At 37.8% G+C, this 107,255-nt stretch overlaps 2 protein-coding genes across 3 annotated transcripts; both read left to right on the top strand.

The window, feature by feature from the left end:
* Positions 1–3,876: 3,876 nt before the first annotated feature.
* On the top strand, positions 3,877–63,466 carry LOC139729025 (uncharacterized). 2 transcript variants are annotated; one of them, XM_071639948.1, is made up of 4 exons: positions 3,877–4,073; positions 54,893–55,361; positions 59,281–59,470; positions 60,532–63,466. In XM_071639948.1, exons 2-3 carry the CDS (start codon positions 55,020–55,022, stop codon positions 59,428–59,430), a joined length of 492 nt encoding a protein of 163 aa, XP_071496049.1. In that variant the 5' UTR covers positions 3,877–4,073; positions 54,893–55,019; the 3' UTR covers positions 59,431–59,470; positions 60,532–63,466. The 2 variants fall into 2 exon arrangements, with proteins under 2 accessions (XP_071496049.1, XP_071496050.1); XM_071639949.1 differs by lacking the exon at positions 3,877–4,073 and adding an exon at positions 9,871–9,984.
* An 8,800-nt stretch (positions 63,467–72,266) lies between these two features.
* On the top strand, positions 72,267–75,206 carry LOC139729029 (homeobox protein aristaless-like 4). Its single transcript, XM_071639954.1, has 3 exons — positions 72,267–72,423; positions 74,241–74,479; positions 75,201–75,206. Exons 1-3 carry the CDS (start codon positions 72,267–72,269, stop codon positions 75,204–75,206), a joined length of 402 nt encoding a protein of 133 aa, XP_071496055.1.
* The last annotated feature ends 32,049 nt before the right edge of the window (positions 75,207–107,255 follow it).

The raw sequence follows: 107,255 nt of genomic DNA, 5'->3' as shown, positions 1-107,255 counted from the left end.
GATTCCGAAGCGGGAAGTCACCCGCTCAGGAAATGAGATGGCTCGATATGGATGGAAAATTGATATCATCTATACCGTTCACATTTTTTTTTTCATCGTCACGTTCGTCTTTTTCTTCTTTCCCTTCTTCTTTTTCATAATCATCCTCTTCTTTTGAGCATTGTTCTTCTTTCATTGCTGCTTTCTGCGAGTGCGATTGTTTGTCTGTTTTAGTTAGGCCTATTGCTGCTTCGTGTTTTGAAATGTGATACTAAATGTCCAACATCTGCGGAAAACGATGAGAATCAAGCAATAGAATCATGCAAAGACGGTGTTAAAAATGGCGAAGTTCGATATCTTCATCTTTTCCCTCATCAGCAGAAGCAATAAAGGAATTATGAAAATATTTTTACTATCTATGTGATAGGAGGGCAGATAGAGATGTCAATAGATAGATTATTGGTGGTCCACTGAAAAAATAACAACAACAACAGAACAGATTGTTCGAAGCTGCTGACAATGATCATCCATTTGGATTGAAATGACTTCGAAGTATTCCTGAATTGCTCAGTCTGTTGTTTGCATTTGGATTAAATGTAATCCCTGACGTATTGAATATTTTCTTGCTCAAGGGCTTCAACTAGATAGGGTTATTGTATGAGTATCCGGTCAGGTCACATGATAGGCGAAAAGGGAAAGCTTCGTTTACTTGGACCGTCACACAATCCATATTGAACCGAGCTAATAATACGCCCGATGCTCTTTTTATCACCCCACCCCCCTCATGCAAGCATCTACTTCATCCGACGGCCAGCCTCATCTCCGGGCGAGATAATCCACTCGGGAGCCCGATGGAGCAGTCGAGAGTCAAGTTTGGAAAAATACGCGAATGATAATCAAGGATTGTTGCCATTTACCGTTGTGCCTCTGTTTTATGCACTTACGCGTTCTTCGACATCGTTGCAAGCTCGACGTAACTTCATGAGAATGACGATTGATGGCAAATACGATGTCACTCAGCTAGTTGATGACGTAATTTTACTTTTGCTGCTAGACCCGACTTTAATCGAGTTCTTTTTATTTTTCTTTCAGTCACTTTGGATCATGGAAATGCGTTTACTTGTCATTACCAGGCAATAGAAAGAAAAAAAAATCAAATGCACTGTACTACTTTGTGAATCATACATAAACAGATAACCTTTGATACAAAGAGATGAAACCATTATATATATATATATATATATATATATATATATATAGCGAAAACTTTGAGCAAAGAAAATGGGTTTTCATTGGGATTCGATGACCCATTTTCTTTGCTCAAAGTTTTCGCTATTATTACGATTGTTTCTGGTCAGTTTTCCCTTCCTTGTTTCAATATATATATATATATATATATATATATATATATATATACATATATATATACAACCAATATTTACATATGACTCTCATTTACAACCAACCCACTCTGATGGGAATCAAAAAGACAAAAACGGATGATGAAAACAGTAACAAACGAAGTGAAAAATTTACCAGCTTTTATGAAGCAGTTGTTCGTCCGATAGGAAAAATATAAATATATGGATTTAATAAGCTTGGCAACTTGTCAGGATTTGTTTTTCTTCACAAGAAATGTGCTGTGGTGCACGTCACGAGTTCGACATCCACGAATCATACAGCCCGCGAGTCATACAGTCCACGAGTCATACAGCCCATGAGTCATACAGCCCACGAGTTATACAACCCACGAGTTATACAGGCCATGACTTCGACACTATAGGCAAACAAGGCCCACGAGTTCGACACTAAGCAAACAAGGCCCACGAGACCGACACATTAAGCCCCATAATGTAATGTCGAACCCGTGGGACATTTTTGCCTAGTGTTGAGCCTTTTCCTTTTCCTGATCTTTATAATCTGTAATCATCATTAAATTTTCATTCGTTGAAGGAATCACTCCTTTTGATTTGGAAAAAATATATGATATATTTTGTAATGAAAATAATGGAATTACACATTTTGATTCTATGAGGGTTTCCTTGAATCCCCATAGAGATTAAATTCCAGTCACTAATATCTATTTCCCTCAAATCTAATCTATCTATTATTTCTTGCCAAGTTCTTGAACTTGTTCACAAAACAGAAATATATGTGGATACGTCTCGTCCTCCTTTTTACAAAAAGAACATAATTCATCAGATACAAATCCAAATCCATAAAGGTGCTCTTTAATGTATAAAGCACCATGAAGTAACTTATATTGAAATTCACTGTACTTACGACAAATTACTGTACGTCTTATTCTCAAAAATATTTCCTTGATTTCTTCCCTACCAAAGTTATATTGATTACACCCATCTCGTATTTGTAAATTGTAATCTTCCTGAAGTTGTCTAATGAAATAATCATATATTTTATAAGAATTTAACACACACGCACGCACACGCACGCACACACAGACAGGCTCAAACGCAAATAAAATCTTTTTACAATTCACTCGTATTGTTCATGATTGTGTTTCATGAATTACGCCCATGTTGCGTCATTGCGTCCCACTTCCATCTCCCTTTTAGCTTGATCATTCCCCTTTCCACACTCTCATTTTACTCAACTTTGCTCACTTGTGTATGTACCTTTGCGTCTCTCCATTTTCTTTACTTTCCTTCCAATTTACTCATAATTATTCTTATGTACCTACCTCTCGTCTCAGCATCTTCTTTTTCATTAAAACTTTGATTGTAACAGAGAAACTTGCAGTAATTAGAGGTCTGCAACATGAGAACTTTGTTCTTTACTTAGGTATACAGTAGTATTCTATAAATCTCTGGTTATGACTGACTTGTTTAGGCCTTGTTCTGACATTGCATTTAGACATTTTGACCTTATCCAGCAGTCACTTGGTAGTGGTTACTATATGTTACTATTTACGGAATGATGAACAAATTTACAAAATGAATTAATGTGGAAAATGTAAATGGCGAAGCTGGGGACAGAATGTTTCCTTAAAGTCTTTCACTATCTACTTCAATTGGCATAAAACTGCATGAATATTGGTACAGAAAATTTACTCTATGATCGCATGTTGTTAAAAATGTGCCTATAGCTACGTTTTATTTAGATCTTTAGTTCCAAATATTGGTGTCAGTGTTATGTTTGCATGATGTCAACAGACCTTCAATTTTGATTATGGTATGGACACATTTTGCTGACTTCTGACTGGTACAAAATATCTGGTGTCAGATCGTTCTCAGTTTCAATATTGACTGTGGAATTGTTGAGGGATCTTTGCCTATGACGTCTGAGGGATTTCATAACAGTTGGTCTTGTTTCACAAAATGCATTTTAATTGTCAACGTGAAGACGATTGAGCGGCGAACATTTCCGCCATGAATATTAAACAACCAATAAAATGTGTACTGAGAAACGGGAGATAATCCCTCCCCCCCCCCCCCTCTCTCTCTCTCTCTCTGTTTCCTTCTCCTCACGCCCCCCCCCCCCTTCGATCACGTGTCCTTCCTGTATGACATTTAATTGTTATCATCAAGATTCAATGACAGGGGTACGATCAATTTCGACGTTTAGCTCAGAAGAATAAACGTCATACAGTAGCAACCAATCAAAGACTTTCACAATGCAAACAGATGTACACCTGCAATCGACCGCTCCACCAATCGGGCAAGGAATTGCTATCAGCAGTATTATGACGTCACGCATGGCGCTGGTCCCCAACACACACATGCTCGAAGATGGATGCTTTTTGACTGTGTGGTTCGTGGTGTGTGGCGTATATAAAACCAGCGCGTGCAATCTTGCGTGTCCCTGGCATGCACCGAAGAGTGAGCTCGCCCCAGCGCAAAGTGACGACGACTTTTTTTTTTCCCCCGGCGCCGTTCAAGAGGCTCTCAACAAACGAAGAAAAAGAAAAGCAAAAGGGAGGAAGAAGGAAAGCCCATCAATATTGGTACATAATCGGATTCCCTCCCATCTTGTTCGCGATATCATCTGTGGCATTACAAGCAGCTGCAAACTCAGGTGCCGTCAAACGAGGTGATTTTTTGCCGCGGCGGATGTCGGTTTGATCTCACCTGCAGGTAATAATGGTTTCTTTTGTGCAGCTGTTTCATTGAGTTTCAGTTTACAAAGTCGAGACTTCTTTCAAAACTATCATGTCTGGAGCATTATTGTTTGTTTGTGCGCTAGTTTGATTGGATAATGCATGATTTGTCCATGTTTTCTATGCTTGACAGTTTTATTACATCATATTATTGAGACTAATAAAGTTATATGACGACTCGAATGCATCTGGTAAAATGCCTCGTATGATTCGTGTAACCCCGTGTGGCGCCACTAGAGTATAGGCTCTAGTGGGTAGCAATATCATTGCCTCGTACAGCCAAGGCATAAATATGAGGAACCTACTGAATTATTTCAAAATAGTTATTAGATGAATTTGGATATAAAAACAGATGAAGCAATATCGATATCAATTACTTCCACTTACCAGAGGCTGAGTGATAAAGAGTTTGACAATTGCAATTTTGTTATAATTCCCAATCAAAAGTTGGCATGCACGAGGAAACAAAGTGCCGGTACAACTTTCAATGTCTCGTTTTGCACACGACACGTTGGAGTAGGTTCAGCGGTTTGGCCAAAGCGTACATTATATCATCCGCAGTTGAACCTTCAAAGCATCGTAATGACGTCTTCTCAATACTGCATGACAAAACCAATTACCAGTCATAAATCACAGTGATTGTCTCATAATGTTTGATTTGTCAGCATTTTCTCTTTATTATCAATGAGTGTACCGCAAAATAAAAGTCGCCAGCGATGTAAGTCACTGTTAGTGGTAATTTAAAAATACATATATTTAACGACATTATGAAACATATTTAGTCTAACGTTTCCTGTTCACAAACTTCTGACGTCACTTGGTGTTTACACAATAACGAGGGCTAGAAAAAAATGTTGGAAAAATATTGCAAAAAAATCTTTTCACCACTTTACGACTAACGATTAACTATAACCGAAATTAAATCAAACATTAAAATGATATGTTTCTGTCAAGAATTCCTGTTGCATTAATACATTATGGGATATTATTTTTGTTTGTTTGTTTTCATGTCATCAGTGATGAAATTAACCAAACAATAATGTTACCCACATCCTTTCCATCTTGCGTGTTTATTTTCCTGACAATCCTTCATGTGGTTACTGTATAAGATAGCAGTGAAAACAAGATGGCGGTGAATACTAAATGCCTTACATGAGGCAGCGCATCGATGTATTCTTTATTTATTTATTTTGTTTTGTTTTAGATGCGATCTTTAATCTGGAGATATTGGCATCGGTCTGATGTTAATATCACCTTTCAATCATCAATGGAGAGCACCTAAAATAATGGCTGCAATCTTTCCGTAATCACTACATTAGCACTGCAGGTTTGAAACAATGCTAATGCTGCCTCTGAGAAAGAACCGTTAGGCACATGAGCCCTTTGTGTGTGTGTGTGTGTGTGCGTGTATGTGTATGTGTATGTCATCTCTCCTCTCCGATTTTGATTTGATATTCTGGTATTTGCTTCATAAGCAAAGAACCGTAACGTCTCTTGTCCATCCAACCACGAAAGGTTGTCAACAAAGCGTGGTGAAAGCAGCAAGTATTAATTATGTTCAGGACTGCGATATACACTTTGGCGTAATATCAAAAAATCCTAGTCAAGCGAGGTATGTGGGAGGACCAATGGGATCCTACCCAAGATAACAACTCATGAGATGAGTAAAATGCGCATTTTCACGTACAATCAAATTCTGCACTATGCAAGAAAATTTTATTTGTATTACTCTGGGTATCACGTTTCCATATTATTGTTAGCTGCATGGGGTTAGCGCAATCGCCAAAAGCAGCAAGGTACTTGTGTACAGTCTTGATAGAACTAAATAGTTGATGATTATTATATGCGCTATACTTTATACTGTCCTATATGGGAAGTTTAGAAGTACCTCTTCAATTGTAACTCCTGAATATGAGTGTTTGATTTATTTCTCCTCCAACATAATTTCGTACATAAATCAAGATTCTTTTCAGTAATATTACAATATATAGAATATCGGTATACAGATGACAATAATTAAACATGATTCGAAGAAGGAAAATACATGTGTGAATTAATCCCATTTACAAATTAATATATATCGTATTAACAAATTTCCAAATGATTACCAGAGAAATTATGCGGAAGGACTGCCACTATAAGCTGATGCTTGAACACGTGGCAGCCCAGGAAACCTGCCTACATAATATAAACATATTTTATTTAGTAGAATACTACTGAACATATAAATGCATTATGTTTTATATTCTAGTGCACAGATACTAATAAAGATATGATGAATTATGATTATCAGTATGTCAAAAGGGAGAAAATGAAAGATTACCATTAGTAACTGTCCTCGCTTACAATAACATTAACCAGTATAAACGCATCGAACCTATTACAAGCCGACTATGAGTATGGTGTTTATTATGTTCATGATAGTGACAGGATAGGCGTTAAGGCTAAAGGCTCGGTCACAAATGCCTTTACGAACTGCTACGAACGCCGTACGAACGATTTTTAGACAATTTCGTGACATCTTCTTAAGAAGGCCGTACGAAACCAGCGTTCGTAGACCGTTCGTAAGTTCGTAGCCTGGTCGATGGTCTTGTCCAAGATTTTTTTAAAACTTCGTACGAAACCCTCTCTTCGTAAGGCGGGAGTAGGAACGTCGTACGAACATTGTAAGAACTACGCAAGATTTTGTAGGATCGAGAGACAATTCTAGAAGCCTTAAATTCTTACGATGATTGTAAGAACGTCTTAAGTTGTTCATAGAGGGCTCTTACGTCTTTCATAAGATGGCCGTAAGTCTAACGAAAGAATAAAGCTACGGTCACAAAGCTTTGTACGAATGATGCGAATGTTACTGTTCTTAGGAATTCTGGAATTCGTAGAGATTCGTAGATCGGACACAGATTCTTACGGCCTTCTTACGAATTTCGTACGAACGCTTTTTAATTCGCAAGAACAACTTAAGACCTTGTAGAGTCTGTGCCCCATCTCTATGAATCTCTACGAACTCCAGAATTCGTACGAACAGTTACATTCGTACGAAGCTTTGTGACCGTAGCTTAAAACTGTGGTGGTATGGGTTAAAGTAGATGTAATAATCATGTTCTTCAATCATCGCTCAGGAGTAACCCGTCAATCTGGTGCAGATGCTCCTCATGCATAGAGAAGAAATACGAGTTTGCCGTATTATACATTGAACGGTTAGACCATGATGTGAATATACGCATATACATACAGTCAAACCTGCCTTAGCGGCCACCTCTCTATAGCGGCCACCTGTCTATAGCGGCCACTGAAAAATCCCCCCGAGAGAAAAGCCATGTTAAAGACCCTGTATATAGCGGCCACCTGTCTAACGCGGCCAGCGGCCACAAATTTTGTTTCCCGCGGTAGATTTTAACCTGTCTATAGCGGCCAAAAACCTGATGGAGCCGTAGCCGAGCTGATAATTCAGGGTGTTTTTCTGCTTTTTAGCTGTGCCAGTCATTTCTGGGCAACATTCAGTGATCGCCACCGTTGCATTCATCACTTATTCAGTCACAATAATGCACTAATTCATGACTGTGCACATGCTACATCTAGTGTACTGTGCAACAATTTCATAAACACCGGCATTGTGCTATGCATGATACACACGTGTGCATACGTACACACATAAATGTACATGTATACAACGATGATACATGTACATGTAGGCAATGCACACAAAGTTGGATTACCTGTCTATAGCGGCCACCTGTCTATAACGGCCACTTTTTCCGTATCCCTTGGCTGGCCGCTATAGACAGGTTTGACTGTATATATATGTATATATATATATATATGTAATACACACAACATTTTGAATGTCACTCCTTCAACCTTTTCGTAAATGTTCAATCTAAAACTCAAAATGCTGGATTTACCATTTCTGAAATGATAGTTCAACATCTTGAGTGTTAAATTTAACATTTTAACAAAAGGTTGGAGGAGTGACGACATTTAAAATGTTGTTAAACCATCACATTTTTAGAGTGTACATAAATATGTAATAGAGTCATTTATAATTATGAATAACACACACACACACACATACTATCGTATACACAGGCAAATGTATAGAGTTAGGAATGGGATAAGAAGCATACCAATTCTTGTTAAGTTCAGATATTTGCAATTAAAGCTACTAAATAAAAGAAGAAAACGATAAGAAAATGTGTGATTTTGTAACCATAAATTCAAGAATATTAACTGTTATTTCACAAGTGAGATATCGCGAGAAAGGTTTTATTTTGCTCTGTTTGACGACAGACTTAATTTAAAATGTTAAAAGTTTTTGTAAACAAACTCTTTATAATTATGTGTTTTATATATATATATATATATATATATATATATATATATATACATATATATCATTTCATATATAACATATACTATATATCATATTCTATGATATATTATATATATTTACTCATTTATTCATCCATAATATACAAGTTCTAATTTAAGTTATATCGTTAAGTATGATTCTGTTTGAGTGATGTATAAATCTGGTAAATACAGAGTTATGGTGTGTAAATAGATGGAGACATGAATTGGTGAGAACATATGGAAAATGAATTAGAGACAGGCTTCGCGAGAAAAAAAGAAATATAAGTTTACCCTTTCAAATGTTTGTTTGTTGTTTTTTGTTTGCCATGCTGTCGCACGGTCTCCTCTCTCTTATTTGAGTACTTTTGTGTATGTTTTGAGCAGCCCACTGCTATCTCATAGTGCATTACAAATTTGAATGTCTAATGCTGTATTCTTCACTTTGTCTTGCTGATTATGGGACACATTTTAGTTCAAACACTTCAGATTCATGTACGACAGGAAAGACATTCCAGAAGGCAATCTTTATCATAAGAAGATATTGCCTGAGTATTGCTGTTTCAGCAAGGGATATACCATGCAGTTTATAGTAATCAATCGTCGAAAGATCTTTTTGAGAGTGCTTTTTCTGCACTGATGAAGTTTTCAGCTGTGACAGGTCACATTGAGTGATGCTATAAAAGAGTTGTGTGGTTTTTTTTCTTATGATACCTCACACCCGCGAACAATTCAGAGAAAAATGAAGTCCTCATGTGACCTTCTTGTAAGACGTAAAAGGAGATTTATGTGTGATGAAAGTTCACGTCATAAAAACCTTTTCTCTAACCTTTGATTCTTACCCGAGTCATATTAGGAATTCTTATCGATGCTATTATGCTAGTTTCCCGACTTAAATTGACGGTGTGTCATCAAATTTGAGGCGGACTCAGGAATGTTTGTTTCCGGCGTCAAGTTTCTGGTAGATACTATCCGGTCAATCAAAATTGGCAACGTATTGACTTTTCACCAGCTTTCATCATTAAACCTCCAACATGGTTCACCTGCAGTCCGGAGTGAATTTTACGTCAGTCCCAGACAATCTTTACACCTTAGCGCCATTATATTTTTCCCACTTCTTTATTCATCTGTGAGAATAGGGATTTCATTTCATTCCATTTTTTTTTTTTTTTTTTTTTGTCGCCGTCAACGAAAACATTTTCCGGTATTTATGTCAGATGTGAGATGTATTTCTCATCCCTTTCCCATTATTTGTGCTGCATGTGTGCTAAGAAACATTGGTGGGGCGAGACTGACACGAACTGAAGCTTAAGCTCAAATCACTTTTAATGTCGCTGTCACATCCAACTACTGCCTCCTACACCCACGCAAGCGATAATTATATTCCAGTCCTTCTGTCGCTATCAGGGTCCAGGAATAAACTATAGAGTATGAAGTAGTATAGCATTATACCGGTGAAGTGATTCAGGACGGAACACGTAAGAGCTGGGTGGTTCGACACGCCACATACCATATGGTATTCTGCTGGTATACGAAGCAAGGTATTGCTCACTTTCCCACTTTTTCTTCAGTTTTAACACTAATACCGTCGATACGTATAGATGTTGACGAATTACGAAAACGACATATTAATGATATTTACCTTGCATACTAAAACTACTGGAATCAGTTGATTATGATTGAAATAATTATGTTCCTGATTGTCATATCTATTTCATATCTTGCTGGTGATGGTATTAATAGTTTCTGTGATGACCTTCTTTGTTGTATGAGCTCATTATTGAAGTTTCTGCTGGTATACGAAGCAAGGTATTGCTCACTTTCCCACTTTTTCTTCAGTTTTAACACTAATAACGTTGATACGTAGATGATGACGAATTACGAAAACGGCCTATGTTCACCTTGCATACTAAAACTACTGGAATCAGTTGATTATCATTCAAATAATTATGTTCCTGATTATCATATCTATTTGATATTTTGATGGTGATGGTATTAATAGGTATAGGTAAGTATGTATATGGATGCATTTTATTAATAAATAAAATCGAATAAAAAACAAATCAATTATGAAGAAGATGTTTTTCATTCTTTTTAGTAAGGTTAATCATGAGATAATTTTTTGATAGTCCATTAAAAAAAAAGAACAATCTATTCATTAATAATGAGAAGGAGGGTCAAATTAATGCCCTCTTTGTGTTTATTTCTCTTCAGCAATATGTGCTCTTTCAGTGAGATCTCTGGAACATCAATGCTCTCTGATAGCTTGTGACAAAAATACAAAACTCTGCTGCACGAGTGGTATCCAAAATCAAGAAACATGAACAAATCTCACCAGTTTTAAGAAGCTTACACTGGCTTCCAGTGAAAAATCAGATTCAGTTTAAGATACTGTTATTAGCATTTGAATGTTTCTATATGTTTGCTCCACATTATTTAAGGGAGCTACTTCAAATCTATGTTACACACCAGAAAGAAACCTACGATCAAAAAGTAAAGATTTGTTTGTTATTCCAAACAGAAGAACCAAATTTTACGGAGAACGAACATTTGCATTTAATGACCCTGTTTTATGGAATAATTTACCTCAGAAATTGAGACAAATCACTGATATGAATAGATTCAAGTCTGCCTTGAAAACGCATTTGTTTACAGTGTAAGCAAAAATGAAGCTCGGTACCATCACTGTAATTGGAATTATATGTTCTTGTTACAATCTTTTCATTTTTTGAGTGCATAGGGACATTATCACTATGTGTTATGCGCTATATAAGCACTGTCAATTATTATTATTAGCTGTGATAATGTATTATGCTGTTGATACATACGAGACTTACGGTAGCTCTCTTCTTCCTCGTACTTCTGCGTTTCCTCTCCTTTACTCCTATTATTTCTTTATTGTCTTTCTGCGACACCCTCCACGTGTCGACCACAGTAGTATAAAATGTAGTGATTATAATATAATTATGATATGATAATTTATTGTCTTTCTGCGACACCCTCCACGTGTCGACCACAGTAGTATAAAATGCAGTGATTATGATGTCATTATGAGATGTTAATTTATTGTTTTTCTGCGACACCCTCCACGTGTCGACCACAGTAGTATAAAATGCAGTGATTATGGCGTAATTATGATATGATAATTTATTGTCCTTCTGCGACACCCTCCACGTGTCGACCACAGTATAGTATAAGATGTAGTGATTATGATATAATTATGATATGATAATTTATTGTCTTTCTGCGACACCCTCCATGTGTCGACCACAGTAGTATAAAATGCAGTGATATGATATTGCAATGTCATATGATGTAATTACAATAATATGATAATCATGATATATGATATAAAAATTTTGCATGATATATTATACACTCTAAAAAAACAAATGGTGAATCAACATTTTTAAATGTTGCCACTCCTCCAACCTGTTTGTAAATGATGTAATGTGTTGAATTTAACATTTTACAAAAGTTTGGAGGTCCTGAGTGAAAACATTTAAAATTTTGATTTACCATTTTATTTTTTAGAGTGTAGTGTGGAATGCGATGATTGATAGCGTTGAATAGCGCACAAAAAAATAAAAGACGTTAAATGAACAACGAAGCCGAAACACTACTTTTATTGGTTCATTACCATGTCACCTTTAATTTCGAAATTGACTATTTAATGAAGAGTGCCTAGAACACTGAAAAGCACAACGACTCACATTAGAATAATATCCTGATCATTAATTGACATATACCCCGCTCCTTTCGTTAACATAATTGGTACTTATCAGGATTGCTTTATCCGAATTACCGCCAACCGACTAATTACTGTTCATGAATGTGTATGTATGCAAGTGCATGAGAGCTTGCACCTGTAAGTGTGTACGTCTCAGTCATGTCAGTGTGCGCGTGCACATAATCGAGTATTTGAGCGTGTTCATGAGTGCATGAAAAGAACAGCAAGAATTACGTCTTCATCTAACATCGAATTATATTATTTCTTAGCAGTTTATAAGTGTCATAAACTATGTCTGCAAAAAGTCAGTGCTGAACTTGTAAACAAAAAAAAAAGACAAAACTATACGCTTACATCAATAATTTCTGGCAACATCGTTGCAATCACTTGCGATTTTTGCACGCACTAAAGATAGAGGAATTGTTTGTAATGATATTTAATGTCCGGACCCCTCTTATATTATGCAGTCAGAAATGTGTATCCTTGCAATAGAAGAAAATGACACATGTCTACAATGGATGAGACATTTGAAAATAAACGAGTCGTCAGAATGTCTTTTCATTACGGTTTAAAGTGTCGCATGAAATTTGCCTTAAAGCCTTTGATAACCCAAACTAACACATTGTAAGGATGCATCGGAGGTCATGTCATAACTTTTGTACTAGAAAAAAAAAAGGAGCAACGACAAAGCTCGTTACGCTAAATGTGTCGTCAATCTTGCGGCGAGACACTTGTACATGAATGATTGAAATCCAAACATTACAGTACTTGGTGACGCGGCGCGCCGATCAATAGTCCGGTCAGCATGTGCCAGCGAATTCAATAGTCTCGAGTTTATGCTTATTCAGGAGTCAGTGGTAGTGTACAAGCGGCAGACGATACGGACAAATATCTATCTTTCTGTAGGGATTTCATTTGATTTTGAATAACATTGTGTGATACCAACACTATACCAAAATGACGAAGCGTCAATGTTAGGAATTACACCGACGTGGCCTCCGTTTTTGTTTTCGCGTTCACACCTCCCTGCGCTGGGGTTAAGGCCTCCAGATGGCCGCCGCGTTATTACCTGCTCGTTTTGGCGGCAACCAGCACCTCATGCGTGGCGCCAAAAATCGTTGACTTTTATGCGTTTTCCCACCTCCTTATCGGCTGCCGTTCTTAAAGCACCGTCTCTTCTGGTCTTTCTAATCCTGTGTCAATAGCTATCCTTCGATCCATGCTGTATATGCAAAATTATTGTGCTCATGGTTCATTGCATGGAGTATAGTATATACCTTCCAATACAATCCATCGATCAAGTGGTCTTAGTACCAATACTTAATTCAATCAACCGATTTTCCAACAATAGCATCTACTGATCAGTCTACTATTGTTTAGCAAGCATTCATCAATTAATCAATCAATCAATCAATCAATCTATCTATCTATCCATCAATCAATCAATCAATCAATCAATCAATCAATCAATCAATCAATCATTCAATCAATCTATCTATCTATCTATCTATCTATCTATCTATTCAAGACAGTGCTTCTGCTGGGATGAATTTAAGATTACATGGTCAGAGTTTCAGCATTTTCACTTAATTCTGAAGAGCATCATTTCCTCAAATCAATGCCATTGAAAAGGACATACATGCTGCACCTATACTGCTTCCAAAGTTGTTCAGCTATTATCATGTATTTGTATTGTATAAGAAGAACAAAAGAGAAGTAGTGAAGAGTAAGACATAAATTGGAATGTATACATATCCATAGGTGTATAATAGAATAATGGTGAATGGGCGCCAGTGAATTATCTAGCCGGATATAAGGTTAATTGATAACGAGAAGATATATTATAATCATAAAGATGGGTAAAAGAGATCTAGCGTGGCCGCGTAGACAAAGCTTTATAATCATCATAATCATCGAAGATCAAAACATCTGATATCGAATCATATAAGCACTTTGCTTTTGACTTACCCACCTCCCTCAGGACGATTTTCTACGTCCTAATACACGCATACACATCATTAATTTCACATATCGATTTTACACACACAAGCACACACGTACAACGTTACCCATATTGACCTATGGCATACACCTTTTTTTCGCTGGTAAATGTTCTAATTAAGTTTGTTTCTGAATCTTTAAAGCTTAATGGGAATATAGCTTTCTCATAATATCTTATATGCTCCAAGAGGCAAATTGCGTAGTGGCGCACGCACAAATACATAAATATTTACTAACCAACGTACAAACAGTTAAATTAAAGTTAGGGTCTGTTTTAATGCAATACATGGTCATACAAGATGTTTACGATACATTTTGTGGACGTTGTGAAGTGAATGGTCTTCGCATATTAAGTACTCTGAATTATATCAACTGTCGCATCTAGAAACGAGAGCAAGTGAACTGGTTGTGTGTTTCCCTCTTTGTTCTTCCGTTCTATACATATCTCTCTTAGTAGGCATAACTATAGACATGATAAAGACTATCATTTTCCTCGTCTTTAAGTAAGAATCCAAGTACTCCGTCTGGGTGCTATTATCTTTCAATCAAATGGTACTTCACACGTGAAATGAGTTGTGGAATGCGTCTCGGTTTGTATCCAATTTGTCCACCGCGAGAGAGAAAAGCGTTAAAGCAGAACCAAGAAGAGTTAGGAAAAGGGCGTGATTTTGTTTTCTACCCGGGTTTTAGATCTGACGATGACTTCTGTTTCAATGGCGTATCTCTTCATGTTTGTAATCAATTCATAAGCTGCCTTATTCTTAGGGACAATGTTCATTTTCTTTGTAATAAAGGTGAATACGTCTTCTTTTCACTTAACGTTACCTGAATCAAGGGAAAATCTTATTAGTTTCTCATGAGAAGCTCTCTTTACCATATATCTACAACATTTATTATCTATAGCCTGACAAAACTGGCGACTATGTTGTTCACTCGAAATTTAAGCACAGAATAAAAATCCACCCCCCCCCCCTCGCATAGGATCTAGCACAGACTAATCCGCTGGTTGCTATGCCTATAATCAGCAGTGCAATCAATCAATCGCATTTTCTTTGTCGCCGATACAAATCTTCAATTTCCAGAGCCCACACATTCTAGGTTCTACATAGTCAAGTCCCTTGGACCCTGTAATCCGGAGACGCCTCCCACCTACACCGTATGTTATAAGGTGTTTTGCTTCTTGTCAACGTTAGATCCTATTCTATTTCTTTATAGGTTTGGCGGAAGAGAGAGAGAGTTGAATGAATAGACAGATGTCTGTCGCGGTGACAGAGGACGTTGTTAAGGGAAAGTGAGGCCAATTAGGTCGGCAGCTTACTTAAGTCACACCTTACGCAAATAATCCACCTAACCGGAACACAGAAGACACTGCAGCACCTTGGGCAAGCTTGGTGGAAGGAATCTTCAAAGTGACATGATTTCAAGCATTGCTGTCACCAAAGTTTATTATTAACTATGCCTTATTTTGTAATAATGGAATTGCAATAAGTCTGCACTAATAATGCGTTCAGTCATCACTGAGATACATATCTGATTGTTTTTCTAGAGGTAATAAAGCTTTGATCCCGTCTCACGCTAGTGTTCTTATACTCCATAAGTTTTCAAGTTTTTGAAGAAAAAACAACAACATATAACAGGCAGACATCTGTGTTGTAATTTTTTTTTTACAATGTGTCTTTGTGCTACGTCTCTTCTTATGCACATCTACTTATTGTTACTCCATTGATAAAGCATGGATAAACATACAATTAAAGGAGAATGAAACCTAAGTGTCGAAGGAAATGCTGTAATATCAGTAGAACATATCAGCGAAGTTTGAGGACAAAGAATTCGTTGAAAAGTTAAACATTTTCAAAATTTCTCTGCCGCCATCGCTGGATAAGAAGACTACAGCATTATCGTGACGTCATGCATAGACACTTTTCTAACATAATGACTTAATTCTTTCAGAAAACAAGGAAAATTCTGTCGCTGGCAATTCCTGGTCTAAGTCGAGCAATATTATGTAAAAGGTTTTAAGTTCCATGAAGTATAACAAAACTCACAGAATGCGAAGTACCATTTCCCATAACGACCAGTGCTCGCATGTATTTCTCTGAAACCCAATCTTTGTTAACTCCTTCCCAATTTGCTACTTTCTGGTGAGCTGTGTCATGTCACCATGTTTGTGAAAACACAGACTGGCCAGTCACTGGCGTATATTGGGTGAAAGCCAGTGGAACTTCTTAATAGGCTTGCTGGGTGTAATGATTTGAAATTCCTAGTAGGGGAGTCAAGTCCAGCCACACCTTACACCTCGCCTTTTATTTGCACATCAAAAAGCGACTGGTGTTGAAGGGGTCAAGTAGATTCCTGAACCAGAAGAAATTTGCCTTGCTTCACGTATATTTTGACGATTTTCAATGGCGAAGGAAGCAAAAAAAAAAAAGAAGAAAAATGCTTGCAGTCGCTCATTCTTAAAGTGTTCGTACACTGTACTCGAGACATCAACAAACCTTTGCCAAAAGGTCGCAAATCACATCAAAGTAATGGCTTTTCCCCTTTTTGTTATCATAACTTTTCATTTCCACTCTATTTTCATTTCATTTATTTTCCATATCCCAATAATACAAAATCACTACAACGTAACAATAATTATTAATGCATATCCACCCCTTCACCTTCTTTTCCCATAGCCGGTGAACTTCAGTGCAATAGAATCTGTTCCCAGGATCCATTCTAGATAATTTCATTTTAAGCAGTTAAGTGCTTTGAGCCTTCTGTTTGCTCTCTGACTGAAAAAATGACATTTCTATTATAATATTCATATTTCGGCCATCAATCGCATGGGTTGGCATAATGGAGGGGACTTCAGATCTACGAGAATGTCACTTAACATGTAGTAGTCGTGAATCTAAAAGATGATTCACGTATATGAGACATACTCTCACGTTCGACAAAATCTTCCGTTCCAAAGGAATGAATGAATGAAAAGGTATTTTTATTGGGTAATATCCACAGCAGCCCGCAGGCTGAATTGCAGACGTTTTGCATGAGTCTGTATGAGAATATTGAAATATGTATATTTACTGTATGGTGTATATATATATATATATATATATATATATATATATATAATATATCAGGGCTCCACACTAACTTTTTTGTTTGGTGGCCCGATGTGGCCACCAAAATCCTCAATTTCAAAGTTTTGGTGGCCCGAGAGAATAATCTGGTGGCCCGAAAAAAAAGTATTGAAAGTCCTTTTTTTTTTAAATGAGTCAAATATTCAAGTTTTATCATAGTAAGAACTGGAAGTTTGACATATCTACTCATAAATAAGCCTCAACAAAGTCGCAACACTCACTCTCAGGCACTCATTTAGTCCTTTTTATCCATCCTTTAAACAAATTTAACTGCTAATTTCCGGCGCAAAAAGTTACAAATTTATTGACATACTTTTAAAAAAATTTGGTGGCCCGAGGCGGGCCACCAAATTTGCCTTTTTTTTGAAATTTGGTGGCCCGACTTTCATTTTGGGTGGCCCCGGGCCACGGGGCCACCGTTAGTGTCGAGCCCTGTAAAGATGCATAGAGAAAAAAATAGAAAAGAAAGACAGATAATAATTATATCAATCTTAGATATTGCACTGTGAAATTGACCTTTATAAAAAAATGATTATAAAGTATGTCAACAATTAAAAGTATCAACGTCATTCCTTTTGTTTGTGTTCCTGTACATTAATGAAATAACATTAAGAATGAGACAGTGATAGGTGTAAAGGTACTTTGCCAGTGCTATTTTCTTAAGGTTAACTCTGAAGTTGCAAACATGCCATAACATGTGTGACATTCGTGGTTATGTGTGTGTGCGCGCTTTCTTGTGCTTAAACACTACACTTTTCAAATGTGTAGACATTTTCCATCAATTAAACGCAATCTATACCATTTATGTTGAGCCGTTGAATACTTATGTCGCTATAAATCATATCTCAAGTTCTGCAAATATCATCATTTTGAACAGCAAGTATGGCAAGTGAGATTAATCGACTAACCCTCAAAAGACAAAATCTGAGAATCTTGATGCTCATTGCAATACTGTTAAAAATGAAGTAAGACACTGGATACCGGTTCAATCAAATTTTGGCACGGGTAGTGCTCTTAAATGATGACCGTGTGGTTGATCGATAGGGATGGTCAATAATCACACCCGCCATAGGGAAGAAATTCCAAGGTGACATATCTCGGGACCGGGGGCACGGCATGTGTGGAGAGAGGGGATACGAACCATAATGAACATAGTGCTTTAATGGGTGCACACTGCGGTCTTTGCTTTCATGTCACACACATTTCAATTTGCCATTAAATTCAATTCGTAAATGTCATCATAATCATACAATCTTAGAAGCGTTTTAGCATGTTTCAAGATGTTGATAGTTAACGGATTCCGTGCTTTATCATCGACACAAATTGTTTGTGTTTTTTTTTTATAGTTAGAATCTTTCTGCAATAACATCATTTTCATTTTATCATGATATCACAATCACTTCTCTCGAAATGACTTTCACGTCAGAAAGATGGAGCTGAGACATTAACAGACGAGAGAAAAGTAGCTTTCAAGATAAATACTTTGATTTATATTTGCCCTTATACCTATATCAATAACATAATATAATGCACAATAACAACAGATGAACGTTTTTTGGGAGCTTTTTAATGTGCTTCAAAGCGGCTTATCAGTAACAAGCGAGACACATTTTAGACGAGTATTTTACATACAGCCCGATCAGACGCCGTGCTTACTTCTGTACAGCGACAGGGCTGTGCGTAGTTATATTTTCCATTGAAATCAATAACATAAAGACAACAATTACCAAAAATGTCTACACTTTAGCACCAAAACACGAAGTGAAATACTAGACAAAAATAACCTTGATAGGTATTCAAATAATTTAGGTAGGGAAAAAGACCTTGATTGGATATATGTATATTGAGAAAGTGCTCATCAAAATAATGGCTGGCACCAGAGCATGACTTGCAATCAGTCACATCGGAAAAAAACCCATAAAATATAAATTCTTAATGGAACAGGGCATGTATTGTTAAATTACAAGGCTTCAAACATCTTTTCTGAGAGAATAGATATAAATTATTGAGATTTCAATCTATTCCTTCTCTCTAAAAAAAATCGAGTGAAAATATTCACTCTTAAAGGAGTGAATACAAAAAAGAGTGAATTTAGAGTGAAACTGGAGTGAATTTTGAGTGAAAATGTTCATATTCACTCATTTTGGAGTGACCTCAGGGATCACTCGAAGATTTTGGAGTGATCCCTGAGATCACTCTAAAACGAGTGATAATGAACATATCCACTCAATATTCACTCCAATTTCACTCTAAATTCACTCTTTTTTTTTTGTATTCACTCCTTAAGGAGTGAATATTTTTACTCGATTTTTTTTTTTTGGGAGTATATTTTCGAGATAAATATCCAATAATGACAAGTTCTTTTTAGATGAAGGGCGCATGTAACGTCCATTTTAACATGGGTAACACCGATTAAGAGATACAAAGTCAAATCTCACAAGAAAGTATAATTTCTACTCTCTTATATCAACATCTATACGTTAATGATAATAATAATAATAATAATTATTATTATTACTTTGGATATAAACTCCAAATTTTATTGTCCGAGAATGGAAATTCTTTTTGCCCAATTGATCGTGGGCCCGGCAGCCACTGAGCAGCGCCAGATCGACGTTGCTCTAACCTTTTCAACTGTTGAACGGCAAACAAGGTAGCAGCAACTCCCATCTTTTAACGTCTTTTGGTATGACGCGGCCGGGGTTTGAACCCACGACCTCCCGATTGTGAGGGCAGCCGCTCTACTCACTGAGCCAACACATCGTTATCACACACTTTTAATCTTGATGTTGTTTCAAATCTCAAATAACAAATTTGATGATAAAAAATGAATGACATAAATTCTATAAGAGTCGAAAATTGAAACAGAATATGCTGCTTCCTTCATTAATCACAAAAATCTTAAAGAATGAACAATTAGACTGATAACGACTAGGAACTGGAGTCGATTTCCGAAGGTTTACCTTTCACAATAAATTTCGCCGTTTTTATTTTCTTGCTTGCACTGAAAACTACAGCCCAACACTTCATAGAGTTCTTGAATCATAAGAGTAATCCCCAAAATGAATAGTGGATATATAAAATAAAAACCAAAGTACAGTAACACTCTAAACCTCGTTTCAATGAAAAGTTTATGTAAGTTAACAAACTTATAGTTTCATTCTTTTCCAGATCAGATCTGCGAGGAAGAGGAATTCTTTCGAGCAAGGAGCACAGATTTCTACGAAGTAAAAGATAAACAATCGATTTCTGTGTCGCGAGGACCACTTTAATAGCTCATCGGGAAAGATAAATGGGGTACAATTGGAAGAATTAACCTCGGGTTTGCTGATGATATTAATTAAGTACTGACTGAGGAGAGCCAGTCAAAGTTGATTATTCGCTGGTTGAATCATATCGTTCTTGAGTTGCAATCCTATTTGCAAAGTCTAAAATAGGGTTTCAGACAAAGCCCGATGTGGCCTGGGCTGTTTAATGAATAAAGTTACCCACCTTATTAATCCGGGATTAATCTACTTTATTCGTCTATCAAATTAAAGCAACAGGCTTGGCATAAGAATTAGCTTTCATTCAAGGCGGTATCTATTACCTCGAATTGCACGACCAGCGATCTATAGGTGCTATAGCCATACTAGGCAAATTTCTTCATAAAAAGAAGCGTCGGTGACAATGGTTACACACACACACACTACCACCACCACCACCAACAACAACAGCAACAACAACACTAGCTTTAACAACATTTGAATATAAGTATGAATATAAAAAAAAAAACAAATGTATATAATGCATAGCATCCATACATTTAAAGTTGATTATTAAACATCACACGATACTTACTTTTAAGAAGTAAGGTCAAAGAAAGCGAATGCAAGGGGCTTCACAGAAACGGACCCAGGATAAAAACAAATCATAGAGTACTGCATGTTTTCACAAAGCAGCCAAATTTGTTTTTTGAATCTAATCATTTGATTTGATTAATATACCATACCGGTACTTTTTTTTTCCTGTTTCCCCTGTAACTTTATGTTTACATAGGTACGAAAGTCATACTTTAAAATGGCAATCAGCGCATGATGTCTACGATTTTTAAAGCAATATATTCATTCATCAAGTTTGTTATCATTGGATCCCACAATTCATTTCAGATGAGTTGTGGTTATCAATACTTATACAGGGAATAGATAAAAAAACATAAAGATTCTCCAACACATGGCAGTCCTTCTTGTGAAACGCTTTAATTATTGTATATACTGATCGAGTACATACACGGCTTTTTCTCCTTGACGTGCATGAAATTGATCCTCTTCTTCCTTTTCTCAAGAGTTGTGATTTCCTTTTTTTTTCATATTTTAAATTTCATTTAAGTTCACTTTATTTATTTCCGTCATTCGAGAAAAATAAAAATAAACTTTGATATAAACGTATGTACCACATGCAGATCAAAACGATGATAACACAAAATCATTGCTACTATACATATCAGTATAAACTACACAATGATACACCTGACATGCTGACAATGAATGATGAAGAATGGATTGTACATGAGAATGCCTTTATATGGCTTGTAAAACTGTACATACATAATTGATAGAATGTCTCAACTCTTATCGCTCTTAATTATAAGAGTCTGCCGCTTTCTGGGGTAAAATCTTGAATGTGAAGTGAAACAATTATCAGAAGGTTCGTAATCGCCCATCGAAGCGTGTTGTGAAAGACAAAAGTGAATCATATCCTACTTTGAAAGACAAAGAAAAAAAGAGCAAAAAAAGAGCAAAACAAAAAAAAATGGAAAGATACCTGTTCGATCAAGCAAACTGCTCACGTTTCTGGCGACCCATATCTGCATTCAAGCCTCTGTCGCTGGCTGCCATGACGTCTTACTATTGCGGTGAAACTGGAGAGCTTTCCCTCCCATCAATCTACTCCTCCTCTTTGAACCACCAGATTGCACTTTTTTTTTTTTACCATTATACGACTGTTTTTTTCTTTTAACCCATTCCTCAAGAAAGCCAGGTGTGTTGTAGGACTATACTTCAGCTATCTACGAGAATGACCTTGTCTTTTTAGTGGTTTAAGGAATGAAAAAGGACAGTATACTTTAGAGTAATGGTAAGAAAATGGAAAGGGAAAGTATATCACGGAGTAACGTTTAAGAAACACAGAGTGCCATCAAGCGGTGCTACTACGTTTGTTCTGAATTCTAAAGTGAAAGCATCTTCCAATTTGAATTGGAAATAGGATTTTACTTGTATTTTCGTGTATAGACAACCATGCACAGGATATAAACTTGAATGTCAGCCTCTCTACCACAGAAGAGAGTAAGCTAAATAAGAGATCAACAAGGTAAGCTAAATGTCCTTGCTTTTTTTTTTCATCATGATTCAATATATTTATTGATAAAGTCGAGGCAGGCGTAACTCCTGTGAAACAGACAAAATATACGCGAGCAATCACACTCTTTCATCCCATCCTTTTATCATTCTCATAAATTTCACGCAATGTTCATTTGGCTGATAATATGTATTTTGCCTTTTTAAGCCTTTGGAGACTAATTTTGAAAGTTGAAATTTCCATAAAGGTTATAACATATTCTAATAAACGTCTAGACATGGAATTACGAGGTTTTTAAGACCCATGAAAGCTGATTTTGTCCACATGAGCATTCGAATTCTCATTCATCCAAACAGTTGGCTCATCTTCTGCATTTCTTTCACTTCGGGAATTCACGACAAAATCCAAGTCTCAGGGCTACATGAGCGAAAATATTATGTTACGAAAGCTTATCTATCACTTTTCATTTTTCAGAGCCGAACCACCTTGACTGGGCAGTATTTTGATTGCAAAAAATAATTCCGAAATGGTAATCAGTGCCTTGTACACCGCAATTTGATCCGTCATGGGAATGGCACTGCAAGATCTGCAATATCTTTCTGAGTATGTCTGAGTGACCTAGGACGTCTTTATTGAATCTAAATGTAATAACAATACCGTGGAGTAAAGAGATTTATCAGATTATCTGCAATGCAATTATGAGTGACGATCATCAGAGACAACTGAAACATCTGGGTGCAAAAACAAGAAAGTAAACACATAATAAAACGGTAATAAACGAATGGATCCCTCCCCTATCATCATGCCTCCCCCACCCTAAACTCCCCATTCCACCCACCTCCTCCGGCTAGGCTTTTAGTGCGAGTCCTTTAGTATAGGACAAACAATGATTTAAAGAAAACAATCTGCCATCAATGGAAAAGGCCCCCTGTAGTGAACAAGGAATATTTTTCTCCAGTGTCTCATGCGTCCACAAACAAATTACCTTAATATGAAGAAAAGACCCCCCCCCCCCCCCCCTCGACAATCTTGACTGGAAAATGCTCAATTTAATCCGTTTAACTCCCGGATGATGGAAAAGGTCTTGTCTCGTGGTTAAAACGCAAAATCATTATTACGGTAAATGATTGCGACATGCCGACGTTATTGATTGAACTGGATTATGATAACAAGACTTCTCCGATTTTAGTCATAATATACCTCCAAATTTGTCTATCTCTGTAGTTTTTTAGCTTTCGAACAATATAATGTGTCGTACAGCATGTGTCGTGGAGGCCGAACAAGAGAGGTACCGTGTGTAGAACGCGTGATGATTGGTCATTAAAGAGCGGAAGAAAAGACGTGAGGACGAGATTAGTTGGAGAGAAAACAAACATTGACGGAACGATGAGTATCTTTGACTGAAACCAAAAATCTACAAGAAGCTGTTAATCGGATGCGGACCAAGGGAACCAGAAGTTAGAGGACACTACTTCTAGGAGAAAAAGAAAAGAAAAGAGGCGTTCTTCGAGAAGCTATAGGCAGTGTTTAACAATGTCACAGTTGCGAACTCACCTCGGAACCCTCGGGTAACAATCAAAACTTAATGAGATCTCTCTCGTTTTCTGTTTAGATGGAAGTCGTTGGACAAAATCTAAAGATCAAAAACTTTGTTGGAGGACCCAAGGGGAGGACAAGCTAAAACTGAACAGCAGTGTATTGGACAAAAAACCCCAATAAAACGATGATGCCTTACATGAATCGTGCTTTATTGACAATATGACAATATTCTCTTGCTGTATGATGACGACAGTAATGGTTTTGATGCTGCTGCCAGTGCACCTGTGAATGATAAAGGTTCATGTCCTAAATGATAGTGGTATAACATGTTCCTGTTGGTAGTAAAATGATGGATGGTGATTCTTCTTTTTTTTTTGACGATAGTTTTATACACATAGATGCGGTTCCGTTATTTGTTTAGTAATATTTTAGTTAATGCTGGTTGCAATGTTGTTGCTGATAAGGAGCAGAAGGAGGAAAAGATTTTGCTCAAGATAGATGAAAGACGTAACTGCCCATTTAGTTACACACTATGTATAATCATGATGTCAGTCTTTCTAACATTGATGATGATGATGAAGATATTGATGATCGTGTTGGTGATGATATATTATGATGGTTTCAATTCATATGAAAATATCGGACGGTCCAGAACTATATTTATTATTATCTCTCTATATGTATCTAAGGCCTACCACATGTATATCTCTCTTCTCTCCCTTTCTCTCTCTCTCTCTCTCTCTCTCTCTCTCTCTCTATCCCTCTCTAGGGCCTATACATAATTATATCACATTCACTTATGTCAGGGAGTGTAGATTTAACGTATTACTCTATTTCAGTAATACGCCAAGTTCTTGTTTAACGGAAGCAGAGGGGCATATCGATATCTTCTCTCTTTCCGGCTGCCTGTAAAGATGCGATTTCTCAGAAAGTAAACATGCTTACTGAACTGCAAAACTTTTCTCGCTGTGATCTATACCTATATGATGCCGCAGTAAAAGAATAATAACAGCCAAGGGGTCTTCTGCTAGTCCCTCCCCATTTAAAGTTCGTCCGCTCAATGAAGCAAAATGGTGACCTGTCCTCTTTGCACTCTTCTAAGTGGAAGATGCGGTATTGGTTACTGACCTGCATAGAACATACAAAAGTGGAATGTTGTTGACATAATTCAAGACTAATTATTGTCAGAGGCACAGGATGCCGGTACAAGGCAAGGACCGCGGAACGTTTTTTTTTTTCTTTATGTGTGCGTGTGTGTGTGTGTGTGTGTGTGTGTGTGTGTATGTGCGTGCGTGTGTGTGTGAAGGAGGGTGGTGTTAAGCCAAGGGTAAAACCCTCCCAATCCTCCCCTTCCCCGCTTTGACATGAATAGTAGTAGAAAGTGGTAGGTTGGTTCTTTTTTGTCTTCTTTTTTTTTAGAACTGTCTTTCCTTTCGTTTTTGAATGTACTCTTATTTGTATCTTGAATTTTGAGAACCCAAGATGTGTGTGTGGGGGAGGGGGGGGGGGGGTAGAGACTCCAGACTTCCTCCCCCTTCAAGAGTCACGTCCCATGTCATAAATGTACCTGCAGAAGAAGTATTGCACAAATCGACAAAGAAACTAATGCTTCAAGTGACGAGGTCTGTTTAGATTCTTTTGAAGTTTTAATCGTTAACATTGGACGCGCGCATTTTCAAAATTCCATTTTCGTTTCCAGTTTGAGTTATCCTGTCTCTTTTACCACTTCTTACTAACTCGTGATTGTCGTCTGTCTTCTACATTTTTTTGTCGTAATGTGGACAAGTAAAGGAAGTATATGCCATCCTTTATGCTACAGTGATTGAAAGCTCCCGTTCTGTTCCATTACTACCATCATAACTTATCAAAATGCTCCTCGTCCATTTCCCCCTCTTTGATGGGCAGTCATCTTCCATTTCCGTCAGGGCGACCTGGTGGTTAGCGGTGTGCACTTTTGGTACACGACACTCACAGAATCACAGATCTCCCCATAACTCCGCGATATCGCCCAGAATGCAACCAACTGCTCCTGAGTGGTATATTATACGAGCTCTCTGGGTACACCAGCATGTGAGTTGCATGCAAGTTCCAGCCGAACAGACGGGGTAGAAACTTCGAGATTGGTCACTGGATAATGATTTCGAGGATTTTTTTTATTTCAATCATGAGGCCGTTACTACGTCGGATGTGTAAATGCAAGGTTGAACCGTGACGTAACTGATTCTTTGAATTTGAAACAATACTCACAAACACATAATTATATAGATAGATAAGAAGATAAATAGATAGATAGATAGATAGATAGATAGATAGATAGATAGATAGATAATAGATAGATAGATAGATAGATATATAGATAGATAGATGGATGGATGCATGGATGGATGGATGGATATATGGATGGATAGAGAGGGGAGGGGGGGGGGAGATGATGAGCCTGGGGATGAAGGATTCTCTTGTCTGTAGGAACGTGATTTGCATCCACAAGTTCGAAGCGGACTAAGTATAGACTCGCCGCACAAAGGGAGAACTAGGACATGGATTGAACCGTAAACCAGGGAGCTGTGTGCAATTGAGTCTCAGGACTACTTCTGATTGTTGCGAGGCTGTGGTGTGTTTGATTGGTCAATATGACTCTTTTCTCCGTCTCTGAAGATGATTTGAATTTTTGTTTCATAAAGAACTTTTTAAAATTGTTTTTAAAAGACAAAAAAAAATGTTTGCAGATAAAACGATATTTATTAAAATTTTAAACATTTACGCCCTTTGAACTACTATGATGTATTTACAACAAAGCTCACGCCCTTTGAACTAATTTACTATATTGACACGTGAAACGAATGAAAACTTTGTGATTACCCGGAAGGAGGGCTGGATTTGATTTTAAAATACGTTTTACTGAGACAGTGGCTATTATCATCTTTTTGTAAAAATGAAACTTTGGGGATTTTTGGAGATTCTTAGATTGGAGACCAAGTGTATGTTTCCTGATGGATAGATTGGGTGGACCTACAGAAAGCCACTTGTCCACCTTCTGTAAAGTAGGGCTCTCTTCACTGGGAGGTCACTCGTTGTGATGACTGGGAGTGTATAGAAGAGGAAAAAGTGCTCTTGCACTGTAGCTCGGTTGCTATAAGCAGTCATTGCTGGAAGTTGAACGGATTATGGCGCCTCGCTCCACCGATTCCTCGCTCTTTTACGGCTCCTCCAGGAAATGACGAGTATATCGGAGATCTTGCTCCGATCTGGCGCATGGTGTGGCATTACGGCATTTCTGTTAGAAATGAAACAGTAAAATGAAACGAATTTAGAATACTGAGGTGATTGAATAGCAATCTGCAAGCGACAAAATATCGAGAGATTGTGCGTGCTAGAGGCACACGTTTGTAGCTCGGAATGGAGGGATAAAAGATTGATTGATTGATAATACATGATTATCTATATGGTTAAACTATTCATTTACAACTGTAGGAAAGATTAGTCTCACACACACTTATAAATGTCTACAATCTTAAGCGCGCGCGCGCACGCACACACACACACACGTGTATATACATAGAGAGAGAGAGAGAGAGAGAGAAAGAAGGAGAGAGTGATAAACAAACATACCTATGGGTTGTTGCAAGAAAGTCGAGTTGCAATCAATTGCAAAATATCTATTGCAAACTTTGCAATATCAACTGCAATCAATTGCAGGATTTGCGATAATGTTTGGGGAGTTGCAATGAATTGAAACTTTCTGGCAACACCCCCTTTAGATATACAAAAGACGTCTACTGAAAGGTAGATTATTCAAAACGAATATGTGATTAGAAACGACTTATATATTATAGGTAAAGTTAGTAGCATATAGAGCATTATCCTATTTGAGAGACCTCGCTATTTCCCATAAAATTCCTGGAGGAGAAGGAATTTATTGATTCAGCTCATACACTTCCGGTATTCAGTGAACGCAATGGATAAAGAAATCATTCCATGTAGGAGTGCATGTACTGTAAGTTTTTCTTGATTCTAATCTTCTTATCTCTTATCTCCCAAACAATTCCCTCCTCCATCCCTTATTTTCTCAGATCTCCATGTTTGTTTCGTTTTTTCCCCCTATCTCCGACGCCATCATTTCAGGCACAAAAATGGAAGCAATACATTACGTGTGCGTGTGTGTGTCTACTTGTATGTGTTTCAATGTGAAGGGAGACAGAAAAAAGAAGATACAAAGTCTTTACTTTTGGTGTTGGACCCTGTTTATGCCATAGCGCATTTAGGTCTCGGTGGTGTAAATCAACTGAGACCACGTGACCCCATTCTCCCAGTTTGGGACGCCAACAGCTTTCAGGTTAATCCGCAGCTTTTATCTTTGGAGCAATGTGCCCAAAAATATGTGTGTTTCTTCTTTCACGGATATTACGTTATCAGTATATGATGCCTCGCTCCTTTGGGTCACCGTGCACTTCCACATGAAAGCAGATTATACCGTAATTTCGCAACGCGCTTCCATCCCTTGCTGTGTGAATGTGCAGCGCTGAATTCGGCGCCTGAATTTTTGATCATTCAAAGTTTTGCTCGCAGCGGGTGACTTGGTACGCGGCGAGGCGTGACAGCACACTATCCAACGGTCCGAATCCACCAGGAGAATGCGATGGACAGAAAGATTAATAGAAAGACTGATAGAGAGATAGATTGACAATGGACAATCCAGCCCTGATACGATATTGAAAGTCATATCATCATCGTGAAAATGTCATGATACTGAATCCGCTCATTGTTTTATTTTTTACTTTCCCTTTTTTTTTCTTTACCAAGTTTGAAATCTGCAAAGCTGTTTGTTAGGTGTATACTGAGACAGTAATAATGATAATTGCTAAATGCCTAATGCATCAGTACGCCATTACACAAATCGTTTGACACAGACAATGCATTTGTTGTCATGAACAATTCATCATGGATTGACGTGCATTTGGCTCTGTTCCACAGTGGCAATTGAGAATCTTTGTATAACAATGTCAGACCGTCCCCTCGCCGTGCAAGGTCACATCGCTGCAATCAATATTGCAGTATTGTAAAAGAGATAAAATTCAAGACCTTCGCCGGTGGTCGGATGTGCGGAACTTTCCAAGTTTACGTCAGAGTATGGGCTATACTCCATGAGTCGTAGAATTTCCTTGGTGATATACCCTTTGTAGTCATACCATGTTAGCCTTTGTCTTTTATCACAGGAGTACATGGTACAAACGCTCTTCTTCTTCTTGTTTTTTAATAAAGTTGCACCATTTTGGTAAGCTGTTTAATGTGTTTGACTTCATTCCGTTCAGTTGCTAGTTGCATATTTTGGAAAGTCTTGTTTGTCGTTGTTTTATATAAAAGTCTTCAATTATCTCTCAAATCTGATACATTGCGTGAGAAGAGAATGATTTTCAAGTTCATTTTCACAGGTTGGAGTGTGATGACGACACTCTTAATAATCTAAACAGCTGCCGTGTATTCACACTCTTAAAGAGGGATGCAATGGCATAAACAATTGAGCGCAATTCAATTAGAAGCGAACGTCCTGTACACTTGGCTATCAATGTCTCCTGAGACGCCTCTTCCTCAGCGGGCAAGCCAATTACTTTCACTTCAATTATTGAACCTTATTAATGTTTGACAAAGAAACGGACAAAATGGTTGTTTTTTGTGCTGTTTTGTTGTTGGTTGCTTGTTCTGTTTTTGTACCAGAGTAGGCGGAACGGTTGATTGATAGTGTATACATTGCAAAGATACCACCTGATTGACTACATCGATATCAGGGGGCACATCGCGACATCCTTTTATCAACCTCATGAATCATACAAGGTCTTCAACTTACAACAACTACAACAACGAAAGCAAAGCAAAACTTTTAGTGCTTATATAGAGAGCGACATTGGCTCGACGCCAGGTGGAATATAGCGGTAGCAATCGACGTAATATGACATAAAACATTGATGCAAATCACCAGGGGCGGATCCAGGGGCGGATCCAGGAAGGGGGTGGGGCACAAAAATATTTCTGGTGCCATTTTCGGGTTTCCTCGGCCGACAAGCAAAAAAAAAATGAAATAAATAAAGGCTCCCCCATGCAATTTTTGTGCGGGTTTCATCTGCTGACAATTCAGCGCACAAAATTAAAGGGGGGCGGCACACACCCATTTTCATTTAAAAAAAAATCATTTACTCTAACAAATACTAAAGGGACGCGCGCCTAGTGCGTCACCCCTCTCCCCGATCCGCCACTGATGTGTGCACTGTTAGTATCAAAGTTGTGACTGCGTCAACTATTTCAAAGCAATTCCTTCGATGCAAGCAGTCAAGAATACATTAAAGTACCATCATAAGACGATTTACAGTGATATGTATAGAAAGGGCATCATGGAGTATCTACGTATGATACTTTGTATACGTGCAGTTGCGCCCCATACTGCGTATAGACTGCTACCTTAAATCTAATTGCTTTTTTGACATCAGCTAAGTATGGGAGGGTCGGTGACAGATGGTTATGACACGATTTTTACGAATCAGTGATTTGGGTTGATGACGGGCTCACGATGAAGTTAGAGGAGTACAGGGATATCGGTTTTAACTTTCCTGGTGCCATTGCGGAAGGGATTCCTATACCGTTTCCTTTTCGAGTTAAACTGTCAGCTCGTCTCCATTTCATATCATCACCTTTATAAAGTCTTGTTTGAGCAAATCAGCCCAACACGAGTGAAACTTTTTTTTTTCTACAGGGTCTTGATCACGGCGTCATTTTGAGTTTACATACAGTTTTATCGATGTGTATTTCTGATTCAAAGTGTTCTCATGATTGCCAGAAGGGAAGAAATCATATACTCCATGGTTCAAATTATGTGTGGGGCGTGCGTATGTGAATGCCCCATGAAATTAGTGTATGTGAGTGTGTGTGCGCACGCGTCCATGCCAGCGCCCGCCCGCATTCTGTTGATGAGAAAAATAAGTTCCGAAAATTTAATTTTGTGGCAGCCAACAATACTTTCACCACTAGTCTTCGATACGATCCCAATATGGCCTAACGAATGCTTCCATATCTTCAGTAGATAACAAACTCATTTCTTCCATTTTGTTAAACACTGACGAAATGTACAAATGCAAACTGATAGCCGGTGTGCACAGACATGAAGGTCCATCCGTGAAATACCAATTCACTTCATTACATGATTAATGTATGAACAGAAGCGTTTACCCATCATACTACTGGTAGTAAGTATAGATATGACACGGTATGGCACTGTACCATGGCATAGCATCTCCGATGCTATATAATCAGCTTGACAAGGCCGAAGTTTTGATTTTATTTTTTTTTTTGCGATACATTTTTCATGAATTAAGGCAGAGTTCTTGAAGGCAGGAAATTTGACATCGATAATATTACAGGAGCAAAATTAGGGCAAGGGAAAGAAAAAAAATTTCTGTGTGTGGGTCATTGTTACTGATGACAAGGTAACTAACAGATATTCTATGCCACTCTTCTGAAACTGTTCTACTCCACTTCGGCTATACACCACGTCACCTATTGATTACCTCTTTACAGCGTGTCACTCTAATCAACAACAGGGTATGTCTAATGACCTTTCACGACAACTTGCGTCACGTTCCTGATTTTTTTTTCTCCAAAATGCTTACAAATTCTAGCCGTTATTCACAACAGTTGCACATCGTCATGGTTCATGTGAATACTAGTACTCATTTGTTGGGAAAGAACAAAAGAATAAAACTTACTATAAAGGCGGTTTATTCCTTTCACAAATAAAAAAGAAAACATTCTTTTTAAAAAAACCCGGCTAATTCTGACTAATTCTCTAACTTCGTCATCACACACAGTGTCAGAACAAATGATCTCATTTCAAATGAAACGATATATCAAAGGCAAATCATTTAGCAACGGAAGGTGATGAGCATCTCATACCACATACATTGTGATAATGACATCTTAACTGATGTACCTCTCTCTCAAACCTAACCCTAAACCCTAAGTACTGGTACATTGAATAAATCTCACTGCGTATTATAACGCTGTATAATGTTTTACGGAAATTACAGATTGTTGAAGTACAGCATACATCATCAGTGAAAACAATAATGAGAAAGAACTTTTGAGAAAGAATTTTGAGAAATAACCAAAGCCAGTACATCTCTGTGTAAATGATGTACTGTGAAGGAAATATCGTGATACACTTCAATAAAGCAGAATGTATTTAAAGGGTAAGGCAAAGTAGCTCGTAATTTCCCTGCTGTTTGTCCATCAAGCCGGCATAATAGAAATGAATGACACACATCACTATGAATGATTAAGTATTGCTCTCTAAAGCGCTTCGATTTTTTTTTTCATTTGTCATGGTCATCTGTCACAGGGGACAACAAGGATAATGCTTGGCTCGTGTTTCTGTTTTCAACTTCTTTCATGACGAAAAAATCATAAGTCGGCCAGCCAATATTTGCCGGTTCCCTTTTTCTTTATCTTTTTCCATAATTCCGTCAATTCAACTATCATTTCTACAGACACGTTAAGAAAGCCGCTATGTTACCATGGCTACAAGCTAACCGACATAAATAGAACAACCTGAACAACTTGCAAAAAAAAAGTACATTTCAAAATTTGTAAACGTGTACAACATAATAATGTTCAGTAGAAACAGGAGGCGTTACATCTTTAAGAAGTCAATTCCACTGCTTCACGAATTGTACTGCTTGTGTTCGAATTAACGTTGCGTGGGTACGCGTGATTGACGGTGCAAGAGAAAAATGTTTGGAAACTTAACAAAACTTACCTGAGGGGCATGGGGTATAATAGAGATTTATGAGTTTCCTATATGCTCATTGATCAAATATCAAGGGGACTACGAAACATCGGTTTTATCCATTACTTAGTCAATCAGTTACCTTGCTTTGAATTCGTATAGGTTGCCCCAAAACGTGAAAATGACAGCAACCTGCAATGATGGCATTATAATACCTACAGGCCTTGATCAGGCAGTCAGTTATCCTATTTTAAAATACATTCCGCAATTACATGGAGCATAATTATTTGCTCCTTTTTGTTGGGAGGAGAGAAATCAGACCAGATGACAAAGTCGTTGCTGTTTCAGTCATTGATACAAATTTATTGGTGTAATTTGTAAGGGACTTCAATTCAATTCAATTCAATTCAATTCAATTCAATTTATTTTCATATTTCTCGACTTGCCAAGGATTACTGTCATTGATGGGCCACGCTTTCTTTCTGACTTCACGGCTGCACTCCCAGCCGAGCCCAGGCGACACTGTAAATGTATTTTCAAGTATACAATGATTGGCAAACAAAAAGAAGAAGAATTCATATGTTGATTCCAATCTTGTCTGGTCACCCTTATCTATTCAACTCGCTGATACTTATTGTCAGCCGACCAGTTTTGTTGGTGATGTTCTTTCCTGTTCTGTCTTCATCACTTTCAGGCACTGCCAGGTCTCTTTTGGACCGTATACATATTCACGATTCTATTCTAGGAGCTGTCTTCCGTGCAGTGTTCGTCGCCTCTAAGTTACATTTTGACGAACGAGATCAGTAAAACATTACGCCTTATTACATATCAAAACAACACCCAGACTGTTACCCACTATTGTAGAATTGCTGTTCACCACCACCCTTTTCTGCTTTGATGAGCAGAATGCAATAAGATATCGCTGCCTGCCAACACCGATGTTTGGTTGAGAAATCATATCACAACCACTGTAAAACCGACGACATTTTGAATGGTGTTTGGCACATGTAGAGGTGAGCAAGGATTCAAATCAAATCTGGCATCGGCAAATGTCACTTAAGATACGATTGTCATTTTTAAGTTGATAATAATTCAAAACAGCGTCGGCATCGCTCTGTCATGTTTATTGTACGAGATTCCTCGCTCGCTCCAAGGTTGCGATCGATACTTGTATATGAACCTGGTTGGCTCTTTGTGACAAACCGCACTGTTTACTTCCCCGCTGTTAACGTTCATAAACATCGCACGAATATAATTCGGAGATATTATACTGCTATCATAGACGTCTTTATTCATGCTAACATTAGAATTCGAAATGCTACAATCATTGTCAATCTATGTAATTAGTCATCATCAAGTAAAATCATATCATCGTCAAGATCAAAATATCACCAAGTAAAATTCAGCCATATTTATTCATATATTTTTACTTAATTATAAGGTGTACAGATTAAGAATGATTCTAATTACCATTTGGTTCAGTGTTTGAAGTTTAACATTGATATCCCTGGTCTTTTTCTTTTTAATGTGGCACATGTCCTTGCTATCAAATCTCTCTCTTATAGTAAAGAAAAACAAAAATAAAAACAAGAAAAAACGCCCAAACCAGGACACTTTTTTGATATGTTTCAGCAATATAATATCCCTGCCTTGAAAGTGCAGGTGGACAAAGGGTATACTCATTTGAAAAGACACTGTATCATGACGAGTTTCTTACTACAGTGAAGACAGGGCAAAATTTGGTTCAAAGCGACCAGTAATAAATCTTCATCTCACATATGTAAAAACATTTCCTATCATTCATGGTATAATATTGCTTTTCTAAGAGAAGCACTTATAAATTTCTCCTAGAAAACGCGAAGTCGTTGTAATAGATTGAAAAGATTGTAAAAGGACTCAACTGAGAAAAACAATAAATTCCGTTGTCAGCTTAACTTTAAATGATGGCGGAATATAAAAAACTCAAGCAGGTAAAATCCCATTAAAGTAGGACTTTAAAACAAATATGAGAAAAGAGTTTTTATCTTTTTTTTACGTATGAGTGAATGGGTCTGCCGTATGGAATGCGTTTATGTGATTTTGTTCAATATAACTATTTAGTGGAAAACAACTATTGCTTAAGAGCTTTAACTCCCAATTTGTCTGTGTCAATTCAATAAAAATGCTGCCCTGTAATCTTGTGATTTTTTTTTTCTGTCTGCCCTGTGTGATGTGTTTGGACATGAAATGTAATTCCGTTAATTCGGCACTTTTTCGTATTCCAGGAACCCAAAGTTTAACTTACACTGGTTGATGTTTCTCGACAAAAAAAGAAAAGAAAAAAAGAACACACACACACACACACACACACACACACACAAACCTTGTTGAATGATTTATTAATTGCAAATTCCATACTTTCTAATTTTACTAATTTTCCTGCGGCGACGAAACAACACCCTGTCCTATTCATTCATGACAGGTGACCCCAAGTGAGCCCCTTTGGTCCTACGAGCAGATGCATTGATCCTCTGCGGTGTGCCACGTTTATTACCTGTTCATCGGTCTATGTGTGAAATCAGTTTACATCTTACTCATTCGCACAGGAAGGGTTACTTTTGACAACCAATTGCTTTAATGTCAAGTATTTTCGTATTCCTTTCATAGTGATATATCTTACCCTTTTTTTGGCAGACCGAAAGCGAACTCTCGCGGAAAAGAGTAATTGTTTTGTATTACATCATACTGGTATTGGAATCTACATAACACAATGGTTACCACAAACATGGCAACTGTTCTATACGGCAACACCCAAGGGACAGTACTCATCCTTCGCGATAGAGCGCAAACTCTCTGCTATACAGTCCGGTTCTATAATTGTAACCTTGTACATCTAGAAAATGTATCGCCTGCAATAGACTGGCGATAAGCGTCAAGGTCATATCGGTAATTTGAAGTGAGCATGCTCTTGAAAAACGACTATTTGCGGTAAAATTAGAAAAGTCGTATCCACGATATTGCTTATATCGATTGGTAAGAACAGTTCCGTAATGAGCAGAGGATACAAAAAGCATTCCTAAATGGGCTCTTCCCTCAAAGGAGTAAAATAGAAAAAGCCGCCATTTTCTGAACTAATTATGCAGACTGGTATTAGGTATGGAATGGGTGAAAGGTGGAAAGGCAATATATCTAATGAATGAAGTGCATGACATGTTGTTTTCATCTAGAAGGACTAATAGGATAAAAGTTGAGAGATAATGCGCGATATATACGATGTCATTGGCAACCTTGAAAGTGATAATCCATCAATGTTCTCACATTGAAAATACACGTGTACACATGCTTACCGCTGCGGCACCATTTTTCTTCTTGTTTGAGAGATGAAGTATCTTTCTGAAATCTGCTGTCAAGCCACGTCAAATGTGATGGTTCGACCAGTAAAGGCAGGGAGGTGAGACTTCCCTGGCAGGTGAAGGCAAGCAGCGTCTGATCCGGTTAGTGTTTAGATTGAGTGGGAAAGTTGAGGCTGTGTCATATGATTTTTTCCTTTGTCAGTATGAGGTGCTCACTGTCTTGGAAAAAGAATAATGCTGCATGATTTTGAGAAGCGCTTACAACGAAAATAATGGTCTCCTGGTTAAGCACAGTAACATCTTCGGTAGTACCGCTGCAATGCCATTATATCACTGATCCAAGCTAGCAGTACTAGCTATCCATTCTTATCGTGAGTCTGTATAGTCTGGACTTATTCATTACATCTTGTGTAGCCATCAAAGACTTTCCCCACTCATAAAATCCTGAGAATATCTTGCAAACTTTGATCATGATAGCAAAGGGCAACTTATAGTGTTTCTGTGTGTTTACTTAAAGATTTTTGCATAATTAATTTTGCATGAGTAACAATCGTCACTCTCTTGATATACATAAAAATCCGCCATAAACAGACATCTTAACCCCCTATATACACAAAATATCGCATCGATATAATCCTTTACATCATTTTGCACGATGGACACACGCGCATAAGATCAGACACACGCACTTTTTTTGTTTTATGATATTCTTTATTTGAGTTTCATTCAATATTAAATCCATATTAACGATGAAATTAATATTACCAACAACAACAACAACAACAACAAAACAGCTTTGTTCTTCTTTCTTGTGCTGCTGAATCATTTTTCAAGCATACAGTACAATATATTTGGGTTTTTTCCAAATCATACCATGTTTTTATAAGAAAATGACATCAAATTCTGCATAACTCTCAGAAAAAGCTATTTTGATTAGCCTAATCAAGCCAATCCAAATGTGCCTTATTACACACACACCCAAAAAGAAATTGTGCTACTAAATCACTTTTTTTAAACATAACTTCCTTCTTTCTTTCTTTTTTGCAGAGCACACGCTATATACATAAATATATCAGATTAAGCATAAGTCTTAAAAGGGAAAAAATATATCGATCAACTTGATCAGATTCCTCAATATCCGCTTCATTACATACATTCTCTTACACTCTCTTGAGAATACAGCACTTCCCAAAAAGTGTCATAAACTGAAAAAAAAACATGCTTCAATTTACCGAACAAAACTCATCATTTTAGTTAACCTACCTACCCCCTCCCCCCGTACAAAACAAAATAACCATATGTGTATATTATCAAAACAAACCGTATTCCTGCCTAACCCCCGTAACAATTACTCTACTATTACCTATAACTACATCTACCTAACCCCGACCATCCCCACACACAAACAAACGCACACACATGCACACACACCCGCATCTTAATGTATACATAGACACATATCATCTTCCAAAATGACTCCACAACCAAGCGAGTATAATCCTTCGCACATACTCCTTTGCCCCTTTTCTTAACTATAAACTAATATGATATAACATAATATGATAATTTGATATGATATGATATAAAATGATATAATATCATATCATATATTATCATGTTATACATGTATAACATAAAGTATACCACAGTTTCCATAGATGTATGAGAAAAGTTTAAGAAAATACTCTCTTTATTCTGTTTTGGCCAACATCCAAGCTAGGCTGTAGTCATAATGACGCTCTCTTAAATATTTCTTCAATTTACTCGTAGACATAACTACATCTTCCGACATGCCGCTTTGCTTTATTCTATATAAATGACGATGATAGCTTAGATATGGAATTGATTGTCCCCGTGTCATTTTGTATATGTCTCGTTATGCGTGCATGATTTTGGCCATCTCAAAAGGGTCTTTCCTGCATGAAGTGTTAAAGTTTACTCAAAGAATGTGCGCACTTATTTGAGAAACAGCCAAGAGAAACACATCTGTTTCCTCTGATGTTGTTGTTTATTGCTGTCCGTGGAGAAAGAAAAATTAAGGGAAATGAGAACACTCATTGTGATCTAACGAATTACAGGCAGCGTGCCTTTCTTACCAAGACCTGTCAAAATGTATAATAATCAATCGCTTATCTTTTTCACAGTTTCTCGATAAAAATAGGAAAAATCAGAGCGTGTTTCAAACTTGAAGGAATTGGTGAATGATTTTTGCAGACTCACCATAATTAGAGCGAAATCGGGATTAATTGAAATTTACGGCGCCATTGAGAGAAAATGCCTTTTCCAGGTTCGGTAGGAAAAGCGTCCCTAATAGGGAAATTATCTTTTTTGGGTAATAAATTTGGCTGATATCCTTTTCGTCTCGGGTATTCTTTTCCCTGAAGGAAAGTTCTTCGAAATAATGGGCGCGTGTTTGTGTGATCGTTTGTATGTCTGTCCCTCTGCCAATGCCTTTTTGATCTGTCTATAGAGACAATGGTAGACAAATTATTCTTATTATTATTATTATTTCTACTGGGATTAATAGCTCTCCTTTGTTTAGATTTGTTTTGTTCTCATTTGTCTTTCACTGGCATGATTTCACATGAAGGAGGTGACAAAGTAAGAAATTAAATGGAAACGATATATGATTTCTTTAACGAATATTGTGATATATTATGCTCTGTGAAATTGTTTGCCGATGACGGTGCCAACTTTAAGGATTTTTATGACGAAAGAATATAGATATCTTTTTTAATTGCTTACCAGTAGAGAAACAAATAATTTGCACTAGCTGAAAGGAATCGAAACTGTCAATAGCACGCAAAGATCGTTTTATTTGCCAAATAATTGTGAAAAAAAAATCTATAGAAACTTCACATCTAAATGCACATCAAACATTGTAATATAGAACAAACGTTTGACACGTTACGATGCTGTGAGTAGGTTGCTCAATTTTACTTCGTTCAAACTCTTTCGACCATAGCATTCTTATTGCTTTAGCGCTGCGTTCGAAACTTTCTTGCACTTGCTGAAAGTGAGATGAGTTACACTCTATAATGTGCTATAAAAGTCTTCTCCTCTGCTCGATTTCTTTTACAATATTCACATTTCTTTTAGAATTTCACTGTTCTTTCAGATCAAGGTTAACTTTTCTTGAATAACATAATTGGACTCAGTCGGCGAAGGTTTATCAAACTCGTCTTTAACCTGTGATCATCTAACTTAAATGAAACTTTTTGCCATCTTTCAGGACAACACATTCTTTTTTTTCACTATATTCTGCTGATATTTTGGCTGGCTGTCGTTTCCATCCACAGTCACCGCTAAACAGTCGCATTCATGACTATGAGTAAACTGAAGAGAGATGTTCAATACTATATGGTTTGTCACTCTGTGATTCTGGCGGTTGACGAATGCCTCAATTTGGTAGAAAACATCTGTCCCAAACGATATACTGAACGAACGCAATGTCTTTCAAAAGTGACGGATATGATTCGACAGCGCGATTACGAGGCCTAACCAGCCCGATCCAAGCCGTAATTAAACTCATGTCGTGATCAATGATTACGGTCGGCTAATAAAATCAAACAGTTGACTAAACCTGGCAGCCCCCGAAATTGATCCATCAAATTGAACATAAATTAAGCGATGCACCGGTTGTTGTTGTTGTTTTGTTTTATTTTGCTGTTGTTGTTTTGTTTTTTATCATGGCGCAAGATTCTTGTAACAGAACAACCCAAAATAATCGTATGTTTCGTTTCATTTGATTGGATTTATTTCATTCTGTGTCGTCGTAAAACTTAGATTCAAATTTAGATAAAAAGAAATAAGTGACCGCAAAGGACTTCACTTGTGTATAGGTCTATGCAGTATGAAGGTATAACAAAAGCAGGGACGTATACATTCATTATCTAGTGTACGAAGAGTTTCCATTGCAGGCAATAAAGTGATCAAGCAATCCATTATCCGTACATCACAAGGGCTACAACATTAACAAAGCTGGACACTAGTTTGTGATTGTGTCAAGCCCTTAAGGCATAAAAGATCAATTTACACTTACGAAATACACACAGACGAGTTGCAATGTTTATGAAGTTTTGTTTCTGTGACGTTATTGCTTCGAGTGCAACCTTTTAACCATGGAGTTGGTTGGGAGATTTCAAACCCAGCTATGATGAACATAGGAAATTCATTTAGAATATATTTGCTCTATAAAGATAACAAAACCAGGCTATTCAAGTGTGCCGCTTTACTGATAGGACAATTATTGAAATTGATAGTAATACCTGCCGAAGCCTAAACCTTTGATGTTTTTTGCGCATACCTTGTGATGTTGCATCAAAAGATTAATTCGAGGGTCATTTTCATTTCAATTTACTTGGTGTCCCGATCGCCCGCCAAAGGGGGCAGGGCTACATTTACCGTGTAATTGTTAAAGGCTTGTCACTTTGGCTACTGTTTTTCTGGCAATTACTTTTGTTTTGCCCCTTGAACAGTGAACATTAATAAAGACCTGGAATACTAATGAGAGTTTATAGTCCGTGTTTAGTCCTCGTGACATGGATTGAAAATGAATTTTAAAGTGGCAGACACAAGTTACAGAACGGGGAAATACCATACGTGGGATCTTTGTCATGTCTGAGACACTACAGAGGCTATCACAACACACTGACAAATGTCGTCCAAAAACAGTGGAGCTATCAGAAATATTGAATGCAATTGATTTCAAATTGAATGCTCTTACATATTTTTCGAGGGATTATTAGATTTGCAATAAGTTGACTTCAAACCTTAGCACTGATTGGTAATATTAATGTTTTAATCATTAATGTTGTGACCTTAAGAAGTCTTTGAACATTATATATATATATATATATATATATATATATATATATATATATATATATATATAATTGTGTATAGTCGAAATGTAAATGCCGCTTTAATGGCAGTAATTTTCCATAGCTAGTTTTACTTTGGTAGAAAGAACGCGTTATATTACGCTGTATAATGTGAGATATAAAATGACGCACTTTGTTTTAATTTGCTGTATCTCTGTACACAGTAATTACTCAGGAGATTTCGAAACCACTTTCCCGTCACTGATACTCGAGTGAGATTGATAAAGGCTCATCATTGCGAACCTTTCGCGACCCTTTATGATTACTGCCTTGATTAGAACTGGTGGTTAATTAAAAAAAAGTTGGCTTTTGTTTGTCTTTGGCCGAGTTGTCGTATACATACATCTCTTTCCATTAGGATCAAATGTCACTTTCTGCAGACGATATCGTTTCCACATTCACACGTTTGCATTTAGCACCACCGCTTAATAACAGCGAAATGATTCTAATTGTGTTTTATTTGAACAAGGCGACAATGTGTCTTTCATTAATATGAAAGAGTATGATCCGGCATTTTTCGTCAATCCCTCGACGAACTGATCTCTTGTCAGAGCGGTAATGACACGAACGAGCAGTTTTACTCTTGAAAAACTCAGCTAGTGCTGAAACGATCTATTCAGGATTAACTAGACCTATCCAGCTAGAAAAACAAATTATCCGTGATGCAATGAAACTCATGTTCAGATCAATTCTGAAATTCAAATTCATAAACAATGAGAAGATGTGATAAAAGAGGAAACGGTATGATCATGATGATTGTATTTTCACAAGCTCTTCGACAATGCACTTCATTAAAGTTGATGCTTTGTGTGTCTGGCTGTTTTTATTCCCATTTTGCTCATCTACTTTGTTCTGATACGACTTTTTTTTCTCAAATTTTTTCTTTGAAAACATATTACAAACACTAGTCTAAGAACAACAGTCAGCATAAAGTCGTGTTCAGCTCATGTAAGAACTAGGCGGTGCTTTTATAAAAGCTAATCAACAATATAAGATAGATACTGACTATATATCCAAATCGTCTTTGATTATGTGCGCAAATGACAGAATCTACTGAAAGAAAGCATATCTAAAGACTCATTTAGGAGCTTTCATTTGCCACATTAAGCTCAGTAATGTAGTTACCATGGCGATGATTCATTAGCGCAGAGCCTATTGGATGCTGCGTGGCTGATATAGTAACTGCAAATGCTGCAAGTTAACAATGGTTATAAAGCTAATACTTTTTTCAACTCGATCTCTATTCCATACAAAATTACAAAGTATTGAAGGATTTTCATAAATAGAACGTGAATACTTAACGACTAACTTTACCTGCGTCTTACACACATAATACTCTAGGGAAACTACCAAAGCAAACTCATTATACACTCGCAGTTACGCCCGTAAAATTCGGCTCCGAAAAAAATAAGATGAAGAAATTGTGACAGAACCACTCAATTATGAAACAAGTCTTCTGAGAAACTGAACATAATACTTCAAAATACTACATCACTGACACCATGTTTAATCGGTACGGACCATTTAGAATTTAACGTTGAATTGCAGCGAAAGAGAAATGACCAGTCGTAGCACGGGCGTAAATCCTTCGGCTTCCGGTCAAATTGGTGCTGATCTCTTTGACTTGCGGCGGTCATTCGCAAGTCTTCGAAGAGCCAAAAGGAGGGATGGGCGCTTTGGAAACCGCGAAGGATCGCGCAGGGGCTGGAAAAAAAAAAACACTATGGATGCTACGGACGGTATTACATCGTGACCGAGGACTCATTAGGGCATTCAAATGTTCGCCAGCCAGTGGCGCCATCAGCTCACGTTCGGAGGTGAACATCACGTGATCACCAACCGTGTAATTGAGAGCGTCGTCTGCTGCGTACGAGGGTGTAGGTAATTTGAATCATCGCGGCATATCGGTGTATTAATTTCGAGTGTTTTCGGAGGGTGTCTTGAGCGGTCAACTGCTTGGCTATATATGGACGGGCATTTATTATCTTATGGTCCCTCTCTGTCCTTTCCCTCCTCACCTTTATTCTTTAGGTTTTTACAAAACGAGAGTGGCAAGGGATCAAAGAGAGAATGTTTTTATTCGAACAATTCGTGAGATCCCTGGCGTTCTGCAGATTCTTACATTTTCTTGTCTATGCTGCACACCACGCTTCCTCTCTCTCATTTTCCTTTTTCTCTCTCATTCTCTCTCTCTTTATATGATATATGATATATATATATATATATATATATATATATATATATACATAATAGGAAGATGTCAACCCGAGAATGCTTTTATTCAAACAGATTAAAATGGAGGGTCCCTGGCGTGTATAGCGAATGGGTATCCATATGCACATTGAACAATTATTCAACGCACACACATTGCTCATCGGCAACTCACGCGGCATGCTACATTTCTTCGCTAATTGTTTCTATTTTTCGAAGCAGTTATGTTTATGACGTCATAGCTTACAAAATAGAATGACTGATGATCATTGCATGTAAGATCTGAGATAATCGCCCCCGTTATTTTGAACAAGTTGTGCTACATATAAAATGGTGCAATATAATTGTATATCACATTTCATTCTTATCCTATATCAAACTACAAATTTCCGTGTTCCAAACGTTCACTGTACCATGCAAATACAACCTGATACAGGGACAATATCTCGCCTTTGGCGGAGTATTAAACAAAAAAGAGAGAAAAATAATGACAATTAAAGTGGTTTTGGCTATAACTGTCCACAAGTTGACGCCTGCTTCATGCACTTCAATTTGTTTTCTTTCCGAGTTTTGTCCGCGATACTCGTGGGATAGAGCAGAATGGCTCTTGTTTGCTTCACAAATGTAGACTCTAGTCTCGAATGTGCGATGAAAAGTGCATCTATGTTAGCAGACACTTGATGCTTGCTAATGCACCCTAATGTCATACGAGAGCAAACGTATTTAATTCCGACGAGACAAGGACATAATGCATTTCTGGATCAGAGATCGAGAAACGTTGTCAAAGCGATGAGGAAGGCGAGCGGAGAAGAGACGGACCGGTCGAGCTGAAAACGACAGAGTGACTTTACAGGGCCTGGATGGGTTTCCGGTTCTTGTTTCCAGGGGGAACTCACATAATATCACACTCCCCCCCCCCCCCCCCCCACACACACACACACACCCATCCTTGAGCTAACACAATCCAGGGAGGTGGAGACATCGAACTGTATAGTAAACAATGACATTGCCCATTAATAATTGTACATGCGCTATACCCACAGCGGCTCCCAGTCTCTGTTATACGACGAACTTTTAATGGATGTCTTTGACACTTTCAATTGCAGAAATAATGACACATTATTTATCCTTTTACATTTATGAAATGTCTGTATGCTAATTTCATCGTTTCTTCACCTTTCGTTTATTGCTCTTAAATCCATTTCTCTATGCTTCTGCACGGCCTTCATCGAATTTGCCTATTTTCTCGTAGTGGATCTTGTAATTGTTTTTGTTACTACTGTTTCTTCTTCTCTTTTCCGCATTACCTCTATCGGTGTATTTTATCCCATTTCTTTCTTTTCTCCTTCTCTTTTATCTAACCCTTCTGTGAGAGATTTAATGTTGTAGAAAGAAAGATATATGACTCGATATATTTGCCGATATGAATCAATGTCAAAGAGTACTCCAGTCATTAACCATTTATTGTGTTTTAGAGTGCCACATTCGTTTGAAACTATGATTTCAGCCGTTCACCTTTTTTTTTCCTGTCTGTCTGTGTTCGGGCGACAGCTTTTCTGACAAGACGTCGAATTATTAACTCGGGGAAGACCTAGTCTTCTCCTCTTCCGTGCAACATTCAGGGGTTGAGGGAGATGAAACGGGATAATGGGAATTCATTTCGTTCGCTCTAATTAACCTATAACTCCCGGTGGATGAAATGTGCTGAAATGTATCGTGACATTCACCGGTTCTGGGTGTACTCCCCCCCCCCCCCCCCCTGGTCTAAATATATCGATGACATCACAATTGATACTCACTCTCACTATCTAATCGTTCTCGCCAGATATACGCGCGTCAAATGCAGCCCAGAAAACGTGGGAAGTCGTCTGCGCTCTATGAGGTATTCCCCAATCGTGATGGTCCTCCGATTCAATTGCAGGGAGATTCGGTTATTACAGTTATGGGGTGTGGAGCTCCGATCGTATTTGGACACATATCCGTCATCGGTTAATCAAGGGTTATTTGAGACGCGAACTATTCTCAATTAAATTTTCCAAAATATGGAGCTCTCCGTTCTCTGCACCTGCGGGGAGGAGGAGGGGGATCACGTATTCTTTTCGTCATATTTGGCAACGCAACGTAAAAATAGCTATATATTATTGTGCATGAATACTAATTTGCCATGTCGTTACGGCTTCATCTGATTTGGTTATCTGCCGAGTAAAGCACAAGTAGGGTTCATTGTAGAAGGTTGCGTGGCAGTTTTCTTTTTCAATTCAAATGAATTTATTGGGAATTTTCTGCATTGATATCACAAATGAAATACAGTCATTTCTTTTTACATTCAAGACAATAAAACATACAGTGTGTACATCCGAACGTAACTGAGATATACGTGTACAGATTGAAGAAAAGAATAAAAGAACACGTCAATTGGGAATCAAATGATCTGACTGAATTATGGCACATGTATTTGGAGTGTGAATGCAGAAGACTGTCGTCAAATAAGCATGTAGCTTGAAGATACGACAGCCTTTAAAAAGAGGGAAAAAAGAAAATGGGCAAAACATACATCATGTATACAGTGCTTCACAAAAGGGAAAAAACCATCTACTGAGTATGACGGTATAGTACTTACATGATTGTGCTGATACGAGTTAACGATGGAACTGCAGTTTGCGTAAGAAAGTACAGTGTACAGTAGGCCTATGTGTAGATCTGAAAGAGGCGTCGCCTATTCCCTGCAGTCCCTTCGTGAAACATTGACAGCTGATGAGTAACTAGCGATATAAAGTTACGGAACTAGGCGGCAGCTTTGATTTATCGAGGCTTATTCGTCCTTTGCCGATTACCACTGTCCCTTGCACTATTTTAGGAGCTTTTTCCCCCATTCATCTATTGGTTTATAGAAGACTGGCTTTATTCCGCATGCGCACAAGACAGTAGCGCACTCTGCAGTTACAAACGTATAGGAGAGCGCCTTACGACGGCGAGTATCGCACGTGCCACGTAAATACCAAACAACGCACAGGATTACAGAAAAGAAAAGAAAAAAAAAAGAAGAGATTACTCTGCTGTATTAACCAGGGGTTTAGAGCCACAACGTCAAAAGGGAGGAAAATTGACTACTAAAAATTTCAGCTCACACTACTTGTAATGGTTGTCTAAAAGAAAATGATATCAAAGGTTCTAACATGTTAAGAATGAGCAACTCTTTGATGAATCCAGAGGGAGTGGTAGGCATTGCATTTGGCATGGCAAATGAGCCTTGGGATTTGTTTTTATTCTTTAATTGGTAGTCGGGCATAATCAATGAGGGAAGTTACTGCTTGATCATTGATTGCTCAGGCACGGGACTGAGTTTCCTCTTTATTTGATTCCATTTTTTTTAATTGTTTATACATTCAACAGTGTGTACATTATGGTCTTCAAGATCACGATAATTACTAACAGTCAGGCAACTAATGGTCAAAGAATTGTCATTTGGCGCGTGATGGGCTAGAAACATTAAAGTAACCACAGCCAACAAGAAGGGAAGAAATAACAAATTCATTCAGTTTTTGAATACTGTGCAGGCTAAAGAGAACCGCCACGCAGACTTCGGACACACGGAAAGATAACGGAAAAGTAGACTATAGATACTTCTAATTCAGTAGACCTTTTATTAATGCACTCATACTTATGGATTTTTTCCCCCAAGGACCTGGAAACGCGGCTAATCAATACACCTGTTCCATTTTAATTGCTTCTTTGGAATCCGCAATTCATTTCGAGGTAATTACTATATTGCTATGTGTGATGACCTCAGGCAAGCGTTTTGCATGTCAAAAAGAACCTTTGTCATAAGGTATGCAGAAGATTTGAATATAGATGGTAAAGTGATCTGCTATTAAAGGTAAGCATTCAAGACGAAATTTACAACTACAGCCACCCGAAGCAATGCCATACTCATTTGATGAAATTATTCAGATTTACGCATGCTCTCTTAATTCTTATAACCTAGGGTGTAGTAGAACAAATATGCAATATGCGTTAAAAAAGATAGCTCTTTATCAAAATCCTCCGTGTAATATTAAAGCAGACGTCATCCATCCATCCATGCCATGTATCATGTTCGTCATAGAGGTTCGTGGCACTTTTCACAACACTTTTGTATTTTTCCCACCACTTTTACGTAGATGAAAACTTCCCCTTTGGTGAATACTGTCCCAAAGGGCGTAGAAGAGAGCGACGTGTTCAGGATGTTACATGTCAAGGCTGTTAAAAAAAAAGACAGAAAGCAATAGTGGCGGAGAATGATGCGAGAAGTGCTCCAAACGAAGTTTCTCTATGACCGTCGCTCCGAGGGGCAGAGGGACCTTGTATAGCTGGGTTCCTGTGATGGCGCGAACTGGCATGTATGAAGGCACGCATGAACCATGGAGCTACAACACAGTATCTTTGCATGGTATCGTTGCCACTGACGCACACTATGGGAGCGCATTGTTATACAACACGTAATGACCACATACAGGACATTCGCTTCCGGTTCATGTGATTTATGCCTGAAGCGACGAAATAAAGCACACGACATGACCAAATAGACAATTCCTTGGCTGGTTGATTTTTAAATTCTTCTGATAAATTCTTCATAAATCTTCAAGAACTTCCTTATCATCACTCCTCCGTATGACATCTTGCATGCCAATGAGACAAAAATGCAAATCTGCAAATTTTTCACTGTGAAGTTTGAAAAGAGTGAAATACACAAAGCACATTCGATAGAAATTATGAAACAATTCATCCCCCTAAGGTCGTTTGAATGACAGAAAATCATGCAGTGTGGTGCCGTATGGAGGCATATAATAACAAATTTTGAATCTAATTTCATTCTAATAATTTTCTGCAGATCTGTTAGAACAAGTTAAAGAAAAATATTATCTCTCCTATTATTCAAAAGAGATTAACGAAACAAAACGAAAGTTGCATGACCAAGAAGGCCCGTTTCCGGAGACGAACTTTCTCCTTTTCTCAACAACCTTTATGATACATGCCCCCTTGTTTCATTAAAACAAGAGGAGCCTTCGCCCGTGATCTCCCAAAGAGCAAACAACAAACTATTTCCACGATCTAATTACGATTCATAATGAAGACCTTTTCTTTGCAGTGTCGCTTGATATTCAGGGACATGTCCCAGTGACAGGACAAGTCATGACAGGAATTAGTTGATACAACTACCATCAAAGCAGAACTTTGCAGAATAAAGAGCAAGAACTTTTGTAAAGATGTTTTTTCTTTAATCTTTTCATACATTCATTTTCATTACAGAAGATCATCATTTCATCCAAGAGTAACATCTGCACTAGCAATCGAAATTCAACAACACGTCTCATGTCTCAACAACGCTCCCTTGACATACCAACAAGTGTCTTTTTGTCACCTCCTCAAATATGTTATTGGGGGTGATTTGTATTCTCCTACTTTTCCTTGCACCATTGCCGCTTCACATTAAATTCTTGGCATGGACCAGTGACGAAATGTAAGAAAAATGTTCTCACGTCGGCCTCAAGGAGAATCAAGAACACAATCAATTGATATTTCTCAGCCACCATTCTCCCAAATCGTGCCTACTACTAACATTGAATGATTTTATTTAAAAAAACACACACACACAGAGAAATGCAAAACAAAGATAAAGATGAAGGGAGAGAAAAGGAATCATTATGATTCCATAGGGACAGCGCTCATCAATATTGATATCATGACATAAGTGAAAGGGCTATGTCATAAACGTAAATAAAATGCTGATGTGTGACAACGAGGGACAAAAATAAATGTCTTGGTTTTTTTTCCTCAAAAGCCCTAGTCAAGAGAAACAGAAGCCTGGACTAAGAAGACATAGAATGACGAGGGTGACAAACAAGATTAAGTAAGATTCAGACCTTCATGACCCGTGGAAATAGTACATGTACTTAATAATTGTTTAGTAATTGTGATTGCAGGACAGGAATGCAAAAATGTTTGCCAAACTAGTGGTAGCCCTTGCTGTGGTGGTGATGTCTTTCTTTGGTTTGCTTGGGCCTCCCCCAGCAAAGGGGAGGGGTTGTGTGAGGGGTTGTGTGTGTGTGTCTATGGTGGTGAGGATGTTGATGTTGGTGATGGTGGGAGGTCACAGTGATTGAAGAGTACATGGTGCTGGTATTGTGATGGTCGTTGTGGTGGCAACCGCATTTGATAATGAAGTGGTGGTACATGACTGTATCACGTTTGTAACTGGAAGTGATAGTGAATTGCTTAATGTGACCACCGTAGCACTGATGATGATGATGATGATGATGACTTTTTTTTTTGCATTGGTGACAGTGGTGATTGTGCTGATTTCGATAAGTGATGAAGTAGGCATCAAGGTGGATGACAGTGGTGATGGTGATGATGATGATGATGATGTGGCGGTCTAGTGTGTGATTGGTGGTTTGGTGGAGCAGGATAGAAATGTAATCTTCATGTTCATAGTGAATGATGGTGAAAAAGTGTTGTTATGGTAGACGTACGATATTTGGGGGGAGTATCTGTAGTGACACTGGGCGTGGTTCCATCCCACTGTTGTGTGGGGATAATGATGTCGCTGTTTCGTACCACTGATAATGCCTGCATGGGGTGTAAGTCCTCCGAAAATGCGTTGTATTTATTCTTATTCTCTGTATGTCACTCAGGAAAACATTCATTGCTCTTTAAATCTCACCATCTAATTCATGGGAGGAGATAAAAACTAACAAACAAACAAACAAACAAACAAACAAACAAACAAACAAACAAATGCATTGTTGGCAAATTTGCTAATACAAAAGGCATTCTACCAGAAATATTTAATCACACTCAAGATTCTAGGAGAGTGTCTGTTCCGGGGATGTGTAGTTTGTTTGGTTTTTTTTTTCTTTGTCATTGAAATATCAGTTCCCTGCGTGTCACTCGGGGAAACCCGTTGTGGGACATTATAAACTGACGAAGCAAGCATAGATGGTGAGAAAAAAATGGTCGAGAATGCACTGCCTGCCACTATTTGTAAATGGTTCATCACATGTAAAATTCATTTTGGCTGTCACTGCGCGGCGGGAATGTCAATAATATAACGGCGTGTCGCGTAAAGAGTTAAATCTGACGCATTTTAGGAACAGATGTGGCACATACGCAACAGAGAAATTGATATCCCGAACGTTTAAGCAGCGGTGTAAACTGGACGAGGGATCCACTCATAATTTAGTCTGCTGAATATAAATTACTGTCGGGGAGGACACCAAGATCGGATCACATTAGAAAACACTCTGTCAGTGTAGAGTGATGACGCCGATCGATTGACCCCTGTGTTCATAGTACGTCTAATCGACTTCCGGTTCAGCGACTTCACTCTGTGTCGCCAACACTCAGTGCGCCCATCTTTCGATCGACAGATGCCTTTTCAGTGAAAGTATCGGTATTTTGTCAGCGCGTCGTTTCCAAAAGCTAAAATCCCGCAGTGATACAATCTAACAGTGCTCTTATAAAAGCTTTTCTCCGCTGTTTTATTACATGGCCTTGACTTTGGTAGGTTCCGCAGGTCTACGCGCATGATTATTTGCTGCTGTTGTTGTTGTTTTTATGTGGCTTTACTCTCTCTTAACCGCTAGCCCGGAATTTTCTTGACCCCGGATGCATGAGAACAGGTTGCCAACGGTAATGGAAAAGTTCAGTTGTTCCTCCGCGAAGAGGTTTCCGAATTGTATATCTACTCATCATCACATCCTGCACAGGCAGTCTCTGTTATCATGCTCCTACTGACACTTTAAAGAGGCTTATCTTCTTTTTTGCTGACGTCACAGCTCTTCCAACTTATACGTTTTGATAATGGGACCTGTTCGTCTGCAAGTATGACTCACAAAATGCCGTGCAAAGCTAGAGCCCAGAATCACACCTTCCCTTTTTTTCTTCCTCGTGGGCATCGAGACGAGACAGATTGAGTGGCGTTCACTGTTTCGTTGATCCTCTATTGGGCAAAAATGGCTTAGAAAGGATTTACTCACAACCAAAACTATACTTTGCGATGGCGATGGAATTTTGACATTGGTATTAAGTCGGTTAACTATAGTAGAGTGATATTTATGTTTAAAGGGATGGTACAGTATTGGTGAAGATGAGAATTGGGCTTTTAACTTTTTGCGAGATACCAAGAAGACACTTATGACATAGTATAGAACATACCATTCTAAGAGGAATTCAAAGTTTTATTTGATGAAAAATCGGGTTTGGTATGACTGAAACATCCAAAAAACAAAGTAAAACAAAGAGATCGTAAAAAAGTGTGGGTCCCACACTTTATTAGAATGGCTCTGTTTTGGATATCTCAGCCATTTCAAAACCAATTTTCACCAAATAAACGTTTATTTCCTCATGAAATTACATGCTCTTTCATATTTCATAAGAGGTTTCTCATTATCTCACCAAAACATGTTAGAAACCTGAAATTGGGTCTCAACCAAACTTTACAATCCCTTTAAGAGAGTATTACAATACAATGGCAAGTGATTACTGGTGTGTTCAATATTAAATTTTATGGGTTGATTACTGATACTATATATATTTGGTGAAAAAGACATTGAATGATGGTCTATGACTCATACATCCACGATTCAGACAGTCCACGAGCCATAAAGCCCAAGAGCTAGACACCGAGTAAAACAGGCCCACGAGCAAGCCAGACACTATGGGCAAATAAGGCCTAAGAGCTCGACAACATAGAAAAAAAGAAGAAGATGTAATATCGAGTTCGTGGGCATTTTTTACTAGTGTCCAGCTCATGGGCCGTACAGCTCATGGACCTGTTTTACTTGATGTCGAGCTCTCGTGCCTTGTTCACTTAGTGCCTAGCTCGTGGGCTATACGAGTCGTAAACTTTGTAATAATTCGTGGGCTGTATGTCTCGTGGGTAGTATGACTCTTGGGCTGTATGACTCGTGGGATGCATGACTCGTGTGTGTCGGTCTCGTGACGTGCACCCTAAATTTCTCCATCTATGTCTCTGTCTTCATTTAGTTTTCTTTATCTCCACCAATCGTTTAATGGTTACAATGTTTACTTTCCGGACTTCTCCGACACTTCAATTTTGTCAACAAATCATTCCAGAAATATTCTTTAAGCAATATATAGATTCAAGCATGTAATGTTGTTACGTCCATGAATCGACGGCTTGGAACTCTAAAAAGACCGTAGCCCTTTTTTTGAAACTTTGTTTTAGCGATCGTTGTCGTAACCTACTTGTTCCTTTTGACAGAACCTTCATGGAAAGGAGGAATATAAAACAGACCTTTTATTGTCGTTCGCTGAACGAATGAATGACGTACTCACCGACTGTCCTCTAGAGCAAATGTCATGCGAAAGCTTACGAGAACTGGTAATGATAAGAAAGAATAATAAAGAATGATGTATACTTTCTGGGTCAATTTATTGAATAATCATGGTTATCGATCAATGGGGATACATGTGATCATATCACGCACATTAACAGTGCAAGGGACCCATCAAAGCTCTCTCTAAAATATTAATGGTTTAAGCGACAAGGATGTCGTTTGTCATTAGGAGCTTTGCGTTGGTCAAAAGCAATTTGCATTCGCTGATCTCAAAGTGGTCGCTAAGCCCATTGGAGTGGGTAGCTAATTTGAAAGGATAAAGCAAGACTTCTGGAAGATTTTTAAACGTTTTATCCCTGCGAAAACGAACAAGAACTCCCATTTTGTGATTTACGTAGAACTACATGCTCTGTGATACTTGAAGATCTGAATGGTTGGGGCAATCTGATCGCTTAAATCGTCATTTTGAGCTTCCTATGATGCAAGCTTACCTATAATTAAGTTCATGTAACATTTTTAGATCTTGATGGAGCATAAGGTATTGTAAGAGATGAGTATAGAATAGGTTAACATCAAGTTAGCAACCCCAATCTCGAATTCGCGTAGAGCGGGGATAGGCTAATAAAATGGGGGAAAAAAGCTTTAATTGAACTTTAGATGACGGAAGATACCGTAAATACTGTAAGAAAACCCATCTGTTGCGTCAATGAGCGACGATTTACTATCAGATAGTCACTTACGAACGGGATTAAAAGTACTTTTTAAATCATCAAGTGATGACCGGTCTTTGGCTGTCAAAGAATTTGCAGAAGTACAAGAACGCATTCATGACAGCCGCTATGTTTATTTGCCGAATAAGAAACAAACACATACAGCTGTATGAATAAATCGAAATAGATATTCTTTAAAAGGAAACATTGTGATGGACCATTCAGAAGTGCTTTTCTTCTATGGAGTCATCTGTTATGTCTTATAATAGTATTATTACATTATATGGTATCACGTCGTAACACTGTTGTACACAGTCGATAAGGATCAATACTTCTGAACAAAAATCGTTTCTATTATGTCTTCGAATCTTGCCCGGTCCTTATAGCTGGTTATTCCGAAGGTTTGTTAATCCGAAAATTTAACAAGGTTCGTTTATCCAAGATATCCAGGCAAGATTTCTAGCCCGCAATATGCCCCAAGGTTCTAGGGCGATTACCCCCTGGACAATTACACCAGACCCTTCCCCTAACCCTGACCTTAATCTTAATCCCGAACCTTATCCGAACCCTAACCCAAACTCTAACCCTAAACCCTTATAACCCAAACTCTAACTCTCTCTTCCACCTCCCTGCTCTAACCCTAAACCTAAGCGTTCGTAAGAGCATACATATCTCACTTGGGGTAGAATTCAGGTATTTTTGATATTCCTGTTTAATGTTAAGGTATTATTTTTTTTCTCATATAATATGAGTTTGTGTATTATTAGCGTCAAGGATTAACTTTGCATTTCTTCATTTATATAGAGTATTGATATTGTGTTGATGTTATGATGTAAAAAGGAATGTCCTTGATTTGTTATTTTGTGTTTGTTGAACTGTTATATTTTGTCATTCTGTTGCAGGGCTCCCTAGGATAACAATGTTTAAACCACTGATGGGGCTACCCTGGGTAAAGAAAACTGAATAAATGAATAAATAAATAAATAAATAAATAAATAAATAAATAAATAAATAAATAAATGAACCTTTACCCTAATCTTTATTCTAACCTTACCACAAACCACTATTTAGCCGGGGTTAATTGTCCTCGGGGGGTAATTTCCCTGATACGGTACCCCACACCCAGGTCTATGAAATGGGTACCTGGCAATCTTGGAATAATGGTACTGGCACAGGACCCTCCGGGGAATCGGAGAGATGGATTTATAAACATAGAATCGGCTACCCCAAATATGAGGGATTGCTATCATATTGTTTAATTATACTTTTTGCGATTATGGGAAGAGTTTGAAAATCATAGGGTTACTGCTTTCAGGTGGTGGAGGTGTGTGATAGTTCGTACGTGCTTCCATGAATCGCATTCTCATTATCCTTAAAAGATTATTTTCCATTTCTTCCGCTCTTTTCTTTTTAAATAACATGTATTTCCTTATTTTTTTTCTCTTCTGGCACAAATCATCCCGATCTCAGGGAAATATCTAGGTTGATCCAAGACCACGAAAGTGCTTGTCATCCGGGAGACTCGTCAAAGTCAACGGGAGTACCACTCAGCTAGCATTCCAACTCGCTACTACTAGGCAGGATACGAACAGACGAAATGGCGCCCAACTCCGCCCTTCTCTTGTGCCTCAGCCTCGCCCTTCTCGCCCTGGCGTCTGGCTACCCGTTCGCCGACGACGAGGAAGACTTCCAGAACGACGGCGACCTGACCAATCTCATGACCGAGGAGGAGCTAGAGGACATGTTCGAGCCTTCCCCGATGGTGGCCGGCCAAGAAGGAATCGACCAGGAGGGAGGTGAGGACGAGGACGATGGGCTCAGCGCGCAGGACCGGCTCCTCGAATACTACGAACGGGCCAGGAGAGGCGCGCGATGGAACAAGAACTTCGTGGGGATCAGCTCGCTAGACAGGTCCATCACAGCTTACACATCATTCCTGGTAAACACTCCTTCTTTTGTGACATCTCAAGAATATGATTCACATTCTGTCATCTCTGTCTAGTCTTCAATTCCTTTTAGTTTTGCCAGAGCAATTCCGATGACACGGATTTCAATACACTGTAAATAACCACTTTGTCTCCGCCTTGTTATCTTCTAAATTTTTGAGAGACTTTTCGTATACCTAGCTCCACTGACTGTTTTCGTCACATTAAACCAAGAAGTCTGAGCTATTGTCACTAACTTTACTTCAGAGGTTTGAAGATGAACGAACGCTAGCTGATAATAAAAATATTAAAATATTTACAGGACTGCTTTACTGTGAAACTCATCTCTACCTTCAATTGAACTTCAAATGAACATAGAAAGGATAATCTGATAAATTGCATAGTTAAGCGAAAGCTTAGTAAAATCTTGTTAATTCTACAAACGGATATAGATCTTCAAGTCAGAACTAAATATTCAAATTGGATCAGGCCATATTGTGATGTAATGACCTCATAAGTCTCCCTCTGAACAGTAAACAAACAAAATTTCTATTGTTCTGTATGGCTGATTTTTCAATCCCTTCACTGAAGCCAATTTGTGCATAATAGGAGGGCCATCGCGCTTTGAAAGGCAACTCCAGACTATAGTCTTACAAAAATGCATTCGTGAAAATTTGACCGAAATTGGAAAGAAATTAGGAAGTTATGAAATTATGAACTTTCGTTAATTTTCAGAACAATTTTTGAACATCTAGTATGTATATGCAAATGAGCGAGTTGAAGATGTCATCGCTCTCAACGTGCCATTTATAGTTTGTGCAAAAATCTCAACATTTTCAGATTTTATTTTATTTTTATTTCTATTTTTTTTTTGGGGGGGGGGGTTCAAAGCTCTGACTGTTCATTAATTTTAAGTTATTCAACCAATATATTGTGAAATGATGACATCATCAGCTCACTCATTAATAAGCTGTTCGAGAATTGTTTGGCAAAAATTGCCGAAACTTAACAATTTTATAACTTTCTTGATTTTTACCCTGGTTTCATCGAATTTTCACAATTGGACTATTGTGCTTATAAACTTTTTAGAACTTCTCCTTTCCAGACTCACTTTTGACTGGTCCGCAATTGCCCTTTAAAGCACTACACACTTCAGTGAAGTTCTTTCCACATAACCAGCGCGACACCGTCAATTCCACCTTACGAACACACTCTGTTCGTGTCCCTCAGGTGCTACCAGGCCATGAATACAGGTGTACCTAGCTTTATGGAAATAATAATTCAAAGTGACAACTGCTCGTTAGGGTTCGCATGCAAAGAGATAATATGCACTATACCTAATAGCTTCTTGTTGTGGCATCGCCGTTCACACATAGGCTCCTATCGTATGGCAAAACAGGTTGATGCTGATGATGATAACGATTGGGATAGTTATGATAATAGTTATAATATCACTAATGATAATAAAAATAAAGGTTATGATAATAACAACAACAATAATAATAATGATAACAATAATAATGATAATAATACAATGAGCAAAACAGCGATTATGGGAAAAACATTAAAGTGATAATATCACTATTATTAGAAGTAGCACTGATTATGTAATAGCAGAGGCAGGACAGGCAATAACGATTCAAATTTGAAAAATAAAAACCGTAATTTTTGACGTGATGATGTATACGTTGTAATTGTGTAACACCTCATCTCATCCATACTCTGCTGATTTTATTATTTTCACCGATTAAAAGAAAATAAAGGGTGTTGGACTAATGAGATAAACTGCTCAAAGATATGTGCAATAAGGTGATGTAATTACTAAATATATGCTTGTTATTGAGACATCTTTTGTTATAAGTCATACCATCATAAAAGACATTTTTAAACACATAGTTTTGATATACGAAACAAGTGTAAGCTTCACCTGTGATGTTATAGTAATCAAATGCAATGATGACATCAAATTAGCTTTTAATTTGTCACAGTTTAACTGTTTTCTAGTCATTCCAAACCAGATAAGAATTGTATAGAAATTTTGTTATTGTCAAACAAAACTGTAGCAATTATACTCACACCGTATACTCAGTTTGTTACAGAACTTCTATTGCTATTTACAGAAATGAGGCAAAGATCGGTGGAATATTTTGATGAGAATTTGGGTAGATTATTGCCTTTAATCGCCGCGTTTGGGGGTTCGCTTAGCCCTCCCAAGCATGACGGTCGCCCTTGCCTCTTGGTGCGTGTACGACAGCAAAGTAAAGGCACGCCACGCATACCACGTCTTTTTGGTGCATATTGTATGCATCTCATTAAATTCTGAACATGATTTTTCAAACGGCAGATAAGAAGATAGTAACCGCAAGCTGCAAAATCTTTGTTTGAAAATTATCTCCTTCTTTTTTTTGTAGAATAAGGGACGTGAAACGTACGAAAAATCTGTCATTTCTAGTCAGCTATTTTTGATTTTTTGTTTTGTTGCTCTTTCAACCCATGTTCATACCTGTGTAGCGATCATATTACTCAGTATGCAGATGTACGCGTATATGTGTGTGCATGTATGTGTGTGTGTGTGTGTGTGTGTGTGTGTGTGTGTGTACGTTGCGTATGAAATGCAAGTACAGGTCCTATGTGTGAATGTGTCATGCTGCACATACTACAGATGGATGTCTCATGAATAAACATTGCGTGACGTGCAACCAATCGCTACATTACACTTCACTCATTGGGTCATGAGAATGCACTTTGGAGTGTAATCATTATTTTCCCTTCCAAAATGCAATCAGTGATGAAATATTTCAAAGGGCTTGTATGATAAAGAAAGAAACATGTTAATATATTCGAATATAAACAGATGACAGTTTTATTACTGGCCAGGTGTCATTATGTTGAACATTACTATACCCAATTTGGCTGTCTCTGCCTTTGACGGACAATTAACACCTGCGGTATTAAAGTAGTTGTCCCGAGGGAAACCCCTTCATGATTATATACCATACAAACGAGGGCCACTATCGAAATGGCTTCGAGCGCAGACAAATCTTGGGCAGGTACTTCGTCCAGTCTATTATTCGTCCATGATTGTTCTTTCTTACGTTGTCCAGTTGTCTAACACGTATTTTTCTCACGTTTTGTGCGGTTGCATGAGTCTTTCTTTTTGTCACTTCGTCTCGCCCTGCGATTTCTATTACTATCGTGTTTGTTTTTTCCCGCCTGTTGAGTGCACGTTTCCCGGATGTTGTCGTTCCTCGTAAGTTCGTGTCTGTCCCCGTGCCGTGTACTTTTGTCTCATTATTCACATTCTGCATTCCTTCTCATTCTGTCCCGCCTCTTGAGGTCGTCATTTCTTTGATGGTCTCGTGGCGATTCATTACTGTACCTTCTTGTTGCACTATACCCCAGTCCGTGTTTCTTCTCTCGTTGTCTCATCTTGATGTGCCTGTGGTTTCTTTAATATTATTCTGCCTTGCGAAGAAGGTGTTACTCTCATGTAGGCCTATCCCCAGTACTTGACTTTATAGTATTTTCTCCCCTGTCGCTTAATTGTTCTCCTAATTAATTCTCTCCCTTCCTTTGAGTCCATATAATACATATCTTTGGCATTATTAGTCACATCTTCCTGCTGCGAATATAGAACCTGAACATCGATGATTTGAATATCAAAATCGGCAGAATTCTCTCCGGAGATCTGTCGGGAATTCTCCTTTTTCCCTTAACAGGAAAAGGATACCTTACAAAAGTGATGAAACGGGATTATACGTGCATCTCGCAGGAGGAAATAGGAGACAGTCGAAGATTTCAAAGAAAAAAAATATTTGCGAGGGTCGAGCGGTTAAACATACACAATCAGAATCGGGAATGTAGTAAGTTTACGTACTATTTGTTTTATGAAACCCGTTGCGTCTGCTCTTTTTGCTTTATGAAACTCTACAGCCATGTAAGGTTGAGGGCGTGTGCAAGCTGAAGTTCAAGCAGACATTCCGTTGCAAGTGCAACCGACACACTTACTGCGTGGGGCCGGGAAGGAAGTACCAAGCTCGATGCAAGTACAGCGCCGTGGGACATGTCTTCTACCAACCATAAGATGGCGCTAAGCAACAACGAGCGTCCAGAACGCATGAAGGTATAATAATTGATGGGACATTGTGCTACTAATGCCAGGCCAGTTAAAAGGAGAACTCCGGATGATTTTCAGACGTTTACATTTTAACAACTATAAATTGGTTATACTAGGTACAGAGTTTCAGAATTTATAATGATTGGGATAAGGAATAAAAACGGTTTCAAAATTTATAACAATATCACAATGAACAAGGATGATGACATAACAGCCTCACCTCAAGAATGCATGAATGGGGGCTCAAGGAAGTAGAACAAAAGAAGAAAGCATGCATAAATTTTATATACAGGTGACCGTGTTGGTAAAAGCAAACGGTACATATTTTAATGGAATTACATTGCTACATTCCTGAAATATGTGAGCCTTCTACTTATGCATTCTTATGGTGAGCTCCCAGTCATGTGTTCTTATGTTAAAGCTGCTATGGCATTATTCTTGTTCAGTGTAATTTACTTAGAGCTTTCAGACTATTTGTTTTTCTGCTCAAGGACCACAATGAATTCTACAAATCTATTCATGGAGCTGTCGATTTATGTACTACACGATGAAAACTTATGAAAATCGCCATGACTTTTCCTTTATTGAAAGGGGAATTCCAGACCAGTTGAAGATAGGCCGTAAAGAAAGAGTAATATTTATAGGCACAACAGTGAAAATTTAATCAAGATTTTTTGCCAAACAGTTCAAAGAAAATACTAGTATTTGACAACAAATTTTTCATTTAGGGTGTACAAAAGACAGATGAAACTTCCTTTTTTTTCTGCCATAAAAGAGTTTAAAAAATTGTTATTCATGATTTTTCGGCTGTTGATATGTATAAAAAATAATAATGGTACAAATGAGGTGAATGATGATTATCAAATGGTGTATTTTTATTATCGTTGCTTATCATCGATCATAAGTTGTTAGATTGAATTTTCTTAATCTATTTATCTTTCTACACGAATTTATATTTGTCAATCATTATTTATGGTTAGTATATAATATGTCATTCATATTATTCAGTCATAATATATCTTTCGATTAACCTATACTTATCTATATATTCCCGTTTTTGTTTTTAGGGTCCAGTACCACACCACAAGGTTCCACACACACATACACACACAGGGGACAACAGATGGCGCCTGTCAACCATAAAAGAAAAGTGTCACGTCAGCCTAAATCACACTGACTACGATGGTTTTGCGAGGGAGACACAGTATAGATCATCGTAGCGTTTCTAAGAATAAGCTTTCATCTCATTTCAGATGTTCTGTGTTGCAGCATAACAATAAGATAAGATACATTAATTTTGAAAACCGTTTGTTACATTCCATGAAATATCTATGGCTAACATAATCGGACTTACCTTAAAGGTTAACTATAGGTATCTGTATTTGAGACGAATATGTCGGGGAAAATAGGGCAAAATTAAGCAAATTAGAACGTTTAAAAGTAACACAAGACTTGATGGCACTCATATCGCCCAAATAATGTCAACTGGATTTTGTTCAAATTGTTAGAAAAAAAATCACATTAGATTGTGGGAATACATGTACTTAGCAATAGTTACGTTAACGATTTCTCACTAAATGCTTGTCACCTTTTGATCTGTCTCATTTTCCATATTTCATCCATTCTCTAAAAATGCATCTTGCACTTTTATCTTTTCACTCATGTCCTTACAGTGTCCAAACGGTTGTTCAGCCATGTTTAAATTCTAGTTAATTCACAGGCCAATTTTAGAGCGGGGGGGGGGGGGGAAAGCATTTATGCTACGCAAGAGAAATTTCTCCTCATTAGACAAGAGTACATGATACAAAGTTAACAAAGTGTAAGGTGTAATATCCAGTCTGTTCTCTAGTTATAGGGTAGCGGGGTTTGTATCATGACATTGTCATCCATAATAGATTATGAAAGAATTAAAAGAACAGGATAAAGAAAGAAATTCGAGATAGAGAAAGAATGAAAGAATTTGGGAGTAAAAAATACATAAAGATGTAGGCGCTTCTCTGATGGAAAGCCTGATAATAACATAAAGTAGACAACTTCACACACTTGAAATTGAAAATAAAGATTATTACATGGTAACACGAAGAGATAAAGAAAGTGAAGTAAAAAGAAAAACAGCCAACGGAGAGAGTGGAGCAAAACTGAGACAACCAATCAATTATCAATAATGTATGGTAATCACTCTCTGTTTGAAGTGTGCCCTTACATCAATCTCTGACATGTTCTAAATTTTATATAGCCCTCTGTATTCCTCTATCTGCAAAATACGAAGGACTATTTCAAGACGGGAATTATCTTATAATTATTCTACTTCCCTTATCTGTGCCCTTGGTAGCTCTTCATGCACCGGCTGATATTTTTCTGGACAATTTCATAAATATTAAATTGATTTCCATATTATCTAGTTTGATCTTCCTGGGATATGTTTTTGGGTATCGTATTCCGCATCTTTCCTCTGGTTTCTATGCTCGTATACTTGAAGAATAATGTTCATTCTTTGATGAAAAAAAAAGAACATACCTGTATATCTCTTTGGTAAATGAATATAATTGTCTTGGAACGAAAGTAGGCAAAAATAGTTGATAATTGATCTTTAGTCAGCTGTCTCGTTTCAACACGTTTTGTAATCCGTGTGAATATGCATGCACCGTTCTTATCTGTACAAAAAGAGAAAAGTTAAAAATACAAAAAAAAATAGTATACGCGCAGTTTTAATGATGAACATAATTTATTTGAAGTGGTTTTTTTTCGTGATAAATGCCTTTGTCTTTGAAAACATCGTTATAATGTTCACTGAATTTCAACAGTAACACAACGTCGGGAGTTTATGGCTATCTTGTAGGTTAATGAATATGATTATAGCAATACAGTGTAATGCAAGCCGCAGTATATCGCTAGATTCATTGTTGGTTGGAGTATTCAATAATGATGAAAGTTAATGATATCTTAGAGGTGTAAATTACTCCTTCGCTCTAGCCTTCAAACTGTATTCATAATATTTTTCTTTTGAGTGTAGCATTGCATCATCTATGTACATCACGTATGTGAAAAATTTATATGCCGCCGTAGTGCATGAGGTTTTTATTTTATCATATTTGCAAAGTTTATTGCTTTAGCGTAGCCATGTGTTGATTTAATGAAAATAATGTACAAAGGAATGTCGACTGAATTGAACAGTGTTGTGGTGAGTTTGTTTTATGGAAAGCAGCACAGGGAAATATCTACCATAGTGACTCGAATATCATATTATTTTTGTAAAAGTCTTTATTTGTGACCGTCCTCATTTACTTTATTCCGCTTTGTTTGTTCATTTGTTCGTCAAATAGATTAATAATACTTGAAGAAGAGCATGCATGTGAACATATGATGTAGTGAGTAAGAGGAGTTAGAGAGTGACATATAAAAAGTTTCTGTATAATTTTGTTTTCAGTAGACAACGTTATCATTTACGTACCTCATTGCTGTAATAAAAGTGTGTTAAAGTTTTCGTCGTTCCAATACTAGTATTTCCCATCGTCATTGGAGATCGTTGAATGATTGTTCCACAGCTTCAAGATGTTTGAACGCTGAATAATGAGATAAGAATAAAGCAAAAATGTGGAACTAGCATTCTGTGACTATCTAGTAAACATTTTCCCAGCAAAGAGGGAAAGGGAAACTATGATTCGCCAAGATTTCCAGAATGCCTCTTGGAGTATGTGTTCTTTCCTTACCTAATTGATTATTCTACTTGTCGTGAAACTTTACTGCAAAGCGAACGTAAGTTTTCATATTCCCTTCTATCTCATGAATATTCACAACTGTCAGCTGTTTGGGACGTGTTTCTTTCTTCTTTTTTCTTTCATCCTTGCCAATTCACTGCAAAATGTAGATAATGACAATGCCTTGAACTTAGACTACAGGTGCAGACGATGTTTTAAGGAAGCATAACGTGTAAAGTAAAGCGTGGGAGCAACTTGAAATAGCCATAGATATTGCAAATAAAGCTGTTCCGCAATCTGGATCAAGACCGTACTCATCGTGTCAGATCTCGGATATCTCTGATCTGCATTTTTACCAGCAAGTTTTAACTGTGAGAATACACACATTAGCTACGTTTGGATGTTTGAGACGTACGTGTGCGTTTGACTTGTCTGTAGGTATGAGCAAGTGGGAAAGTTTTGTTTTTGATGCGTCTGACTGACGTGTGAGTAGATGCACAAACATTTGAGGAAACCGAAAGCCAGACAGCATAAATGTGGATTTAGTGAAAGCAGCAATGTTTTTAGAAAACATCAGTGGAATTTTGAGGGAAATCGGACAATCGATTCAAAAGTCTTGCATTGAAGTTTCGGTACCGTCATCCCTGGACAAGGAGACTATGCAACAATTCATGACGTCATGGACAACAATATAAATGAAATAAAAAACATTTCACTTTTCTAGAATAATAAGAGACTTGACTTTCTCATTTTAGGAATAACATTACCCTTAACATATGTCAGTAATATGTCAATGGAATGTGTACTTTTCATGAAAAATAAAATTTTAAGGGAATTCTTTCCATATTTTCTTTATAATTATTGTCCAAAATGACGTCATGAAGTGTGATAGTCTCTTTTTCCAGCGATGATGGCACCGAAACTTTAAAAATTCATAACTTTTATATCGATTGTCCTATTTTCCTCAAACTGTCACTGATGTGTTCAACTAATATTGCTGCTTTCTCTCAATCCACATTTGTATTTGTGCTCGGGTTTTCTTTGGTATTGTAACCTTGTTCAGCTGTTGGCGTCGTAAAAGTAAGTGCGCAATCGCCAGTATGAGTGGGCTTGCTTTCTTTCCTCAGATAATACACTCTAAATTTTACGAGAGAGGTGTGTACCGAAACTTGAAGAAAAGAATCTCGAGACGATGTTTTGGCGATAAGCGTATTCCTCATTTATTCTGAAGTATTCTTTTGCGTCTCTTTGTCATGTATCGTGTAAACTCCGTGCAAATATAGCTCAGGCATGACGTCAGGTGACGTCATGTTGTCTCTGAAAGATAAGGGAAAGAGATAGGAGGACATTGCTTCGATACTGCTGTGTGACGTCATGTATGAAAATTCCGTCAGTAACGCGTCCACTGCCACTCCCACACATTGTTGGCATTGGACAGAACACAAACAGTTGTTTATTCACAGACAGAAACAGACAGACACCAACAGACACACACGTAGAGAGGTGGGCACGTAATCTATTTGTGCTTAAAGGGAACGCACACCCAAAGAGCAATGTGGATTGAGTAAAAGCATTAACATTAGTAGAACACATCAGTGAAAGTTTGAGGAAAATCGGACAATCGATGCAAAAGTTATGATTTTTTTAAGTGTTGGTGTTGGAACCGCTGGATGAGGAGACTACTAGAGGTTATGACGTATGAGTGGACAACAATATAAAGAAAATATAAACGGAATTCCACAAAAATTCACTTTTCTAGCAAAATGAAAGGGTACTTGACTAACCGCTTTCAGAAAGCGGGGGGAATAAGTGCTACCCCTAACATATGTCAGTATCAAGTTGATAGAATGAGTAATTTTCACGAAAAATGAATTTTTATTGAATTCCCTTTATATTTTCTTTGTATTGTGGTCCACTCATACGTCATAACCTCTAGTAGTCTCCTTACCCAGCAGTTCCAACACCAAAACTTTAAAAATTCATAACTTTTGCATCGATTGCCCGATTTTCCTCAAACCTTCACTGATCACTGATGTGTTCTACTAATGTTACTGCTTTCACTCAATCCACATTGCTCTTTGGGTTTGCGTTCCCTTTAAAGACGGTATGTTCATGTAATTTGCTTCCTTCTTCAGTATAACCATCAAACGAAATGATCGTGTATCATTTCACTTGATTTAATTCTTGTGGTATATATAAGGTGTTGTATTTCATTATAATAGCATCTCAAGAAGTTTTATACAGTATTCATTGTCCTCTTTTGTGTGATTTATTCAGTGACATTAAATTGTACAATCATCACGTTCTGAATCAATCAAAGAAACTAGAATTAGTCTAACAAGCAGGTTTACATTATTGGTATGTAGGTCCTATGTACTCATCACATTAACTCATAAACTAAATGGCAGGTAATACCACTTTTTGCTTTAAGATTGCTTTACGTTATACACAGACGAAAAATGAATATAAGTAATATATATATATATATATATATATATATATATATATATATATACATACATATATATAAATAAGAACAAATACCTCGACAGAATGATGAGAAACAGCCATCTCTTACAGATGAAATGAGAACCAAAACTGTCATATAAAGGAAAACTATCGGATTATTCTGAAGAATCGCCGTCATTGCAACGCGAGACCGTGAACCCGTGGTTCCCCCCTGGGACCGACAACACCCTTCAGCCAAGACAAATTACCCGCTGGAGAGAGTGCAGCGGCCCGGCGGCGGTTTCGCGACACACCTGCGATATTTTTTTTTTTTTTTTTGTCAGTCGAAATGGTATCAGATAGGCACGTTGGATGCAGGCCATCAACGTTCTGAGACCATTACATCGCTGGATAACACATGCAGTATGGCACTGGTTTGTATTGCATTGTACCATACTTCACTTTATTATCTTAAGGTGTTGAGATGGTATGGTATTTACATGCATTTTTGTGTGTGTTAAAAACAAGGACTTGATTGCCCTGAAAGTAGTCGTTTGTCAATAAAAACAATGTATCTACCATTAGGCAACAGATGATATTGTAGATAACAGACATAAGAGTGATGATTTTTCCAAAAAAAAAAAAAAGCTATAACGAATCAACCAAAGGATTTTACATAAGTTTGATACTTTCTTATTGAACAATGGGGACAAATAGATTCCACCTTATTTGCGTGCTAACTAGAAGCAGTTGATAAGTGCAAGTTAATTAGAAGACAAGGAACGTCTGTTTAGGTGAACAACCGTCTTTGTCAATTTCATCGAGCGTTCCCCAAATTGACTCTTACATACCCCGTTAATTCGCACTGTGATTTGGCATGCGTCATTTCTGGGTTTTTTTTTTCATTTTCGTACATTTTTGCTTAATTGATTAATTCTCATAGCTTTGTCCTCATTTTATTTATTCTGTGGTGTCCTTACAGTTTCACAGAAGAAAACTATTATAGCCACTGAGTATCATAATTGTGTCTCTAAATTGCACGGTAAAGTAACATGGTGAGATAAACTACATTGGGTTCCAACTGTTTGGAAAACGATTAATTGCAAAGATAAATTGATTTGAATTTCAACAGTTTTGATTCCCTTTCACGCACAATCACTGCATAAATCATAAACATTTATTAATTTCTGAATTAGCATGAAACAGACAAATGAACATTTAGGTACCATCACTACTCATTCAAAGAAAGTTTACATACCTCATGACATAAGAAACCATTTTGGAAAGAATGAAATCAGTAATCAAAATATAATCTGTCTTACCAGTCAAACTCCTCCCACCATCCACCCCCACAATATTCACATGACTATGATACAGACTAACCTATTCACCCCACATACAACCCCCACACATAGTATATATATATATATATATATATATATATGTATATATGAATATATATATATATATATATGCATATATATATATATATATATATATATATATTATACACACACATCATCGAACGTTCCTGTCTTACAAGCTTTACCTTATCAAAGTACAAGTATATGCAAGAACCAATTTACATGAAATTGTCACTGTTTTCATTTTCGACAATTGAATTCTTAATAATTACTTCTTGTCTTTTTATATATATATATATATATATATATATATATATATACATATATATATATATATATATATATATATATCTTTTCTCACCAAAATCCAGATACTCTTGTACGCATAGTTAATTCCGAATTGAAAAAAGTAACTCAGTGGATAAGAGCTAATAAATTATCTCTTAATCTTCAGAAAACTAAGTATATGTTTTTTAGTATTTCTTTAGAAGATTTAGAGACAGGTATTGTTCTTGATAACACTTTGTTAGAACGAGTTCCTCGTATAAAATTCCTTGGTATCACAGTGGATGATAAACTTTCGTGGAGGCCGCATATTACTAACATTAGTACAATAATTTCACGCAATATTGGTATTATTAATAGACTCAAGTTTCATATTCCATTGTCCTCTTTGTTGACGTTGTATTTTTCTCTAATTTTACCTTATCTTAATTACGGACTCCTAGCGTGGGGTAGTGCCCATCAAAACTTACTAGATAAATTACTTTTGTTACAAAAAAAAGGTTATTCGTATTATTTGTGGCGTCCCGCCACGTTCCCATACAGAGCCATTATTTATTAAACATGAGATTTTGAAAATTAAAGATTTGTATTTTTTTCAACTTGGTCAGTTTATGTTTAACTACAATGTAAATGCACTTCCCAGTATTTTTAATTCAATGTTCCCACGGAACCAGTCTTTTCATGATTATCCCACTAGACAATCTAATGAGTTTCATTTACCCCTCCTGAGAACTTTATTGGCTCAGAATACATTTATATACACTGGTCCTAGATTTTGGAACTCACTGAGCTGTGAAATAAAAAATTCCCCATCTTTGTATTCTTTTAAGCGCAAGTTGAAACTTTTTTTATTAAATCCTCCCTGACATGTTTTTTTTTTCATTAACAGCTATAGTTTTTGTTAACCTCAGAGTTCATCATCCACCCACCAATCATTCAAACACTGAATTTATTATTACGTAAAGAAGTAGCCATTACAATCCTTGCTCAGCTGCATGCAGCACCAACTCTATGAAGCACATTCTCTACCATCCTCTGTTCCATTTCCCTTATTCAGCGTGTAGGTATTCTCTCATTCTCTCTTTTCTTCTTTCTTTCCTTCCATATTTTTCATCTATTCTGGCAAGTTGTGTCATGTTGTTGCGTTTCTTCTGTTTTGTCCCGTCCTGTCGTATATTATATTCGTCACAAGTGTTTGTAAATAAGTAATTTATAGGTCTTATGAGTGGTTCACAATCTACAAGCTTTGCTTTTTAGTGGACCTCTCTATTCTTTCTTCCTTTTTTTTTCAACTGAAGCATGACTTTGTATTATTTTTTTTGCCAGTATGCGCTCCTATGTTTATTGATACCATTTATTAATTAAGACAAATGTTCTTTGTTTATGATGTAAAACCTGATTTATCTTGTGTTATGTTTTTGTTGAAAAAGAAAAAAGAAGAAGAATGAAAATAAATGAATTGAATTGAATTGAATTGAATATATGTATGATATGATATACATAATACATAAGATATACATGATATATATACGTATATATATATATGATATACACTGTATATACATATATATATGATTTCTTTGAGCACTTTTCTATCAAATTGAAAATTATAGTAACCAACTTATCTTGTACCTACAAAGTGTACGTTATTTCTGTAAACCTATCACGAAATATTCATAAATATTTCTCAATGAAAAACCAGAAAACGTAACTTTTCCGAGTGCTTCGGACCTGATCATCAACCAATCATCAATACTTTTCCAAACAGATTTACTGCATCCACTGATACGCTGCACATTGGCAATATCCCTGCTATTCACACCAACCCCTGAAAGTGTATAAGCAATAGGTCTAACACCTTCTTAGTCAAAGCAGTGTTATGATTTATAAATATCTCCCTGTATATATAAAGTTAATTATTTCCAACATAATCTCCCCTTTGATTTAAAATACGTTTTTTTTTTTTTTTTTGGAAATTACTTGGTTCATCTTCCCGAATCTTCGAAATCTTGCAGTGCCTGTAACATAACATAACTACGATAGAAAACGGGCACATTTACAAATAATTTTGCTATATCATAATTGCTCTGAAGTATGAAACTACCACTTACTAACCTGAAAGCGTATTTAGCATACTTCTCCATGCCACACTATTTTTTTCCGTAATGAAGTCTAAACTAAACAAATAAACTTTTGAATAGATTTTATAGTCTAGACATCTTATAAAGTAATAGGCTATCTTTTTTTAAATAAAAGTAAGTTTTTTTCCACGCACGTACGCACGCGCGCCCCAACACATCCTCATACACATCACACACACACACACACACACATACACACACACACGCACACACACACACATACACACACACACAAACACATACACACACAACACACACAAATATACACACATACACACATTTCCTTAAAAAAGCGACCGACTTAGGGGCCTGCTACTAGAACAAAACTAAAAAAAAGCTTCCCCTCATCTTTGCGCTTGCACACTGTTTCCCAGCGTTTCATTTATTTCCAGAGTATGGTATGTCCTGCATTATTTTGCATATGAACTAATCTTCTCATACAACAAGAAACGGATGAAATATCATATCCATACGATCTCTGCCATTGCAGATACTTCTGATAAAATGGCTCTTACTTTTAAATCTATAGACAGCATAGTTTCGTATTTGATTGAGATCCCCCCACACATACACACACAAAAGAAAAGAAAAAAAAGAAAGACCAATCAAATTCAACATTTTTTCCAATATGCCCCCCCCCCCCCAAAAAAAAAAAAAATGAAAAAAGAAAACGAAAATGCGTTCTGAGCAATGTATGCACACGATATTCTTATGATATCAGGTAATTGCCCGTTTGGAATGTCCCGTCAAAGATTGGTCCAAATTAATTCGTGAGAAGAATACCTTCTCATTAGTCATTCGTATGATATCAAATCATACTTATTCCATTCTTGAAAGGTTTCTATCGAACAAGGAAAATCTAATATGGCGCCTTCGTCCCCATGCCTCTTTACAGCCCCACCCATCACTGATCGGATGCCCAAACAGATCAGATAGTGACGGGTTTCACCACCTGCCGCGCGAGGAATAATTGCCGGGAGAACATGGACAATTAGCGCAACTATCCAGATCAAATTATGACACTTAAAGGATTACGTGTGGCCACACACAGTAGGCGAAGTTAACGTCGCAACGTCATTAGCGACATTAGCCGTGGGAAAGGAATCTCATACGAGAGAGAAGGACAGATGGACAGACAGACAGACAGACAGACAGACAAAGAGAAAAACAGAGGGAAAGAGGAGGAGAGCAGAAAAAATATGATGGCGAATTTAGCTTTCAAAACTATACAGTCATATTTGTTTTGATTGGTTTTTGGCGAAAAATTCCTCCGAGATGAAATCACCGAAATGCTTCTACTTGGGCATGTTGGGATGAGTGAGTCGAAAGGCGCAACCACAGAACTATACCCGGAGATATTTTGTCAGGAAATGACATATGAAGTTAGCATTTCAGTTTGAGTGGTTGGGATCACAGGAGTTGGGCAAGAAGAGGAACAAAAGCAATGATAAACGAAACGCTGAAAACTGACATTGAAAAAACAGTTCATTTCAATGGCGAGTAAACTGCAAAAAAAAAAAAAAAAAAAGGAGATAGAATGAGGCACACAGTAAGTGTCATTGACATGTGCTAGAGTGGTCTAACGACTTTGACAAAAACTAGAAGTGTCTCTCTTCATTTGTATCTGCAAGGTGCTCTTTTTTTTGGGGGGGGGTTGTTTATCAGAAATTAATTCCTCTCGTTATTATTGTAGACCTTGAACAAACTGATTCCCCACTCTAAAACGCTGCCAAAATTTCGAACATTTCTACTAATTTCAGGTTGTTCTGCGCATGGGTGAAAATATATTTACTTAGATATCTTTATGCAATTTGGTATATCTATAACAGGCTTTACTAACTCTAAAGTTCACATTCAATATAAGACAAATTGACGTGGGTCTCGATTTTCATAGAACCTTGTTAAGAGCGAAATGAAGAGCTGAAAGCGTTCAATAACAATTACTTGTTTACAGTATTCAATGAAAGAACAGTGCCTTTCCCTCGCCCGAATCACGCTTTCAAAAACCATCATAACTATTTAAAGATACACAATGATAATTCTATAATGGTATGTTAAAAGCAAGTGTACGATGTATCAGTCTGCACATCAGTCTGGTGAAGCGTGCGAATGAACATTATATATTTAACTCATTCATTTTTTTTCTTAACCTTAGGGCCTACTCTATTTTTGTTTTATTTTATTTTGTTTTTTATTTTGCTACAGCATTAAATGTTTATTGATAAGATCTTGATAACGGGCCTTTTCTGGACTGACGAAATAAAGAAATAAATGTCCAAGTGATGACTAATTTTTCATCAGTTAACTTATCTTAACTCATGGTCAGATGCACCAGTTGATGGTGCCTCCATCACTCCAACCTACCCCACCCCACCCCCACTGTCCCCACTCCTTACTCTTCGTCTCAGCAAAGCGAGGCCAGCCTACATTCCTCGTTCTCCAGGCAACAAAACTTGTGATCATCATCCGCCATGCACGCCTATAAAGACAGGCCAGTAGATCCACCAAGCATCAGAACTTTCTCCTCGCATACAAACGGATGGAGGTCAAAGATATAGCGATTCTGTGATGTGTCCTTTTTCAGCCATATACAGCATTTATTCCACTCTACTAAGTTATATATATTGTATTTGTCTTCTTCTTTTTCAAGGGGAAGATGACTTTTCTTTTTGTTACTTGTGTACTTTTGTCATTTGCAGACGTTTGACCGCGAAGATATCATCCTCTGCATAGAAACCATTTTAACGAATCATAAAGAAACAATATTTCCTCTCCTCTGACGTCATCTTTAGAACATTTTACATCATTTTCAGGAAACAAAAACTAATTTTTGTTTTTCGTCGCCAAGTCGTGATCGAAGCCAAGGATGGAGACGTCAAAATTAAGTTTCAGCATCGAGAGACTTCTCGGCATCGGAAAATGTGCATCAGAGAGCCTACCGGAGCACGATGGGGGCTCCTCCAGGAAAAGGAGTGGCGAGGCGGGGCCGAATTTGCTCCTCAGGGGCAAAGTCCACGTTCAAGGTAACTCAAATGATCATTATCTGCCAATGAATCAAGCCTAGAATTTAGTGTATCCTTGGGGTTCATTTTATTCTCGTACAGGACATTGGGGGCACAGCAACAATAACAACAGCAACAAACCATAGGATAGACAAAGGATGTTCTAAATTTTGAGTAAAGTACTGGATACCACTTTTTCTGATGTACAATACACTAAAAACATGTTACTATAGTTATGACGTAATGACTTGGTGCAAATTACGAATTGTGAGAAACAGAGAGACCTTTTTTTTTCTCTTTTTTTTTGGGCTGTTTTTTCTGTATAATATAAAAGACGATCATTATTATGTCAAGATGAATCAAGAAGCTGAGATGACTATGTAGCTGTGCGAAGTTGACGTTCAACGACCCCACCCACCTCATTACTCCCCCATACGTATGAATATGAGACTTAAAAACTTCACCTCTGTTGAAAAGGTCAAGAGCGTTTCGACACAAAGGGATGAGAGCTCGTTTGTATACTACGTTAAATGTATGATCACACATTTGGTGCTTCTTTTAATTTCTTTAATATATTGTTCCATATGCCACATTTCATACTTTTTTACACTCCATTTGATTTAAGAGAGAAGGAACACACAAATAGTCAATTTGAGAGGGAAATAAATACTCAGTAGGCCTATCTAAGCAAATATGAATATAAAACGTGTAATGAAGAACCAACTAAAAAGCAGAAGCTTGTAGAATTTAGGCTCCAAAGTACTGATTTTAAGAGTTTGCTACAGTGCATTAATGTCAAAATAACAGTGTTTTAAAATAACACACTTTGACCAGCACTACGGGGTACGTTCAATAAATTTGGTGCGCATAGTGCATGGTGATGTAAGCACAGAAAGGTATTTTATAAAATACTGACAGGGATACGTCAAGATTATTTATTTTCATAGTGCAATCATTCAATGAGTGAAGTTTATTTTCTAGTAGTTTAATGACGTGAGTACCGTGATTTCCTAGTGAGTAACCATTATCAGCACACGGTGGTCTAGATAAATTCTCAGTGCATACTTTTTGAGAATGACCATTCAGTGTCACCCACTTGCTGCATTTCTCCTCGTTGTTGTTGTTGTTGTTGTTTTTTGGTGGTAAGCACATCGTTTTCATAACGCTTAAACCTAGGGCATCAAATAAAGTTTTAAAAATGATGGGTACAAATATATGATAATATATTCTGTAGAGATACATACTATCCTAAGAACACGTATGATATATACACAGTGTCTGAAATCGTCTGAGGTCATAATTATCGTAATTCTGTCACGGTCTCATTATCAGATGAACGTGGGATACTTTCACGGTATGGCATTGTTACCATAGTGTGTTGATACGAGAAAAATACAGTCACCTGACAGTGCAGTTTGATTTCATGAAAATCACCCCTACGACTGTGTTACCAAATCGCGACTTTAACATATAATGAACTTGAAATTATTAGATCATTAAATTTCGTTCTTTCAATACTTCACTCTTGATCAGTGTTTATCTTTCTAACGGTTAAAAAAATACTATATATGATAATGATCTAAATAGACTTTTTTTTTCACGTATCGCTGGCAGATGAAAACAAATCCAGCCAGCTTTTGGAATAGTTCACTATATAGCACCAGATAGTAACTCCAAAATTGTTAAACAAAAAAACAAAACAAAACAAAACGTAAATCAAGAAACCTCTCCCCCTCCCCCCCCCCCCAAAAAAAAAAAATCTTATTACATACCCTCTAAGTAAAATATCTTAATTCTTGAATACCCCCTCTCTCTCCCTCTTTTTTCTCTTCGAAAAGAAACGACAAACCTGGCTGTTGTTACGTCACACCGATTTGACGCGCTGATACCGTCCTCTCCTCAAGGTCATCCAACGAGCGCGTCCATGCGAAAACCTCGTCGAATGCGCGTACGAACAAACTTCACCGCGTGGCAGTTGGACGAACTTGAGCGCGCCTTCTCCACCACCCACTACCCCGACATCTTCATGCGGGAAGCTTTGGCCATGCGACTCGACCTCATGGAAGCAAGAGTTCAGGTGAGCATTTTAGCTGACCACAGACACACACATGAAAAACAACAAACAAACAAAACAAAACAAAACAAACAAATAAACAAAACAGAAACAAAACAAAACAATCTCGCAGTCGAGCTTACGGGGTCATCCCAAGAGTTCAACACCCACGAGTCATACAACCTCGAACGAGCTAGATTCTATGCAAAACAGACCCACCAGATGGACACTATATAGGCAAATAAAGGCCCATGATTTCGATAGCAGGCAAAGAAGGCCCACGAGCTCGACACTAGGCAAAAAAAAAAGACCCAAGAGACCGACACTAGACAAAAAAGGCCCACTAGACTGACACTTTGTTCATTAAGTCCCGCGATGTAGTGTCCGTGGGCCTATCTTTGTGTTTAGCTCGTGGGCTGTATGACTCGTGGGCTTATGACTCGTGGGTTGTATGTCTCGTGGGGTCAAGCTCGAGACGCGCAACCGAGTTAACACTGTGAAAACAAAAGTCTTGTTTTCATCCGTGTGAATGAGCCTGTTCCATGTCGTAGATTTCTCACTCACGCGTTCATATTAATGCTATTTTCCCGACTGAATTTAGCCCCCAACTTAGTCATCGTTCTCGGTTGTTCGACGGACGATCTTCGATCTTTGCATTCAGACAACAACAGGCAACAAAACACGTGGCTAATGTTAGGTCTCAGTATCAACAGCTCAAAATTCTCAATTCGTCTTTAAAATATAGGTTTAAAGGCAAAACAATGTAAGTCAAAAAAGATTTTTTTTTCTTTTAATTGAAAAGCCACAAGTTGGAATAAGCTGACATGATGATGCGATCACATTACACTTTATATTTGAACCGTTGCTTAAAAACAAACAAACAAACAAAATAAACAAGACAGCAACCAATCAGTAAACGTTAACTCTTCTTCAATAGTTACTTACCAGTCTACCCCTATACGAGTTGGTTGCTCATTCATTTTAACTTTGCAATGACTCTAATGAAAGTGATAAAGTTTTTCTCCTTTTATTAAATAACAAGATAAATATTGAGCTAACTGAATAATGTGGGGGGGGGGGGGGAGGGGTAAAATGACACTGGCACAAATTCTATCCGGTCTTCATAGATTAATGCAAATATTTTTTTTCATGCCCTTCTGCAATAACAAGACTTAGTACACAATTTCATGAGCAATTTTGACTGCAATTTCATGAACAAAACTATGATACATGTATCATAATTATGTCCCTATAATGAAGTCCCTAATTGTTATACATGTATATCAAAGATCATCATATTGCACACTGTATGACCAGAGAAAAAGGCCCGCTGCTTGAAGGAAGTAGCGACAAAATACGACTTGGTACAAAGACGACAAGCCAGGGAGTGATAAAGACGAAATATTTGCGCTGCTACGCGTTGCCCAAGCGCGTGGATTGGTCCGTAATCGAATCGTGAGCACTTAACGGCCCCTATGCAATTTGATGATAATTCGTGTAATTGATTGTATGCCCTGCTACTCTTACCAACTGTAACGTTTACAATCGAATCAATTAAGGGCAAACCGTTCGGATCGCAGAGTTTCGTTTTTTCGTTTTCTCTTTCTCTTTTTCCCCCTCCTGCTCCGTGTGGCATTCCGCTATCGCGCATTACCCAGCTGGTTGTTTGGGACGCGTGTGTCTAGTCTTCGCACGCAGACCGAGTTCAAGTCGCTCTTTCTCATCAGGGCGTAAACCAAAGAGCAAAAAGAAAATGAAAAGAAAATTGTATGATGTAAAGATGAGTTCTACAATAGTAGTTTGCCGGGAAATCCTTAGAGGGCTCCCCGGGAGGGCTCGTAGTGTGTCAAGAACAAAAAACAAAAACAAAGCAAACCGACGAACCATCAGTATTGTTGTGTCGTATGTAGGACTACTTTTAAAATGGCAATTCCAGACCAGTTAAAATTAGTCTGAAAAGAAAAGGTAAAATTTTACAAGGCCGACAGTAAAAATTTAATCAAAATCGGATAAAATTAGGGAAGTTATGAAGTCACAGAACAGTTCTTGAACAGTCAATATGAATATGCAAATAGTAAGTTGATGTTATTGCCTTACAACTTGCCTTAACATTTGCACATGAACCTTGCAATTTCCAGACTCTTTTTGTTTCTCTGCTTGTTTGTTTATTTCGTTTTGTTCAAACGCAATTATGCCCCGCTCTCAAATCCTGACACATTTGACTGATCATTAGTTGTTTTGAGGATATTCAGCCAGGAAAAACATATGCTTTATTATACTCTTTGATAACAGAAAAATTGGATTTTTCTTTGTACATTCTTAATGAAAATAATATGTGAGGTGATGACGTCATCAGCAAATTGATTTGCTATATTCATATCAGCTGCTAAATTCGAGAACAATATTTTACAAAAATTAGGGAATCTTTAAAATTTCCTTACCTTTAAAACTTCCTTACCTTTAGTCCGATTTTGATCAAATTTTGGCCGTATAATTTTACCTTTTGTTAAGACTAGATTTTAACTGAATTCTTCTTTAACGATAAACTCTCATGTCAGAAATGTTGCCATAAATAATATAATCTCTTTTGTTTATTTCCACCTTTTTTTTTCTGGCATTCTCTATATCATCGGAAACCACCATGATTATAGAAGTAATAGTTTGCAACATAAAATCATCAGAGTTTTCCTGATTGTCTCTATAAATAATCTAGCCGTTCTGTAATAATTATTTCCTGGAAGTTCATTTTTTGGGGTTATTCATAATAGATATTTACAATTGGAAAACAGAGTGTCGCAGTTATCATGTAGAGTAGAAGTGCCTGAAATTTCACTGCAGTTCGAATATCGAAGCAAGACCTTTAATTTGTACAACGGTGGCTTGCCAGTAGGGCACTTTAATTTGTACAACGGTGCTTTACCAGTAGGGCATAATTTTTCGGTCAAAAGTCTGCATCGATAGACTACGATCCTAGACTTTTCCCTGTGCACGCCGATGCCGTGCGGGAGCGCGTAGCACAGTTGCCATGGTGCCGGGTTTGCATTACGAACAGCTGACGACGAAATTTCTTTCTCCCCCATAGTCCCGCGAGCTCGTCATTTTGTCTGATTGATAATATTCGCGACCAATTTAATACATTGAGCAAATACTGTCATCCCGTCGAAGGTACAGCAAACTGCATCAACTCTTGATTTACCGGCTGTACTTAACGTGATGATGCAATTTACGGAAACATAAATCAGTCATACTATTCTCCAGACACAATCTATAGTGCACAATTAATATCGGCAAAACGAAATGCAGACAGTATTTTTGAGATCAGTGATAGTTTTACAAGCATTAGCGATCGTATGGAAATGAGGTGAAGGTTTAGAGTAACACATTTTCTGTGTGTGTGTGTGTGTGCGCGTGAGTAATTTTTTATACTCATTGGATACGGTCTTGTAGAAACAAATGCAATGAATACGAGCAATCATAGCAGTTACGGTAGTATCTGCAGTAGTAGTAGTAGTAGTAGTAGTAGTAGTAGTAGTAGTAGTAGAAGTAGTAGAAGTAGAAGTAGAAGTGGTAGTATTGGTGTTGGTGGTGGTGGTGGTGGTGGTGGTGGTAGTATATAGTATTTGTACAATAGTAATAGCGATGGTGTTACTGGTTGAGACAACTGCTTGCTGAAAGGAATGACGACACTACTGCTACAGGAAAGGCGATTGAATGCTACGAGGTAATTTGTAAAGTATTGAAACCATTAACAACTCTTGGTGAAAAATAGGTAAAGACTGAATTGCTTGCATATTGAAAGGTGTCAAATACTAATTGTTGTATTGTCATAATATTGACTTGCTTCAGGGATGGGCAAACTGAAATTCAACTTAACTTTATTGCTTAGTTTCCATTCTTCACAAAAAATAATATTCATACAGAAAACTTATAATGGTCGTGGTGCTGCCGCATTTTCTTTTCGTACCACAGGTGTGGTTCCAGAACCGTCGGGCCAAATGGCGAAAGCATGAGAAAAATAGCGAGAAGCAGCCACCAGAGATTATCTCAAAATCAAATGGTTTTAATGAAGAAGTGGAGCATAAGTCGAAATCGAGTTCTGGTCAGATACACGAAGACACCACGACATCTCCGAAGAGGGACCTTAAGGTACCCCTCGTGACTATGGCAACGACGGAAGAAGGTAGCGTTTCCCGGAGGAGAAGGTCACGATCACACGGCAGTATCGATCATGGCGAGTGCCATAGCATCCATCATCTGCAAAACGCGCCTCACCCTCTGGCGTCCGTTTCCACTCCTCAGCCGTACCTCAAACACGGGGTTTCTTTCCACAAAGAGCGCGCAAGACGAATCGGCCCAGACCTGCGTCCGTCAATGAATCAGGTCCTGCCAAGCCTAAGAGCGCCCCCACAGCTGAAAATCGTGCCAGCACTCATGCCAACACCCTCTCAGTCCCTGCCAGCAGCGGTCTCCGCGCTGTCACCGGTGGGTGATCTCTCCGCGCCACCGTCCGCGCAGAATGCCGTCTGTAGCCCCCTCAGCATGAAGCGTCCTCACAGTTTCGGTGACTCATCTCCGGTGGCACTCGAAACGCGGGTAACGTCTGAGGAGAGACGGAGCAACAGTATCGCCATTCTTCGGCAGCGCGCCAGGGACGTCAAAGACGATACGTGCATGTGAATTGATCTTGAGTCGTTATCTGACGGACGATCAGAACACATCATAAGCAAGTTGTCTCTATTTAACAACCAAAACATAATTCAATCTAATCATGTGTCTATTTCGCTACTCTATTTCAGAAAGCAGCTATTTGGCTATACATCAACATAAGGCACTGGTTTGTAGCATAATCTATAATGAAATAATGAATCATGACAAGATTAATGTAGGCCTACAAGTGTAACTCTCAACGGATCTTGGCAGTAATTATTTTTTGCTATCTCATTGTGCCACGCCCAATCATGGAACTGCAAGAGGAAAAACTTCTCGCCCTCTCTCTCTCTTTGCAGTTGATTCTCGTAAACAAATAATAGAAATTAAGCCGACGACAGGTTCATCAATAATTTCTCCTTCAAAATGGTTCATCTTTACGCTCTGCTTGAATGTCTTCTCACTATAAAACGGATATCACATTCTTGGGTAATAGTGATAGTGCGCCAGCTACGGTGCTCCATCCTCCTTGGATATTGGAGTGTAGTTACTTTTGTACTGTCTTATGTGTACGCTGGTTTCGATTTGTTTGTTTCAATTGAATGTCAGATGAGGAAAAGAGAAGAAGCTTCTAAAGTAAATGTTTAGATTGCGCTAAATACCAAATTTCGTGGTGACATCGGGCGCGCGCGCGCAAAAAAAAATAGAAACACAGTACGAATTCAAACTAAACAGCTCTTTCAATAATTACAGGCAGTTGACACTCCAGCCCCTTCAACCTCATTGGTATATGATGTGATGCTTGGCTGTCGTCCTCTTCAATTAGAATGTACGATACAAAATATGCGCTATGATAATGACCACTTTGTTGGAGAAGCACCCATCAGATTAAGACTAATTTGACGAAACTTGAATTTGACTTGAATACGTTATTCAGGAGCTTTCCTGAAAATGGTACCTCTTTAGGAAAGTCTTTATCTTTAAACGGTTTAAAAGCTAGCATGAAGCTTTTATGTTCACCCGTTCCTGTTCTTTGATGAATTTTATGTCTCCTTTCCCCCTCGTTCTACTTACTGTCTTATCTGTCAAATTACAACATATTATTCGTTTCCTATTATCATAATTATGTATAATGACTTAAGTTGAGATGTTATGACAATTATATCTAATTCACCAAGATAGCCTGCTCAGTGTCAGCACAGGGGTGGTTTGTTTGTTGTTGTTTTTTTTTTTTGTCTCCAGAGGGCCCTGTTTTATTGCCACAGAATCGTGAGGACCCACTCTGTATATCTGGGCCAACAATTCAGATTGTCATGGATGATACATCCACACATACAAATATGATAAATAATACCAGGATATGAGCTCCGGACAGGGCTCAATCTCGGGATCATCCGACTTAGGGTCATAGTACGGAACTAAAGGACTATATGGCCATCGTTGAAAGGTTTTTCTTCTATATCAGCAGAATATTCCTGTTAGTATTCCTATTCATATTGTCGAACGCTTTCAAACAAACGGCACATTCTAACTTCTAAACATGGTAATTTTATATTCTTCGTTATTCTAACGGACCTGGCCCGTAATTCCGAATGATCGGCATTCCGAAGTTTCGTCAGGACACTTTTTTTTTTCCGGACTGACGAACCTTCGGCCTACCGAAACCTCGGAATAACCCCGCAATAATGCAAGGATTAACGAACATCTAGGAATGCAGACTTTGTGTACTTCAGAATGACGAACCTTAATTCATTTATTTATTTATTCAGTTATTCATTCATTTATTTATTCTTTATGTCAATGATATGTCAAATTCTTCGAGCATCCTCTCTTTCTTATTATTTGCGGATGACACTAATGTGTTTTAATCTGATTCTGATTCTGATCGATTAATTGATACTTTAAACAGTGAATTAATGAAATTACTTCAGTGGATAAGAGCGAACAAGCTGTCAATTAATTTGCAAAAAAAAAAAAAAACACGCAAAAAAAAAAACTAAATGCATGATGTTCAGTTATTCGCTGGAAAATTTACCGAGAAATATTTTCCTGGAAGACACGATCATAGAAGAAGTCTCTTCCGTCAAATTTCTAGGCTTGATTCTGGACAATAAACTCACCTGGGATTTACATATTGATTCTGTATGTCGTGTTACTTCAAGGAATATAGGTGTTATAAACAAAGTTAAATTTTATCTTCCAATAAATGTACTATTTATGTTATACTCTACTTTGATACTACCTGTTTTAAATTATGGGATACTCGCATGGGGAAACACTTTTTCTACTTTTATAGAAAGAATATCATTATTACAGAAAAAAAGCTCTTCGTATCATTTGTCACCAATCGTGGAGAAGTCATACTAATGATTTATTTCACGAAAATAATATTTTAAAAATTTATGACTTATATCATTTGCAATTAGGACAATTCATGTAAACTCACCAATCATTCTCTCCCCTTTGTGTTTGATTCCATATTTTTTGAAAATGAAACTGTTCATGCATATCCAACCCGTCAATCCCATGAATATCATTTGCCTTTGACTAGGACGGTTTTTTGCAAAATCTTTATTCTCCTTTTCTGGACCAAAATTCTGGAATTCTGTTGATAATAATATAAAAGAAGCTTTAAGTTTTATTACTTTTTCCTTAAAGTTGAAGAATTATTTAAATACTTCGTATGCAACATAGCAATTTACTCTTTCTTTTCTTTACTTTTGATTTTCAAAATTGTTGTTGCTCCGGTTTAATTTTACTACTCTTTGTACCTCAGCGAGCCCGTGCTTCTGTGCCTCCAGTGCCCTGGTTATGACCCACCATTTCCTTCTCCTCCCCGCCCCTATATTGTCCACCTCGGACTTACTACCTTCCTCACTATCTTTCTATCCTCTCATCATTTCTTCCTTACAAGAGAGCCGCCTTGTGTTTGTTAATGTGCGTCCTTGTGTGTGCATGTATGTGTGTATTACTCTGTCTTTTTTTCTATCTCTTAGGGAAATTGTCTTTTTTTTTGCAATTAGATTTTTTTTCAGTTCTGTTTTTATGAGGGGACTGCATGCTAAAAGCTCTGCTTTTTGGCAGTCCCCTCCATTTCCAACAATTTTGCTTCTGCCTTTACCATAATGACATAACATTTATATGTATCTCTGTTGATAATTTACCCGTGTCTCTATTACATGTTATTATGTTTATCGCATTGTTGTACTGACATCTGTATATACGAACATTTCATTGTTGGAAATGAAATAAATCAACTTGAACTTGAACTTGAACTTCATTTTTGGATTAAGGAACCTTCGGAATAACGAATATCACGTCATTTTATTACAGTACATAGAGATCGTAGAAAAACGCAAATAGATCAAATATCGTGAAAGATGAGCGCCATGTTTACGACTGAATTGCGGATACTACATGATAACCGTCTTCGAGTGTGAGATCCATTTTAAGTGGAATACTTTTTAAATATTGATGTTTTTCTTAGAGATACATGTACTGGTTTGGTTGACGGGTGTAGCTCACCAATTTCATTTCCCACCTTTGAAATACAGCAACTAATGAAGATATCCGGGTAAAATGTTGAACATATCTTTTTTTTTTTCATTTTACTAATATTGCCTGAGTTTGTAGCCGCATACAAGTCATAGCTACGAAGCATCCCCATCATTATCATATTATTATATCATAATATTACTGTTATAATATATCGCAATAATTATATCCCTCTCCTCGCTTTTAAAGAAAAGTTTTACAAAGGTCACTTACGTTACAGACAAAACCGATGGTATACAAGATAATAATTATGGCTACTGCGGAATAATGACCTTTTCTGAAAGGGAGAAAAAATGAAAATGAAAGCAAAAACGGGAGAAATAAGAAAGTAAATAGGTACTCAGCATTGCTCTCACAAAATGCATTGCGTTGTGACATAGATCGGCTGCAAAAGTCTTGTCATTGCAACTATGCGAAGAAACAAGTGGACAAACAACAACGATTAGGTGACAGGTTAAAGGTAGCATGCTCGTCTGTAATATCATAACGGGCACAGCATAACCAGTCATGTCTTGTGATCTATTTTGAATAAGATTTGATTAACACCCATCCAAATCTACGTGGCGAAGATGAGAAGGACATGTATTTTGTTTTGATAACATCTTTCTGTTAGCACCCCCTGCCCCCCAAAAAATATAGAATAAAATAAAATGTATTGATCAGCAGGGACCATCTAACGAAGATATGAATACCACATAAACGACAGTATAATGCCCATTGTTTATAGTGCCGTTATGATGGCATTGCCTAACTCTACCCTGCAAACTTCATCGTTAACAGAAGAGTACGCAGTCCTGTGTTAGCCATTACTGTTCCCTAACATTTGTGGATTATATTGTAATGTACAAATATTATGGAATAGTATTTGATAGACAACTATTCACAGCTATAAATATTCCTATATAGTGCTTGTATAGAATATCTGCCTATTCGAAAGGTCATATGTTAAAGTGCGCACCTGTCAATTATTTTGGAGAAGAGATCTTAAACTGATGAGGTATACAAACGGCAATCGGATACCAGCGGAATGCCAGGAAATTCAAATCGCAAACCGAATCAATACCAAACAGAACGTATGCCAATGGAGAAAGTTTCAAATTTCATATACTGTAATGCTCACCCTTGAGAGAAATATCTGACAAATAAGACCGAGAAAATCAAAACACTATATAATTATTTTCCCACGAAATTCCATGAATTGGGGAAAATCGTTCAAATGAATGAATTGTCATTGTACTTGTCCAAGCCTTCATCAAGGCAAAATCAGACCTTTAAGTAGTTTTGAAATTGAACTCATTTTCCCCCTTCCATTTTCATGGTCCGCTGCGTACGGGGGGTTTGCCTGGAAGTCGACACGTTATATCTGGGCACTCAAGAGACGGAGTTAACTATTCGTTTCGTACTAATTTGCAGCATTATTAGGATGTCTCTTTGCTTGCGAAGGTGACGAATGATTATCAGTCGTTCGCTAAAAGACGGGACGGACCACGAGGTGTCGTTTCCATCATTCCGCCCTGTGTGCACCGATGGTTATGATTAGAATGCAATGGATCGCGTAAATACGCTCCCAAATTTGTTAGTTGATATCATATTAATGGCTTACATGCATTGGGCTTTTTTCCCCATCGCTGAGAATATATGTCATCTTAAGAGATGTGCAAATTATTCTTATAATTAGAGCTTAATTGACCAATAAATAGCGTTTCAAAGCCAAGGCATGAAATTCTTATATGCTACCCCAGGACCTAAATTAAATGCATTTAATTGACTTTACCATTATGTATTATTCATCATTATAAAAGTCAAATTTTGTGCAAGTTACTTCTCACCTTCAGAAATAATGACCATCCACGGACACCCTGTGAGAATAAGGTCTACTCTCCTTTGACTCCAGTCACATGTGCTTCGAACTTTTTCTACTGGGAAGAAATGCAGATACTGTTACATCGCGTCGAACTTCGACAGTATAAACCTATTCGGTTTTAAGACGCTGTGCTTCGGCCGTGATACAGACGTCACATTGTGCCGAAATTGAGCAAAGATGAACACGAGGTAAAAGAAATGTTCAAATTCGGCTCTGATCGTATAAAATTTCCTGCTATTCGTGAGGGTATCTTAAGCCATCGTATGACCGTCGACAAATTTTGTCAGGCTCCGACAGCAACTTCGTGAGCGGCGGCAAAATATTTGGAAAAACAAAATACAGCCCGAAGATCTTGTGAAGGTTCATTTTATTATAAAATTCACATCTTCGCGTAGCCTTCCGGCACGTCTGATGTATATAATTCATCGTGTGACCGTCTGTATAGGCATCGCATTTGCTTAGGCTGTTGATTGGATTTGAACCAAGTTTGGGACCAACTTCGTGCTAAATTAAAATTCCATATTCGTATTGCCATCCTGTATCTAATGTGAGTTTTTATAGAGATAACAACTATGTTATACCAATTGATAGAGGACGTGTTTTCGCATAGTCCTAACTGTAAAATATAAAACTTTGTTTGCTTACTTTTTTTTCAGTATTCGTTCACTCATTCACTCATTCATTTTTTCCATCTCCAACAAAACATTTAAATACGTTTCTCTTCGTAAGATATAAGTGCATAATTATATCGACATTACAAAACATAAGTGAAATTTATGGATAATAGATACCATTGCTAAGGTAAAATAGTCCATAACAGTCGATGAGATATTTCACCTTGTTATCTGTAATCGTCACGCTATCAAGCAATCTCTTATTTGTTGTGGGCGTCAGCTTCTGGCATCGTTCTAGATATGTTACGGTTAATGTAGGTGCATAGCATAGAATTTGGACTTGATTTTTAAAAATGCGTTTGAATCTCCTTCTACTCTTTAGAGAAACAGCATATGAAGATGCTGTTATCAATTGAGTTCCGTTGGTCTTCTTTTACAAAAGACTGCACACGCGGTTGCTGTAAAGGGACTATGGTAGCGTTGCTCGAGATGCACGAATATCATATCATTTCTGTTGTATAATAACACAGACTGAAGGTTATGGTATATGTGATGTAATTATGGACGAATCGCATGTGAGTTTCGAAACCTTGGTATTACAGAGAAGTAACGAGTGGATGGCTGATCGCTAATTAGTCAATACTGCATGTATGGATCAAGCGACAATGAATATCTCCGCTTCATCGCAGGGATTACGTGGAGCCGATGGGGCCCCGCCCACAATAACGTGACGCGCATGTCATAGCTGACTGGTCTCAGTTGACATTGATATCATATGAAATTTGACAGCCCTTAAATAGGGCACGAACATTTAAGGGGGATTAGACCAGAGTTAGCATAATGCTCGGTATAACGAGATGAAAGCAAAAACATTTCCAAGACAGACTTACTCATATCCCGAGTACTAAAATAGGCACAATGATACACATCATAATGAACAGAGAAAAATGAGATAGAAGGAGAGACAGAGGGAGAGAGAGAGAGAGAGGAAGGAATGAGGATTAAAAGGAAAATCTGACTTCTGTTAGAACAAGGATCAAAGTATAGTTACAGCCGTCCCCTGTTATATGACAAATTTGTATAGATTGCGTGACAGCACATTGTCAAACTATGGACACTTATACACACACCGTGTAGTCAGTTATGAATGTATATATATATATATATATATATATATATATATATATATACATATATATATGTATTATATATATGTATACATACAGTATATATATATATATATATATATATATATAAAACATATACATATATATGTATTATATATATATATATATACAGTATATATATATATATATATATATATATATATATATATATATATATATATATATATAGATCCAGCTTTAGGGATCCAGCGTATGGAAAATGTGTACTAAACATTATCAGCAGTAAAGCATGGATTGAATTGAATGAGATAGAATATAGTTGAAAACGTTAAGGAGACAGAAATTGTCTCCTTATGTCTAGTGTCTCCTCAATAAAATTACCGTATTATTACATTGCCTTTCAAAGGTGGAATCCAAAGATATACATGTATAATCCCAATAGAATCTCATTACTTCTTGGCTCAATTTTTCACTAATAAATCATATTCATTTCTGGTCAGTTTCCCTTTGTTTGCCCTTATAAAGATAGACTTATATGCATATATATCGCCTAGCATTTCCATCATTCCATTACAGTAACGATATATGTATCTCCATTCTCTGCAATGATCCCGATGATAAAGGGTATACTGTCATATGATTTGACCATGGAATGCTCGTGTCCACTGGGGACGTAATTATCAACCCTTACTTTACGTGCACCATCTCAGGTACAGGGAGGAGCCAGATGGAGGTGGTGGGGGTGGGGTTTAAAGGGGAAACAGAAGGAACACGGGTGTTTGGGTGTGGCTTGTACATTTTCACTTACCCTAAATGTACCAGATCACCAAAGGTCAGCATGTACAATGCCACGGATGTAATTAGCGTCCATGCGTGTGGGTGGGTCCCAGAACCGGTTTCTCCGATTATTTTTGTGCCGGTTGGGGCGCGATAATGCCGGCATGAATCTTTAATCATCTCATTAGTGTGATGCAAATTTAATCCCCAATAACTCAAAAATCTTCCGTTACCTGTCTCTCGCAAGAACTATTTCACCTCGTGGACTTGTCAGGACTCATATATTTACTTTCCTTTCCCATCGTCTTTTTCTTTCGCTCCCTTTATTCTTTATTATTCTATCAATATTCGTTCAAGGCAAAGTTGTGTCATTTATCTGGTTCAAACATTGCGCTTGTTGATGAGGCGTATAACGAGAAGGACCATTATCGTGATTATGAATTACACGTGATTGTTTTCAGTAATTTCCAAGGTCAGGCATTACAGTTCCATTGTTTTGTATTCTCTCGTTGTCCAAGTGAATGATCCGAACGATTAAGCGAGGTGATGCAGCAGGGGCGTCACCAGCTTTTTTTCAAGGGGGGTGCGTTTTGACATTTAATGCAACGTGTTTTTTTGACAGACATTTGGAATCTAGAAAGCTCTCAATCCCCAGACTTTTAGTGTTTTTTAAGGGAAATCAAGCGGGGAAAGGGCACCGGCGTAGCTAGGATTTCATTTTCATTTTCATTTTCATTTTTTTTTTTTTTTTTGGTGGGGGGGGGGGGTGTAAATAGTATGAGAGGGAGTGAAGCGACCGAGCCCGAGCGAGCGGAGCTAGAAAGGGGGGGGGGGTGTGGGAGGGGGTGTCCCCCTCCCACGGTGAGAACTTTTTGCATTTTTATGTTGTAAATGGTGCAAATTGGTGTATGTTTTTGCTTGTTTAATCGACTTGAAACAGTCCCACTTGTTTAAGGAAGCAGTATGCCTTGACGTAATTATTGAACAATTTGCCTATAAATTAGTATCATTCAAAGAAACTTCCTGTTTTTAATATTTACACTGAATATCATGAACGCGACCAAGCAAGCGCGAGCGGAGTGAGCGAGGGGGAGGGTATGGGAGGGGGTGTCCCCCTCCCATGGTGAGAACTTTTTGCATTTTGATGTTGTAAATGGTGCAATTTGATGCATGTTTTTGCTTGTTTTATCGACTTAAAACAGTCCCACTTGTTTAAGGTAGCAGTATATTTTGATGTAGATTATTGTTGAACAATTTGTCTATAAAATAGTATCATCCAAATGAACTTCCTGTTTTAATATTTACTGAATATCATGAACGCGACCAAGCAAGAGCGAGCGGAGTGAGCGAGTCCCATGGTGAGAACCTTTTGAATTTTGATGTTGTAAATGGTGCAATTTGATGCAGGTTTTTGCGTGTTTTATCGACTTGAAACAGTCCCACTTGTTTAAGGTAGCAGTACATTTTGATGTTAATTGTTATTGAACAATGTGCTCATTGATATCATTTAAATAAGCTTCTTGTAATTCTTGCAATGATGTCATGAACGCGACCGAGCCCGAGCAAGCAGAGCGAGCGAGGGGGGGGGGGGAGGGTGTGGGAGGGGGTTGTTCCCCCTCCCACGGTGAGGACTTTTTGCATTTTGATGTTGTAAATGGCGCAATTTGATGCATGTATTTGCTTGTTTTATCGACTTGAAGCAGTCCCACTTGTTTAAGGTATATAGCAGTATATTTTGATGTAGATTATTATTGAACAATTTGTCTATAAAATATATTATCATCCAAATAAACTTCCTGTTTTAATATTTACACTGAATATCATGAACGCGACCAAGCAAGAGCGAGCGGAGTGAGCGAGGGGGAGGGTGTGGAAGGGGGTGTCCCCCTCCCATGGTAAGAACTTTTTGCATTTTGATGTTGTAACTGGGGCAATTTGATGCATGTTTTTGCTTGTTTTATCGACTTGAAACAGTCCCACTTGTTTAAGGTAGCAGTACATTATGTAAATTATTATTGAACAATTTGCCTATAAAATGGTATAATTTAAATAAACTTCTTGTATTAATTCTTACAATAAATATTATGAACGCTGTCTGTTAAACAATCAATCAGAAAAAAACATGCACACGAGGGTGTACATAAGGGGCATTTCTCCTCTCACACGAAGATGATTTTGTATTTCCAGACCTAAAATTCAGCGATCTTGTGCAAACTTTGGGTGCATTATTTGAATTTTTTCCAGCCCCCTCCCAAAAATAATAATTCAAACAAATAGGTTTTTTTTCTTTGAGGTGTTAATGGCTCTTATTCCGAGTGTGCATCATCTCTGTGTATGTACAAAGTATAGTGAGGTAGAGCTTAGGGGGAGGATACCCCCTCCCGCTCGACGGAGCTTTTGAGTTTTTAGAATTGAAATAAAGCGATCTGAAGCACACTTTTTGTGGAAAATTCGGAAATTGTCATTCCCCATAGTGTACTAAGTCTATATAGGGGACAAGGCAATGGGACGGTGGCAAGATACCTCTCCCATATTCGATTATATTTTTTTTTTCGCCCTCCAAATCCCCGGTCAAAATCTTGGGGGTGTGGGGGGGGGGGGGTGGGGGCGACTGACTCATCGCCCCCCCCCCTCCCCCTTGCTATGCCAGTGGGAAAGGGTTAATTGAAAGGAGATGATATCCCTTCCCCCACGACGGAACTTTTGAATTTTTATAAAGTTAAGTGACAGATCTGGTGCACACTTTCGACGAAACATTTGTAAATCTGTCAATCTATAGGAATCTATGGAAAATAGACCGAACGGGGGAGGGTGTGGGCAGGGGGTATCCCCCTCCCACACGAGTGAGACTTTGCTTTTTTAAAATTGAAATTCAGCAATCTGCCATCTGGTGCACACTTTGGATGAAATTACTGGACAGATTTCTAACAAAAAAGCAAAAAAAAATCTTTTCATCTCAGAAATTATAATTATGTGGGGTGGGGCAAACGGAGCGCTTACCCCTCCAATATTATAGGGGCAACTTTTTTTTTTCTGTCAAAAAGCAAGAAAAATCTTCTCGTCTCTGGAATCATGGAAGGGGGTGGGCAAAATGATATACTTGCCCCTCCATTTCTTTTTATTTAATGAGGCTAAGGCTCGCAATTGGGCTCGCATTATCAGTATGGATTGGTCAGAAGTAACGCGCTGTACACAGACCCTACATACTTGTAAGTAGCACACGTACATGCAAACGTGTACGGATGTACGGTACGGTCGATAAATAGTAAAGCTTGGTTGCTAGGCAACCATTTGATGATTGGCATAGGGGTGAGGTTGGCAGGCAAACGATGTTGACGGAGCTCTATCTCAGGGGAATCTCACTTAATGTTCAAATTGTCTTTGAAAAGGAAAGTATATTCTTACGGACAGAGTAGCGAATTTATGTTCCTTGAAGGGTGAGGTAATTGACATATTTTTAGCTTATTATGATATTCATGTTTGCATATAAGTGAAGAGTTTGAATACAAAAATAAATAAACGCCATATTTTCAAGATTTTTTTTTTCAAAGTAAAAGGCATCATCGAATAATTCGTAACTAATAGGCTAAGTTGTTAGTAATATATTACGTTTGTTTGTTTTTTGTTTGTACAAGACTAGTGGACAAATGAAGTACAGAAAATCAAATCTTTGCAATGAAACTGCAATAGTTACATGACCGGAAATATTTTGAAGATATTATTAAAATGATCACGTAAATCTTAATCACTTTGTTCGTTTTTTTCAGCAGCTTCTATCTCAAATATCTCAAATTGATAAAAATGGATGCATCGGTTTTTTAATTCAAACTCTTCGCATTCAAATTGAATAAGATGATGACGTAATTGCATAACAATCCTACCATTGGTTCGTTCATTAACAGTATTAGGAAACAGTACGTGGGTTTTAAAATTTGGCAACTTTATCAAAAGACTGCATACATGACAATTACATTACAACCTTTGGATAATTTGTGGGAGCGGACATATATAGTTTTTCCTATATAACAGTGTATTTCTCTGGCATCTCTACTTAGATTTAAATTTTTGATAAATTGACAGTTGTATTGCATGTTAGTAATGTTGTAAATCCAAGCTCTATAACATATTTCGGTCTATTCGTCATATTTGACTAATTTTCTTTGTGAAAAATGAAAATAGTTTAAAATTGAAATTGAAATTGAACGTCAATGAAAGGTAAGAGATTCTGGTAAAGATTTGTGCACAGGTAATAGGCGTATCTCTCTCTTCCCTCTCGCTCTGTCTTTTTTCTTTCTATCTATTTCTGTTCTCTTCCTTTCTCTATCCACTTCTCCATGTCCATCCGTTAAGTTTCTGATTCTGATTGCATTTTCGCTTTTTTTGGTTATATGTTGTGTGAAATATTTTACTTTCATTTTTTTGTTTATATGAGTAAAACAAAAACGCATAAGACGGGAGTGGAATAAATGAGAAAAAAAATCACCCAGCATATTTTCAAAATATATTTCTCTTCATTGGGTGTTGAGTGTTGTGTGTGTTTGTGTTTGTGTGTGTGTGTGTGTGTTTGATTTTGCTTGAATGAAAAGTGGTAACATGGAAATATATCTGAAGAAATGAATTATTATTGTATCATTGTATGAATTATCATTGTATCATTTGATATCATTTGCAAGTTATATGTATACGATTGTGATATGATTCCTAATTTATACTGTGTTATATTCTGTTCGAAAAAGGAGAAGAATGAAATAAAATGAAATGAAATGAAATGAAATGAAAGCCAAAGTCCGCATGAGTTTCATTCAACCAGACAACAAAAACAAAAACAAAAACATAAACAAAAACAAAACAAAAACCCGCTAAGGACCAATTCATCTGTTTCATCTGTCACTCCATATATTCCAGAATTCCCCCCTTCACTGTTAACGTCTAATTAACTCAGAGGATTAATAGTTCATGATATTCCTTAGTATTTGGCGTGCAATTAATTTACCAATTCAGTCCATTTTGGTGAGCTAGTGCAGAGAAAACAATGATATGGCAACTAGATTGGTCAAATTAAAAAAGTGGTCTTTTTATTCGTATAAAGAAACGAAGAAAGGTCGATACGGTTTGAGGTTTCCATGAGATTATTTTGTAGATGGAGATCTCTAGCGGAAGGAAATAATCAGGTGAATGGCTGTATTGATGGCATTGTGATCCACTTTATTGAATCATCAAATTTGGGTCGGTAGAAGAAAACGAGTAATTAATTAACTTCTAATTGTTTCGTTAGTGATTCTCTCCTGTTCTCTGTGTCCCCCCCCCCCCGTCTCACTCTATTTCGAAATGTATATCTATATATACAAGTCTTCCATACTCTCTTCCTGTGTGTGTGTCTGTGTGTTTGTGTTAGGTGATGAGGTGTGTGTGTTTGGGTGTGTGTGTGTGTGTGTGTGTGTGTGTGTGTCTTTCTGCCCTCAGATCTGAAATACAATTACTATAATGACAGTACATGCAATGAAGGGAAATGACCCAGCTAATTCCGTCGGAATAACCAGACTGGTATGTGGGAGAGGAAGGGAGGAACCTTACCACAAAACCATTAGTTTGATTATAATCGGCTCTCAGCGACACTATTAAACGTCGAAATCTTCAGGTGGTACATATTTGGGCAGTTTATATATCATTTTGTTGTTGTTGTTGTTGTTTTTTCTCTCTCCTAAATTAGTCTGGGATATGTATCCTCATCACCCAAGATTCATTTGCGTCCAGAAAATGACAACAAAGACCCAAATCATTCGCATGTGATAGCATGTACTTTGCGTTATTATACTGTATTAGGTACTTTATGAAAATTGTGCTCCGTGTCCCTTGAAGAATTAAGAAATTGAAAAAAAAAATAGAAGAGAGAAACAAAAATTGTGCTGTGGTTCAGTACCAGAAATAGAGCCATGACATTTACATCTACCTATTCAGCATACCGGTACGTCAGTCAAAAATTCATTACCCCGATAGAATTCCACATTTTGAAATAAAAAAGAGAAACTTATTAATCAACTCATCCAACTGATAAATGATCAATTATTCAGACCCACAGCCATCTATTCAATCAATGCATAATAAATGCGTGAGTGATGATTATTTTGTAAAAAAAAAAAAAAAAAGAATAACGTACTGAGCCCATATAATTTAGTTATTTTCTAGTTGGAAAATTGCTCCTCCGGAGATGACAACAACATTCTGAAAGGCTCCTCCACTTTCACAGGATATTAAGATCTGGTGAATTGTAACTTGTTTTTATTTTCCAAAACAAAAGTTGCCTCAACTTGACAATGACAAATTATATAGGATCATGTTCCTATACGTTTTTTTTTTCTTTTTTTTTGTCCATGGCTTTTTCAATGTATAGCTTTACAAGATTGGTCCAGTAATATCATCAATATCCATTGAAGCGTTTGATTCCGGTCAAACAAAAGTCCACAGTGCTTTCCAAATAAAAGAATAACCTTAGATGAACTTATTAAGATAATCATCCATGTGTCTACACAGTTCTAAAGAAATCATCAACTAATTTGGTTGTTCATTTCCAAAATACTTATTTTCTTGGTAATGTAAAACTGCAAAAGTGCTCATTCGACGTTGCTTTAATTGTTTTTGAGAGATGTATTGATATGGTATATACGGTGGGTGGAAAATTTAATGCACTTTGTCAGTAGATGAAATTGAGGTATAATGTGAAAAATATCAAATCAATTTTATCAAAATATCTTCCCATGCTGACCCCACGATTAGTATGAATATTGTAAATGCACCCAATTCCACTGTACAGCGTGGAACTGAAAACTCATCCAGCACAATGTCATGATAAATGCTACATATATATGTGAAAACAGAAGATGCGTTCGCAGCTAGTTAGTGTGTACTATAACATGATTGCGAGCGAGTGCGTGTTTATTATTGTGTGGATACCTTTTTATATCATTTTGTTCATGCCTTTGTGCTTGTGCGTTGTGATGACTGCGTCGTCTTATTTTTGTGGTCTATTGTCTAGGATCATCGTGCATAACAAAACACTCATAAGCCTGATGCGTATACACTTTCATTTTTCCAACGGCACTCACCTAGTTCAACAATGTGGAAGGACCAAATCAAGATCGACTTGTTAGGATTTAAATAATATTGTTCATCCATAGGGTTAAACCCTCTTCGTATTATCGTCCCAAAATGGATTTACTAAAGGTGCAGATACAGGTAGCTGTTGGTACTCCCAGAGTTAAATGACGTCCGTGTTTGACTACGAATGTTTGAGTCATATAGCCATTGTACTTTACATGGACTGTAGAAATAAAAGATGTTCCTCTATATGTCTTCTTTGTGTCATGTTTGTCGAGACAGACTTGGATTAAATCCATTACGACGCGTCAGCTGAGCTCGTCACGCTTGACTGACTTCCCTTCCTACCGACCTCTCGGCGAAAAGACATCAATCTTCATTTTGGCTCTTAAAATGCATTCTTTATCGTTATGCGTCCTAAATTGGAGTCATGCCTTTCTGCCATTATCGTTCGGATTCCCGGCGCAGTCCCGACGGCAGTTAGAAAAGTCATATTCCATTTCATTCAGGAAAAATATCTTTAATGTTTCCGAGCGCCCAAACATAATAAAACAATCCCCCCTCAAAACAAAGAGTAGAAGACAGAGGAAAAGACGGTGAAGGAACTCACATATTGCTCATTATTCAAGCAGCAATTTCATTAACTGCCGTATCCATTTATCTTTATTTGTTTTATATCGTCGAATTAAGGTGATTCAGTCGTTTTCATTGCTCTTTGTTGGCAGCCTCGGACCAGGCGACGGTTGCTATGACGAGAAGGAGGCTTCCCGCTTGTGTCTCATTCTTCTGTTGCACAATCCACCACGCAGAGAGAGAGAGAGGGGGGGGGGGGGGAGATGGAGAGAGAGAAGAAGTTTACGAAAATATGGATGTTGGCTTGGACGGCGGGGTAATCATAACGGTAAGATGGCCGAGGGCGAGGTATGATTCACTCAGCAGACGACATCAAGACAATATTGTTTCTTCCTGCCAACAATTGGCGCCAAACGCAGATTGAGATGTATTTTTGTCTGCCGTCAGTCATGCAGGTATTGCATCGCTTTTTTCCGCCAGAGTTCTCCTTTCTTCCTTTCCTTAAATGCTCTGTTTTGACCACTATCGTTCGAGTTTTTTCCCCACCACTCTTGCTAAATGTTTTTCTCTTTCTCAAGGACTCACAGAAAAATAAAAATATATATATACACTGTATATTATATATTCCTTTCCCCCACTTTACGGACTTCTAATAATGTCTGATGACCATGTTTACGATATGACCAATGATGATACTGAATTATAGCGACGTTGTTTGAATTCCCAGTTACTGTACAAAAAATATCATGTGCAGTCTCTTTTTATGGGTCGATGCATCCATGGTAACCGGACTTTACCCTTAGGATGGATAGTTCAGAGTGATTAGCATTAGTCGTAGAAAGCAGAAAATATTAAAATGTAGTCGGCAAGGGGCTATGTATTACTTAGCATGATATAATGAACTTATGGCAAACAATCTGATAGAGCGTGCCAACACATAAAGTTAAAAAAAAAAGAAGGAAAACGTACTGGAGATGAGAGTGCCTGAGAACGTGCACAGCACATTTTGTCACACACATTATACCTATAGGGTTCAGAGGGAACTTGCTTGGCTACGCTTCACAATAGTGTATGAATTTTAGCTGGTAAAGGTAGGGTTGATGTTAAATCATAATATGTGCATTGATCTTCTAAAGTGGAACACTGAAACAATTGGCTTTTAACTCTTTACTGGGCTGTTCATACTCTAAAGAAAATCGTCGCATTTCAGGGGCGGATCCAGGAATTCCACAAAGGGGTTGGGCGCAAAAAAAAAAAAAAAAAAAAATCTTTCTGGTGCTACTTCCGGGTTTCATTTCATTTTTTCTTTTTATTTCTCTCGTTTTAACAACAAAAAAAAAAAAAAATCAGCGGGGGCGCGCGCCCGTCACGCCCCCTCTATATCCGCCAATACATTTTACAGCTTTCGTTGGCATAGCCAACTCGAAGCTGACAGAGAATTAGAGTTTACATCCAGTCAGTCGGGAAAATTGAAATGTTTGTTTCAATTCCCACGCTGAGTCTCGAGTTCATGTTTCTTCATTCGCGATTGTGCAAGGCGAAATAGGGAGAGCGGGGTAAGTGGCGGGAGGGGGGGGGGGGGGAGGAGGAGGAGATCTGAGAACAAGAAATTGACAATGGCAAAATACACGCTTTAACCTGTCAAGACCCTGCAATTATACTAATTGCCGCACGCATTGTGTGTCGCTGAAGCAGCCTTCAGATTTTGAAGATCGTATATTCCACGGTATGGCAGGAAGAAAAAAAAAACAATAATGTCACGAATCGGCGTTTTTTCATTCCCTTTTCAGACTTCTCTAATCGTTACTCCATCAGTGTCTCTGAATGTCTTTCTCCTTTTAGGCTGTTTCTGTCTGCCTCACATTTTATTTGTCTCTCATCTCTCTCCATCTCTCCTTATCTCTCTCCCTGTCTCTCTCTCTCTCTCTCTCTCTCTCTTCTCTTTTCTCAATGCTATCGCTCTTCAACCATCTCTTTCCTGCCTCCCCATCTCCATCTTGCTCCCCACTCTCCCTCTCTCTGCCTCACACACACTCACACACACCCACACCAACCCACACACACGCATACACACACACGCACACACATACCCACACGAACACTCACACACACACACACACGAGCATTTACAGGCCTTCTATTCTCTTGCTACTCTTGTCTCAAATTGTCTTTCTATGTCTATACATCCACACCCACACACACACACACACACACACACATAAACACACACTTTCACCCACTCACTCTCTAGGTTGCTCTTCTCTCTCTCGCTCTCTCTCCTTCTTTCTCTCTCTGCCCCCTCCCCCTCTCTCTCTCTATATATATCTATCTATCTATCTCCATCTCTCCCTCGATCTATCTATTTCTATGTATCCATCTCTCACTCTTTACCTCCATTCTTGGCGCACCGCTGTCCTGGTCCCATCGTCTCTTTTCAGGAGCGACGCGAGCGAAATTTGACCACTATATCGGTTATTGTAACTATACCCTGTAGGATTAAAGTCTTATCTGTTCTCCTCCCTTGTTTGCTTGTCAAATATGCTCTAATCCGGTAATTGAAGATGAAATGAAAAATTCCGCAAATTTTATTGTCAGCACTTCGAAACGCTGGTAAATAGGAGACGGACTTTTTTTCTGTTTGTAATGAAATAAAAGTGGACGATGCCTAGGTGTTTTTTTTTCTGTCAAACCGTCGGTGGATTTCTCATCTTTTAAAGGGAAGGCGAGGGAACTATGCCTTTTATTTCTTGTCTTTTTATTTCATCCGGCTTCAAGACATCATAATTCTTTCAGAGGAGTGGCAGAAATCATTGCATGATGTCGACCATTCTCAGAAAAGTGAGCTTAGTACAATCAATCGTACTTCAGTCCTCGAGATCTTCACAGTGAAATGCCAGTCTTATCATATCATAATGGCTAAAAAAATCTCAAGCAATCTGTTTGTCATGTTTGAAAGCTAGTAAGTTACAACTCCTTCCTGTGTTAAGTCTCACATAAAACATCGTTCACAGAGAGTAAATCCCCTATGACGCGTCGCACCTCTCTGTATTTTATATTTTATGTATTAATCATAGACACATTGTGTATGTAATTATTAAATGCACACATATTTTACACAACTTTATATATATTTGTGCATATGTACATATAAAATTATGCATGAGCATGCATAAGCATGAGAGACAGAGAGAGACAGAGAGAGATAGGGAGAGAAGAGAGGGCACATTAACAGAAAAACAAGTTATTTAATTTTTTTCTCATACAATGGCAAAAACGGAACTAGATATCAATTGCCATCACGTTGTTTCTTGAGATAAAATACAACAATATCATGATAAATCATTGTGAAATTATCACACATTTTTTTATCATGTATGTTACATCATAAATCATACATGTATATTGCTGCTTCATTGTAGCTATGAGTGCATTTTTCAAAGTTAAAGATATTTCCTGAGACACGTATTTCTCTCTGGACTATTCCAATCCGGTCGGCAACCAGAAATCAGGAACCAGCAACCAGCAACCAGCAACCAGCAAACCAGCAAACCAGCAACCAGCTACCAGCAACCAGCAACCAGCAAACCAGCAACCAGCTACCAGCAACCAGCTACCAGCAACCAGCAACCAGCAAACCAGCAAACCAGCAAACCAGCAAACCAGCAACCAGCAACCAGCAACCAGCAAACCAGCAAACCAGCAACCAGCTACCAGCAACCGGCAAACAACAACCAGCAACCAGCTACCAGCAACCAGCAACCAGCAACCAGCAAACCAGCAACCAGCTACCAGCAACCAGCAACCAGCAAACCAGCAACCAGCTACCAGCAACCAGCAAACCAGCAAACCAGCAACCAGCTACCAGCTACCGGCAAACAACAACCAGCAACCAGCTACCAGCAACCAGCAACCAGCTACCAGCAAACCAGTAAACCAGCAAACCAGCAAACCAGCAAACCAGCAAACCAGCAACCAGCTTCCAGCAACCAGTAACCAGCTACCAGCAACCAGCAAACAGCAACCAGCTATGCCAGCAACCAGCTACCAGCAACCAGCAGCCAGCTACCAGCTACCAGCATTCACCCCACCCTCCAAACCGCCTGTCCTGTCAGCCATCCCTCCGCTCCGAAAAGAAAAAGGAAAAAAAAAGTAATTTCATAAATGGGCCCCGGCGCATGGAGTCGTGTTTGGCGAATGGCTCAAACGAGAAAGTCAGCACCAGTCGATTCTCGATTCAAGCAAATCCTAATTGTGGGGATAATTACATCCGTAATTGAATTTGCCCGGCCCTGCTCCCACATCAGGTGACGGTTAGCATGAGGAAACGGGAGAGGGAGAACCTCCCACGGGCTTTCCTCTCCGTTCTCTTCACTCTCTTCTTCCTCCTCTTCCCTCTTTTTCTATCATCTCTCCCCATCTCTTTCATTTTTGTTTATATCCCTGCTTGTCTATCCCTATCTCTATCTCTCTCTACTTCTCTATGTCTCCTATTTTTGTATATCTCTCCGCTTGTCTATAGCTATCTCTCTCTCTCTCTCTAGTTCTCTTCTGTTGCTTCATCTTTCTCTCCGTATTTTTTCTCCCACACTTTCTTGCCCTCTCCCTCACGATTGGCGCGAGTCTAAATACGAACATAAGACATGTCAGCAATATTGTTCCGCGCTTTGCTCCTTATACCCCCGCGTCGAAATTCATTTATACCCGCATTAGCATGAAGGGGAAAAAATGTAGTTACTGTTTGAGGATCGCAGATTGTATTATAAGTGGATTAGAAGTAGATGACATTGTCGCTTTCAGTTTTTGATGCGCGTTCCGGGACAATTCTAGCCGCTTTTGACGCGCAAGCAGGGCCCATCAGTAATTGTGCGGGATTGAAAGAAGGAGAAGGGATTCTTTTCTCTGCAGATTAGATTTGGAACGTGAAAGTCGCCCTTGCGGTAACATGAAACGACAGAAGAGAGACCGGATGCTTGCATTGATGTTCCTCGCCATGGAAGGAATATGATGCATTGCTAACCATCTCAAAAAAGAAAATAGAGAGAAAAAAACAGCGTTAAAAAAAAAATCGAGATTTGCCAACCTGCATGGGTACGCCAGGACAAGCTTATTAAGGAGAGAATAAGAAAGAGAGAGTGTGTGTGTGTGTGTGTGTGTGAAAGAGTGAGAAAGAAAGAGAGAGAAAAAGAAAGAAAGAAAGAGAGGGGTAGAAAGAGACATGGAAAGGTAAACACACACCCACACTCACCAAAAACACCTTTGAAGAAACCCAGCTGAATTATATGTATGTCTCAAAGAAACATTAGCTCGAGGCATTTCAAACTTAAATGTGATTACCAAGTATATCGCGGGATATACATTATGAATTATTTGCGTATACACAGGTCTGTGTTTACGTACACTATATTATGCATGTATGTATCGATATACGTTTTTTTTTAATGTTTTCTGCGTATTCATCTACTGTTTATAATATGCAAACTTACAAGCCAAGAAAACAACAAATAAGTACCAATGTACATAATTCAGCTAAAAATAGGAAATTTCACATAATGTTTCAAAAATTCAAAAGTTTGATATTTCAATTACTCTGTGGCTCAGTTTCAAGGTGCTTTGTAGCAAGATACTTTGCACGTGCAGAAAGGTTGTTATAATGTGTGGTGATATTGTCTGTTCAATCAATCAACGTCAGCTTAGAACCATGACAGAAGGGCGCTATCGCGTTCTAAGATGTGAGCGTAAATCAAAACGAAACAATCAATTCTCATGGAATAAAAAGTTTATTCAGTCAAAAGTGACGAGTAGATTTATAAGCATTGTTCCAAACAGGGGGAAATAGCGCCCTTGTGGTTTTCATTTTTAACATTTTACTGAAAAAGAAAATAATTTAAAATTGACACCATTACGTAGAGGAGATCGAACCCTACAACATCTTACCAATATATCAATATACTCAAATATTGTGAATAAAGCCCTTCTAGTTTTCAGCCGACGCGAAGTTTGTTAAAAGGCCGAATCCCTTGAGCCATGACTGACTGAATCTCTATTCCATATCATATTTTTTTAAAAGTCATGTTCATCTGTAGACGAAATCATCTGCTCCGTCTGTGCTATACAGTTTGTTCGGGTTCTCTATAGGTAGAAAGCAATGAAGTCTGGACAATTATCGTAAACACAGTATGAAATGCCATAAAAAAGGATATAACATTGCACACTATATGTTGATAAAACACATCCTTCTTAAACTTTGAGATTTAATTCGATCATCTATCAGACATGTCAGACATGCACATATAAGTATTCTTTGTATTTAAACAACGACATTTTTGCAGTAACCCAACAACAACTGCAGTCATAAAACCAACCTGGTTAGAACATCTGACGCGTTTATCATGCTGGAAATTATTATTCCTTTTTCGGCCCAATTATTACTTTTCCCCAGAAATGAGCAATTTAGTTTCATGATATGACATTTCTTGCGTGTGAAGAATGAAACATTATAATGATCATGGTTCTACTTTCACAGATGAAAATTCACATATGTATTCTTCAATCATGCAATGAAAATCCCTTAATCCACAGCGACCGAAAAGAGAATTGAAAACTGTTGCACTGCAGTATACATGTACGGAGATTCTCACATCTTTGGTTCTGGGGAATGCGGAATTTTACTCAGTTTATTCACGTCGTAATTCATTTGAAGTGAATTGAATGAAATGAAGTCGATTTTGACAGGAAAATGAGTTTAAAAATACTGCAAAAAGTTAAGGAAAATAAACCATGAACGGTGATTAATGATTGCAAGATTGAAACAACTTGTTTCTATATTAGAGTATATGGATCAAATAATAATGACTTTAATAGAATTTCAACTGGAAAATGAGCAAACGAGATGGAGACGGAAAAATACTGACCAAAAAACCCCCCACATTTTGATATTGAAATCTAACGTATAGCAACATATCAAAACAAACAGATAGATGAGGGAAACATAAACAGCAAAGATAGAACAAGAAGGTTACAGAGAAAGAAGAGGAACGCGATAAACACAACACAAGACAGAGACGGAGATAACGAGGATGGTCAGAAAACGGAGAATAACAAAAATATAGATATATATTAAAGAACATTAATATTTCGTCACGCCGTTCACTAATTGTTCAAAGCGATTAGATTTATCAGAAAGGTCCAATACTTCACTTCAGTACTTTGAAATAACATTAACACCAAGGAAAGTATAGATTATTTATAGCATTATACAACCAACAGCAAATAAACAGGACAGTTGAAGGCATTGACAGTAATAAGATGAAAGAATGATATAAGACATGAAGTAGAAAGACCTGTTTAAAAACGACCCAAATGAATAAAGAATACATAATAATACACGATGGCCCTGGATATATAGCAATCTCTCCGTTCATTTACATGCCAACGATGATATCGTAGTGTGTCTTCCAATAATACAAAGTCGAGATAACAGCGTTATATCAAATCAGACAATTTCAGCAGCAAAGGACAAACAAGAGAGAGCAGAATATGAGGAGGGAAACAGACAAGAAAATAAAATGAAAATGAAAACACCAACCTGATGATTTGAGACAAATTGCATGTCAAATAACTGTTCGTTCCCGTGAATTTGCAAGATTATATTCATAAAGCGAGATGACAAAAATTATCAGGGCTTATTAGTTTCAACTGAAATATCAGCAATACATCAAGACGGCAAAATATGTTAACGATACAGACATCACCCGTTCAACCAATTTTGGGTCAAGCTAAAATGAGTGCATTTTGTAGGCGTTTTTTTTTTATCTCTTCTTATACAGTTTTCCCACCTTCGTAGAGCTAGTTTCGCCTTGTCATAACTACTTCTCATGCGTGTAATTTCTTTTTTCACTTCTTTTTTCTCCTGGCCCTGCTCTCTTTTTTTTACACTTCACTTTCTCTTCTCTCTGTCTCAATTTTTCTTTAACCACCCTTTTTGGTATTTTTCCCTCCACAAAGCAATTTATTTCTTTTTAATGTTTCAGCGGAGATATTCATTTCATGCAATGATTGTCAATATCTAGCACGGGATGATATTCAGATTTTGTCGGCATTGTGGCCTTTGAGAGTCTCGTTTTAAGTTAACGTAACTAGCGAATTAACATCATGCAGCGGAGAAATGCGTCTAACGACCTTACACGGAAAACATCAAAAGCGAGAAAGGTTTGCAAGTTCCCGTTCCCGTTCTCGCCATTTCTCGCCATTTCTCTCTTGTCGCCGATAAAAAGAGTTTATATTCATTTATTGATAACACGCAAATGGTCAATTACGTTTGGCGAAAGCTGGGATATGCATAACGCTAGTTTGTAATGAATTTTGGCACGTGCTGCATGGTCTGAAAGACGGAGCGGTGAGAGCGGGGGAGTAATGAGGTCTTTAGTAAGGGTGCCAGGCTTGGCAACACGTCCTGCTCCTAGCTGCAGACCCGTCATTAGAAGGCCGTAGACTTTTTGACACTGCGGTATAATCAATAATTAAGTTTAGCTTAATGGAACACCGCATCGTCACCACTTGATCGTCTCGATTTGTAGATGTTCGGTATAGAGGGAGACAGTTGTGGGTGGAAGCGTTTCTGTGGAACTTGAGCTGACTTCTATGTGTTGAGGTTAAGCCGTGTCTCTTTGGATGTCTTTGCAAGCCCTTCAGAATTCCATGATGTTTGATCTATTTCCATCAAGAAAGCATGCTTCACACTCTAGAGAAAACGACGGAAATTTGCCTGTGCGATGAAATGGAAATGGTTTTTCTGTTTCCTTGCACTCTGTTTGAGAGTATACTGTTATCTTGGGGTATATAGATTCTTGATATTTCCTTCTTCAATCATTTTTTCTCTTTAATTTATGATTTAATCATAGAGCAATGTTTTGAAAATGTACATAAAACTTGGCAGTAAGAGGGGACAGCCATCTGTTTTTGCTGTAAAAAACACGACATGTGTCAATGGAATATGTATGGTATTATTGCTATATGATTTCTGTGCAGAGAAAACCAACAATTAGTTACTGGTGTTCTGAATTCATCGAGTATACAAATTCCGTTTTTTTTTCGGTCTGCTTGTGCGTTTTAATGAAAAACGTGTTCACCCTCATCGCTTTTGCTTATAGTGAATTTTTCACTTTTGCAAGAGCAGAATGCATGATTTCTCAAGTATAAATAGAGCGTGATCATTAGAAGCTGAATGGTCTGAGAAGAGACGAATGATCGGAAATCAGTATCGCTATTCCATTCAAATCTTTTGTAAAGAACTTTGGGAAACATTTTGTTTTGCTTGGAAGAGTATCTTTTCGGATTAAAGAACCTTTGGAACAACGAACTTTCCGAAAAAAAAAAACCGCGACAATTGTTCGGATTGTCGAACCTGATTTCATTTAAGGATTAAAGGGGAAGTCCAGACGATTTACATAATTTCACATCATCCATGATCGAGTACATAATTCAAGAGTCCCATGTATAGATTGGTGGAAGATACTCTGAAAAAAAACAACCTAAACAAATTACATTGAACAAGGACGATGACGATAATATATAGGAGTCCCACAATTGTTTGGATTATCGAACCTGATTTCACTTAACTCAAAGGGGATGCCCAGACGATTTACATGATTTCACATTATCCATGATCCAATACATAAATCAACAGCTCCATACAGCCATATAGATTTGTGGAATCTATTGCGGTCTTGGAGCAGATAGACCAACACTCTCCGATAGGATGATGATGATATGGGAGGCTCACATATTTCAGAAATGAAGAAATGTAATTCCATTACAATATCGCTTGCTTAACAGGTTTACCTGTGTAGAATTTACGCATGTTTTCTTCTTTCGTTCTGCTTCCTTGAGCCCCCACTCATGCATTCTTATAGTGAAGTTGTTATGTCATCATCCTTGTTCATTGTGATTTGTTATAAATTCTGAAAACATTCTTATTCCTCATCCCAATCACTATTCTTAAATTCTGAAACTCTGTATCCAGTATAACCAATTTATGGTTGTTCGAATGTAAAAGCCTAAAAATCATCCGAAGGTCTCCTTTAACGAACATCTAGGTATAGGAAATTTGTATGTTTCGGGAAAAGGAACCTTCTGAATAACGGACATCACCCATGCAGTAGATAGCGACATTTACGCCTACCATCCTCACTTACTACATGCATGAGCCATTACACTGCATGACATCAATTCAGAATGTACCCCACGATAGAACAAAAAGAACAAATTATTGTTTAAATTGGAATAATTACCTACAAATATTTTTTTTCTTTTTTTTTCTTTGTTTGTAACCAGGAAAAGAATAGATATGATTGAAGCAAGTTACCTCGTCCATACATATTAGTTTGATACGCATCCACACAGTGTTGCTTTGACTATCTGCCAATCTGTAGACAAGCGACTGCAATATTCACGGCTAATTTGCCCTGAGATGAAGAGGGGAGGTCGCGCCTAGATCTCCCCTCGACAATAATTCATGAAACCGCTGGCCACCGCCAGGCCGCGATCGGCGAGTTGAGTAATTCTTTAAATTCTCGCGGCGCAATACTGCATCATTTAAACTGTTCCACTTGCATATAGATTCCTGTCACCGTGCACCAGAAATCTATGGAGATGAGATACTTGTTTACCTTCACTTTCATCAAACTTTAAATAGGGATTTCTCGATGTACATGGGACTTGTCCAATGCACAAAATAACGCAGCCCTTTTCCGTAATATTTTATTGTAAGCTTACTTCCTACGATCGGATCGTATTCCGGTTTCTGGGTCACTCAGTGAATAAGGCGGTAAGATCCTTCACGAGTGCAATGATACTGTAGAACCCCGCTGTATATTTATCATCTAAGCAGTTTCCCCGAATAGGCAGAAAGGTAGGCCGGTGCGGCAGTCTCACAGTCTGTCACAGGCGATTCAGATGACCGTCAGGGGTCTCGAACTCACGACCTAACTATCCGTATACCAACGCTCCAACCGACAGAGCAACATACTTTACTGCATGTATTGACAGAATGATGGGCACCTCTCGTATATTCTTAAGGAAAGAAAGGCGATTCTTGTAGACATCGTGCTGCACAAAGAAATCATTTCATGTGGAGGGTGAAAGAGGGTATGGCGTTTAAAGACGCATGTCTCTGACAACGATATTTCGCCGAACAAGATTTTGTCCTTCAAAGGATTTTCCCCATCAGCCGTGCTATAAAGACAGGTAGGGATAAGATAAGTCAGTATTATTGTAGTGCTTTTTCTCCCATGACGCAGAAACTAAGATGAGCGTCTTTCAGATTGCTCATACTTTTTGGTAACGTCAAATGGTAAAACGTAAAGTTTCAAACACCGTATGAGTACAAGCTTACGTTGACCTAGGTGTTAGGTTAAGTAAGTTTTTGAAGAGGTTAAGAAAAGTTCCTCACCTCACCTTTTCTTCTTGTCTTCTTGTCTTTCTTTATGTTTTCTTTAATCTATTATTCATTTTTTTCTTATATTTCCTTCAGCATGAAACAAAAATAATTGATTCGTTTGCTGACACAAGAATCATTCTTCATCTAAAAACTTGTCCACAGCGAACTGCTCTCTCGCTTGATAAAGAGTTATGAAAGTAACTTTATATTCTCATTGTATCCTCGTCTTTCTGTCTTAATATATTTTTCGTACCGTTGAGCATAATATCAGAATACTTTGATTCATTCATTGATATGAGAATCACGATTCATTTCAAAATGCTTTGAAGGCGAATGAGTCCTCTCCTCTGGCCTGATAAGGATTATTAAAGTAACAATGATAATGAATACAAGTGTAGTTATCAAAAACAAAGTTGCATTGTATACGTCAGTTTTCAGTTGACTGGCCCCTTGTCTATCGTCAATGTTTGAATCTGTGCTACAAATTAAGCTTGATAGTCAAATTAAAAACTGTCGTTATCTCTAGATTTATAAATTCAAGTCTCGCAGTAATCATTATTCATGAATATGAACTGTTTCGGCGTCTTAAATTTGTGCCCTCACGTTATGATGCTATAAGTCGCCCGTGATATTTGACCTTCTCTAATTCATCTTATGATAAACATCCGCCGTGTATTTTCCCCAAGCGATGAGAAATTCTTCCCAGGGGGACGCCCTCAGTCAAGCCCGCGGCTTTCGCCAGGGGACACACGGTCTCCGTGGCCGTTCCCGTCCCGTCCCCTTTTCCCATCAGTTCGGGACAACCCTCATTATCCACCAACGGCTCATTGCGCAGAATTAACGACACACGGCGATGGGTGAAATCGGGCGCAAATGTAAACAAATTATTGAAATTAAAAGACTGATTCGTGTGTGTACTTGGTACGGTGCGAACAGCAATCAGCCTAGTTTATATGTCATCAATACCCGCCCCTTATACACGCCATTCACTTAGCATCTTGACATTAATTGGAATTGTTTCATGCCTCGCGTTTAGTAATGTCTCGCTCCGAGGTGTCAAGACAACATTTGAAAAGGACGGCATCATCTGCATTAACTCCCCCACTCTCAT

The sequence above is a fragment of the Diadema antillarum genome, unplaced genomic scaffold, assembly GCF_040938485.1.
Source record: "Diadema antillarum isolate AM-2024a unplaced genomic scaffold, OU_Dant_1.0 seq00000216_RagTag, whole genome shotgun sequence".
Lineage (NCBI taxonomy): Eukaryota > Metazoa > Echinodermata > Echinoidea > Diadematoida > Diadematidae > Diadema > Diadema antillarum.
The sequence above is the reverse complement of the archived record's forward strand: the minus strand, read 5'-3'. Positions and strand labels throughout refer to the sequence as shown.

Bases quoted from the DNA above. Each gene is read 5' to 3' on its own strand.
- LOC139729025 (XM_071639948.1), top strand. From the start codon at position 55,020: ATGGCGCCCAACTCCGCCCTTCTCTTGTGCCTCAGCCTCGCCCTTCTC. The intron at 55,362-59,280 runs GTAAACACTCCT...GAAACTCTACAG, and splicing joins CAGCTTACACATCATTCCTG to CCATGTAAGGTTGAGGGCGT.
- LOC139729029 (XM_071639954.1), top strand. From the start codon at position 72,267: ATGGAGACGTCAAAATTAAGTTTCAGCATCGAGAGACTTCTCGGCATC. The intron at 72,424-74,240 runs GTAACTCAAATG...CTCTTCGAAAAG, and splicing joins GGGCAAAGTCCACGTTCAAG to AAACGACAAACCTGGCTGTT.